The sequence below is a fragment of the Pleuronectes platessa genome, chromosome 3, assembly GCF_947347685.1.
Source record: "Pleuronectes platessa chromosome 3, fPlePla1.1, whole genome shotgun sequence".
NCBI classification, from domain to species: domain Eukaryota; kingdom Metazoa; phylum Chordata; class Actinopteri; order Pleuronectiformes; family Pleuronectidae; genus Pleuronectes; species Pleuronectes platessa.
In genome coordinates this window covers 14268206-14412384 of record NC_070628.1, presented here as the reverse complement: position 1 = coordinate 14412384, position 144179 = coordinate 14268206, and the positions used below count along the sequence as shown (strand labels likewise).

Genomic DNA, 144179 nt, shown 5'->3' with positions numbered 1-144179 from the left:
AACACACTGTAAGTGTTCCTGCAGGCATTGGGCGAGGACAGTGGTGTGTGCAGATGATGAGCCATGAAATATCATAAAAGACTTGAGGGAGCAGGCCCAACATACCTTTTAAACATTTAACATCCCATTTAACACAGCATGTTTGTGCACAGTGAATGATCCACATTAAGGCCACTCCGCTATCCTGTGTATGAGAATCATAATTCCATCCTCTCGTCCTTTTTTAACATCACTCTTGCTGATATTTTAGTCACAGACCAAAACATCATTCACAAATCATGTTTTTACAAGTATCATCGCCAGGCTGGTGATGTTCGCGTTAAGCCACAATTCTCATAGGCACAGTCCCATAACTCTCAACAATTAGCTTACACTGGTGTTGTGCCTGTGACTCTGGGGTCTGCTGAGGATTCACAATTGTGTGCGCAAGTTTTAAAACAGTAACTGTTTTTAACCTATAGCTGCTGGCTAAAGTGTCGTTAATTGTTCTCACAGTTGGGCATTCACGGCAAATTATGTGGAAGCATTTAATAAGGGCAACAAAGCCAGGAATAAAATTAGAATGGCCCTCAGTAGAGCGTATACCGACGCCAAGGCCCAACAGTTCCCTTAAACCCAATCAAGCTGCACTAAATTGCACACGCTCACAGATATCAGTTTCTAAGCGTGTCTTATCGTTTTTCATCAAGATCCATGAACTCCTCCCTGGGGTGTCTGTGAAAATGTCAGAAAAATACAACGTAAAAGAAAATTACGTATAGAAAATCCTAAATCCTGCCAAAAATGTAACGAGATCTTAGTTGGCCCATGCCCCAGCCTTCCAGCTAGTTCAGTGGAAGCACGTGGAGCAGGTTTTTGCTCCAGGTAACACTTTGCACATCACAGAACATGTGCTGGGAATGTACGAGTGCGTTGGAGCACAACCTCTAAAAGGCGACTTACACGTTCACTCCCTGATAACGCTGCTCTGTAATGTACCCGACCCACGGTTCAGGGTCTCCTCTTTCTGCTGCACACAAGTACTATAGCGATAAACGATATCAGGAGTGAAAAAGAAATTGAGAGGGGAAAAGAACACAGCCGAACATTATTTAAATATTTAATACTTGAGGTCAGTTATCGCAATGTATGATTCAACATATTTATGGGACTTGCAGCAAAGGGCAAACAGCAGACCTTCACTACAACTTGTTAAAAAACCTGGGAGCTGGATCTGTATGCTAATATTTAGCTTCCGCTTTTGTTTTAAATGATTTGAATAGTATAGTATAATAAGGAGATCTACGTTTTTTGGTTTCAAACACTCCAAAACACCCCTTATTCATTACCTCTATACATCTATACTCGCAGCACTAACAGCCACCTATGTCAATTGGAGAGGTGTGAAAGAGACCTAATTATAAAGCAAGAAAACAATATTGTTGGTGGAGACAGAAGAAAATGTTCTCAAACTCCTACAATTCAGTCTTATCATGGTGCCAGAAGAAAGAATACGCTTTTACCCATATAAAACCTATTTACCTGTTCCACGCACCATACTTCAGTATGTTCCAACTCCTTCTTGCTCCCCTATGTAAGCCATGGGAGATTTAGGCTCAAATCAATCGATTGATTAATTCGGGATGAGCACCAACACAAAACAACAATGCACAAACAACCCTAAACCTTTCCAATTGTATAATAAACAACAGCTTAAAAAAATCCCAGAAAATAATCCCCTCAATACAAAAAAGTTAAATGAAGAAAAACAGGCTTTTCCAAAGTGTCTTCCCTAAGGAAACATTGCACATCTATCCAACAAAGATTGTGTTCTATCCGCGAGTTGTCTATTCAGAAATATCTGCACCTGTCACGACTACAGCCTCAAGCAGTGTAACACCCATATACATATCACAGTTCTCTCATCTACACCTTCACGCTGTGATTTACCAACACACAATATTACACGGGTTCACAACACTGAAGAGCTGGTGGCATTCGCTTACAGCTGCGGTGTGAAGTGAGGCCTCAGTGGGGGAGCTGGGATCTGCACAACAAATCTGGATTTGGTTTTAATTTAAATTCCGAGGGGTCATTATTCTATTCAATGTTTGGTAAGAGGAGAAATGTTCCCATTACTGAAATTAATTAGTTTGCGGTATTCAGCTGAAATTTTGAGTGCAATGATCATGTTTAACAGAAACAATGTTAATTTCGGTCTCAATGACTGCTGAGTTGTGTTTGAACAGCACCACTGCTCCTGGCTGCTGTGCTTAATAGCTCTGGCTTACATCAAGTGGAATGTTAAGTTCCTGGATAATTGATTTCTAAAAGGATTGCTCCAGTGTCAACAAGTGAGCTAAATGCTTAATTAATCTTAATGTCAGCATGCTGACCTTAGTTTTTTTCGTGTGGTTTATAGCATTGGCAAGTGTTTGGCATTTACTTTGTGTATTTCCATTGGTTAGCATAACATTAGCATTAAATTAGTCTTTCTGTTGTTTCAGGATATGATGTTGATGCATTTTGCATGTTTTTGGCTAATACTATTTTTTGTCTGCTTGTTAATATGTTATAACCTTAAAATATAACATATTGTGTGTACAGCTGAGTTTTTCGGCTAAAACCTTTCTTTTGTTCTTGTGAGGGTGCAGTGGAAGTATTCTGAGTTCCTATGTGAGAAAAGGGTTCCCTATTAAAACATTACAAGTTAAGAGATGATAGCTCCAATAGAACTGTATTATTTCCTTGTTTACGCCATGAATGTTCGTGCACATTTAAATCCATTGGTATACTTAATGTACACCTATCTAGGATTCACCAGAAAAACCGAGGACATACAACTCTGTGAAACTGCCTAAGTAACCCAAGTAAAGTATCTAATGTAACTTTAAAGGGGACATGTTATGAAAATTCCACTTTTGTAGTGCTTCTACACGTTAATTTGGGTATCTGGCAAGTCTACCGTCCCTCAAAACTCTGGAAAAAAACAACTCCCGCGATTTGTTGTGGTTCTTCTATGTCAGAAACGATACGCTAGAGTGCGTTGAATGGGATAACGACCGAAATAAACGTCATAGTCACACCATGCCCATGTAGGGAGTCTCGCTACATGGCCTTGGTCGAGCGAGCTAGGGGAGCCCGGCTCCCCGGCTAGCGTTAGCTCGCGAGCTAACCGGGCCGGTGGAGACCGGCTAGCGTTAGCTCGCTGCTGCTACCCGTCAGACATTTAAGTGGCCGCATAAACAAGGGGCCCCCGGGACACCTCTAAACGTTGACTCAACAGTGTGGAAGGATGCTGCTGCTGCGCCAACTCAAGCTCCCACTGCTCCAACGGCTCCCACTTCTCCCACTGCGGGGCTGCGCTGGGGAGCTGGGGCTCTCGCAGCCAGGCTTACCGGGGCTCTTAGACGGGTAAAAAGGTGCTGTTTTAAATGATCCTTGTGGTATTTTGACCAAAATATGTTACAGACATTTCATTAAGACCCCAAGGAACCATATCAACTGTGGTAGAATGGGCATAATATGTCCCCTTTAATGTAACTTTAATGTGCACTCCCCATTTAATGCAGAATGGCAACGACGACTGGAGGATGTACCAGTCACATTTAGTCTATGATAGTGTAACTAAGGAAAAAAAAGAAAGAAAAACATATGGCTTCCACCAGGATTCCACCAATGAGGAGCCTCACGATCGAGGGGAGGGTTAATGCACAGCTTAGCAGCCTCATCCTTCATTCATGTCCCACAAAGTTCTTTACCAACACACAACAGCTTTTAAAGATATGTGAACTGCTGCATAATTCAGGCAAGGACATTCTGAAATAACACACGGATGTAGATGATCCAACAGTGAGACAGTTCGTGAGGGAAGCATCAGAGAGCAATGTTATAACGAGACTTAGTGGCAAGGATCGCTACTGAACAACCACAAAAAGGAGTGTAGCATATGTGAGTGAAATATTTAGTAGATATGCCATAACTACATATTATTATATAATTAACACAGAAAATAGATCTAGCGCTGTGAATTTATCTTTTGATGCAATTCTTTAGAATATGTGAAACAGGGCAAATATTTTTGAAATAGCTCATCCAGCACAAAAGCATGTGCCACATGAATAAAATGAAGAGATGGTTCATACTGAAAAACAATATTTCCTTGAAAGGGAAGAATTCCAAATCCCTGTTGGACTTTACACAGATAAATTTGAAGTTTTCAGTCCTTGAAAATCTAAAAAGATACAAAATAAGCGCAGTGTATTGGAGGGTGGCTGGTGTGCCATCAAAATAGAGCTCTGCACCCCGCCCCTTTTCATACCTAATGCTAAAGTACCCCATCATCTTATCCCAGGTCTGATTTATTTGGGGCAAAGATTATTTGAGGTTTGCAATGGACATGTTCTGCATGGCGAGGAGAAGCGAGACCCAGAGGATGAGGTATGTTCAGGTATGTACCCACTCTCAATTCTCACCACTTCAAATACACGGCTCTTGCACTGGCTGTAAAGCATCAGAACATGATGGCTTCCTATTTGGACACACAGGCTTATATATAGCCCCCAGCATTGATAGTATGGATTCGTCACATCTTACCCCGATAGTGCCATATTATAAACAAGGTTTCAGCCGAAGAGTTTCTCAGCTTGCAACCATTTCTGTTGCATCATCAGCGTTTGTAGGTGGAATAGGATTTGTGCTGATATGATATTCTCTGCTGGCTGCTCAGGCCTCCCTAAATTAAAAACAGATCAAACAGATTTGGGCAATTAACACAGAGATCCTGTTTTTCTGCAAAGCAATGACTGCATGGTTCCATGAGCATTTCAAATCTTTTGAACGCTGTCACTGCACTAACCCCCCTCTGTGTGTTGTGTTGATAAAAAATGAATCCTGCCAGCATTACGGCTCTCTGTGTATGGCGCAGCTAAATGAGCAGAATGATGTTTATCCGTTTCCAGCACACAGATTTTGAGACAAATAGTGACACATTACATTCTGTGTTAAAAAGCCAGATGTGTGATTACTGCAAAGTAACGTGATTCTTACTGGAGTGAAAAAAAAGGCCAAAATGATCACATTTATGTCTGTTTTCATACATATTGTAAACTGTTGCTTGATTAAACAGACTGCACCAGTTGTATAATCATCTATACATATTTGTACTTTCCTGTAATTATTCCTTGGAAATAAACCATTTATTATTACTCTCCTTTTGCCTTATTCATTGGTGAAATGTAACCAAGAACATCTACACAAGGACTGTACTTATTTACAAACCTCAGGTACTTTTTAATTGTCTACATTTGTATGCATGTTTAAGTTACTTTTCAGATTTGGAATTAAAGGATAAAGAGACTTCTTCCACCCCTGGTCCTTTGGAGCACACAGTGACCCTCCAGCAGCCTCCTAACAATGGCTCAGCAGCAGTTCTTTGCAAGGGTATGCATATTTCTAACAAGCCAATTTTTTGTTTTGATTCAAAGATGATGGAAAATTACAAGAAACCCTTGAGGGTCTTTCAAGCAGAAGGAGATATGAGAAAGGTCACCTTCAATACAAGACCTGCAGACCTATATGTATACATATTCATGCACTAATTCATATCGGTCTACACATGAAGGTAAACAGCTCAACAACTTGAGCAGGAATTACTTCAAATCGCATTCCACATTACACAGTTGCCCCTAGCCACAGTATTATTAAACCTTGAAATGCAATACTGTTTCAGTGTTTCTGTGTATTTTTCGCATGTAACAGGAGCTCTACAGGATGTGGAAACATTTGATGAAAGCATTGATAGAGACAGACTCTGTCTTATTGAGATATTTCAAGCGAGGTCACTTTGGGCAGATGTTGACACAGCTTTCACAACAGCAGACCAGGAATGGTTCATATCCATTATGCACCTGCAGTGCATTGTGGTTTTCATAGGATATGAAATGAAAAAATTTCAGCTTTTCAGCTTTCTTACAGCAATTCATGTTTTGTCATTCTAGCTGTGGAGCTTGTGTGGTCATTTTACTCCCACAAGACTTAAAAGCCAAGAGATTTGCACACAGGGTTTCATATTATGCACACAGACCCCTACAAGGCTTTGTAAGTAACTCCTTTTTCTCTCAAAGAAAATATTTATATCTGATAGTTCTGATCTTGGGTAAACCCTGTGAGCATAGTTATTATTTATCACTTGTACAATAATTCCATCCAGTTGTTTTTTGTGGGATTTGGTGAGGTTTTCAATCTTCCACCATCCAAATTCAAAAAGGGTAGGTGTTCTTTTGTGGAGCTCAAACTATTGGGAGAAAACCTAATAGCAACAATTCCTTCCAACCTCTTTGGGTGATCTGTTTCATAAGATTCACACATCTCCCATGACTACACTATATTTCTTATCTAATAAGAAAAGTAATGTTTGTGCTCTTATATTGTTAGGACCCTGATGATGACTCATCGCGCCAACTTGATGTTGCGATGGTCTTAGAATGAAGGGGTTCTCTCATCTTCCCACCTTCTCATTTCGAGGGAGAAGTCGTGACGGGGAAACGAGACCTGCCAAAAGTGAATTCTGTTTGAACTTGCACACGCTCTGCATCTCAACTACCTCACGTCTACGAAGAGCACATTCCAGTTCAACTAGCAAGTCATTCTTCCATTGGGGCACAGGTTACAAACATTGAAAAGCCCTCTTGCTGTATAAAGAAATGTTACGTCATGTCACAATCAATTATTTATATACATATATACATACACATACTCACAAGCCTCTAACACATGGGAGCAATATCAATAAAGTACAGATGGCAAAACATGCTACCATATGTTAAATTTGATATCTAAGTACAGCTGAGGCTGATCCTATATTGTCACGACAGTAAGTGTAGCTGTAATTACAAAAATGTGTCAATAGATGTGATGTAGTGAGATTCCAAAGGTTGTTAGAATTCATTCTTTAGAAATGAGGATTACATCAAACTTCAAGGTTATCGCCCCAATAGATGGATGAAAGTCTGGTGGTACACAGACTGTAAACATCGCCTCATTGGGGACATGTTGGCAGTGCAGCTGAAATTGAGGACATTTAATGCCAAATAGAAATTGAAACAGTGCACAGAATATATAAGACATATATATATATATATATAATATACACTGATTAAAAACAAATCCCTTTCTTCACGCTCTTTTTTACAATCATTTGTGATACAAATTATTCTCCATTGAATTATGGTGAAACTAGAAAAATTGTATAAAACGGATATCATTAATAACTTGTTTTATTATTTGTCTGAGTGGCTTATAGGGATGCAAAAATCCTGTCTCAAAGGTTGTGGTATACAATGCGATTGTAAACATTGTGGGTTTATTGTTCTTGTCAACATCAACATTATTAAGCCCGGGACACTCCTAAAAATCTAGAAGGATTTCCACCAATTGACCTAAGAATGAGGACATGGCCATGCTGTGCCAGCGAATGTCCTGATTCACCCATCTCCTGCAAGCATGAACAAAATCAGTCATTGTCCCGGATACTGTGCTTCGTTTGGTCTAACTAATGTGAGCGATATTTCCAAATGAGGAAGAGCAGAGATTTGATGTTAGAGCTCTATACATAATAATTAAGAAGAATCAGTGCTATTACTCACTAATTAGCTGCTTGGGTGCGGGGTGAGGAATAGATGCAGGGTAACACAGACTGCAAACTGTGTTGACACAGAACACAGAGCCAAGCAACCCATGGTGTTTCTTGTTGTGGTTGTTAGAATATTCATCAGCATCTTCTGTGCTGAAAAATAGCCTCCATGCATGTTACTCATCTAGTGAGACACTGCGACGTGACTTGTTTTCGCTATAAGGGAATTGTTCAGTGAATAATTTCCATTTTTCTCAAGTTTGTAAACACATTAAACAGAGGCCCTATTATGAATGTTTTAGATCACTGGTTTGGAATATGTTTTAATAATATACGTTGAAGATATGTGGAATTCCCATTTGCGCACAGTGTCTGCGAGTGTATTCAAGTGTGTGTTAGTGTGGTTTATTAGCATGTGTTCGCTCAGGCTCAGAGATCAGACTGTACTTTCTATGTGTGTCCCCAGAGCTCTGAACAAGGCTGATACAGAGCCAAGATCCAAATAGGCGTCAATTCCTTTAGCCTGATATTGTATGTGTGTGCACATGTATCTGGCTTGTGTGTGTGTGTGTGGGGATGTGTGTGTGTGTGTGTGTGTGTGTGTGTATGCATTTTTGTTACGTTCTCTACGCTGCATGAGCACGTCTCCCAGTTTGTGTGCCAGCATGTGTGAGCTTCGATGTCCATGCATGTTGGGCCGTCATGCTTGCGTGCCTGACCGTTCAGTCAAAATACATATTCAGCATTTTGCCCCTTTTTTTGTCTCCTCTTTTCAGTCCTCCACCTCATTCCCTCCAATTTAGGGTGTTATTAGATAGGACAACTCTGGCCGTCGGCAATTTTCCTCTCAGCACTCTACATCTAGGCATGTGGGTTTTGGAAACCAGCGTGCATGTGCACACACACACACACACACACACACACACACACACACACACACACAAACACACACAGCAGACGCCTGCTGTGAATATGCAAATCACTTTGTGTCTGTATATGTGCCTTCACATATATTGCTGAAGTATGCAATACACAGTAGATGTAAGGTGCAGAAACAGTGAAAGTGTATGGTCCAAGATCAACTAATTTATATTAAGATCAATGTCATCGGCCTAATTGTTCTCCTCCCTGCAACTCTCTTGTCATTCCTCCATCTCCCATCATGCATTATGGTTCTCAGCAAAATGACAGGAGGCCCACTCTCACTTTGACCCCTCTCAAACTGTCCGTACACACACAAACAGGCTCCAACACACAGCCCTCACACACGTACAGACCCAGACACACACTCATGCTGTAAAAGCCCAGGGGATCCATCTATTAATGGTCCATCCATCATCACATATAATTTTAATATGGTAGGAATAAAAAGATGCTTATGCAGCTAAATGAGAAATTTCGGAGACCTGCGTGCTGGAATCTGAGCCTGCCTGGAAACCTCTATATGCACTTAATGCACGCACACTCTCACACTCACAGACTGAACAAGGTCAATGCGCTCAGCCAATTATGCCTTACGACATGCTGCTTTCTGTCGTGTGCATGGTGTGTGTCTGTGTGTGTGTGTGTGCGTACGTAGTCTTTGAAGTGTGTAGCATGATTAGATGAGTATGTAAGGTTTTCTACAGCACCCTGGGGGCACATGCCATAATGCATGCATTCAGTGTATTTTGATCTCACTTTATCCTTTCAGCTCCTTTTCCCCAAGTCTTTGTCACCCTTTTCTCACCGTGTCCTCTGGATGAGGCAAAAAACAACTTTACATTACATATTTATTCAAGGCAATATAAATCTGTCCAGGTCAGGATTATTAATATATTATAGCAAAAAAAAAAGAAAAGAAGCCTTTAACTGGAAAGGTGCTCTTTGGATCGCGTAACTCAGGCAGAGGTCGAACCGCCCCAGATGTCTGTCAAGCTCCTTTCACAGAAAAATTACAGGAACAATGTTTCCTTATCATCTGCATAAAATAGCTCATGGATTATTTGATCTACCACTTAAACCAGCCTGTACTTCCCAGGTTTGGTGCCATTCTTTCTAAGCACGTTTTTGCATACCTGCTGACAATCAAATAAACAAACCAATAGGTGGAGCGAGCAATCTTGAGCCAAGGTCAACTAACCTCAGGGAAGAAAAAGTTCAATTCGCTCTTCCCTTTCTCATACCTCATCCCTCCTTCAAGTTCAGTGCAGATCAGTTCATCACTATTCGCATAATCCTTTTGACCATTAGGGACACAGGTGAGATCATAAGGCAGTAGGTTTATTTGATTATCAATAGGAGACATTCGTGAAGGCTTCCAAATGAAAAGTTTCAACTCCCTGTTAACTCTGATAAAAACCTTTTGATGAAGAAGGTTTTACTTGAGTCATTCAAGAATGTAGCAACAGCAACAGCAAAACGAGTTATTGAGCTCACCTGACAACACTGCTAACATAACTCTGTTGTCCGCTGGAGGCATTGATTGTTACCATTGAAACGGAGCTCTTCGATTTGAGATCGCCTCTGGGTCTGATTAGTTACAACTTTAGTTTGATTATTGTCGACTAAGACAAAACCCAAGTCTGGCCCAATGGAAAAAAGTAAGCTCCTCTGTAGGGCTTTCCCATCAGAAACAGGGCAGGCCTGCTAGGATGCTGTTGATGGTGCGGTAGTAAGGATGTTACTTTGGGTAGAGTCTCCTCAGCCTCCTCGTGAAGCAGAGCCAGTAGTCAGCCTCAGCACCACCAGAGCTCAGAGCAGAAGTTTCATTTCAGAGGGACACGACAGCAAGATGGTTCTATGTGCTAACCCGACGAGAGTTTGCATGTTTGCATGTTCTCCCTGTGTCTCTGTGTGCTCCAGCTTCATCTTACATGCCAATGACATGCAGGTTAGGTTAATCGGACACTGTGATTATTTGGTTGTGACTGGTACCCTGCTTCTCAACTAATGCCAGCTGGGATTGGGTCCAAACCCCCCCCCCCCCCCCTCAACCTCGATCTCGTGATACAGATAATGGATGAATGGGTTCATTTCAGGGGCTCTGAATATGCATGTCTTTGAAATCAGTTCCACAATATGAAATGTACCGTGGTAGATAGCTCGATGGAAACTTTACTGATCCCAAGGGAAATTCATGCATCCAGTGGCTTATACAACAGTTAAAAAAGAAACAAACTTCTCTTGTCAGAGATATACAATTTCAAAAACAGGGCATTCACTTCTAACACATCATGAATGTAAACATTATCAACATCCGGAGGGTAGTGGCTACATTAAGTCAGAAATGTACAAGCATTGTTTTCTTCCAATAAACCATTCCTGATCCTGTGTTAAGCTATTTGAGCTGAGGGATGAGAAATCCAGATGAGCACAGACTGCAATGTGAAACACACCCAAACAGATCTATTATAAGCCATATTGATCCATACCCATAGATGGACACTTCAGAGCAGTATAGTGTGTTTCAGCATCGCAGTCTGAAAATGTAATTTCCCAGGAGAAGGTAAATGTAGCTAAGCCAGCAAAATATTTCTACCGGCTCGTTCGGAGCTGATGACAAAACCCTCCCTTTCTCCTGCACGATACTCTGCTCTGCAACTTATATAAAATAATACACAGATTCCCTTGTTGCTTCTCCTTCTCCACTGTGTCCACTTAATGAAACAAGTTAACTAAGGTCATGTTAGTCATCATAACACAAGGATGTAGAGGTGGTTGTGGGAGTCAGATTTCGTACACAAAACATCTCACCTGGGAGCAACCACTAAACACAATCCTGTGCAAATACTCACTGAGCAGACACCTCACAATCAATGCCGGGTAAAAGCAGAAAATTGAGTTCTCAAGGTTTAAAATCCGACTCACCTGAGGAGAGATGAATGACCCGCCCAACTATTTTATTTGAGATTTGGATATTCAAAGCAAAGCCTCCTGTAACTCAACAAAGGACGTAATGGGAATGGAAAGCTTCAAATTGTGTATTTAAAGGGACAAAAGCTAACTAAAGTATAAAATGACTCCTGTGCAAAATGATAAGAATGAGGAATAATGTGCAGGTACTTGCAAAGCTCACTTTGATTTAGTAGAGTCGGCTCTGGTTGTCATTGGTTCTCCAGGTCATCACACCAAGTTGTAACTTACAGTTGTACAATGAACAACTTGGCCCCAAGCTCTTTCCTACCAACACAGGTCCTTATTCATCCTTCGGCGGAGGATGTTCTCTGCCAAAGACATGGCCTCCCTTGACCATGTTATTCAGAAGGCCTGGTCTATTGTAGCTCAGCTGCCCCACATAGCTATTTTGTCTCAAATTGTTGGATCCTTATAATAATTCAAGAAGATGATGAAGCATTTTCCGGCAGCGTTTTGAAGGAACTTTCGAGGAGGAGTTTTTGCGCCACTGTGACACAATCCGTCTTCAATTTTCAGCCTCTAAAGGATGCGTCTCCTGAACTGGCACAAGGCTATTGAGTCATCGCCTTGTACTATTAACGTCTCCAAACGTGAAATATTTGTGTGTAACAATCATTTTCTCTACTGACAGACACAAACCTTGGGACAAATTTGTCTTTGGAACAACCTGACTTCTTCCTAAGTACCTCGGTTGGCCCATGCTGCTGTCACATTACGATGACCAACTTTCGATTAGTGGAATAGCTGCAGGATGTTGTCAAGAGTGTGTGTATATCCATCCTCCGACCAACACAGAGGCTGCCTCACTGCCCATCATGAGAACTGCCTGTTATAAATACGGGAAACTTTTTTTACACCTACACAAACAGGAGGAATCTTTGATTTTCTCAACAATTGCTCACCTGATGGACAAATCCGCCTTATATTTTGACATGCTCCATCAAAAGTGCACAAAAAATCATGAAACCGAATTGTGAGTATATTTCCTCTCCTTTTCCTCATATTAGGGATTTAAAACCTACAAAATATTTTCCTCTGCTACTCAGGCTTGTAAAATGGGCCAGCATTGTGAAGCCCAACTTTTCATGTTGCTGCTATGTGACACCCTCTTCCTTACCAAATTTTTAAATAAACCACGAAGTCTGAGCCTTTCCTCGGTATCTCTTTGAGATCCGATGTCATCAGTTCTTTTTAGCTTTGAGTAAATTATTCAGTCAAGGCATATTTCTTTTCACTTCTCGAGCCCAGAGATCCTTTCACCGTTCTTTTGTATGCAGCTCATGGGGTACACTTGACGTGTCTAAGGGGGCTCCTTATTGATTTCGCATTTATTTGCCAAAGTGCATGCCTGTTAAAAAAAAAATCACTTTCCCCCTCTTTCATTTCCTGTGAAAGGATTTATTTATCTCATTTAGGCTCAAGGCACTTGAAAACCCCAGTTGAGAAGGGAAGACTTGACATGCATGCACAGTAGGCTGGTAAAAGAAGGTGAAAGGCAGAACAGAGAAAAGTCAAATGATGGTTCTCTCTCTCTCTCTCTCTCTCTCTCTCTCTCTCTCTCTCTCTCTCTCTCTCTCTCTCTCTCTCTCTCTCTCTCTCTCACTCGTAGAGTTGCTGAGTAGGGATTCTATAATGAGAATACGGTGACGTCGAGAAGGAGAAAAAGGGAAAACTAAGCAGTGTGGGTTGTGGGTGAGGGGGGGTTACAGGAGGAGGAATGGGTGGAGGGCGCACGGAAGGAGATCAGGATGGAGAGAGCAAATTCTCGGTCAAGGTCTTTCCTAATGAACAAATTATCATGCTAAGGTCTCATTCTCTCCTTCCTCTCCCCAGTCCTCCTCCCTTTCCTTCCTTCCTCTCTTTCGCTATCATGCGTTCTCTCTGTTCCTCCTTTCTTTCCTTTCTCACCTTTCTATCTCTCTGCTTCACTGGCTTGACCTTGGTTCCCACCTCCCTCAAATCCCTTGCTCGTTGCCTCCCTCCCTATTTCTATAACCTTGTTTATTTTCTACCACATTCCTGTTTTCTTTATCTCTGTTGCTTCTCCTCCTTTCCACTGTTTGCCCCCCCCCTCATTCTCTGAGTTCCTCCAGGCCTAAGGCAGTAGTCTGCTGCTCTAAAACCTCTCTATCAGCACATCCCTGCAATAGTCGGGTCTGACAGTCACTTTCGTTGCAGAATTGCCTGATTTACCACACACACACACACACAAACACACACACACACACACACACACACACACACACACACACAGTGAAACACAGAGAAGTGTGCATGGGGCTAACACAGTGTAACCGGAACAGTCACAAGGACGCGTGCCTTTGCATGTGCAAATCTTCTGCATCAATAATAACAACATTAGATCCTCATGCATTAGCACTCTAATGTGATCATATGGGCAAATACAGCTGTGTGTAACTGTATGTGTGTGTTTCTTTCGGGTGCCTCTTTCTTTGCTCCCCCCTCTCTTCCTTTCGCTATTAGCCCACCAGCGATGTAAAGGTCACACGCTGCAGCAGCATTTGACTCTGCAGTCTGTTAAATAGTAGCGTTGCTATTTACTGTTCTCAACCCCCGTCTGACATCCATGTGTGGCCTGGAGGCTACATCATCTCCTCAGCAGCGCCTCCTCGCCAGCTCTGCATCGTGTCAGCGCACACGGCAACACGGGTCTAGTTCATGTTTTGCACTTGTTCAACCCCCCCCCCCCCCGGACATACAGTATTTGATTGGAAATGAGGGCATTAGGGGGGGGCAAGGAAAAGGTGAAGGAAGGATAACAGTATAACTTCAGATTCTTACCATGGGTGACATTCATGTATATTTTTTTATGTTTTTATATTTTAAACGCAAAAAATACATTCAACTGAATTTAATATTCCTGAGCAGTTCAGTACTACAGCAGATACACAGATACATTTTCACTTTACTCGTACATTTGCAGATGATCTTCCTCCAAGACGTCTCACTTGCGGAGGTCAGCTGTGAAGAGGGTTTATGATTATCAAAATATGGAATGGCTTTTAGCAAAGAAATCTTCTTCTACAAAATGTTCCAAACGATTTTTGAAAGACAAGTTAACTGCAGCCCCATTGCTTTCATTTCATGTATTGTTTAAGGATATGTCATTTGTTACTGGAGTCAATACAGGTGTTTAAAACAATACCTCCCCTTACAACACATACATTCATGCCTGCATGCAAATGTACATGCACACTCATGGTAGATGGTCTGTATTTATATCGAACATTAATAGAGTACAGTTTTACACTGACCCATTCACAAACACAGTATCTTACCTAAGGACACTTCTGCATTCGGAAGTGGGAAGACTGGGGTCGAACCATCGGACCATCTGGTTAGAGGACGACCGCTCTCACCCCTGAACCTCACATCTCACAACACATCTTTTGCTTTTATCGCTCCATAAAAAAAAAGTAATATCATATTTAATATATCAATTAAATAGTCATTTTGTGTTAATTTTCCTTGTGTGATATGTTGAATTGCACTTTTATTATTTGTCGAGAGGAGAAAAGAACGTAAACGTGTTTGTTTCTAGCATCAATTTGAAACAAAGAAACTTGAGAAAACAAAGCAAAGGAAAACTCTGCGTGCTGATTTATCCTTCTGTGAAGAGTTTCAACACCGTCTGGAGAATATTGTCTTTCTTTGTTATATTCCGACAAAGTCTTGACTTGAACTTTTTCTGTTGCATAGCTAGCCTAACCTCGTCGCCACATGAGAAAAATCCTGGGATAAATTAGACCCTGAAGGATCCACAAGTTGGATCCTCCGCTGCTCCGGGATGAAAGATTGAATTTGCCAGCTTTTGATGGAGCCCTCGAAACGGGGCGGCCTCGTCACTGTGATGTAATCGGTGATCAAATGGAGCCTCTGAAGGATGTGGCCCCTGAATTGGGATGCAGCTACTGTCACGCCTCTCTCCATTAATTTGGGAACAAAGTTGGGCTCTTTTGAGCTCATTAGCATCTCTGATGTTGCTTCTGAACCTCACATCTGCTAAATTACTGCTAATTGTTCCTAAAGCTATTATGACCCACCTGTGAAGCATTGATCGCTTTTGTGATTAAGCGACTTCGTGGTAAGTGCTTCTTTGAAAGTGTTTTTATCAGGTGTTTGTGTTATTTTTATCTACCTCATAGAGGATAATTAAGAAATGAGGAATGACAGTTAAATAAAACTTGGAATTTACGGTTTTTTTCCGAGACCTTGCTTAATGGACCTTCATTACACAGGAAGGGGTTTATTATCCATGTCAAGGACGCAGTGTCACAACACATGTGATTAAATCAACTCACTTCTAATGAGATCTTATTAGCCAGTGCTGACAGTTACACGTTGTATGACATTTGTAAAATCGGAAAGCAAAAATCAAAACACACTGGTACAGTATGAAGACTGTGACTCCAATAAGCACTAATTTGTGGAGGCGACTTTTTTTGACATTGGGATTTAATGTATGTAACCATAGATTGTGGTTTCCTGTGCGAACCTAAACCTAGACACCATGGGTTCACTTTTACCTCTTTGGACGATTGCTTCATTTTTTTTTAACTGCTTCTCAGTGATTGACTCTTTTACAACTTCTGCAGATGTTCCAGGGCTGCGAGGCTTCGTTTAATGAGCCTTACTCGAGGAAAATAATTTGGCTGTGATCAATCACACTGTGTGAGCTCAACTCCGGCATCATCCGTGCACAAGGTCTAGGACATCCATGCAGGTTGCCCCATTTGTAATGACTTCAGTGCTCCCCAGCTCTCCTCTGGGTCAATTCAAACCAGCAAAAACACCCATAGCACATCCCTGCAAGTTTGTTTCGTGAGTAAACTGAAGTGACCTTAAACATTTTGGGTGGTTCATGGCATTTCACTGAAGGATGGTAAGACTACAAAAATGATTCAGACTTGGCTAAGCTTCTAAGATCAAGCAATCTGTGCTATTCACACATTAGAAGAACAATACCTCCGCTTGTTAACTCTTTTCAGCTTGTGCAACAATGCATCTATTCAAGAGAGATTCAGTTTTTCTACCACATCTAAATTGATACTGCAGTGAACTACCTACGTTTAAACATAGAGATTACACTTTTATATTTCACAGAGTATTTAAAAGATACAAAAATAAATGTTGAGGATGCTAATATTAAAATAATACATTCCAGGGCTAAATTGAAATAGAGGGTAATTCACATCAACTGCAAAAGTAGTATTACCTCGGTGGATTGGTTAGTCGTACAGACATTTGAAAAGCGGTATTGCATAAATGACTCAAAAAGGGGATTTCCCTATTAAAACTAGATTCATTACTGCCAAACCGAGGGGACGACCATGTTAATACCTCATGTGCTAAACTGTCCCAATCCAGTCCCAACCTCAAGGCTTGTCATTTACCAGTCAAGAAGAGGTGTTTTATCTTTGTTTGAATAGAGCTCTCTTGTTCCCCCCGCGCCTCTGGTTCCCGACGCCGCAGCAGCAGCTCCGGTTCAACATGTGTTGTGCCTATGTTATCTTAAGTGCCTTTTCTCCCTGGGGCTTAGAGAGAGGAAGACAGAGAGAGAAAGAACCTTTCCCCTCCTCTAGCCCGGGAGGAAAGGAGGAATAAATCAAGGTAAGTGTACAGTGTGTGTGAGTGTGAGTGTGTGTCTTAGAGAGATCAGCTGTGTCAGTGTGTGTTGATATGTGTCAGTCGATCTGCATATGAGTGAGCTTTAGTAACACGGTATCGGAGCATGTGCGCCGCTACCTGTGTGTCTGTGGCAGAGCCGGTGCCTTATGCTCCCTGGCACAGATGACTCGAAGTAATTGCTCCTTATCTGGTGCCCTGTCAGTTCACATCAATGTGACAAAGGGAGGAGGCTTGAGGAGCAATTTATCCCCCCCCCCCCCTCCCCCCTCTCCTTTTAATGATCATTATGAATGATTTATGCCCCACTGTCATGTGTGTATGTGTGTGTGTGTCTGCATGTCACAATGAGAAGATGATGTCCATGCGAGTTTGCACTGCAGACAAGAGTGAGTGAGTCACCAGCGTGTGTGTGTGTGTGTGTGTGTGTGTGTGTGTGCCCGCTCACCTCTCTCCGTCCTTGCTTAATTCTGCACTCATGGAACACACTTCTTTTATTTGGGGGGGGGGGGGGGGGGGTAAATATTGCTCTGAAAGGGAACATTTTGGTATGTGGGTCCCTGTGAGGGTCGGTGTGAAGCCTCTGGGATTGCGTGAGCTGCAAAAGCCAGAAGGATTATTATGTTTGTTATTATGTTTGTTAAGAGACAGAGAAATCGGGATCAGCACAAAGGCAGAGCTGGTGAGAGAGATATTAAAAACAGAAGAATAGAAAGAGGAAGAGAAAAATGAGCATTGAGTGTGTCGGGGTGCTTAGCTGGACAAATGTGTGCCCGCTGCATATGTGTGTTCACGGACTACACGCTCATATACGCACGTGTCATTTTGTGTGTGCGTGCTGTGCGAAGCCTATCTCTGTGTATTGTTTCCTTTTGATCAAGCCTTTCAACCGTGGCTCAGCAGTGGTTGTAATTGGTCTCTGATGGGCCTGGCCCGCTGGGTACTGACTGGGCGAAACAGACTTTGGATGGCTTCTTTAAATATTTCAGCCCATGCAAACGTGAGGTCTCCCCCCCCCCCCCCCCCCCGCTCTCGCCTCGGGCTCAGCCGACACCACCACTTAGCGGGCTGCCCTGGCCTCTGACAGAGCGCCAGAAAGAAAAACCAGAGACGCCTGATGGACGTCAGGAGTGCGCCCGGAGAGGGTGACCGCTCAACGTGCCGGCATCGAACTCACACACCTTTTTCGCGAGTGTGAATGTGAAGTGTGAAAAGTGCCGGTACCGTCCATGTGCCGGAACCTGCTTATAATGACCAGCCGACATTGAACCTCTGTCTAGTAACTGACAGGTTGAGTCTTGTCATGGCAATTTATTCAATCCCACTCTACCCACGAGGAAACGAGACACACATTTCTCTTACAGTATTGTCAACTTTAATTCTCCAGCATGGTGCATACGACAAAGTTTAGTTTGTAATATGCACAACGAGGGGAAACAGTTTTTTGTCTTTATACATTCGGCTAACCCCTCCCACTCTGGTTGGGGTTGTTACAAAGTGTTGGGATCTTCTGATCACATGAAAACAACAATGCCTAGTTAAAGCAATCAGGCCGAGATTCATTCAGTGGTACGGGACACAGCATGATCAAGGTTACACTGAATGAGATTAAATATATATTAAATAAACATGATCATATTGTGGTCACATGTTATATTTCCCTTACAGTCTCCAGATCTCCGAGTTATTTCAAATTGTTTGCTACAACGAACCACTTCCTCATCATAGCCTCTTGTGTCGGCACCTTGTTGCCTCGACATCTTATTCAACACCACTCCGGAGCTTTCTGCATCATACCAAATATGTGGCTTCCTTAAACGCTTAACTAACAGCCCCGCTTCCCCAGCGCCTTATTCTTCATCATGCGTCACTTCCACCTCTCACTTACATCCTGTCTGACTGTCACTCTTCCCCTTTCAGTCACTCTTCCCCCCCCCCCTCCATCTACCCACTCACTCTCACTCTTCCCCTCTCCTCATCTTCCTCTGTCTGTCTGCCGTGTGTGTCTTCTCTCCCTCTTTCTCGCCGTCCTGTTCACGCGCCTTCCACGGATCCAAGGGCTGCGAAAGCGGAAAAGATAATTCCCCGGTTCTCTGCAGAGAGACAGCGGGTAAAAATAGAGAAGGTTACCTTTCATGTTCAATTTTAAAGGAATGTTTGAGATTTCCCAGGGATGATTAAAAAGGAAACGCTCCTGACAAGGTCACGCAGACTTACACGTATATAGAGACGCAGAGAGCTTGGTCCAAATACCTTTGGGATGTGCTTCTGTTTCTGAAACATAAAAACTAGAAAGCATAGAGATGGAGAAAAAAAGAAAAGAAGAAGACATTCCCGCAGCACAGACAGGATATGGTGGCTGTGTTTGCACTGCGTCTTTTACCTGAGAGGCTAAACGGCAAAGGAAGCAGAATAGATTGGACATCACCTTCCGTTTTCCTTGTAACAACGCAGACGTTAATTATTTACATGCGTGTTTGCATATTGCAAGCCTCAGTCTCCCATAGGTTTTTGTTTTTTATTACGTTTGCGTGTGTGTTTACAGCCTTATTATGGTTCGACTTTTAGCTTTAAGCAGCATCGTGTCCCTGGAGACCAATTATCTGACAGGGTTAAGGGAACTCTCCCCCGGTGCCAGAGAAAGTGAGAATGTGGGGCTCTGACAACGCTTCAGTGTCCTCGGGCACGCCGAGTGTGTACGCATGCGAATGTATGGTATTTAAAATCAGAACCCCCCCCAACACACATTAGTAACAAACATGATTTTCCAGGGCGTTGCTTTGATCAGGTTTATTGCCCCTTGAACAACATCACACGAAGAACACGCTCTGTGTGTGTGTGTGCGTGTGTGCGCGTGTGTGTGTGTGTGTGTTCCGTGGTGCATATGTGGGAGCTGTGTCGGCGTCACACACTCCAAATTGCTGTCAGCGGGGGTGTTAAGGTATTCTGGATGTGTCCCCGCCACTTGGTAGCTGGAGCAGAGACTGACAGAGGTGCTGCGGGACAAAGTGGAGTTGGCGTTTTGAATGAGTTATCCTGAATTCAGACTGTGTCCGTCTCCAGAGGCACGGATGAATGGCCCGATTCTCTCCCCACCTCCCTTTCTCTCTCTGTGACTTTCCAGCCCTCTCTCTCCTCCTCTCCTCCTCCATCTCTCCCTCTCCTCATTCAAACTTTCCCCCCTCTCCTGTCTTTCCAAATCCTTGCATTGTGTCTTTTTCTTGAATCACTCCCTCCCTCCAGCCTCCCATTTTGGCTGTGCCTTCCTCCTGTCTTCTACTTCTTTCTCTTACTCCTTCATTTAACTTTGGCCTGGCGCAAAATTCTATCCATTCTCCCATTCTCCCCCCCCCCAAGTATTTTAAAGTGTTGTTTCTTCCTCAACAATGGGCGGCACTCAGTCAGCTCCAACTCTGTTTCCATAGTGAGCCGAGGTGCACTCATGCTCTCTCTGATTCCAACTTTCAGCCGTGACAGAGTTTTCATTCTCACCAGGGCCCCTCTCTCTCTCTCTCTCTCTCGCTCTCTCTCTGCATCGTCCCCTCGTTCAGCTGCCTCCTGTCACAACAGGAACTCCGTTTATTTGCCGTTGTTTATCTCCACTTCCTCTCATTGCTCTCGTCTTTGTCACCTAACATTGATTTCAAATGAAATGACGGCGCCTATAAAATTTGCTTTGCATTCGGCGTGAACACAGGGCGATTTATGGACTGTCTGAAATAGTTCTTTAAAAGTCTTCTGTGACCACATCAAACATAAAATAGGTTTTTCAATTGTTCCAAATAGCCACGAGGGGAAAAGCGGATTGAAAAGTCAGCAATTGGGGGGGGGGTGCAATATTCTCAGACAGCCTCTTCAGGGAGACATTCATACTGTTGCAATGGCTTGTGTAACAAATGAAAAAAGAGAGCTAGAGAGACAAGTACAATGCGTCCTCTCTCGCTTAGGCACAGCTGGCCGAGCGCGGTGTGAAGTGGGTGTGAATGTCGGATCACCAGTTTCTGAAAGTTGCAGAAAATGGTCAGACACAAGCACAGACACAGAAAAGGTGTGGGGAGGAGTGGGCGTCTGACATTGTTCTACCGTGTTGTTTGGAAGTTCAAAGGTTTCACTGTGCTTCCTCATCTGACATCACAATGACACTGGGCACCGCCCGACAATCTATCCGGTAATCATTCTATTAATTCCAGAAATCGCTGTCTGTCTGTTTGTCTGAACAACTGTTCTCCAGTTCAGGGTTCTACATCGAACTTCACTGAACGTAGAATAAACAGGTGAACAGCTCTTTGGGCAGAAGAGGTGCTGCAGCTTCATGGTTCTAAGGAATCTTTACCTGCTGCAGTTCAATTACAGCAGGTCACTTTTACAGTTTCAAGAAAAAGAAAGCCGCAACCAGCTTCACCACAGGCCAAACAAACCGGTCATCGCACTGGGTTTATCCCTGTTTGTGGAGGAGTTGACAAGGTTTGCATTTGGAATTTCTCAAAAAAGCTTTATTTTTCATTCTTCGCTCATTTACTTCCTTTTGTCATGCAGAACCAAGTGCACCAGAATATCTGTGCCATGTTATCCCAATTCTAATGTCTTGCTGAATTGCTGCTCTGGGGCTCTCTCTATAAAAGCAGGCTTTCTGTCCAGCCTTCATGTGGGTCCATTAGGAAAATGCACATTCATACGTTGTCCTTAGGACATGGCCACGAGACACTTTGTACAAACTATTTTGTTTCAAGCACGGCCCAGCTGAACACCTCAGCTAACCTCCTGCCATCCTCTACAGTGCAGCTTCTCCCTCTCCTCCCTCTGTGTCACTCCCTCTCTTTGTGCTTTTTCTCCCTTACCTCTCACTCTGCGCTCAGCTAAATGACCCCTGAGATCCTCCCCTCTCCTCCCTTTGGACTCCTGTTTCCTTTAAGTCTCTTCCCATCCCTCTTAACTCCCCTTACGCTCCTCCGCCTTCTTCCTTTTCCCTGCCTCCCTCTTTTTTTTTTCCCCTTCTTCCCTAAAGGGCCTTGGATAAAGACGATGCAGTCTGTATTTTTGGCCAAAGATAGGGATTAGCAAAAATAAAAAATAAAAAAATAAATAAAACGGTCCGGCCAAAAGTGACTCACACATATCCGCAGAGACACTTGCACAGAGGCAGCCGCATGCCTATATATACACACACATACATTTAAAAAGTCGAACGAGCACGGAGGAAAAGCGTACGTTACACAACTAAGCTTATCTGTGCAAAGCCTTTGTGTGCATGGATGTGTGGGTCACTTACATGCCTGCTTTCAAAGTCAGCTGGGAGTAGGAATGTATGCAGGACCAGGACACACACAATCACATACCATCCAGACATGTTCACGTGCGTTCTATTAATAGAACCTGGTCAATGTAAAGCTCTGCAGAGTCAGCAGCTTAGACAAAGACACACACACACACACACACACACACACACACACACACATTATGCAGAGGAACAGTAGGGACACAGAAGGAGAGTGTGTGTGTGGGGGGGGGGGTTATTATTAAGTTACCATTATGCGACTTCTCTGTTTCTTTCAGTAGTTGCCTCTTTGCTACTAGAAAAAACAAGACAAAGGGATCATATTAGACTGCTGCTATGTGATCCCTCTGGTTTCTATGACTCATTCTCCATTTTCTACGAGAAGCAAGGAGCGAGCTACTGCATCTTCATCACTGTAAACTACATTACTGTCTTTATGTGTCATTGAAATCAGTGAACACCACTAAGTGCAGTTTGTAGAGCCATGGTGGATGAGTATCAGTGACAAAACGTGGTTGTTGTATTGAGCAAGTATAATACAGCTTGAAATTTATATATATATATATATATAACCTTACTGTCCCTTTTTTCTGTCGCTAATTCTGTTTCTTCTCCTTCTACTCTTTTTTATCCTTGCCGTTTGTTTTACGATCCATTTGTGATTCATCCTGATGTTCTACAGTAAACATGTTTTTTAATACATTCTCAATATTTTGTGTTCAATTAAATAAGCTAGTTTAGTAATTAATTCTGAAATGTATAGAGCTAACTACCACCTCACAAAGTTTATTTGTCTCATTCAGCAGGAAACGAGTCTTGGAAGAGGTTAAAGGGCCATATCCCCCATTAGACAAATTAATTTATGGCTGAGAAATTACACCCAGCGATGGAAAACAAGGCTTTATTCACAAATAAATACAATGCCCAAGGAGAAATTAGATTTGCTTAACAATTATGGGGTTTAATTAAAAAGTACCAGACTACACAATAACAACAATGTAATTAAAAATACAAATACTTTGTGGGTTAGGACCATGCTTTTCACAGAGAAACATAATCAGCAAATATAACCCACTGCATTTATTAGTATTCCAATAACAAATAATTATCATATGTGTTTTAAGGGCAGTGTTGGATAAGAAACTTAATTAAAATGTAGTTATCCCCTTCTCTTTAACCCTTTGACTGTGATATACATGTCAGAAAATAAATGACACAACAGTGTGGGCTACTTTCTAAAAGTTAAACTTTACCTCTTTCGTTGACCTTTTTTAAGTGATAGAACATTTAGTGAGAGAGTTGGGCTGTCGCAATATTAACGATATTAACAAAAATCATAATTTATTGATATCGAGATGATTTTACGAATGTGATAATATTTTTAAAACCAATTCAGCTTCTCCTAAATCATTAGGTTCACCCTCCAACATGGTAAGTATAAGTTATTAGGATGTAATTTATAATTATATCTCTGTGCTGAGCAAAACTAATCTCTCGCTCTTTGTTCTCTGTGTGAGTGGTGGAGCCAAGTCATAGAAACAGCTCTCTCTCTCTCTCTCTCTCTCCATCCCTTTCTCCATTTGTTTGGAGTTCAAAAAATGAAAATCAAGCTGATGTGTTCCGTCTCCGATGTCCTCCACTACTTCTCTGTACCAGAGACACACACATGATATTCAAGGTGGTTTATGTGTGTGTGTGTGTGTGTGTGTGTGTGTGTGTGTGTGTGTGTACATGTGTGCATGTGCCCATTTTGAGACGCAAGTCTTTTATGTCAGAGACACAGACATAAAACCATAATGGTAAAAATAGAATCATTGCTACCACTTTGAATAACAATAATTAAATACATTAATGATCAAATTGGTCCATAATCCATCCCACCATAAATGGAGCAACGCCTGCTTCAGCACTTCCAACAACCCAGCATCCACCTGTGGGCTCAGACGGGGGGGTTACAAGTATTTGCTCATCACTCCCATCATATCTATGTAATCATAGGGAGTGATCGGGAGAGAGTCGGAGCCTTGACGCCGAACACTAACCTGTACTGTTGCAATAAACGTTGAGATGTCTGACTGAAATGAGATCATCATCTTTCTACACAACTCTAGTAAGAATCTGTTTTTTTATTTTTACAATGAGTTAGAATCTGAAGTCCTGTAATGACAAGTGGAGAAAAGCCTGTTAGCTGGATATTTGAATCCTTGAGGGAAGAGAAGACACTTAGCCCTCACAAAAACATGTCAAATGTGTGATAGATGCTAAGTGCTGTATACAGTGTCCGTTCATTGAACGCGCTCATATTTTTTGTGAACGATGAACTGAACGAATGGATTTACAAATGATGAACGTCATTTTTAAATCATCATCGTATCAGGCCATCATGTGAAATACCAGGAGCCGGCAAAAAAGTGTGTGTGTTTGTGTGTGTGTGTGCTCCCAGATAGCACACACACACACACACACACACACACACACACACACACACACACACATACACAGACGCCAGGGCTCCGCCCCCACTCACCCGCTCAGAGCGACACACAGTGAGATGAGAGGAGCATTCATGTGAAGCAGCCGCTCAGTGACTTTGTGAAACAGTGGAAACGGTGAAAACACAGAGTTTCTCTCTGGTCACAGCTCCTCAGTGATCAGAGCAGAAGCTGCAGTTTCAGGGTCCGCCTCCACTCTGACCTGCTCTCACTTTAACCCATAACTAAACACGTGATCGTAAGTTTGTCACCTAAATCATCCCAATAACAAATGGAACAAATGAATGTGAACTAGTTCATTTTCATCTGTATGAACTGAACTTCCAACTAGTTATTTTTAAGTGTGAACTGGCCGTGCACTCTATTTGATTTGTTCCCTGTAACACACTGTAGCCTACTCATGTGCCGCGTTTCCACTTAAGTATCCAGACTGTGGATAATTTGTTTTAATAATGTAAACATTTTCCAACTGTCATAACAACATAGTACATCTCTAACTTGATATGTGCATACTGTGTAGCTGTGTGCAGCACTATTTTCCACCTGCTCACTTGTGCTATCATCTATAAAGTTGTTAGCATCCACTCAGAAAGTCAGACCTCACAGTTTCCAAGGGAAATATTGAGGTGTCAATCCGTCAATCAATATGTCAGTTATGTTTTTTTATTTTTACCGGGATCAGCCGCTGAGACACTGTCTCAGCATTTTAGCCCAGCTCTGAGTGGGAGCATGCTCTATAATTTATCTCTACTTATGGGCTGATGGGCTGTCAATGTGATGATGTGTTACTTTTGATCTCACTTCCTGTTTTATTTTGAAATCAAACCCTCCTGTGTCTGTTATGTTCATTTATTTCCTCCCTTGATTACATTGAGTGTTTCACCGGAGTTTAGTTTGCTGACTTGTTCCAGAGTTTTTATACCAAAGCTGTTTTTGGATTTTTGTCTTTTGGTCTGTTCTGCTGACCGTGATCGAGGTTCAGTGAAAGTGTTCATGCTCAACACCGCTCCTCTTGAGTGGCAAGATGATAGGCACGCTGTGATTGGACCACAAAGCTGCAACTGCAACAGCTTATGTATCCCGAAAGTCTAAAAGGGACATTTTTAAATAATCAGTCACACTGTGTTCTCGGAAAGAGAAAACCTTTAGCATAATTACTTCACATAACGTTGACAACATGTAGTCGGTTTCCAGCGGTTTGAACGTGGTCATGGCAACGTTGTTACCATGGATTTTGTAGATATGAGAGACAGAGGACGACGGACCTGAAGAGGAAAAAACCTTGTGTGGTGTATTTCTTTGCAAAATGGGACATTATTGTTTAATGTTGGGAGAATTGTCCCCTATAGTGTCTCTTTTATGATAAGATGAAAAGTGCCAGTGTGTTAAGCCCCTGGAAATACAGAGGATTTACTGTAACAACAAGCAGGTACAAAGATTTAGGCTCATAAACCTCCCAAGGCAAAACAGGTCGAGTTAAAAATGAAACTACCAAGGATATTTACATTTTTGCTAATCATGATGGAGCACTCCTTATTCACTCCTGATTCACTCCTTATTCACTCCTGATTCACTCCTTATTCACTCCTGATTCACTCCTTATTCACTCCTTATTCACTCCTGATTCACTCCTGATTCACTCCTTATTCACTCCTGATTCACTCCTGATTCACGTTTCAATTTCTTCAGACTAAGAGCATGCGCCAATTATTTTTCGTGTAGATGAATATTTATGTGAGAATCTGAATTAAATGTGCAGAGATTTGTATTTCCCCTTGGGTTCGTACGAACAATAACATGCTAATAGGTCCAGGGGGCCTCCAAAACATGTCTCAGTGAATTGAATAAAGTCTTAATGTATACAGGAACATAAACACATTTTAAATATTAATTTATTCATAAGATTGATGAATGAAGTAAAAACTGGATACAGTATGTAAATTTGGACGCAATAGGAGGCATGTAACCGTTTTCTTGTATTCACTCTCAGTCCTTTTATTTTTTCCTGCACCTCTGTTCCATCACCACTTTCTCTTCTCTTTCTTCCCACACACAAACACACACACTCACACACACACACACACACCCAACACACACTTGTACACAAACCCTCACACACAGGCTCAAACTCATGAAGCATTACCATTGCCCCCCATGCACACAAAAACCCACACTTGTGCACAATAGCATGCAGTTGCTCACCGACAACCATCAAACCCAACCTCTCTCATGCACGCCCATGCACACAGACACACACACACACAGACACCAACGCATTGACACGGTGCTATGGGGCTATTCATCTGTCTGGAGCAGTGGCTTATGAAAGGTCAGTCTTTGAGTTATGACAGAATCTCCTGGCCACAACAATCTACGCGTGGGTGGCAGAGCAGTGACTCTGTGTATGTGTGAGTGTGTTTGTGGGTGTGTGTGTGTACAAAGGTGTTTGGTAAATGTCCATGTGTGTGCATGTGTGTCTGGCAAATGTGTGTGTGTGAGAGAGAGGGGGCAGACCCGTAATGAGTGTGTGGTGCAGTCGCAGGACAGCAAAGGTGGAAAATGAGCCACAAAGTGGGTCTGCAGAAACAGTTTACCTCACTGCGCGGGATAGAAAAGGACAGCTTAACGGGGAGACAAATACAGTGGGGGGCTGGAGGATTGAATGTGAGGCAGAGAGACGGCTCACGAGGGACAAAGCTGTGGCAGAGATGGAAGAGGGGAGACGCAGAGGGGTCAGCGGAGTGAGAGAATGCCGGACAAGTTCCAGGAGAGGGGATAGATTGGCACAAGGGACGGAGTGGGAGGGGGAGGGGGCTAAATGAGAAATTGTGAATTATCTAGTGTGTGTCAATAGATGTATGTCAATCCGTGAGTGTCTCTATGCAAATCCATTCATGTGTGAGTGTGTGTATGTGTCTTGGCAGCAACTGAGGGGCAGATGCTGCTCGCGCTCCGGGCCTACTGCTTTATGGCCTTCTGCGGAAATGTTGTTGTGCCAACCACAGCTCTCATCCGCAGCCAATCACACGCCTGGGTCCGCGGTGGACTCCGGTTAATATACACACAACCATAGACCTACACCAGCAGGAACGCATACACAGGAAGTCACCTTAGTGCGCACACAGAAAATTTCATAATGACAGGCAAGGGTAATAAATGGAAAGTGTGTCTCGCTGGTGATTGTGCTCATTAAGGTGTAGTGTGTGCCTCGGATCAGCAGGAGGCTTTTGGAACACAGACACACTTTATATTTCTCTCTTTCACACACGCACGCACACACACACACACACACACACACACACACACACACACAGGGTTTTCCCTGGATGATTATTTGGAAGACCAGAGGATCATTCACCAGAGAGTTTGAGTAACATGCACATCATTTTGTCTTAGTTTTGTTCAGCGGGCTAGTTAGCACTAGCTGTTCTGCACATGGACGTCTTTAAGCATTTCGCCCAAACCTACCTCCCACTCAGTTTCAATAAAATTGGTTTAGTAGTTTTTGCATAATCCTGCTGCAAGACAACAACCAAAGCATAACTTCTTTGACGGAGGTTAAATGTTGTGTGTTGTTATGAGGTGCACTCTCATAGAAACATTTCCAGGATCCACTGCCAACACATATAATGCATAATAAACATCACGACTGCCAGAATCTATCTCCTACATCATATTCAAGACACAATGTAGCAAAGCACATTTGTAATGCAGGACTTCTTTTGTTTAAATCTACAGGTTAATACACAAAAGCTGGTTTATGTGTGTGATTAACTGTGATCCCAGCTTTAGACTGTCATTTGTAAGTTTAACGAAAGGACAACAGGTTTGTTTGGTTGGATGTGTGTAAACTGCTCAGGATCCCAGTGACCACCAGTCAGCATCAGTATGTGCACGGCCCGGTATGTTGGGGTTGGAGTGTCAGACAAGCTGAGTGATAAATCAGGCGGACTTAATCCAATTTAGATTAAACTTGGCAAGTAGATTGTGGGGTTGGGTCAGGACCTGTGCTATTGATTTATTTTTTCAAATCCATCAAGGGTTCAAGGTCACAGTATACGACCAACATTTTACCCTTGTGCTAATGCCTAAGAAATACATTGACAGCACTTCACTAGATTTGATCAATAAATATTTACACCAGTTTTTCAGTTTCTGACAGATATTTAAAAACATTAAGCAATACAGCATTTGTATTATTAGCTACAACACACATATAACCACAAAATGAATTACTTTGCACATTCACATTATTATTATTATTATTATTGCTGATCTCTTACAATTGTTAAGTTTTAATAATTTCATAATTGGTCCATTTAATCAAATTCCCCTCAAAATTTTAAGCTTTGGATGATTGTAGCATATATCTAATATCTAAGCCTGGCTGAAGCATGACTAATCTTCTGTGACATTGACCATCTTTCAGACTTCAGTCTTTTTGAGCTCATCATCCGCAGATGTCTTTCTTGGCTATTCGACAGATTTTTTCCCTGCTTCATTTCTGCAGTTAAAACGTCAAGAGATTAAATTTATTTCCTCTGTGGAAGCAGAACATGTAACATCGGCTTTAAGAGACTCCTGCAGGTTAAACTGGACTAAACACTTTTAAGGCTGATTATCTCTGCAAGACTCAACACAGACCGACTCAAACAACACATTAGCCTGGCAACATTAAGGCTGTGAACAAAATGGAACACCCTGTATACGAATGTACTATACACACATCTCCATTCAATAAGAATAACTGTTGGAAAGATTGAACTCATAATCATTTAGTCAATTTTTTAATCCCAAAGTTCAGGGGGGAAAAAATATGTCTTACACTATGGCCCTGATCCTCCCTCTCCAGCTGTTCAGGTGCTGAGCAAAAATGCTTAGGTACTTATACTCACACGCCCACACACGCCAGAAGGGCTGACTTAAGAGACATTTAAAGATGCTTTATGACAAGCAATATGCAGCTGTTCCATCCTCTGATCGCCTCTAAGCTGCAGCTGCATTTTTACAAGGAGAACCTTTGCATATATGAATTTGACCGGCTTTTAATCTCTCGAACCGCACTCCCAAACTACCTGGAAAATCCTGTACCCTTTCTTTTCCCAGAGAGGTCAAACCTGATCCTTCATATCACTCCTGTTCAATATGAGTTTGTCCCTTGACTGCTGCTGCTGCTTTATCCTGCGTACAGCACTCAATTGGACTGGGACTGCTGTCTAGCAATCGCGTCAAATACTTTCTGATTGTATGTATCACTCGATCGTCACAATCCGTCTTCCTCTCCTCTATCTCCGTGGCTTAAATTCTACAAGAATCGAAAGAAAAAAATATGGTTTTCCTAAACATTTTCTTTATGAAATATGAAAAATGTATGAGTCTATACAAGCTAGAGTTCTCTCTCATTTTCTGTTTTCACACATTCTCTGCTTCTCAAGTAAAACTCATGATTTGGAGAAAGAACCCCCCCCACCCCTACAAGTAATAGGAAAGATTGACAGAGAGGTGAAAGAGGGCAGGAAGAGATTGAACGCATAACAATAGAAAAAGGGGTCTGGAATAACGCAGAGGGAGGGATAGAGAGGGCATCGAGCGAGAGAGGCAGAAAAATGCTGTCGAACAGAAGAAAAAAAAAAGAAAGCGGTGAAGAATAAAAGATAAAGAGAGAGCAACGGAGGGATGAAGAAGAGAGGCATGCAGATGAAAAACTCCGAAGAAAGAGAGTGAAACAGAAGGAGAGGTTGAAGGTTGAGAGGTAGACAGACAGATCACAACCAAACCGAGACTAGCCGACAGCTGTGAGAGCAGAATTTGATACTGCGGCACTGACACACAAACACAAGACGTGCACGCACGCACATACTGTTTGCGGAGGCGCGCACATATGTGTGTGCGGTGCTCAAAGGGGCACATACACATGCTCACACTATCCAAAAGAGGCACATTACACATGAAATATTAATGGTGCAAAGCAATCAGCAAAAATGGAGATGGGGGAGACAGAGAGGGGAACAGTAACGGAGAGACACGGATGGAAAGCAATATGTCTTTATTACCAGTCCTGGCCTGACATGTTGACTATCAGCAAAATGATATGCACTTTGAATCATCACTTTTACCAGGATCAACCTGCAGGAAACAACTTATTTTCTTCCTCAGCTTTGTATTTATTCCATCTCGCAACAAAGGAAGGTCATCCCGAGTGCTCAAATGCCCTAATGTAGATCCATTCTGCCAGCAGTGAATATGTAAAGATGTGTATGTATGTGTTTGTGTGTGTGTGTGTGTGTGTGTGTGTGTGTGTGTGTGTGTGTGTGTGTGTTTATCTCTATGTAATGCTGTTCCAAATGCAAAGCCTAATTCAGCTTCTCAAGCATGGATGGCTTGTGTGAATCTCAATAAATCATTAATGAATAATTTTCACAGGTGAGAGAGTGTGCGCGACTAAAAAGCTGAAAACAAAATTGGGGGAGAACATACTGTCTTCCCTGCTAAATACTAATGTAAGATTACTGTATGTGCTGTATACCTGTTTGTGTGTGTGTGTGTGTGTGTGTGTGTGTGTGTGTGTGAGTTTGTATGTGTGTGTGTATGTGTGCGCATCTGACTTTTAATTCCTGATGATAAAGCACAAACAGTCAGGTATGTTTGTTCTCTTAAGCACCTCTCTGCCCCTTAAAAGCTTCAGGTAATAACACCATCCATCACCTGCTTGTGCGGACACGTGTGCATGTGATGTGTGCGCGTGTTCACGCGTTCGACAGAAAGGTCAGAAACAGGCGGAGTTCGCAGAAACACAGGAGGTATCGCTTCGCCGCAGGAGTTTAATCAGAAGGAAGAAATATGCCAGCGTGTACACACACCGTACACAGACACCGAGCTGCGCACACAAACAGACACGAACGCCCAGGACATGAACATCAGCCGGGTACATGCATTAGTGCACAGCAGCAGCTCCCTACTAATGAAGAGGGGAAACACCGTGGAACGGCGTGTCTAGGCAGGTGTGAGGAGAAATAAACAAATAATGAGCTCAACACTGCCGAGATTACGGCACATTCATTACAGCACTTAGTGTGTCCCCATCAACCTCAGCCTTCTACCTCTCCTCATCCGGCGAAATCACCGGCCCCTTTCCTCTGCGTCTCCCTTCCTTTGCTGTGGCTCAATGCATTGTACAGCTGATTTTTGTTATTGCATCACTGACTGCAGTGTCACGTTACTCACCTCCTTTCCCTCCAAACTCTAACGGGGAAGCACAACTGATGTTCAAGTGCAAGGGCCCCTAGAGAATCGCAGATCCGAATCCTCAGTCGCAGACCGCTCAGCTGACTGAGTTGCAAGTGAAGCTTTTTTTTTTCCTGTGCAGTCAGTGTGCAGCGACTCCTGGGGACTGAAATGTTCTCAGAAGAAGCAGAGTGAGCGCTCCTCGCTTTCACGCTGCCCTCTGGGGTAAAATCTTTCCACTACCTCAAGTCCTGTCTCTGACGGGTACAGGCAGCTGCGGACCTGGACCCAGGCTGAGTCTGAGAGAGCAACCTAACACAATATAGTCTTCAGTTTGAAATGAACTGTCAGCGAAAATATTGCTGCACATTACTGACTCGTCACTTTACGAATGTGGTTAAAATGCAGGAGCTTGGAACGTACTGTATATAAAGTTGGACGATGTACAACTTCCTCTTACTTTCCAGAAATGACCAGTCAGATTCTGCAGAGTAGTTATCTAAGGATTACATTACATATTACATATCATTTAGCTGTAAGTACATTAGCTTCAATAAAGCCAAACAACAAGATCGTGTTTTCAGCATGCTGCGAAAGATGTGCAGACTTTCTACTGTCCTGATGTCAATGGGGACCTCGTTCCACCATTTGGAAACCAGGACAGCAAATGAATGGCTAGGTCATTCAACAAAATCACGGTACGCATGAACTACTGTCTTGAAGCGGATACGGTCAGCCACTGGTAACCAGTGAAGGGAGCAGCCCAACTGGATTTAACTGCCAAAGGTTTTAGGCGGGGAGCCCTGGTGATAGTGATACCTGGTCTTTGGGTATTAACCAATAGGTCACCAATCCAATACCAATTGTAAATGAATAAGCTGAATGCCTAATGTTTCCTTACACATTCTTATTGCTGGCAATCTCCCAAATGAGCTATCATTAATATCATATCAGTAATTTGCTTGTTAACTAGATATTCAGAAACTTAATGTATTTTTGTTTTGTTTTAAATAAATGAAATAACATTGCTTGTGATTGTTTCCTTGTATCCCTTTATTAAGGAAAACCTTATGTGCTAAATTTTCATTGTTGCCTTAAAATTCTTAATGCGTTCCTAAATCTATTAACTATGGCCTTGGGGAGAAGTCAAGCCCCGAGGCTGGAGTCCAAATATTAAAACCAGATTTTAGATGTGCAGTACAGCTATTTGACAGTTTGATGGATATCCTGATGAGCCCTAAGATCTCAGAAGGTGACGAGGGATACAGCGTAATGTTTAATTGTTTAGTTACTGAAGAATCATAAGTTCAGTCAGACAAAGTGTCTATAAATATTTGCTGTGACCTAGAAGTGGGCACCCTGCTAAGATGACTACAAAGGCACAATGCAGGAAAATTTGTGAGGTAAATGAAAAAATTATGGAAAGGAAAAGGAAATCTTGGAGGTGGCAAACATCTTTGTCCGTGAGTCCACCACACGCAAATCATGAAGGACAGTAGGTGGAAGCTGTTTTTATTCAGCAAAAAAACTCTTAAGTTTGCTAATGAGCACCTTGACATTCCACAAGGCTACAGAGAAAATGTTCTCTGGACGAATGAAACTAATGTGACACAGGGCAATGCTACCAGCAAGAAAACATCCTCCTAACACAAAAGTAAATCAGTGGTTGGGCATTGGGGAGCTGCTGCCTCTGGGCTTGAACATCACTCTATCACTGAGTGTAAAATGAATTAAGAAAAAAGGATAAGAAGGTCGGCGGCTCGATCCCAGTCTTCCCCATCTGCATGCCGAAGTGTCCTTGGGCAAGATACCGAACTCTGAATGGCCCCTCATAGAAAATATAAAGTGCCATAAATGCACTGTATGAGTGTGTGTAAATGGATTAATGGCAAAACTGTACTGTAAAGCACTTTGAGTGGTCATCTAGACTAGAAAAGCGCTTTATAAATACAGACCATTTACTATTTTATAACCGAGGTATCTCACAATGTCAGAGATGCTGTCTGCCAGTTGAATCTTGGTGGAAGTTGGGCAGATGGACAATGACTCTAAACACTGACATTCCAGAATGATGCATACATAGTGGTAAATAAAACATAAAAACAAAAAATAGATTTATATGTATTTACACTGTATTTTCTTACAGTGTCAATACATTTGAGGCTGGTAGACCTGTAACTTACTTTATTTACAAGTATTTTACACATTGAAATCAAATCAAAAGCAATGACAACCAACTCAAGACAAAATGGATCAACTGCTGATTTCAAGTTTTTCTCAAAACACTTTCCCACATTTAGGTCTCCTGCTCGACCATCACACTTTTCTGCTCTACACTTTCTGCCCCATGCAGGACGGCCTCCATGACCTACAGCTCGCTGTACACAATTTAAGTGTTTCCGAGTTTAACTGACCCGTTTCATGACTGGAACCATATTTGTTCAGATGTCAATACATAATATTTGCAGACACCGTTTCCTCTTTCCTCAGGGGATTGTGGCTCCAATAAACTATGAATTCTACTGCAAAGAACATCTACTACAAAAGATATGGAGCCTGGTGATTCTTTAATAGAGACTTTTACTTTGCTATTTCACCCCTGGTATTACTTCATTGGTCACTTTACAGACAGGCAAGAGGTTTTGACTCAACAATATTCTTGCAGGATTTTGAACAATGTAAATCAAGAGGTGACATCCCTACCGCGGCTAAAGCTGCTATGACAAATAAAGGTGAGGAGTGGAAAGTAAAAAATAATTCTGGTGCTGTCTTTTATTTGCCAAAAGTCTGTAAGTTTTTGACAGCTAGTGCTGTAGCAGTGAATTTCCAGTGGGGTAAGCCCATTCTGTCTGTGCCAGCATGCTTGTTATTCTGATGATGGAGGGAAAGGAGAAGAGGAGGAAAAGCTCCCTGATCTTCATTAAGAATGACTCAGCTGCTTTTTCAGCCTGTCAGCATTTCTAAAGCTGATGACGTTCCAGGGCCACTGCTAAGAGAGCTATTCAACACAGGAATGGAGAGTTTAAGACTAAGGCAGCCACTGCTTAAATTAAACTGTTAGTGGCATGTGTAAACTGTGTGCGTGTGATTAGATAAAGACAGTGCGGGTTAAGCCAAAGAATAAGAAAGAGCTTTTCACAAGCTCTTTATATTAATATTCTGAACCTGATTAGAAAGAGATTTAGTTGAAAGACGACAAGATAGAGACAAACTTCTTAAAGAATCATGAACAGTTAAGTCCATGATACCAAAGATGGCAGTTATCATGTCCCACCCCTCTCCTTAATAACAATCTGCTTTATAACACCCAAATGAGAATTGTATGAAGCCAATTACATTGTTGCACTGACACAAGTGAAGCCTTTCCAGTGTAACCTGTGAGAAAAATAGGGTTTTTACTCTTATTTTTGGTCAAAGGTTTCAAAACATTCATGGAGTTTTTGTTTTATTTTCCCAGTCATTCCATTTGTGCATTTTATTCTCACAGATGATTAAAAGTGCGTCTCTCTCCCCTTTCGCTCAGAGAGGAGCCTGATTTTGTCAAAACAAAATAACTGCCTGGGGGCCTTGCCAAGATGGCAGCCAAGTGGCAGCACTTCCTTGCAGGGACTTTGAAATAATTCAATTCTTGTTGCTTATATAAATGTCAATGTTAATATGAAAACTGCTACTACATTTAACCTGTAGTGTGTCTGCTCTTCACGGCACTAAGAGTGGTTACACAAACACTGTCAAATACAGATCCCCAAAAATGTGTCATTATTTAGGTAGAGTAAATCTAATAAATAAACTATATCTTCCACTCCAAATATTCTTCAAATGCCATTCAATTCAAAAAATACTAAAATGACATCACTGTCCACCCTCATTACTTTTCAGAGAACGACTTCCAGGAAATGCCACGACAATGGTAATTTGTGTTTTTCCCTGCTGTCTGCCTATTGCTTTCTTTTTTAACTTGGACCAAAGTTAGAAACTTTTCTTAGAGACTCGAAAAGTTTTCCTGCCTTACTTCCTGTTGTTGTTCTCCACTCCATCTTGGTCGTTACTTTGGCTCTCCTCTTCTGCACTGGTTAACTTGCTAGTTAATGTAAAACAATTCAACTGATGTTCATATTTAAAACTCAGCTACAAAGTCAAATGCAGATATCAATGCTTGGTACTTAATTGGCTTTTTTGAACTATGTTTGCAAGGCCTTGGATGTAACAGATGTTCATCTATATGTAAAAGTCCCGCTTTAGGGATTTGTTGCCAACTTTTGCTTTTCAAATAGTTACTGACACAAAGAAAATGTTGTTGGAACTGTTTTCAGAGCTGCAGGAAGAGCTTGTTTACTGTGAACGGCCGTGATCAGAGACTTCCTGAATCTTCTTGAAGTGTGAGACATAATAACGGGTGGAAATTTATTAAACATGTAAGTATCTCAATGAAGAAAAAGAGTTGAAAAGAGACATGAGCCTTATGTCTTTTGCAAGGTTTAATTCTGCATTTAGGTTTTGCTTTTTAAATGAATCACTGAATGTTCATTACTTTATCTTCTGTCCTCAACTGATCTGCTGCTTAAAAATACAGAAGTTTTGTCTCCGTATAACTGCAGGCATATATTAAAAAAAAACTAGCATAGGCTTTTTTTAAATAATGCTGACAGTTTTGCTCAGCACTATGGATGCATTTTTGCTTTCCATTGCAGCAAAGCTGGCTGAATTACAATGCATTAACAAAGCAAATAACCACTATGCTGTGTCTAAAGGGATTTTATTTTATTTATTTTATTTTTCGAAAGAGACATAAGAACCATAATATTCTGTATATGCGAGCTGGGTTTAACACGAGAAAGAAATATGTGAAACCTTCCTCACTATGTCAGAGAAAGGATGAAAATAAAGAATGGAAGACATCTTTATAGACAGCGTAAGAGCAGGTTAGGAGGGAAGCCTTCGAGGGGGAATCACAGAGATGAGGGATCACTAGGAAATAAAGCAGGGACTGACTTTGGTGTGTGTGGGGGTACGCGTGCATCTCTGTGTGCATTTGTATATACGTGCAAATGCATTGTGTAAGCACACTGCTCTGTCAAGCCCTCTCTGCTCTTAAACCTCTCTTCCAGACCTGACAGGAGGGAAGTAAAAAGTTGTAATGGATGAGTGTGTATTTGCATGCACGCAAGTGTGTCTATTGCTGCCTGCATATACGACTTGTGTAGGAGAAAGAGAGAGAGACAGTGAAAGGAAGTAAGGACAGCATATGTGCTGCTATGTTCCGTATGTCGTAGATCTATATTTGAGAGCAGGTTTGTTTCGAATGCATGCAAAATAGAATTTTCTCTGGCTGCAACCTGACTTGTGTGTGTGTGTGTGTGCTCTTGTACAGCTATATTTGTGAGGACCAGTCTGAAACCTACAAAGTGAGGACATATTAGCCCATCCTTACTTTGTGACCCCCCTTTAATTTACTTTTTGGGGGTTAAGTCTTGTTTTTGGGGTTAGAGTTAGGTTTACATTTAGTCTAGGTTAATTGTTAGGGTAAGGGGCTAGGGAATTATTATGCCAATGAGTGTCCTCACTAAGACAGCTGTACGTGTGTGTGTGTGTGTGTGTGTGTGTGTGTGTGTGTGTGTGTGCGTGTGTTTGTGTGTGTGTGTTGCGGTGTGAATGCCTGAAAGAGAGAGAGAAAAAAACAACCAACTGTCTCTCCCTCTCTGTTTAGAGTCACTTCTGAGATTCACCTTCTGATAGGTGTCTCCCCTTTCCATTAAGCAGCAACAGAATCCCAATGTATAATACACATGTGCTGCAGTGAATTAGAATCAGAATATACTTATATCGAAATGAATAAATGAATGTTTGATGGAATTTCAGACACACTTTTCAAAACACAGAGGTAGAAGATCTCTCCGGTGGATAAAGGAGTCAATCTGAAAATTTAGGAAGAAGGATTTTGTATTTGTAAGTGCACAGGGGATCTGTTCCAATACTGATAGGCTCCAGTAAAAAGGTCTGAAAGATCATTACACTTCAGAATTAAGAATTGGAAATTCTGAAATCTACGGCTCAGTGAACACAGAGGTCAGAAGAAACTATTCTGCCTTTTAGAAAACAATAAATATGTTAATGTTAATATAGTAATGTTCCAAAACTTACCACTAACTTGAAGGTCGGTGACTCAATTTCCAGGTCTTCCCGTCTGCATGCCAAAAGGGGCAAGACACTGAATGAAAGGAGAGGGATGGGAAATGATATGCAATGAACCTCCCAAGCTAAATGGGTGCACGTCTGAGACCATTATTATTTTGTTAACAATGGACATGAATGAAAATGTAAAGAGTCGGGAGAGTGATGAACCGATGCAGAATTATCACCCACTTCTGCAGTTTACATGCTACAGAACTTTATAGTGACTGCCAGCTCATTGTTTGGGTTTTTACGGCCCACATGGCTTTACTGGCTCACTCTCATCACTCTCAATGAACTGTCTGTAGCTGTAGAGACTGTTTCTGACAATAAAGCACCAAATACCTCGATACACTACCTGCCCGGCACCAAAGTGGCACACAGAATAAAAACAAAGCTTAAAGGATGAGAACAATTCAAGTGTCCTTGGTAAATTGCAGACAGAAACACCGAAGCAGCACTTTCCATACCAGCATACTGAAGAATGTTTGAAAAGGTAACACCAACATCCCACCAAACTGTGTTTGGCTGCTTTCAGACGTGCACTGCAGTCCAGATATACCTGACATTTTCGTGGGAGCTGTATGTGAGAACGTACAGGTGCAAGTCAGTTGCGCTGGATATAACCTAGAGCTTGTCCTGCTAGCCCCCTACACAGGAAAGAAGGCATGTTGATGACCTGCATGCTCTACCTAAGCGCCACTCCTCGTCTGAAAGACATTTTGAGGTCATGGTTCAAGTAAAACCCTGAGATTCTCTTTCTGTATTTACTTTCCTGAGTAAAGTAGACTGAGGGAGATGAGCACTGGTGCAGATACAACAGAATGAGGTATAGGCACAATATATCTCACTAGCCATTCGAACCTCCCTTTGGGAATCGGTGGTGTTTGCAGTCATTCCATCCTGCTAGTGTTGAAAATAAATCCCAAAGGGAAAATCCGCATTAACATTCACTGTGTGCTACAGCAACTGTAGATCTGTTCTGTGGCCCAGAGCAGATTGGTTCAGATTTGTCCACTGGGAGAAATAAATATACAGTATGGAAAAACTAACTCGAAAAATATATGAGGGGTTTACATTCATGTATGTGATGTTGCCAACAGGAATACTGCTGCACGTGTCCTCAGGGGCAAAGCCACAGTCAAAAGATTAAAATAAAAAGTCGCAAACAGAACTGTGGCACTGTTTGGCTCTATGATGCTGCCTCAAATGCATTCACCATCAACTCAATCCATCATTATCCATCATGTGTATTTGTGTTGTATACTGAGGTGGTGTCTGCCTACTCACAGGAAAATACAAAGATAAACCACATAGAAAAAATTTGAAGACGTGTACCTGACATCTGTCAGTCGTCTCTCTCGCAGAACGGAGTCAAATCAGTTTTTATCAAAAGTATAAATCAACACAGACTCTCAGACGTGCACATCGCCCCAGGGCCCCCTGCGTTTTTTACACTCTGAGTTAGGGCTGGATGATATGGTCTATAAATAAAATCATTTTTAAATATATTTCTAGCAAATGACAATTCTAAAAGTCAAAGCACTTTGATAATTTTAGTCGGACCTGCAACATCTGCTTACATTAAAAGTTAATTCGATGTTTATTTTGGAATAGAAATTAAATTTAACAAAACAGTTTTTATTCAGACCATACAATTATAGATTTAGGTATCTATCGGCTGTTTAGCGAATGTAAAAAAAACACAAAATTAAACTATACGTTTCATGCATGGTAATTGCGACATGTCATTTCAAAAACTGTAAGATTAAAAAAAACATAGCGTTTGAAAGGTGGAGGCAGATGAGGTTGCAAGCTGTCACTGGGACAATTTACTGTAAAAACAAAACAACATTTTCTTCATTTAAGATTAATCACACAAGATTTCCACAGATATTTCTAAATGTCTCTCTTCGGTACAGACACACACACACACACACACACACACACACACACACACACACACACACACACAAACACACACACTCACACACACTCACACTCGCCTTATGTGATTGTTATTATTCTGTAGAGTGGTTCGTCACATTGACAGCATGGACCCTCTGCCTTTGTCGTTCACACACATTCATATTTTGTATGTTACAGCTTTTGAGATGACCTGCTGTCGCACGAAAATTTGCATTTAATTCAAAAGTGCTTTGCTTTTATGTTGCTTTAAGGTGTTTTGTTGAGGGTCTTTGTTGAGCTCTATAGAACAAGGCTACATTATGAAAGCTAACATGTGTTTGCAAAATTTTCCTTCATTTGATTTCCACCTTTTTTGCATTTAATTTGAAAGCTGTTTGCATACAAAACAGACACGAAGATAAACAAGAATGTTTAAACGCAGGACTGGAGGACGACTGCAATCATCATACTCGTGTTTTTCTGCATCACAAAAAGGAGACACACAGAAACTGATGGTCACAACAGCAAACTTACTATTAACTCAATAATCTCTGATTGAAAACAAATCCAAAATGTCAGTGAAATAAAAAACATCCTGATATCACAATACTAAGAGAAATTTAGAGAGGCTGAAGAACACAGATATGAGTCAGGATCATTCCATCCCACAGTCCTTTGTCTTCCTCCTCGCTTTTTCCGCCTGCAGGTAAAACTGATTTGTCTGAGACGAAGGCTCAGCCTGTAAGAAGTCTCCAGATTCAGATGATCACTTAGGCAACAGACGGACAGCTATCAGCGTCTCTGCAACAATTCAGCATTGTCAAAACATGACAGCAGACTGCAGACCAAACAGTGGAAAATCTCACTTTTCTAAATGCTTATTAATCCAGACAAAATAGGGAGTTTACTGTAAACTTGTGTTGTTATCACTCCTTAGAGCATATACCTCTGCTAAGGCCCAATAGTCGTCTTAATTGCACTGCAACAAATTTCACACAGTTCACTAAATATGCCTCATTTCTCTCATCAAGAATCATGAATTATTCCCTGAGAAACTGTGAAAATGTTGAAAAACACTCACAATGTTAAGGAAGTAGATAGAAGATATATGGATAGATAGATAGATAGATAGATAGATAGATAGATAGATAGATAGATAGATAGATAGATCAAAAACAAGACACTGAAAAACAAGTATATTGATTTATATGTAGTCATCAGGCTTCAGTGAGAGGTCTCTTCATATCACAATATGATGCAATATAAGGGCTTATACAAGTTACATCAACTAAATTATAAACTATGTAAAATGATGGGTTAGTGCACAAATAGCATTATCAGTCAACCCATTACCACTTCATCCTGTATGTACCATATCCCTGTCGGTAAGTTTGAGCTTATGACTGTGGTTGCTCTGTGTCTCTATTTTTTTTTTTGCTGTTTTGGCACATGCAACAATCTTGGAGCCTCTTCCCCTGAAGATATTAAATATTTTATGAGTTTTTTTTCACAGATATTCCCTCAGTTAGAGCACAAACGATTTAGCCTCTTTCAGGGCCTCTGACAGCAGTGGTTTCATGCTACTTTAAGAAGACATCACACTGCATATTATAAGGCCTGGCTGACAAAAGCTGCTAATTGCCATTCAAGCTGATACAGCCCACCTGTGTGTGCCGTGTCTGCGGTTGTGATTTAGTTATCTGGAGTTTTAATTTATTGACATATAAACGGAAATAATCATTGCAATTATACATATAAATACTCGAATAACAATATTTACTATATATGTGCATACTTTATATACAGAAGAAGTCTATTATAATAAACATAACATATACATTGGGCAAGATGCTGAACCCCAAATGGCCCCCCATAGAACAACAAAGTGCTGCCAATAGATGCACTGTATGAATGGGTGGGTGAATGGGTGAACGTAAAACTGTACTGTAAAGTGGATTTGAGTGGTCATCAAGACCAGAAAAGAGCTATATAAATACAAAACCATTTACCAAAACCATTTACATTGTATATTGTATACATGCAGCACAGTTGGAAAGTGCACAATCCAGGTTTGTGTGCGGTAAACTTAAAGGAAAAATTCTGTCACTCTCTACTCACCACTAAGCCGATGGAGGGCTGGGTGAAGGCTAAACAACATTGCAGACAAAGTAACTTTCGACGTTTCCTACCATGCTTGAGCTTAAGGGGCTCAGGTGGTTCTTTCATGGTCTCAGAGAGGACCCTTCCCTTCGGACCCTCCTCCTGCTCTCTCTCACCAGGTCCTGACAATATGGACGGTGGCCCGCAACAGAGTTGGCATTTTTGATCGGCTTATTGAGCCGTTCAGCTTTACCAACCTTGACACTGCTTTCTATAGCACATCATAAAATAGAGTGCACCTTCTACCGACTGTCCTTTGTTAAGTTATTCCCTATAGTGAAAGACATGAGTTCCTTCACTACTCTGCACTTCTCTCTCTGTGCTGCTTGTGTGTTGAAGAAGGGGGGATTTATTTATTTTTTTTACAAATTGGCAGCATGTGTAAAAAAAATCTTGTCCTAATGTCTGATTACTTTTTGTTCTCTGAGATCCAAAGCCCCTGACAGAGCGACGGAAGGAAATATATTGCCTGGGTGCGAGGGATCTGCCATCCCTTAGTGCTTTTATCACCTTTTATAAATCTGTCCACACCATCCTATCTTCGTTCCACTTTTCATATCCCTCCCTGTATAGACCCCAGAGATGATTCCCCAACACTGAGCTCCATGACCTCAGAATTCCTGCACCCCAGTCACCATCTCTCAACACTTATATTGCAATAAACATTTACCCCATTAAAGCCAAATGGCCCTAGTTTATCCGCACAATTGGAACATCAAATCCAGAGTTGTAAGTCTTGGGCGCACAGACTGTGTCCACCTGCTGTGTTGGTCCCTGTGGGTGCAGCAGCGCAGAATGAGTCTGTGCTGGGAAACATACCATAGCGGGTGATTAATTAATTCACTCTCCAAAAACGGTGTCATCGCTCTGACAACAGCTTTGGTGATCGCGCTGACGCATGACGACAACAACTCGGGCAAACGGAAAGAGGCTTCTCAAAGAAATCATGTTGTCAGAGCGGCACAACCTGAACGCAGCAGCTCAAATCTGCAGCTAAGTGGTGAAGGTTAATATTTGGGATAAACTTGTGCAGTGATGAGGACAATGAATGGTGATGAAGGATTTTAAAAGACCACACCATTCCTGAACTATTCCCCTTTTATTCCTGCTATAAAAATCCTCATGTTATACAATAGCGGATGCCTTTCAAGAATAAAACAATGGAATTCTACGTTTCCTCAAAGAAATTTGGAAAGGAGGTTGTGATACACAGGGGTTTGCTATAATCGTACATATCCCATTCAGACAATGTCTCTCTATGGAGGAGTCTGATGTATTTGTTGCAGTCAAGTGTCATTTGCAGTGATTTAATAAAGCTATACACGGTGGACGGATGAGCTTGATGGCACTGAGCTGTGGCACTCCTCGGAAGAAGATTTATTAGCATACTGCATCCTGTTGCCTTCAGATGGCTGCAGGTGTTTATTAAACTGAAGGAGAAGCTTATCATAGGGTGTAAAACAGACATCAGTTGACAACAGATACTTGAATAATGATTTAGCGATAAACGCAAACCGATTTACCAAAGGTATCGTTTTGAACCCGATAAACATTCATTTATCAGGTTTTAAATGCTCCTACTAGCTTTTTCTATTTGATATTTCTACTGATGTTTAAAAAGCTTTTGTTTTCATATTAAGCATTAGTCCGTCGTGTGTTTGCACCATGTATTAAGTTTTCACTTTGTTGCTCAAAATCAAAAGTGGCAGCCGTTTGAAGTCATGCCAGAAACCGATGTAGTACTGCGACGTCTATTCTCAGTGGAATGAACCGTACACATTTTACCAACTAAATGTGAACAATTCACTTTGCACTGCTTCCTCTGAATGACACGCCCAGCAGGTGACACCTCTCCTTCCCTTGAGCGTTAGGGAGCGTCGTCTCAAATCGGCCCTTATCTCCTGTGTTTTGAGCACATAGTCCCTAAAGCTGTTTGGCTTACCACTGGCATGCAGACGTCCCACAACGCCCAACTTACAAACTCAAAAGAGGTTTCCTTGCATGTGCCGTCGTGCTTCCATGTGGTTTGCAGAAGAAGAGCGGTGAACAGACATCACAGGGATTCACCAGCCCCTGATCATCAAGGTATCGGATTTAACTTTGTCCTGCCTCGTTTGCTCCTTCTCACCTACATGAGAAAGCTGCTGAAGCCCTGACAGGTGGAGGCGGGCGAGGAGCTGGTGGAGGTTGGCGTGAGGCAGCTAATGGATCAAAGCGGTGAACCTGGAGCTAAAGTCTACATTCAGACAGGATCATTCCACACAGCCCTGGGCTCGTGTCTTCTGGTCTTCAGGAGGTAAACTGCAGAGCACCCAGTAGGTGGTCTGTGATGTGATTCAAAACAAGAAACAAGACTGTCAAAGGGCATCATGATGACTGAGGTCAGACTGACAGGTTTACAGTCATTAAGGCCTTTGATGCTCACTTCTCTGGACTAAAGAACCAAGTAGAAGTTCCATTATAACTGCTACTGCTCGAATAATGTGGCTCAAGTAAACTGCGGATAAGTGTGCATTACTAGACAGCTTCTCAGATAAGACGACCAAAAAACTCACGCTCGTCTGCACCAAAACCTAAATAGGTACTCAAGGAAATGTAACTAAGGAGGCATTCCTACATAGTTTGTAAAAACCTGCTGGGCTGAGGCTCTACCGTGAACTCTGCATGAAGTCGATTATAAATATTCATTGATATCTAAGTGAATTCAATTTTAAAATATCGTCTTTCAGATACGTTTCTCCTCTGACCTGCTGTATTCTTTCTCTGACATTAGTATAGTTTCTCCTGCCAACAGTCAGTTGAAATCTGTAAAACAAATTTAGAACCAAGAGCTTGCAGGAGAAGAGCCGATAAGTAATTCCATTTTGGAACCTGTTTGAGGACAAAAGCGTCCGACTCATCAAATTAAAGCAATCAAATTCATAATAAATAGATAAACAGACAAAACAATACCACGCAAGTCATTTTGTTGAAGAACTTATATCGAACAATTGTACATAGCAAATTCCCCCACAAACAGATAAATACATAAAAACAGCTGTCAGACCATTAAAAAATAACTGCTTCAACCACATTCACCATATAGAAACTCTCTTATCCAGCTGATACAGTTTGGCCCGTGTAAGACTCACTGCACCACTAACATCCTTCTACCCTTTTAAATATTTCCTCTATAACAAAAGCCTGTTATATTTTATTCCTCTAGAGCTTATCTGTAGCAGAGGGAGTTATAAAAACACATCAGTGAGCATCACTGTTGCACTGGATGATATGTTCCCGTATTATAATCAACCTGGGCACTGGGGTTCATTTTGTCAGTCAGTCACACATACACTTTTTGGATGTCGATCACTAAGATGGCAAAATTCGTGTTAATCTGTGGCTGAAAATAGTCCCCAACGAGTTTAGTTCATTTTATCTAATCATGTTTGAGTAAAATTTGTACATTTTTTAAGTTAAATGTTGTATTCTACAGATTGCAGTCTATAAGAAATAATGGACTAGAGTGTACACACAGGAAGCCAGTAAATACAGAGATGATCTAACAGTGTAATTAAACTGTAGGTCAGGTAATTGGGTGACAGAAAGAATAGCATGGAATAATAACATCCTTGTTTGTTTTTGGCTGATTGTTAAATGACTGGTGCTCCAGTGAAATCTACTATGCAGGACTTGACTACAAAAAGGAGCATGCTTAAGATGTTCTTTTGTATTTTTATTATATGCAGACCTGACCCAATAAAGATGTTAAATAGTCCGTGGATGGATTGAATAGTGGATGGATGAAAAGTTATTTATCCTTTAAGAGTTATATCTAGGCCACATGTCTTTAAAGAGTGAGGAGAATGAGCACAATACGCCTTCGAGATATCTGGCAAACTTGATCCCTGAGAGTTCACTTGAATATTAGCTGCTGTTGCCAGATGCTGTCAAATATATATGTCAAGACACCATTCATTTATTTTCCCATCCCTGCAAACCAAATGCTGATGCTGTGATCCTCTTTTGTGGCGGTACAAACAGTGGATCATCAGGCCGTGAGGCTCCAATGGATGTCAACCCAGGTTATGTTTCTCCAACAAGCATCCTGTCTTTAACTACAACCCACACCCGGCGCTTGCAAACACACACACACACACACACACAGACACACACACACACACACTCAAACAAACACACACAGTTCCATTTTCATTTAATATGCAAATTGAAGCGGCAGTTCATTTGCTGATGAAAGAGGATTCATGCTCAATTATATCTTAATGGGTTGGATATAACAGCATGCTCAGGCCAACTGTTTTTTTTATTAGTTTTTTTTTAATTAGGGCATATCTGACATCAATTTTCTAAATCAACTTAAGTAGGCTAAAAGTGAACTGACCTGACCCAGCATCACACCCCACACCGACACACCACACACACAAGGCAGCTTACAAGGTTTGCACAGCTATCCTTTGCATTGACTTCTATTCATTGTGGACAGCCTAACCAAAACCTTATCAATAAACCTAAACATGACCATTCATGCCTATAACTTCCTACCTGTAACCACAATACACATTTTATCCCTAACCGATACCAGGGCCTTAGAAATTAAGTTTTGCCTCATTAGAACCAGGCTTTGGTCCCCATAAGGTCTACTGGTCCAGACGAGTCAGTGTTTACGCTTGTAAAGGTCCCAAATCATATACAAAAATGAGTACACATACAAACAGAGAAACACACACACACACACACACACACACACACACACACACACACACACACACACACACACACACACACACAATCCTAAGGACATTACATCAAATTACATTGATTTCCTGGATACTTACTCTAACCATAACCAGCCTAAATGTCCTCTGATATCCTCCTCGGAGACACGTCCATGTCCTCATGGACACAACGGTAAACCGCACACACTCTCGCCCAAGGGCACACACGGGTGAGCGTTCGCATTGCTCGGTCCAATGGCATCGCTAGACTCCTTAACCCAAATCTTGACCTAAACCATAACCTTGACCTCAACCTTATTTAAACCTAAACCTAACCTTAACCCTGAGTCTAAACCTTAACCTAGATAAACCTAACTGTAAAAAATGTTTTACCTCAAAATGTATTGAATTAAATTATGTGGGGTTGCTTTTTGCTTTCCCTTGATGTGACTGTGCAAACAGATTGAGGTCCCCACAACATCAGTAATACTAGGACCACACACAGAGAGAGAGAGCGAGAGACTACGTCACTCAGAAACTTCCTTACTTTCTCCAAATTCTCACGCACGGGGATGCACGCACGCACACATGAGGGGATAGGAGCTAAAGAGCGCGCGTGGGTTGAGCGACACGCACAGGCCTGTTCCTGAAGCTGCGAGATGGGAAGGAAAAGTGGAGAAGAGGAGGAAAAAGTCAGCGAGGAAGGGAGAAGGGAGGGGGGGGGGGGAGGCAAAGATATGTGAACTCTCTCTGCAGTTTGTCAGTCTTTGTTTACTCTCTGCCAGACATAAACTGCTCACTAATAGCTGCTACACAACTCTGCAGCCCGGCCAATAACATCATGTTGGTGCAGGGGGGGTGTTGGGGGGGCTCCCTGCGTCCCAGCCTGCAGGGCCGGGCAGCACAGTGTGGGCCTGGCTGTAGAGCTTCATGGAAATTAGAAATGCAGAGGGGCTCTAACAGAGCAGCAGCAGCAGAGGCAGCAGCAGCAGCAGCAGCAGAGGAAGCCCCGGCGCTGTTCAATAGCAGCAGACCGATGCTGCAATGCGCTCCTCAGGAGCAGGTCGGCCCGCCGAGACACAGCATCCTCACACACAGCAGAGCGTGCATGTGTGTGTGTGTGTGTGAGGCAGAGGAGCCTGCATCAGACACAAAGCAATGGAAACACGTCTGATCCATAAAGTACAGGAAGAGAAGGGAGTGCTTCATGTTACACCGGCTACAACTGCTCGGTTCTTACAATTTAGCAGCAGAGGTGAAGCCACAGAATAGACTTTGTGTGATGTGTGCCACATAAACCCATAGGTCACGTGTATTAAAGCATTCCCGCCTCTCGGTGAAAGAATGAATGAATCCAATCCACACTTGTCCCGGCAAAAAAAAAAAAAAAAAAATGCTGCAGCAGCAAAAACATGAAGCTCTGAGCTGACTCGTGTTAAAGCCAGATCACTCTCCTTCTTCTTCTTCTTCTTTCTATTTCTCCCCCCACCTCTCTGCGTCTCTCTCTCCCTTTCTTTTGTCCTCTGTATGAATGTGTGAATAAAGATGCTTTCCTCCCACCAGGAGCTGTCAGCGGCCGGGACACCGAGCCATTTAATCTTCCTATATGACAGGAGGCGAGGGGGGGGGGGGGGGAGGAGGGGGTATGGGGTGGTGGTGGAGGGGGGGTATCTGAGGTCTGTCCCCCGGTAACCGACATATGCGCGTACGGGCGACCCAACACCGCCTCTGCTGCCTCTCCCGTTACAGCTCAGCGATCGAGTTACGCGCGCGGCCGGGGGAGAAGAAAATGTTGCAGTAGCTATATGAGAGAGAGAGAGAGAGAGAGAGAGAGAGAGAGAGAGAGAGAGAGAGAGAGAGAGAGAGAGAGAGAGAGAGAGAGAGAGACTGCAGCATCGCCGGAGAGCAGCAGCAGTCCCGCACAGTGCAGGTGAGAGAGAGAAAAAAAGCCAGAGGAGCAGAAGAGGAGGAGGCGCATGTGGAGGAGAGAGAGAGAGAGAGAGAGAGAGAGAGAGAGAGAGAGAGAGAGAGAGAGAGAGAGAGAGAGAGAGATGCGGGACTCCTGGAAAAAGACGCATCTCCACTCGGTCCATCACCGACACATCCATCCCGCGAGCAGGACGCACAGGATTACGCCAAATTGATGCTGGTGTCGCGGGGTCTTCCTCCCGGCTCTTCAACACGGGCTCTTCTCTGATTGTTTTCTGTTTTAATTCTTCTTTGATTCTTCTCCACCTCAACCGTCCTGCGGTGGGAAACTCGCCGGAGAGAAGCACTCTTAACTTGCGTGAAGGCACCCGACTGCTTGGCACGTTGCTCCACTGCGGGAAACAGCACAGAGAGGAGAGCGCAGCTGGATCCGGAGGCAAGAAACCATCCGGCGGCAGCAGAGCCAGATACTTTTTATTTCACCTAAAACTGTTTTTATTCTTCTTTGAGAATGAGTTGATTTCCCCTCAGCGACCGAGGAGCAGAGCAGTGAGAGGATTCTTCTCCTCTTTTGTGTAGTGGTGCTGCATTGCAGTTTCTAACTGTGGGAAAAACGCGAGAAAAAGCCGCTGTCCCACATGTGACTGGAATAAAAAGCACTTAGGAACCAGCACCATGAACTGGTAAACGTCCTCTGGTGACGACGGGACGGGTCCCTGCTCTACAGGACACCCTGAAGTGGATTAACCAGAGGCTGGGCGAGTTAGTTTCTGTTCTTCTTACGCAGCAGGATGGGTTGTTTGATATCTACGTGGCTTGAACAGCCCCGTAAGACAACGGGATTACTATTATAGAAGTTGAAAAAAAAAAGAACCCGCAGAGCACAGGAGAAGAGAGAGGGAAGCCTGCAACCGCTGAAGTGAACAACAGTGAGAGCGCAGAAGCTTTCCCCCGGACCTCAGCGGCAGTCCGCAGAGAGCGGTGCAGGGAGAGGGCGAGAGAGGATAAATCAAACACCCCCGCTGTGAGGTAACCCACACCAAACCACAAAACACCAATAAAGAGAGAGACGAGCCGCAGCTCGGGGGCAGACGGAGCCTGAAGGAGCGAGGCGAGAGGAACCAGGAGCCATGCAGGGGCTTGGTGCAGTGCACTCCTCCGCGGCGAGGGCTCTCAGCCTCGTGGCTCTAGTGATGCAGCTGCTGACTCAGCCGCCGGGTGCCGACTCAGCTCTCCGGTACCGGGTGGCGGAGGAGGGCCCGCCTGACGTCAAGATCGGCAACGTGGCCGCGGACCTGGGCCTCAATGCGGGCACGGGCAACGGCGATGTCACCTTCGCCCTGGAGAGCGGCTCGGAGTTCTTCAAGATTGACAACGTGACAGGTGAGCTGACGACAGGCGCGCGGCGCATCGACAGGGAGAAGCTTCCCCAGTGCCAGATGATATTTGACGAAAACGAGTGTTTCTTGGACTTCGAGGTTTCAGTGATAGGGCCCCTGCAGAGCTGGGTGGACCTGTTCGAAGGCCGCGTGGTCATAACAGACATCAACGACAACACACCTTCATTCCCCTCACCTGTGCTCCAGCTCTCAGTGGAAGAAAACCGCCCAATAGGAACCCTTTACCTGCTGCCCACTGCAACAGACAGGGATTTTGGGCGCAATGGCATCGACCGTTATGAGTTGATCCAAGATGGTGGTGCTGGGTCAAGTTCAACAAGGCGCACAGCTGGAGGAAACCCGATTGGGGACCGGAGGGGACGAAGTGGAGACAGTGGAGGAGCCAGGAGCAGTGTGTTCGAATTACAAGTTGCAGACATACCAGATGGTGAAAAACAGCCGCAGCTCATTGTGAAAGGTACGTTGGACCGTGAGCTGAAAGACTCGTATGAACTCATCCTCAGGGTTCGAGATGGAGGGAACCCGCCACGCTCCTCCCAAGCCCTGCTTCGTGTGTCCATCACCGATGTGAATGACAACAGCCCACAGTTTGAGAGGTCCACCTATGAGGCCGAGATGGCGGAAAACGCTCCTCCAGGTACACCTGTGCTCCAGGTCAGAGCTTCAGACCGCGACATCGGAGTCAACGGGCAGGTGGAGTACGTGTTTGGAGCTGCCACAGAATCTGTCAGGCGACTCCTGCGGCTGGACGAGGCGACCGGATGGCTGAGCGTCCTCCACAGGATCGACAGAGAGGAGGTGGCTCAACTGAGGTTCACAGTCTCAGCCAGGGACAGGGGTCAGCCTCCCCGCACCGACCGAACCACCGTGGTGCTGGCTGTCCGAGATGAAAACGACAACGTACCAGTTGTAGAGATCCGCAAGATCGGTCGGATCCCCGTTCGAGATGGTGCAGCATTAGTGCCTGAAAACGTTCTGGTGGACACACCAGTAGCCTTGGTGCAAGTGTCAGACCGAGACCAGGGAGAGAATGGGGCCGTGACGTGCACAGTGGTGGGAGACGTTCCGTTCACACTGAAGCCAGCTGGGGAAACAGCACTCCCACCGCTACCCGCAGATGAAGCCTTTGACAGGTAAGGCTTATCAGAGGGAACCTCTTTAATGAGTAACAAATGAAGGAGCCCGGAACTTAATAATGCAATTTATTCAGTAAGCAAACCCTTAACAATTAATAGTCAAGTACTTTATAACAGACAATAAGTTAATGGAGCAGACACTTGTTTTGAATTCATAGTTATGAATCAGTATCTAAAACCCACGTAGGATGATATATTTCTCCTCCTGAGGGAAAATGACAGAGGTAATTATGAGTAGTGATACATTCCAAGTGGGATGCACCATTTTTTTTTACCCTGGGGGGAACAAAAACATTAACCAACAACTGATCAAAATTACCAGGGAGAATGAATGTTTCCTGCTAATGTTATCATTAGTTGTGACATCATTCAATATCGTATTATTCATTATCCATATTTATAACTGTATTCATAATGTGTATGCATTTGTGTCAGAGGCTTGCATTGTTATTGTTGTTTTTTTCTAACACACACACACAGCACACACTTCTGCTCCAGGAAGTACATTTTATTATTACTATTTTCCACAGTAGTTCAGAGAAGAGCGGCTCAAGTGTTATTACAAACACATTTCATTTGCGCTTGGTTCAAATGCTGCCACTTACTCACTGAGGTACAGAGTACTTAGAATACAATCGGTACGAGTACTCGTACAGATTTCATATTTTTTATTTCATTTAATCTAATGTCAGTGCACAAGTTAGTTGTAAAGATTGTGTAGCAAATAGAAAGGGCCATCTTTGGATATAGTTGCTGACACTATGACCAAGTCCAAGTGAATAAGTCCAAGTTAACTGACACAAATAAATTGCCCACTTGTTTTGACAATTAATATAATGTGTCATCTCCAAGCAAAAACTCAGTTCATCCTCTGACCCCAGTATTTTGTTAGGATTTACATGTCTTCTTTGTTTCTAATCTTTGAGGACTTTGGACTCCTGCTGTAGACAAGATATCCAAGGATGCTACCTTGGGCTTTGCAAAAAGCAGTGTTTACAGATATTAGCATATAATAAAATATTCCCTTTACAAGAAAAAACACAATAACTACTAACAAAATATTATTTTTATTCAGCCAACACCCTGGAGACAAATTAGCTAAGTGACTAAAAGGGAGCACCACTAGTGCATTATTTAGCTGCTTCGGGGACAAGACCTATATTATTTCCATTTTGGGTTGCAACCACAGTCATTACATTTATTTTCTTTTCAATTTTCACAGGAACAAGAAAAAATACTTCTTGCATACTTCTGCCTTGCTGGACTACGAGGTCACCAAAGAGTACAGTGTCACCATTGTGGCAGTAGATTCTGGAAGCCCCAGTCTATCCAGTAACAGCTCGCTGATGGTGCGAGTGGTAGATATCAACGACCATCCCCCAATCTTTGCCCAGAGTGTCATGGAGGTTCACTTTGCGGAGAACAACTCACCGGGCGAAAGGGTAGTGACTGTGGTAGCTTCAGATGCAGACAGTGGAAAGAATGCAGAGATTGTGTACTCCTTGGACTCTGCTGCCAATGGGCCATTCTACATCGATGCGGATAATGGAGATATCCGCGCCACTGGGGTTCTGGACCGTGAGCTGCGAGAGAGGTACGAGCTCCGGGTTATTGCCAAGGACAAGGGCACCCCCCCTCTGCAAGGTTCTGCGACTGTTGTTGTTCAGGTTACTGACAGAAATGACAACGCACCAAAGTTTGTACAGGAGATCTTCACCTTCTACGTCAAAGAGAACTTGCTCGCCAACAGCCCAGTTGGCATGGTCACTGTGACGGATGCTGATGAAGGGGACAATGCAGAGCTCAGTCTGTTCGTGGAGATGGATGGAGCTGACGAGAAGAAGGAGGGGGAAGGTGGAGAGAAAGAACAAGGTGAAGACGTGTTTTCCATTGAGAACAACACAGGGACCATCTTCTCTTCTGCGTCGTTTGATCGTGAAAAGCTTTCCACCTACACCTTCCGTGTCCGGGCTGTGGACGGAGGCGAGCCACGCAAAACTGCCACTGCCACCGTCTCACTCTTTGTGACGGATGAAAATGACAACGCCCCCTCAATAACCTCTCCAGCCAACGAGTCCTACACCCTTCTTCCTCCTGCCAGCAGCGCCCGCACCGTAGTCCGGACTGTTATGGCCATCGACTCAGACACAGGGCCGAACGCGGACCTTCACTACTCTCTAGTTGGGGGAAATCCCTTCAGCCTCTTTGAGATTGGTCACGCCAATGGTGTGATCACCCTGGCAGAACCCCTGGAGCGGCGCCACAGAGGTCTGCATCGCCTGGTGGTCCGGGTCAACGATAGCGGGGTCCCATCTCTCTGCGCCACGGCCCTGGTCCATGTCTTTATCAACGAAAGCGTGGCCAACGCTACCCTGGTGGAGGCACAGGTAACCTTTATGTTCAAAGATATCTTTTTCACATAAATCCAGCAGCAGCAAATAAAGTACATTAATGTAATGCAAAATTGTAAATGATAGGAAACTAATTAGATGGTATAATGAAACACACTGTTTTAGTGTGTGCGGACATCTATTGTTGTATATGATGTGTAATGACAGTGGTGATACTGTCCTTTGTTCCATTCAAATAACATTGATAGGACATTACAATGGAGGAGGGTGGTAATCATAGCTGATTGTAGCTCTTTAAACGGGAAAGAACATTATTTTCTTGATAGAGTGAGATAAATGCACAATTTCTACATGCTGTGAGGTGTTGCAATTTTCTGCCCATTTTTCAGGAAATAAATATGTCCATATTTGTCCCAGATATAGAATCCCATTTCCCTCTTGAGGAGTATTGTAAAAGCCAGCTTCTTTGTAGTTGGGATCCTACTGGAGTGTGTTCTTTGTCTAGCATGCTTTCTTATAATGATGGTCTGGATAAAATAACTGTTATTACTGAAGTGGTTCTTCTTTTATGGTACATTGAACTCATGGCTGAGAGCTGTGTGTGTCTGTGTGTGTTTGTGTTTGTGCGTTCGCGCGTGCGTGCATGTGTGTGTTTGAGAGAGAGAGAGAGCGAGAGAGAGAGAGAGAGAGAGAGAGCGAGAGAGTACCAAAGGGGTGAATGTGTTATTGAGGCGGATAGAGAAATGGGCTTGTCCCAGTTTTGGCCTTGTGTTACAGAGTAGGATGAAGTACGTCAATTTGAATAGAAGTTATACTTCAGCAGTGTCTCTTCACTGTAGGCCTGAATATTGATGAGGCTTTGTAGTTTGAATTGTGTTATGCAGCACATTCCGAGCAGAGCAGAGATGGTCGGACTAAGAGGAAAGTAAATAAAAATCCATTTCAAGGTCTAAATGAAGGATGCTTACACAAGGAAAAAAGTGGAATTTGAGTTAATATACGAAACCATCCGCTGCTATTGTATAAAGCGAGGACTTCACCGTGGGATTAGAGCTGGCTTGGAAGATCAACAGGGATGTGGAGAGGTAATTGACTTGTTCCAAAGACATTACCGAGATACCAGAAATAACTATAGCAGCTTGATTTCAAATTTAGCATGTGCCGTGCTGGTGGGAACCTTTCTCGTCTCCCTGCCCTCGTTATATTAATCAAATGAACTTCCCATTATGCGTTTAAAAAAAACGTTCAATTAAGCTATAAATGCTGGCAGGTACTAATTATAAAACTTATTCTCTGGGTCGGACAAAGTCATTTCTATTGACTAATAATTAAATCACCTCAGTGGCCTTAGTTACTGTTTGCTCTCAGACAACAGCCTGTGGTTTCAGGGCTTCCTTGGAGCTTAGGTTGCTCATGTTTTCCCCCTCGAGGAGAATGTTTTCCACTGTCAGGTCTGGGCATGCAATGTGACGTAAACAGTGCAACACAAAGACAGCTCAGGGATATGTGAGCGGAAGAGAACAGCCAGACAGATAACAGGCGCACACCTTCATAACCAGATGTTACCGGCACCTCGAACAGTGTGTCACATCTTTATATGGACCTCATTAAAACAGTGTTTAAAGTGTTGTGAAGCCAAAGGTTGTGATATGGAGGACACACCTCGCTATGCAGATGCTTGCCGCAAACGCTTCACCACTGCAAACTATGAGTGTCGTCACGGTGGTGTTTCCCTGGGTGTTTCAACTTGTCACAAGACAGAAGATGAAACAGGTGCACTCTGCGTAATGAACGATTTCCAACTGAGCCATGCAAACCTCAGAAGAACTCTTATTGTGGCTGCAGTCTGGAAAAGTTCAGTGAGCCCTCTGAAGAAAAACACGTCAAGTGAATTCACAGCCTGCAAGTTTTGACTGACCGCATACGGAGGCAAGTGGCATCCCAAAAAATATGATGTTTCACAGCAGTTTTTGTTTTCTTGGGACAAAGACAAACAACTGAGAGCGCTTTGAGTGGTCATCAAGACTAGAAAAGTGCTATATAAATACAAAACCATTTACCGTTACATAGACGGGTTGAACACTAGCGAGAAAACAAAACACCCTTTGAATATAACACTGTCGCTTAAGAGTAGAATGAAATGTAACAATTGAACAATGGGGGGGGTTTGAGGATTAGAATGGAACACTTAAGCGGTAAGCGGTGGTACAATGGTGTTGACAGGTGGAATTAAGTGCAATGTGCCTAAATGACCGCGGCCATTGAATGGAACAATACGGCGTAATATGTCCGAGCGGTTTAAAAGCCGCCTTTGATTATAATATGCATAGTTTAGTTTGATTGTAGGGAGGAACTAGGCGGTATAATTGAGTAGAAGTCATTGAAGAGAGAATACCTCCATCTCATAATGAAGTCACACTGAGTGGTGGATAGATGCCAGATGTAATTAGTGGAGGAAATCGGCTGCTACCGCTGCAGCGCCGCGGCAGAAAACGTCTCCAGTCTTTTCTGTCCAACAGAACCGGGTGAGCCACATGTTGGCTAATTGGTTACACTGTGAGACCCGGCAGAGTTTGAGCTGCACTGGAAGAACAAGGGGTTTAGTGGTGATATTTGAGACACGGCCTCCATCTGAGGGATTTTAATGTGCTTTGTACATCATAAGTACACTGTTCTGCGAAGTTGAAGACTGGTAGTGATAATATTTTCACAATCTTACAATTTAATCATCTCAATTCTGAGTTTAAAAAAAAATATGTGCAGACTGCTTTTTATTATCATAACCCATATCTGACAGTACCATACTGCAGCTCTCTGTGCTTTCGCCGGGCTGTGAACGAACCACAGCCTAAACTTGGGGACTTTCTAAGCCAGGGTCAATAGTGTGGTCAGGGAGAACTCTTTTTCTTGATCACCGCATCGACAGATAACAGAGTTCTTGGCGAGTGGAGCAGATAGATGAGGGTGTTAAGTCCAGCCGGAACAAAGCTCATGCAGCAGAATGCAAGATTCCACTGGGGAGTTTTGGATGCGTCAGCAGGATTCGCTCCAACGTGACGCTAGAGGTGGCCGCACTTATTCTGCCGAACACTTGACCGCCCTGCATGTGCCCCTAAAACCCCCTATAATTTATACCTACCTGCGCTTATATGAGTATACTGCACTCAGCGGGGAACCACCACCTCTCACATGCACACATTCATATACACGCTACACTTTCTAATGTCTCCACATGTCATATATTTATACCCGTGCACAAACGTGGCTGTCGCAATCCATCACATATACTTTGTGCACATATGGCAGCACTTTGCCATTTTCTCTTTGTTTTGCACTGGCAGTACTGCAGACAATGCATGGATGCGCTAAGCCAGAGAGATGCCCGGCAGAATGAGAATGGAAAAGAAATACTGCAGGCGAAAAAAAGAAGAACAAAGGTGCTGTGGGGGAAAGTGGAGCCGCAGAGGCCGAGTGCAGTGGCAGCAGAATAATGGAAAATAACCAACGCAACTTGCTCAAAAACAATGAGGGTTAACCCAAAGATAGATGGTGCTGAAACAATGAAATGCAACAGTCCCATTCTTAGCTCGCGGGTATCCAGAAGTGCAGAGTGAATAATGTGGCTCTATATGAATAAGCCTAATACGTCTAGGATAATGCAATAAGCAAGTTCCACAGTGGAGTTGTATGAGCAGCACTTCTCCAGTATTATTATTACTGCTTCAGGTTTTACTGTAGTTATTATTGTTTTTTTCTCCCGGTTATCACGAACCAGAGGGGCTTAAATTTGGCTTCTCTCTCTCTCTCTCTATCTCTCTCTCTCTCTCTCTCTCTCTCTCTCTCTCTCTCTCTCTCTCTGCGATCCTTATTACCCACCGCGGTTAAGGCAGCAGGGATTACAGGAGTATATAATTTCCAGCCTTGACAGGCCAAAGGAGTTGTCATATGTATGAGCTCTGAGACGAGGTGTCACCGGGCTGCGGAATTAGTTGTCTGGCTAATAGACAGGCCACACTCCGCTGTGCCTCGTGTATACGTGCACGCTGACCTATCAGTGTGTGTGCGTGTGTTCCTGTATTTTCACTTTCTCTGCATAATGATTTTCCCAGTATAGTTGCCATGTATTGATTGGCTATATTCAGATTCATGACCCTGCCCGGTGCAGTGCTCTGCAGCGCTGAAGTCCACAGCCTCATTGTCTCCCGTCAAACACAGCTCCACAGCCAGTAATGGCCGTGTCTGTGCTTCAGCATAGCCCACTTTCTTGTAATGATCCTTTTATTAGTGTACAAGCACTGACCGCAAGTCTATGCGTGTGTGTCTGTGTCATAATGGAATATCACTGTTATTTGTCTCCTGTCTTAAACCCAAATACAAACATATTTTAAGTACTATATATATATTGATCAAAGTGGATTAGGATGGATTTTCATTAAAACAAAAAACCTATTATCCTTAAAAGAACAACTAACCCAGACACCATAAAATAAACCGAAAGAAAATGGCTCTAGATCATTCCACAGTGCTCACGTATAGTCTTCTATCTTTATAGCCGCTCGATTCTGAGTGCAAAAAGAATTGTGAAAGCAAACCCACGTCTACGCTATCATTTACAATAGAGACATTGTTCATTGATGGGACAGAAGATGTGTTTGTATTGTGAGGATGGAGACACTGCACTACTCTTTTCCTTTCATTATATACATTTATAGACTTCTTCTCCTACCTTTCCTCGTCTAACTGTCCAGACCTCAATGTCTAAAGCTTCCCTTTTATTCTTTTAATCAGCTTTACACTTTATGATCCTCAGCACCTCCTGTAACGCTGCAGATGATGCGACCTCAGCAGTGGAGAAGCACAGGCACAACTCGAAATGCTGCAACTAGGAAGCAAGAGCAATTATATATTTAGTGACACTCTGTGTGTCTGGGAATAATGGGGAAGCTCCTCCACTAAAACACAGTGATGAGTTTAATTAAGTTGAAGATGCTGTTTGATGTTTCTCCTCGGCTCACACCCACTGTGTCATCTTTTTTCACTCCCTGTTTTGGACTTTTTCTAACTGATTGTTTGTCTCTTTTTGTTCTTTCTCCTCTTTCACTCTTCATCTTCTCTCTCTCTCTCTCTCGTTCTTCTCTCTCTCTCGCTCTCACCACAGGTGGCCCGAAGCCTGATGGCCCCGCTGCTGCTGGACATTGCAGGGGACCCTGACAGTGAGCGTTCACTGGGGAAGCAGCGCCTCAGCGTAGCCATCGGCGTCCTGGCCGGAGCCGCGGCCGTCATCTTGGTGATTCTCCTCGTTGTCACAGCTCGGCAATGCGGTGCTCAGGGCAAGAACGGCTACGAGGCCGGTAAGAAGGAGCCGGAGGAGGACTTCTTCAGTCCTCCAGGGGCTCAACCTCACGCCGGCCGTGGAGGAGGATCAGACCGTGGACGCAAACCTCGACGGGACAAACGTAACGGAAGCGGCGGTGGTGCTGCTGCGGGAGGAGGGAAGTCGGACAGATCACTCTACAGCGGTATCGTCACAGTCAACGGATTGCGTCGCCATGCCAATGATGATGATGAGGAGGATTTGAGTAGCGCTAGCGAGCGCCTGGCGGCCCGCTACTGTTCTATGGAGGGTGACCCTGGCAGCCCGCGGATGAGTGGCGGCAGGCGACACCAGTCAAGCCCAGACCTCGCCCGGCACTACAAATCCAGCTCACCTCTCCCTGCAGTGAACCTACAGCCCCACTCCCCCCCAGCTGAAGGAAAGAAGCACCAGGCCGTCCAGGAGCTGCCTCCATCCAACACCTTTGTGGGCAGTGGAGGTTGTGTGGGGAGCGCTGGCTCCAGCAGCAGCAGCAGCGGGGGCAGCGGCAACGCAGATGCAATGTCCCTGGGATCCGACCAGTGCTCAGACTATGGCTGCCAGACTGGGAACAAGTACAGCAAACAGGTAGGAGCTAAGGGAAGGGACTGGGTCGACGTTATCTTTTTGGATCCTAAATGTTGGTTCCCTCTCTCCCCTCTTTATTCAAATCTAACTCATCTCTTTCTCCATCTCTCTCTCGTTCTTAGTCCACTCTGTCTTCTGATCCCTGTCTTCTCTCTCTCCTCCTCCTTCTCCTCCTCCTCCTCCTCCCTCTCCTCCTCCTCCCCTTCATCTCCTCTCATGTAGCTGCTGACCTGTTGGCATCAACACACCCTCGCTAACATCTCAACTATTTCAGACACTGTTTTATCTCCATAAAATAGCAGTCAGTGTGTGTGCGCTCAAACACTTGTGTGTGTCGGTGTCAGCATCCAGAGACTGTGAGCGATGAGATGGTACCCTGCTGTCAGAGTGTGTGTATATGTGTGTAGGGGTATGTGTGTGTGCTTGTGTGTGTGTGTGTATATGTGTGTATGTGTGTGTGTGTATTTGTGTACGTGTATGTGCTTGTGTGTTGCGAGATGACCAGTATAAACCCCTGAGGAGTTCAATTGGAGTCAGGACACAGAGGGAGTGGGCGAATAGTTGCTTGCAACAGGGTAATTGGTCATTTTGTTTCCCTTTCCCTCGTCAGCCTTTTAAGTTTCTTCTATTCAGCATATATGTTTATGCTGTAAACAAAATCAGATGCATGGATAATGGATGCGCATGGCTTTGGTGTTTGCTCAAGAAAGTGCAGTTGGAAGCAGAAGACAAATTAATACTGCATAGAGATGGTTACTCACCCTTTCACACACACACACACAGGCACCATCTATCACTGCAGACACACTGACACAGCAGGGTCTCCCCCTAGTCCATGGGGAGTGCTCCCAAGAGTGATGTTTGAGTGACAGCTAACCCGTCTTAAAGGGGTGGTGTCTCGTTTCCTTGACGGACAGCTCTACATTTATCCTCCCTGTGGTGAAAAAGTGCTGATGTGGTCATTAAAACGGAAGGAGAGGAGCTTCTTAAGCTAATCAATTCATACATGGGCTCTCTGATCCTGCAACACACACACACACACACACACACACAGGGACACGCACACATCCGCTCACACACTCTAGAGGTTAATCCATTACGGAGTCAATCCTCTTAATCTGCCGTTGCCTGGGAAAGAAAATGCTTACTGGGAGAGTTTGGCGTTCTTGCCTACGCGCACTCCAAACATGCCAGCGCACATACAAGAGACGCACAGACACACAAGCTGACAGCCTAATGAATTATTGATCGTAGGGGGTAATTAACTCCTCGGTAGTGCACCCCCGGCCCACCCCAGTCCTCCCCCAAAATAACCAGCAGCCCTTGTTTTTATACACAGCACTGTGCGTGTGTGTTTATGTCTGTGTGCGTGTGTCTTGTGTCTTCGGATGCTCGTGTGTGTGTGACTGCCGCTCGCACATTCGTGTCAGGATTTGTTAACTCGAATCAGTTTGGCGACGTGAGCGGGTTTGTGTCGGTGGGTGCCTCGCTCTCTGCTCCAGGGACTGCTTATTTCATGAAGCATATGCATTTCATATGTGAGTGCAAATGAGAGATAGACACAGGGAGTAATAGGTGGCGAGTGAAAGCGCCAAGTAAGTGTAGGAAGTGGGACGCTGACAGAATTCGGGATGGGAGTGGGAGAGAATTAAAGGAGGTTAGAAGGGGGGGAACCATGGAGTAAATGAGATGGGGGGGGGGGGGCTGTTTCAAAGCTACTTTACTAAGTTCAACAAGATGAGAAAACTATTTGACTCCCCCAGTGGTAAAAATTTAGTTTTTCAACATGTAAGCCTGTCCCCCTTTTGCGGTTGATATGAGAAAAGACATTTTGATAAGCAGTGAACACTATGGCTCAGTATTACTACTTCTACACTGCAGTGAACAAATGCCAGTCTGAAATGGAAAACGGATTAAGGGCCTGGTCAGACATGCATGATTGTATCAGTTCTGAACCTTAACACCCAATCTCACTTCCAACCTGTGCAAGTGAGGGGGGTCAGTAAAATATCTACTTCCTGTGGAGTTTGTCTGAACTTTGACCAGCGACATTCTTTTGAATTCTCGTAAGTGTAAATGGGCCCCCTGACAGTAAGGGTTTGTGATGTCACAACCCTAAGAAAACCAATCCTGTCATCCTGTGGGTGGAGCCCAGGAGCCAGGAAACTCTTCTCTCCTGAAGGTGAGCTGTGAGGGTGGGGAGACGGTGAGCAGGGGCAGGGTCATATTTAAGTTTAGTGAGTCGATGGAGTGGCACTTAAAAGGATAACTGAACGATAGGACTCAGGATACAGGACACAGACTCTGGAATGTTGTTAACTGTAAAACTTACGACGGGGCTTCGATGGGGTTTGCGGTGGAGAGAGGCAGAAGACGTTTGACCGGTTGACTCATGTAGGCATGTGGCAAAGCAAAACAGTCATGTTCCTAAGCAGGACAGGGAGTATGTGAAGTTAACAGCAAGTTTAATGTGGCAGTAGCGGTCAGATGAAGAGCCTGAAGCAGGGAAACAAAGCATAAGACCGGAGCAAACAGACGGACTAGAAAACAGTAGAGGAAACTAAGTGTGGCTGTATGGTTTGTAAAAGTGAGGTGACTGAACAACATGGTGAGTCCTGGAAGAAAGATCCAGAGTTGAAATACTGAAGCTGATGAGTGGGTTGATCTGCCAATTGGCATCTCAGGTGTGTGGGAGACTTAGCATGAGCAGGTATCTAGAGAAACACACACAGACTGGACTAACGTGCAAACAGGGGACAAACAAGAGGGAATGGAAACACAGGTAAACTTGAGGTGAAACGTGATGGAGAGCTCACGAAAAGAGCTCAGTGAAGTCAGTTGGACATTTTTGGCAACTGTCAACTCTACAAGCACAAATGTCGGAGTTTTCCCGTAGTCCCTTGCTCTAAGTGTCCTATGACCAGCCTCCACCAATGTGGAGTGATTTTGCAGGATGTTTTCACCCCCTGACTGTTCTTGGAACAATGTGGCATGGGCAAGGGAAGAACAAATTACATGTTTGGTGAAGATCCTGTTCCGGACATTGTGAGATAGAGCGTTCTTTCAGCATTTTCATTGATTTCTCAGAGAATGATTAATGGATCTTGATGGAAAAAAAATCTGGTTTAGCAAAGGGACTGATATTTGTGTCAAATTTGGTGCAGTGATCAAGTCATGTGGCGGAACATATCCAGGAACTTCTTGACAAACATAGAAGAGAGTCACCAGCACTGCCCTGCCAGCACGAGGTCAGGATTTCCCTCCTCAGCCTCACGTCTGTGCCCCATCACACTTGCCGCATGGCTGCTGACATAGGTCGGTGAGCTGTCTCCCTCCCGTTTCTCTCTGAGTAGTTATTTTACACGTAGATGAAGCCAAATCCCAACATTATCACTTCAGCGCACAGTGACATTGTCAGATGACCTTGTGGTAAAAAAATGAGGATGTGAGCAGTGCAGAGCAGCAGCTTGGAAACGGTGGGAGCTGACTACTGGGTATTTAGTATTTAGGAGCGATGATTCACTCGTTATTTCATCCTTGTTCTTTTGTTGTCTGACAAGAGAAAACTGAAAGATACATTCACCAGAGCGGCTTTATTGGAAATTTGGCTGCAATAAAGTCTGGTATATTTGAACACAGGGAGGAGGAGAAGCAAACAGATTGAGGGCTGAAAGCGGCTGATACGAGACACATTGCAGATATTCAATGACGTCAGTTGTTTTCAGCTGTTACAGTTGACCATACGTGGTTGAGCATTATATATATATATACGCACACACATATATATATACTAGGTTTTGAGGGAGGATATCCATACAAGCAGGAGAGGAGGGGGAAGAGTCAAATAATAAGGGGCTGTATACTCAAGAGAGCACGAAATGGGACTGAGAGATAGAGGTTAACTGAAGGGGAAGAGAGGGATAAAGATATGTGCAAGGGAGAGGAGCAATAACATAACACCGGCGGTGTGAGCAGAGAAAAGAAAGAGCAGAAAATTGAGGATTGAGGAATGAAAGTGTATCTTTTGTCTGTGGATTAGGGATTGGAATCTTTTGAAACTTTTCAATAAAAGTGCCATAATACCTACATTGTTGGTACAAAACGGGGCTTCTCTCCCCTTATACATCCGCCACAGAGGTAAAGAGGTATATTTTCACCCCTGTCCCTTTGTTTGTTGGTTGATTTTTTGTGTTTGTAAGCAAGATAACACAAAAACAACTGCACAGATTTCCATGGAACTTGGTGGAAGGATGCGGTATGGATCAGGGAAGAATACATATTTTGGTGTTGATCCAAATCAAGCGGTTCCAATTCTTTTTCCTTCAAATTGGCTTTATCCTTTAACATAGAAAGTTTGTCAACATTTTCTCAGGCAAACAAATTCATGCACCTCGATGAAAAATGTCTGGAATATTAAGGGGACTGGTATCTATGGGTGTGTGAAATTTGGTGCAGCTTCTACAAAAAACAATTTTGGTTGAACAGAAAAGCTTAAGTCGTCTAAATTCAAGTAGCAGGGAAAGAACTCTGCCTAAGTAAATGTATGTGTTCATTCCGATTCAAAACAGTCAATACTCTGTCCCACAGACACATTTTGGTCGTTACTGGAGAAGTATTGACTTTCGATACCAGAGCCTAATGCTTACAAAAATAAAAAAATAAAAAATGGGAAAGGGAGCAGAGAGAACGAGCACGGCGAGAGAGAAAGAGAGAGACAGAGAGAGAGAGGGGTGGGGGGTCTAGCTTGGGTGGCAGCCAGAGAGAGAGTGGACTGCTGAGATGTGGGTCATCAGGATACCCATTGGCATCAGGACACATTAATGATCACAGCAGTCACATGGCACTGCAGTCAATATGGGCAAAGTGGCCTCATTCTGCCCTGTTACCACCACCACCCACCACCACCACCACCACCCACACACAGTCACACATAACAGGACACTGTTGTTCTGTCCTCTGTCAACCAGCCTCAACATTATATTAGTTTTCTTTTTTTTGTGTTGTTCTTATCGCAGTGTGTAACCTATCTTGATGATCTTGATCACTTTGCGCCTTCTCTTTCTTCTCTTTCTTCTCACCTCTGGACTCCCTCCCTCTGTTCCCTTCTGTCGTCCGCCTGCTTCCTTCGCCCGTACGCTGGGCCATAAATCTCAACACCTCGCCACAGTCGCCTTTGCACCTTCCGTGCGCCACGCCGACCTCTGAGAATGAATCGACTCAGCGCTTTTCACTAGTGCCACTTCTTCTTTTACTGTAGTGTGCACTTTCTCTTTTCCTCTGGACGCGGCCGTTGTGTGTGTGTGTGTGGTGCCACAAAGGCTGAATCAAACCAGACACACCTACTCACACACTCATACACACTCTCACACACACACACACACACACAGTCTAATCAATGCCACGTTAACGAGGCCAAGACTGCAGCAGAAACAGGTGGGTTGACGGCACAGTTTTTTGCGCATTGCACAGTTCTGCACCGCTCGGTGAAGGTCGATGGCCGACCACTTTATGACGCCACAGCGTTTTGACACAGCAAGGACGGGGTATGGAGATGAGTTTGTGGTGAGCAGGAATCATCTGGCCAGTCTTGTTCATCTAATTGGACTGTATGGACAGGCGCGGGCAGAGATTAGGTCTACTGGATTATAAAATTGAAAAGCAGCTTTTCATTTCAACGAAATCCCTCCAGGATTAAATATTATGAGCGTCTGTCATAGACCCAAACTCCTCGGTGTGCGCACCGTCACGCCACATGAACGTATCCGCGCACGCACCTCCTGCGATAACATGCGGCGTGTATTAGGGTCATCGAGGCGAAGGCACTGTCAATCAGCAACAAACAGAAACACACACACACACACACACATATATCCACCCCCATCATCCCTCCTCTTCTCTCCATTACACACTCACACTGTAACCGACCCATGACCCCTGTCATGATGATACCACAGCGCACTGATGCATTTATTAAAGCCGCGGTGAGTTCATGCCATGCTGCTGGCCATATGCTCGCGCTGTGAGTTGGTGGAGAGGTGAGTAGGTGGGGTAGGCGAGAGGTGAGAAGGACGAGGTAACCAAAGTGGGGATCACCCTGCGTGGCAGACTGAAAACCGATCTAGTGACCTGGAGACAAAGAGCGAGCAGAGGGGACGGGGAGGAGTCAGCGGGCATCAGAGAGGGAACAGGAGCCGAACAGAGAGAAGCAGGAGAGAGAGAGACAGAGAGCGGTGTAGATGATGAGAGGAGATGGAGAACGGTACACACATTGGAAAATGGAGACAAATGCATGTTTGTGTTAGACTCTCTGATGTGGAGGGGGAACACATGCTCGGCCTGTAAACATTGATTTTCTGCTTGACCAGGATCATATTCATGCCGTGGCTTCGCGCTGTGCTCCGAGGTGCTTTCACACTCAGATCAGTGCCATCGGTCCAGAAGAAAGAAAAACACTTTACACCAGGGCGGTTGATGCTCTTGTCCGTGTTGTGTTTAACTTACTGTGTTACAAAATAATTACAAACATGGAATCACTTTGAATGAAACATTTGGTGTCATCGTCTCCTCCGGTGGTGAGAAGAGATCCTTAAAGATAGAATACTTCTTCCAAAATGTCCCAACAATGTTCAAACCCAAGTACCCATGTACGTTTAATCGGTTGAGGGCGTTAAAACTGGACCTCATCTATTGTACTATCATCATGAATGGTTTCGTTTTTAATGTCCAAAGCGTAAACATTTGTGTTACCAAATAGACTTAAGATAAGAAGATAGATTAAGTTAAAATGTAATTATGTGTCATTTGCTACGATCAGAAGTCACAAATCTAAATGAGCCACATTTTGTCTCAAGTTCACTTCACAGTTGTTTCGTCCACACACCTGGTCCAGGTGCTTCTCTCAGTCATTCTCAGTCATCACGTGACTCAGACTTTCGTCATATGAAAGCAGGTGGTCATATACAGACGTGGAGATCAAACCCCCCCCCCATCACTTTATCACCAGATTCTATTTCAACCGTGCCAATTATGGTGGATGTGAAAGCTCTGTAACAACGGACCACACTCTATTTTCTCCCCCTTTACTTCTCACTGATTGTGAATTGGGCTGTGAGCGCTGTCTAAACCTTTTCAATTGATGGACGCGCCGTGGCTGACTGCATCCTGCGAAGAGGGGGGGGAGGGGGGGGGGGGGGGGGAGCTGCACTACTTGTGTGTGTGTGTTTGTGTTTCCATCGTCCCGTCCAGAAGTCAGAAAGACAGAGCCAGGAGAGAATCAGAGGGATGAGGGAGAAGTCGACTGTTTCGTCGCTCATCAAGGTCACTCAGAGCTGGAATGTGATTGGAAGTCCCCCCCCACTGTCTGCACTAGATAATACCGACAGGCTGTTTAGCTGATAATGTTACTGAGTGTTAACAACTCCTCCCTTCTGCTCTGTTTCAAGCTCCCTGTGAAATTGCAGGAATGCGGGAATGTCTTTCCCACACATGCACGCACAGACACGCCAAGGCACACGGCAGCCGGTGTCAGACGTGTGGTTCTAACACACACAGACATGCCCAGTGTGTGTGTGTGCATAATAGCACATAATTACACCCCCCCCCCCCCCCCCCCCTCCCAGATCCTTATGCATATACACTTTTCACCACCAGCAGACAAACTCTGATAAGAATATGATGACACACCATCGCGGCGAGGAAAGTTTCCCGGCTCTTACATCAGTTGCTTCCTCCACTCCCTCTGGATTGAAGCACGTGCACGCGTCCGGGGCACATCTCCGAGAATCGCACACGCCCGCGGAGGCCCGCGAACACACTCTCTCCCAACTCTCTGACACGCTCAGACACTCGAGCGCACACAAAGACCTGCGTAGCAAGCATCTCTCCGAGGTGCCTCTTTTTATCTCCTTCTTGAAGACTCCGCTCTGCATTGTGCGTCCCTGCGTTGGGCTCATCTGCCTCGCAGCATTACCTTAATGGCTGTCTGTGGGTTGAGCAATTTTACTCAACATTGCTAAACAAAAGCTCTCGCTCTTGCACTAGACAGGGATTTCCAGACAGCTTAGTAGCCCTGCGACTGGTTTTATCCACCTACACAAAAGAATCTTCAGTGCATTAAGTGGTATTGAGCCGGTTTGAATTAAATTGACTTGAATGGATTTTGGATTGAACTGGACCCAGCCCAACTCGGCTCAATTGAATAATTCAAACTGAATGGAATCGAGTAGGACTGGGTCAAAACTGCAGCTGAATCCAGCTGAACAGGGGTAAAGGGATTTTCAACCTGTTTATCTCGCGGGTGGATGTCACAGCTGTCGGCTCAGGGGGCTGCACGTGAGGGATTTTTTATTATATTAGGGGGATTGACCTTGAACTTATCTCTAAGCTTGTATATTGAAGTTTCTGTCTGTGGACATTTTTTCCCGGAAAGTTTATGTACTCAGGTCTGTGCTTGACGCTCAATATGTTTTTTTTAATTATCTCAAAATCAATATTTTCAGGCTCTAATCCCGTCCTTCGCTGGTTTTATGCAGATTTATGCATCACGTGTTGAAGTGCTGTTGAATAATGAATCAGGTCGTACCTGGTGACATCATTAGTCAAACATCTGTCTGGGATCTCAAAGCTACCAGCAGCTGTCTCCCTGTCACGTGACCCGCCGACGTAAACAGCCACTGATTGTTTAGCGGCTCCGAGCAAGCTGATTAATGTCCTCTCCTCTTTTTTTGTGGACACTCTGTTTCCCAAACCTCACCTCTCAGAGACCTTGTCAGGAGTCTACGAGCACGCAGTCAGACGCCTGCTTGCTATTTTAATTATCTACCCATTTATTATTTATTTTTCAAAATCAAGTTTTCACTGCAAGAGAGTAAAGACATCCATCCATTAATCTATGCAGCTTATCCTTCAAAGGTCACAGGGGGAGCAGGAGCCAATCCCTGCTGACGTTGGGCGCGGGCTATACCAGCGTATCGCAGGGGCAAACTTTCAAAAACAAACATTCACACTCACACACACAGAATATTTATCCCTCTTTTACACCACAAACAGCAGGTATACGTGTTTCTTTTTAAACCAAACCTGATAAAAGCGGAATTCATACCTTTCCAATTGACAGTAGCAAGGTTTGCTTCTGTTCCTGTGGATCGGAGCTGAAGCTGATAAAAACCTGTTTACTGCAGAGTCTTGACCCGGGTTGCCAGATGTTACCATTTGTTGGTGTTTTGTTTCGACCAGTGGAAAAGGAGCTTTAGAGTCTCCAATTAACCAACAGTGCAGAGCTAACCACGCCCCTCATTATTCTGACAGTACAGATTAGGAACAGATCGGAACACGCAAACTTTAAAACAGACTCTCAGAGGCTCCCATCCCCTGTTTCCTTGTAGAAAATAAGGATGACAAGAAAAAAGCAGCCGATTATGGATGATTGAATGTTTTAAAAAGACCAGTCACCTGTGCCGTCTCCTTCTGAGTCCTCTGTAGCTCATCCAATAAAAAAGTGTCTCTCTTTCCAACCCTCCATCCCCAATGTCTCCCTCGCCCACCACACACACACCCACATCCTCCTCCGTCTGTCTCCCCTCTGATTGATCTCTCTGTTCTCCCTAAGTGGTTTCATCTCTTTTCATCACACTCCATCTGGACCCATCTTTTCAAAGCGCCTTTTTTAATGGTTCCAGAACTTCTTTTTTAATAACACTTACCAGTTTTTTCCCCTAAATTTTACAAATGGCTCCTAACAACCCTCTCAATTTCCCTCCCCCCCCCTTCCTCCTCTTCCTCTGTTTTGAGACTGTAGTTAAAATCAGCTTTAATCTTTGCTTTACATTTTTTTCCGGATTGGATAAAAGTAAGCATGCTACCAAGGAACAAGCCTAAGGTGTGAAGAACTGCACTGTGCAATATGGTTTATGCATTTTTGCCACTGGCGAATTAGAGCACATTTTTCTCGCCGGATATCAGCTTATTAGATCTTGCGTGAGCGCGAAAGACTGGCCCTGGCAGCTCTGTAGTCCGGAGCCAATGTTTTTTTCCGCCCCGGGCTAGGTGTAACCATCTGTTTTGGAATTGTTGGTGGAAGATAGATAAATCGAAAAGATCAACATGGAGATTGGAGAGAAAGAGGGAGGAAGAGATGCAAAATTAGTGGAAGAGGAGAGAAGACATTCCTGGTCAGTACCCATGGCTGAGCAAGGAGACGGGGGAGGCGGTGGTGGGGGAGGAAGGGGGCGGAGATGGGGCTAGGAGAGTTCGGGATGGAGATGAGGGGAAATGAAGGGAGGGGAAGAAAAGACGATGGTTCAGTGAGTGGTAGCGGGGGATGAGAAGCTAAAACATGGGAATGCATTCTTAGGTATCGCCCAGGGGTGCAGAACTGAAGGAGGGAGCATAGAGAAAGAAGGAGATAGAGAGTAGAGGGTGTGTATATATGAGTGTGTGTTTGTGTGTGTGTGAGAAAGAGAAAAAAGAGAGCTTTCTACCTGCCCTATCGCAGAAGTTACATAAATGTGAGTGGGCAGGCCTCTGCCGACAGCGATGCTCCATATTATACCACTGACCCAAGCCTCTCTTAGTGTTCGGTGTGCACGTATGTGTGTGCGTGTGTGTGTGCGCGTGTTCTGATCCTCTTTGAGCTGCCCTTGCCTGTTCATGTCAGAAATAGACCAGATAAGAGACGCCTACCTTTACACACACACACACACACACACACACACACACACACACACACACACACACACACACACACGCAGGTACGTAGCTGAACTCTACAAGAACTAACCGGTGGAGCTGCTGGAGAGAAATCCCTCCGGTGCATTCAAACAGAGGCATTAAAATAGTTTGACCTGTGTGACTCTCACTCAGACTTCACGATCAGCCACTCCACTTTTAACTCCCTGCCGTAGACATTACAAATAAACACCTTCCACCGCCCGACATCATCCATTATATATAGGCACGGGGTTTTTCACCCGTCTACCCGCGGACACGCAAAAAAACAAACAGAACTTTGATGAATTAAACTGCACTTAAAAGCATCAGTGCTCCTGATATATACAGCGCAGTAATTGCAGGGTATTACCGTAAAGAGGGTTGGTAGTGGGTCGACGCTGCGCAGGTACGAGTGGGACATGCATTATTTCAGAGGCTCTCATCTCCTGTTTCACAAATACAGAGATAATATGAAGATAGCAACTAAATGCACTTGAGAAAAAAAGGATGAGATGAAACCAAGTAAACCAAAACAACAAACACTCATATTAAGCATTACTCAGATCCACAGACACACACACACACACACACACACACACAAACTTAAACACGAGCACAAAGAAGAAAAAAAATTGCAACCAAAGTCATGCAAATCTATCTGCCAATTAGGGCCCCAAACAGGTTTCCACGGAGATGAAATGGCAACCTCTAATTGGCCCGGATAAAAGAAAATACTCACATCTGAGCCGACAACCTGATATGGTTTGGAAAATATAAACATCCCAGTGTGCGCGCATACACACACACACACACAAACACGTGCACGCCCAGGTGTACAGCAGGGATCACAGACAATTTATGCACGGTCGGGGTTGTCACACAGTAGCGGCGGTAAAATGAGAGGCACGGATAGAGTGTGTGTTGACACCGATATGTCGCATTGTGCGTCGCAGGCACAGGCGCACGCCCATTGACCGGTCAGCCGCTTTTTTTAAAAGTGTGAATAAAGCTTCGGTCGCGGTGTCGTGTTAACATGAAAGCTTTCACGGCTGTTCAAAAAGAGCAGGCTTTGATTAGAATTTGATGCGCGAGAGTGTTTCTTAATGCCGGCCTCTGCTGACGACGGCCCTTTTAAATCCAGCAGAGCCGACGCAGGGAGCCTTCCGTCAAAAAAACACGTTGAATCGACAATTTCACCTCAACCTGATCCCTCCAATGGTGCTTCTTTTTCTCCCCCAACCTTTTTTTTCGGAGTTTTCTGAAAGGCTAGAGTCGACCGCCGCTCCACGCACACGGACAGATTTTGAAGTGAGCAGAGATCACTGACACAAAGCAGCAGCCGCGGTTTTCAGGGATGATCAAACATGAATCCGAAATTATTGACTAAAATTCTGACTGAATATCAAAGAGCCCCGGTGTCATTTCCAGTGCGCGTGTTGAGTCGCTTCTGCAGGAAATTGGCTCTGCGTGACTTTTACAAAGCTGTGTTACTCTCAAATGGCACGGTCGTTATGAATGGTTTAATAATTCATTCCTCTACTCCCATATGGGGCTTTATGTAGAATGTGAGTCTGGGCTCTAGATTGTTAGGAAACCAATTTACACACAGCACGACCTCACTTAGACATTAGCTGGCGGTTTGCGTCTACAAAGTGCCTCAGTCAAACTTTGAGCTTTGCAGTGTTTTAACTTAAGTTATGCAAACAGAACATATAGAACATCGGGCGTCTTACTGCTGTCCCGTCAAAACAACCTCATGGGGATAAAGTAGAGGATCAATTAGTTAGAAAATTAGGCTTAAAAAGCTGAAAACAAGGCTGTTGACAAAAAATCCTCCCTTTAGAGATGCACAGTTTTCACAGCAGTGCAGCTGCCATGACAATTATCTGACTAATTGATTATCGGATTAAAAACTCAAACAGCAACCATTTGGTCAATTTTAAGCAAAATGCCCAAAATGTATTTGCAGTTTCAGAATTTCCTTCAATTTCCATTGAAACTGCATTTCTTTGGGTTCTGGACTCTCAGTTGGATAAAATAAATAATAATTTCTTGTCATCAAATAATGAATTGCTCAATAGAGACAAATAACCAGAAAAGAATCAAGCTAAACTAAAGATAAACACACTGGATGAAATGTAAGCAAAGAAAGGAAACTTTGTGGCTTTTGAATGTCCTCACTGACAAAGATTATAAACAATTTTATGTTTACTTCACATCCCCCGAAATCCATAAATCCCCTTTATGGTACCGAAGTCCACATACATTTTTATATTAACGATTATAGGAGAGCGTTAATTACAATGAATTAGTGCGGTACTTATTATAATTAATGAGTGCGGTATATACCTGTTGTTTTAGTATGCAGCAAACATTACGTTTTCTGCTGCAGCTTTACCATTTTACTGCAGTAGCTGTGGAATGATTTGCATATTTAAACATTTTTTTTTTTAAATGCCAGGAGTCGCATGATAATCAGTGTGACTCCTCAGCAAAGGCTCGACACTCTGATTCTCTAAGATACGGCTTCACTGTCAATGTAACCTCAGCGCTGAACCATGATTTCCAACGGGGACGTACACGTATATATATATATATATATATATATATGCTTGAAGTGTGTAGTGAGGTTATCAATGGGAACAGGCTTGATTCTCCCCCCCCCTACTTTCTCATTAACTCTCCTCCTTTCTACTTTCGCTCGATGGTGCGACTCTGCACTCCGTCTCTGGTGAATCCAACGGCACACGCACAAACACACACACACACACACACACACACGTTGTCACACATGCACACACACAAATGCAAGAAGTCTGTTTGCGTACCAAAAGCATACTTCATAGCTCAAAGAAAATGAGAGCCATATTAATTATACAGTCTGCATTTGCACATGCGCACACACACACACAAACACGCACGCACACTGACACACACACACACACACAGAAAAAGAGAGAGAGAGGAGAGAGCGAGAGAGTGGAGGGCCAGTTGTTTTATGTTTTTCCTCAGCGTAAAAAGAGACAAGAGTGTGAAAATGATTGAGTCTCTGTACGTCAAGGAGAGAGGGAATGAGGAACAGCATAGGGGGAGAGAAAGAGTGCACTGTCTTCCCGTCTTTAATGTGTGTGTGTCTGTGACTGTTTTTGTGTGTGTGCGCGTGTGTGTCGTCTACCCAGTATAACGCCCTCTCTGTGTCCCCCGAGTCACTCTCTGTCACTCACCAACACTGAGACTATTGTCAAGACATTGGGCGAGGCGCCCCGAGACATTTCTGTGGCACTGTGTCTGTCACACGGGGTGATAGGGCTGAGATGGGGTTCACTGACTAACCCCCAAACACACACACACACACACACACACTCACACTCATAAATATCTAATACTGATACACAGGCTGTAGTACCTGTTTTAGGTCATATTTCTGTGTAGGTGAGCGTTGGACGTTGGATGTGAAAGTGTTTGTAAAACTGAGTGTAAATGTATAGCTTTCGTATGTGTGTGTGTGTGTGTGTGTCTGTGTGTGTGTGTGTGAGAGCCCAGGTCCATGAGATTGTTTGTTTGTATCTGACAACACATTAGGCAAAGCTATCTTTAACCGTGTAGAATGAGTGACACTGATTCGAAACTGACAGGATGGATTTCAGTTTGCTGTGGCGCTCCGCCGTGTCAGCCCGTGTCAGCTCAGCCCGTCCGCCCATTTTCACAAAAGACAGGAGCGCCGCGGAGACATGGAGACGGAGTGTATGAGAGACAGAGAGAGCAAGAGAGAGAGAGAGAGAGAGAGGAGGACGGAGACAACAGGAAAATGAGTGATACATGGAGTGAGCTGAGTCAGACACGACAAATGCAATAGTTGGGGAAAGAGGGAGGGGAAAGAGCAATGGGGACACATAGAGTGGGAGATAGAGAAGAGGTAAACAGGATAAAAAGAAAACCTGGGGGATGGGGGTGGTGGTGGTGGTTGGATAGAGACCTTGCTCTCGTATATCCGGTCGTCTCCGAGGTCCTTTATTGACTCAGTCTATTGTTCACAGCAGCACTCCTAATCACTCTCAACAGGGAGGTTGTGTCTGTTTGTGCGTGTCCGGCCTCCTCGTGTAGAAGACCACGTATCTTTAGCCTCATCCTCACTTTTACTCCCTCGTACACTGGCACCCACAGTGCGGCCATTGTTCAGCCTCCTCTGGTCAGCCTTAATGCACAATGGCGGTGGGTGGGAAAAGGCTGTTCCTGACACGCACACTATCAGTCCAAGAGCTCATATACCCACAGAATGGGCAGTAAATGCCATCTAAATAGCAGGCATGCATATGTATGGGCCCGTTTACTCACAGAAGGCCGCTTGTGCGCCACCATCCTGTTTGCATCTGTCTTAACAATGGCTGCTGTCATGGATATTATAAGAGATGACTGTTTTGGGCCCTAGCAGTGGAAAGCAATGAACATCGACAGCACGAGCGCACCAACAAAAGGAGCTAATCTGAATCACGGGCATTTGTCCGGCATAAGCCTGGCTTCACGTCTCACTCCGAGAGCTTTTGATTCCGCTTTGTTTTTCTCCCCCTATAGACAGCGAGCGAGTCACAAAAGGATAAACATTTCAAAGGCCCCGGTGCTCTGAATGGAGGGAGTGATTTTCAGTGTGTTCGTGTGTAGGGTGCAGGACCCAGATGGAGACAGGAAGAAGGGAGGAAGCTCGGTGCCAGAGTGGACAGCTTGATGGTAACAAAGCTGCGGTGGATGGCGATGTGGTTTGAATCGTTGTCTCCCCTACACAAATACACGACAAACCTGCAAAGACGACACACACACCCACACATGCGTACAATTACTAGTTAGGGCGACGATAATGAGCGCCGACCACAGGGTTCGGCTTAAATTGCTCCGGATAAGACAAGGTGCTTTTTTACGGAGTGGTGAGCTTCCAGCAGCAAATTATAAAACATACTTTGTACAAAGAAGAAAAAAAGCTGTTTTATCAGGAAAGGCATGCTGTGGAAGGCAGCGTGGGCTGTAGTTCCAGCAGTAGCCACAGGGGGGCCGGCAGGAGACTGCAGCAATGTGAAGAGGAACAGAGAGAGAGAGAGAGGGAGAGACCGCATAGTGCCGATCAGATGACCTCGCTGCTGCAGTTAATGTTCTCTGGCGCTCAGACACAAGGCTGGTGCTCCCCCTCATATCGTGGGGTTGCTGTACTACAAGCTATTGTGGTAGTAGGTGTGTGTGTGTGTGTGTGTGTGTGTGTGTGTGTGTGTGTGTGTGTCTTGATGAGAGGAAAGATGAGGGGAGTGAAGGAAGAGGAGATGTTTTGTTTGTGGGAAAATAAGCAGCACGACACACTGGAGGTATATTTTATGAAAGCGGCACATGCTTTCTTTCTTTCTCTCTTTCATGTTTCTTTCTTTCTCTTTTTCTTTCTTTCAACTCCTACTTTCTTTTGGACTCCCCCTTTGTCTTCCTCTCCCTCTCCTCTCTTTGTCCCGCGGCCGTGCCCTTCCCCTCTCATCCCCCACTTTATCTTGTTCCCCCTCTCCCACTGCCGCACTTGCCCCCCTCTCCCTCTACCTCATGCCCCCACCCATCCCTCCCGCCCTCCGCTCTCTCTCTCTCTCCTCCCCCCCCGTCTCTCTCCCTCGCTCCCTCTCTTCTTCCTCTCTGCAGTGCAGCACTGTGATTATCATTCCTCTCACAGAGTCAGGCCTGATAGTCAGATACTGCTGAGCACCCGTCTACATCACCTGCTTCTGGAGGGAGCAGCAGAGAGAGAGAGAGAGAGAGAGAGAGAGGCTGTGACAGAGGAAGGAAAGAAGGGGAGGGGGGCGTGACTGGTAGACTGCAGAATAAGAAAAGACAGAAAAGAAAGAAGGAAGAAAGAGGAGAGGAGAGAGAAAAGGGAGAATGAGAAATGAAAAAAAAAAAGCAGACGCATGGAGAAGGGAGGTTTGCTCTTACTGCAGAGGTGGTCCCACTGCAACATACACACCGCCTACCTATACGTGTGGTGTTTGTGAGTGTGTGTGTGTGAGCAGGTGTGCCTAATGTGTGGATTCACGGTATCTGCATGGAGGCTGAGCGAGTGTCTGTGTTGTGGTAACGCGGCGCCGCGGCTCATCAGCGTCTGCGAGTCAGACAGCCGGAGACACGCCGCTCAGGTTGCTTCATTTCCACCCCCCCCCCCCCCTCCCAGAGCCGAGTTTCAACCTGCTCCAAACCATTTTCTGCATTCTGCAAATACCACAACAGTCCTTCGCCTCTCTCTCTCTCTCTCTCTCTCTCTCTCTCTCTCTCTCTCTCTCTCTCTCCCCTCCGAGCAGCCTCCTCGTTCTTACTTCACACACTCAGTGGTCATGCAGACCCCCCCCCCCCCCCTGCCACACATGGTGATTAATGGGCTTTTTTTCTTTGTCTGTCTCCTTTTTGCCCAATCACCCATTTGTCAGTTTGTTTTTGTTCGTCATACGTCACTGCCTCTCTCTCTCTCTCTCTCTCTCTCTCTCTCTCTCTCTCTCTCTCTCTCAACACCTGTCTTTACCTGTCTGCTTGACCTAACAGCTAAAGTGCATAAACAGGATGTCTGTGTCTCTCCAGCATCACCTCAGGAAGCTGCATTCCAGCACCGCACACGTCACGTCACTCTGTTACTGAACAACGGCTTCAGATCGGGTCTATATTTAAATAACAAGTGTAAATACATCATCGTCAAAATGAATTGTTAACACGTCTGTCCTGTTCGCGCTGCGAGATGCTTTCTGTCAGCGCATTTCACGCTTTCTCCTCCTCGCCGCCTTTGATGCAAAACTTTACAGTCGGCAGCGAACGCTTTCAGAAGCCTCTCCAGCAACTGTTTCAGAGGTTTCTATTTGATCAGGTGTGACCTGAGACCAGAGACATTTGACCAGTTTGACTCAAACACTTAGTCTGATAATTTTGTTTGGTTTTATTCATTGGATTCATTGAGTTGGTTAGAAAAACACCGAAAGAAACGTGTTGAAGCATGAAGCTAAGAAAAGAACAGATGAACTCTGTTTGTGGAGATAAGATAAAACACTCATATGAAGATATTCATATGACTTTTCTCAAACAAATTTCACACTGAGCCTGCTTGTTAAGAGAAACCCCTTATGATCAAAGATGGCATCTGGAGTGCATATTTTATAATTTCATGAATCTCTGGCTCTGTATGAGGATCTTATATCTTGAGAAAAAATCGTCTTATTGGCTTCACACTTAGCAGGCGTACGGTTAAGGACCCAGAAGAGCAGTGTTGAGCTTGGTGCGATGCAGACACACGATACGCTCAATATTAATAAACTTCTTGGAGCCAGTGAGGCGGGGCAGCGTGCTAATAGACTGTCTGCAGACCGCGTTGAACATGTCTTTGTTTACAACCTTGGATAACCAATAGCAGTGGTAGGGAGCTTGTCGCCTGATGTCCGTTATGACAACAACATTTGTAACATTCATTTTGTTGATGCAATTCTTTACATTTACCTGGATTAATAAAGTTTTTGTTTTGGAAAAAGCTGTGAACTCAGGTCTCAAGATTATCTGTTATTATTATTGGGCGGTGTGGCCTTGTGGTCAGAGTGGTCGTTCTCCAACAAGAAGGTTGCCGGTTCAATCCCCAGCCTTCCCCATCTGCATGCCAAAGTGTCCTTGGCAAGATATTGAACCCCTAAAATGGCCCCTCATAAATGTTGAGTGTACCTATTGTAAGTCGCTTTGGACAAAAGCATCAGCCAAATGACATGTAATGTAGTTATCTCTGAAGTAGTGTATGACAAAAAAAATAACAGTAGTTTAAGTAAATACTTAAAAACAAATATATATATATACACCATCCTTGTGAAGTGTAATAAAGAAAAACATTGGCGCACAACAGCGTCATTGGAGATAAACCAGGTAGGATGAATGCAAAGTTTGCTAACTTCACTCTGCACCATAGACTGTTTATAAAAAAGCTCTGTAGATCCAGTGCACAAGCAATATCAAGGTGACAGTATGCTGTGGGACAGTTGAGGACTAACTGGTTCTCCAGTTCTGGATTCCATGTCCTGAGTTGAACTCCACTGAACTCTCAGTGGACAGGAACAGCTCTTTGTGCAGCAGGAGCGCTGCAGCTTCAGGGTTCTGTGGACTGAGTCCAGCTGCCAGTCTTTACCTCCCAGAGCTCAATTACTGCAGGTCACTTTTACAGGTGCAACCAGCATCACTACAGGCTAAACAAACAGCCCATTGCAAACAGGCAGGTTCAGAACAGGCACTGCACTAGCAAGAATAAAAATGGCAGCACAGCAAAATGGTTTAAAATAATAGTAAAGAACAGGGAGGAAGAGCATAGATTTAAAGTTACACATTACACCAGAGGAGTTACAGTGAATGCATGAATGAAACAATAGCGTAGATCGACCCGTGTGGTTAAGAGCATCTCCACGCGGCTCTTTCATCACGCCAAGTGACAGCGTTCCTGCCGTAGAGCTGCTCGATAATTTGAACACAAAAGCAGTCAATACGAATTCATAACTCTTCAATAATGTTTCAATTCTAACAACCGCACACTTATTGAATTCACCTCCTCATTGTAATTGCTCACCTCACTCTCGGAGCGCACGGCTGCGTCGGCACAGCAGGATCACGGACACACAGGAGCGGAAGCAAAGGTCATTTTGACTGATATGAAGTCTGGACTATGCCCATGTGGTGTCACCAGAAACATATTGCTTTTCATCGCGCAGTGTATCGCCTTACGTACTCTGTACATCCATAGCTGTAGGATGCCGGGGACAATTCGTCAGCTCATTTATTTTTAGGGAGTAAATAAGCTATCACATTATGAGCAAACAGGATGAGGTGACTTCATTTGATCACATAAACAGTGATATTAGACGCTTGTATTGATCTGGCATTGAGGATCGTATATCTGCCTGCCCAGTGCGGTAGAGTTGTTTTCCTGAGAGCTTCCATTGTGTTTTTGTAAAGTTAATCTTCCGTGAAAACACATCATTATCTCTTTTTTTTTTAATGCCAGAGTTATTATAACAATTCAATAGAAAACCCACCAGAGCTGCTTTAAGCCACTTAAGGAATTCCATAAATCTGGCCTTTAATTGTGACATTCAGTTGCCCATGAGGGTCACACAATCCTATTTCTGGCATGAAAATAATCACACACAACAACAACAAAAAAACATTGATGCTTTGCTTGGCATCAAATATCATGTGTCCAGTTGCTGAAAATCGCCAGTCAAGGACGGCTGTTGGGGAAATTAACATGCAAAGCTACATCCGCTCAGTCTGCGTTGGGAAGAGGTGTCTGGAGGGAGAGATTGCAAATAGGATGTGAGGTGTCAGCTTGATTGACATTAGGCTCATGCAACTATCCCACTTCTGAAACAACTTAAACCACCTTTCAGTTGTTTTTCTCTCTTTCTAGCACAGTAATAAATGCAAGCCCGCAGCACGGCGGCGGAAAGCCAGAGCGAGAAGTCAGGGAAGACAAAAACATCATCCATCGCTGGTGAAGCCGGCCAACGTGCCATCAGACCAGCTAACGGCATCCTAACTGATGAACATTTGTAAAGTATTAGAACATATCATCCCTCAGCCTCAGTCATTATAAGATATAAATCTACTCTGCCACAGTCGGCCACATTGTTAATAAACAAAAGGCAAGCAGGCACGAAAAAAGGCATCTTTTATGTAATTAAAATCTAAGAGCTGTTGAGCCCAAATGTAATTATTGAACAGCCTCTATCAATTAATTTGTCTGCTTCCGCTCGATTAAATATCAAGTCAAGAGCAAAAAGGCTACGGTACACTATCAGTGTATATTGATCTTCAATCATTTCGGTATCAGTCTTTCGTATCAGTCAAACTCCAATTATGTTTTGGTGCAGAAGATGAATAATTAGAGTTTATTTATCAAGTGTGTCTTCGGTATGCTGAATCATTAGAGTAATGTATACGCTGTGGTGTATCTAAAGCAGGGGGTGCAGGAGCTATGCACGGTGCTCAGTTATGGATTATGCATGACATCCTGTCTCTGCTGGCAAGCAACGTGACTTGGAGTTTAGAGAATGGATGAACAAATTATAAGGCCACAGCAGGAGTATGACCTCCAATCTGAGAGCTTGTTATGAAGGAAATGCTCATTGTGTATGGAAGAGCATCTAAAGAGTCAAATGCATGTATATATATATATATATATATATATATATATATATATATATAACAAGCTGATAAATAATGAATCCAACCATTACATGGTGGTTCGCTGTATCTATGATGTCAAACATAAATGAGAATAGAGTTTAGAGCCAAAGGGAGAAAGTGGCTGTAGTCTTACAACAATATTTGTAGTTTTGGTTTATGCATAAGCTGCATCCTGTCAATTCATTATGCAGACCAGAGTGTAGCAGGGCATAGATAGACAAACACACGTCCACACACACACACACACACACACACACACACACACAGAGTGAGATGTGCAAATGATGCACACAACAACACAAAAACACACGTGTTGAATATGCAGACACATGTAACGAGAAGAGAGGGAGACTGTTAATTAACTAGAGCTCGTTAATTCTCTTTGAACCGACAGTGAGGCGGTTTACACACTAATTACCTTGATGACTAAGCCAACCTGTGCACATGCACACGCGTGCACATCCTCACACTGCAAACGCACACGCTCACACACACGGATTCTCACAGGCTGACATAACACATCTTGCAGGCTTTGAAAGTCCCACACTCATGCACTGCCGCAAAACACAAACATAAAGGTGTGAAGTCTCAGAAGTGTGAGCATATGCACACACACAGACACACACAAACACACACACATACACACACGCACACACACACACACACACACACACACACACACGTGCACTGCAGCACGAGCTTGCCCTGGAATAAAAACTATATCAGGAACAAATTTTTTCCGGCTTCCTCAGAGCTGCAAGATTCAGATGGTTACATTTATTCTGAGTTCAGACCCATCATCCGTCTGTTTGATTCACAGTGATCGGCCAGAAATAACTTAACAATGACTTCCATACACAGCGTCAGGAGACATGCGTTCAATGCACATTGAAGACACATAAACACCCTCGCACTCAAACACACTCGCTGCGCCGTGCAGATGAGTGCAGCTCCCATGTCAGTATTGAACTGTAATGGCCCGTGTCAGATTAAAGGGAAGGTTTTTTATGTCCTTCGTCAAACTCAATTAATATTCCATCAGGCATGAATTCATAGGCCACACTGGTCCTGAGCCAATTTATTCGTATGAGTATGTGTCCACATGTATGAATGTGTGTGTCAGCATTCATTAGATATTTGGCATGGTTAATAATCAGTCCTTATTGCATCTGCTCAGCCAAATAATAGAAAGCATGCCCAAATACACTCGTACACACACAATGTACACAAACACGCTTTTGTGCTTTCTGAGTCAGGCTGCAAAAACATCAAGGAGTGCGGAGCATGTTTTTTTTAGAGGGAGGTAGAAGCTGGTAAAGCAGAAAGGAAATGAAAAGGGATAAATTGAAGGTAGGAGCAGAGAAGAAAGAGGTGTAAAAAGCTTTAAAAAGACAGCCTTGACAGGAAAAACGTTCGAATGACGAGGCAGTAGCAGGGTAAAAAAAAGGAAAATAAAATGAAAATGTAAGGCTGATTCTGGGAAGAGGCGAGACAACAATAATGAGACGCGAGAGAGACGGGGGAAGATTGTGTAGTGTGTACAATTAGTAGAATTTAATGACTAAAAGGTGCCAAAATATGGGATTTGGCAAAGGAATAGAAGAGAGGTTTGTCACTGAGCAAAAGACTTCTGAGATAGAGCAGACAGAAGATGAGCAGAGGAAAACAAACAGGGGAAAGGGGGTTAGGGAGAGTAGAGATGTTGTGGGTCAATAAAGCCTGCTGTGTGGAAGAGGAGCGGGACTCATAACGAGGTCAAGGACACATCATCGATCGCCACCTCATAAAGCTGACTGGCAACGGGAAGAAGGGATGGGAGGGGAGGGGGGGAGGAAGTGAGAGGGAGAGTTACAGCTGCATGGGGAAAGCAAAGTTGACTGCAGGATCGGCTGAGGGAAGGAGGGAAGAAAGGATGGAGGAAGTACACAAATAAGATGAAGGAATGAGAGGGGGCAGCTCTGGTCAGAAAGAGGTTTAGAGGGAAATTGAATTAGATGGAATCACAGCTGAACACATTAATTCTGCAATAGAAGACACACACACACACACACACGCACACACACACACACACACACACACACACAACCAGCACTGGGTTTTCAATAGCACTAATGCTCTTTGTCTGTCAATCACCCCCTGCCCTGTGGCAGAGGCTGGATTCCTGCACTCATAAAGTAATCCCAGTCAGACTATCATTACATCTGAGTCATAGAGCTCAGCCTGTGGTGGATGTTCAGACATTCATGGTCCCCAGAGGATGAGACCTAATGACTCGATCATCGGATTGTCAGTCAAATATCTTAAAGACTATTTTGATGGATCGCCCTGAAATCTGTTGCACACATTCAGGTCTGATTTAGGGATAGTTATTAATTGTGTTGATTACCTATCTTTTCATGTAGCGCCTTCAGCTGCTTCACAGAGTTTAACTCAAAGCACCTGTTCGTACAGGCTCAGAGATAGAGCTTCTAGCTGCTTGCACGGCTGTAGACCTCCAGAAGTCTTGTTTATCAACACTATCCACTGTTCTGGGGTATTTCCAGGATCCTCATAGACTCCTCTCACCATCTGGATGAAAAAAATGTACTCCCATCTGTGCAAAGCAAACAGAATATCTTCATCGGGCTATTTCTGAATGTATTTTCCTTAATTCTAGTTGCTGGAAGTGACAAACTGAGTGAGTGTCCCGGCTGTTTCTGCAAAATACAATCCAAAAATATTGAGGTATTGTTTTGTATTAAATCATGAAATATTCAAAGTGAAGTCAGTATTCGTTTTTTACAGTTGCTGGCTCAGATTTTTCGATTTGAGCATCAAACAATGGAGCAGTTTAGAGAGACAGATAACAAGTAGAAAAGCATTTGAGGATCCTGGAAACACCTTCACAACATCACTGAGCAATGTGAAACAACCCTCTGGGTTTTTTGAAGAGAATTTATTTAGTCAGATAATGGGATGTCTTAAAAAAGATAATTGGATCTTTCTGAAACTGTAAAAGTCACCTTTAGTAATGGAGCCGCAGCGAGTAAAGACAGATTGCAGGACCAATGCTGCACAAAGAGCTGTTCACGTGTTTATTCAAAGCTGATGAAGGTCAACTGAGTACACAGAGCCCCAAACTGGAGGGTCAGAGGTCATATAAGTGGCCATAGTCGCGAATGCGCCGTTGTTTTAGATTACTGATTCCAACAAAGAAATTTACCATCGTGAGATCACATGATTAGCTTTCTGTTTTCACTGCAGCAAAACAAAAGTCCTCCTTTATTGGTTCTCCACTCAGCCTCTTAGTCTTTCACCCACTTTCCCCCTCCCTATGCCCCTCGTCTGAATGAGTGGAAAGGAGGTTGGACGTCCTCATCCACACTAATGCTCTAAAATACATTGCTCCCTCTCTCTGTGGAGAGTTCGGATTGAAGCCACTGAGATTCCGGGAACTGTTGCTTTTCCATAAGCCTCGGACGCGTCTCCTTCTCCCTCGGTCCTCCTCGCACTCGCCGTCCCCGCTCTTCATCCCTTTCATCTAAACGTTGTGAGGAAAGGGCAGAATAAACGAATGCTCTGTTAATTTCCCCCTTCTTCTGCTTAATTAATTTGTCTCCGCTCGTCTTGCATGTTCATTAGGTGGAATGTGAAAATGTTCCTTTTTTTACTTGGGTGTTTGGGAGAAGAAGAAAAATAAACAAATTGCTGCAGTTTGGGCTTTTATCCCGGCCGTCCGTCAGTCCCCCCCCCCCCCCAGATTATCCTGAGGCAACATTTTGAGCTTTAAGTTTTTTCCTGACTAATCTGCCTCACCCCTCTGTTCCCTCACTTCCTCTCTTTATGCCGCGTGTTTCAAAGCAGATCTAATTTGAAAGGGTGGTAATTTTGCGAGCAGATAAATGAGTATGAGAGGAGGTAGGAGGGGTGTTGTGTAGAAACGGGCTTCCTGGTGCAGAGTGATCCCCCCCCCAGGCCAAACAGAGTCATTTAACTCTCTCTGATATTCTCCCAGCATGGACTTATTACAATCTTTTTTTCACGCTCTGAAGTGAAAGCCTGTCCGCTAAATAGACTGGGGTGATTTGTGTGTTGAAATCGCAGCAGGTGTGATGCACAGTTTGAGTGAATGACATGAATCGCCACCACCTTCACTGCAGGGTGGGGAGATTTCTCACTGGCGGTAGATTGCCCGACTGGTTCTTACTCATATCTACGGCTGCAGTCCACTTTTGAAAGCCCCGCGGTTGGATTTCAAGCTTTCACCGGTGGAAATCATATCTCATTTCATTCATGTATCAAGCAATCACACAGTGGAATCAAAAAGCCAGAACAAACTTAATAAAAGAAGTTTAATTACTTGACGTGCTAAAGCTTTTAAATTAAACTCTGAAAACAAAGCATAGGAAATCTATCTAAAAACTAGTATGGCAGTAGAGGAAGAACAATCCCACACGAGTCTCTGGTTGTGGGAAAAAAAGAGAAAAAAAGTAAGTGAGTGAAAAGAAAGTGAAAATCTTTGATTTGGCGAAAGACTGAAAGGATGAGGCTGATAATATTCTGTATTCTTACCTCCCTCCGCCAAGGAGGTTATGTTTTCACACCTGTCCATGTGTTTCTTTGTAAGCACGATTACACACCAAAAAAACAACTGAACATGATTTTCACGAATCTGGAAAGATGTGGACGTTTTTCAACATTCTCCTTGATTTATCAGAGAAAAACAAAGACATTTTATCTGTGAGTGTGTGAAATTTGGTGCAGCTTGATCAGATTTAAAGGAGCCGTTGGGCCTTGGAGGAGGAATGTGATCTTTCTAGTGTCATTCTACTTTTTACTCCCAACAAATCAAACTAAAAGAACAAAACGAACTATCCATACATCATTTAATCCATCAGCAGAATTTAAAGTCAGGTCAAAATATATCATTTAATTTATTAAAAAGGTTCATCATTTCCACTGAAGATTTAAACAAACCTAACTCAAACAGGAGTAAACTGTGTAAGCTTATTTGTATTTATACACAGAACCATCCTGCACACAGAGAGACAGTGTAGGTGGGACTGAACTCAAATAAAATAAATAAAACCCCAGGGGCCGTGCTATTCATTAATGAGGAACATGTCACCCAGTGTACAGTATGTGTGGAGTTCACTATGTTTTTAATTGTCTCTGCCTCAGAGGAAGAAGTGATATGAGGCTTTGGAAACACACGCAAGACTTTTAATGAGAAAAGTGCATCACTGGTTTAGTTTTTTTCCGTGTGGATTGTTGACTCTAACAAAAATACAGAATCAGATTTATCATTTAATCCTTCAGTTGTTTTAACAGAGCACAAAGTAAGTGCTTTTGAGATGCGGCTCTATATTATCCAGCTGCTGCTACTACTGGGCGCCATTCCAGATGGAAATTAAGTGTCTCCGGGCGGCCCAGAGGTTTGTAAACATCAGACTTGTCCAGCAGCTTTAATCTAAACTGGGATTAAAAGCCGACCGAAAACTTTGCAAGGCCGTTGTGATTGGTTGATGACTATTACCCAGCATTGTAGCGGCTAAGCCCATAATCAAGGCGAACACGTTCAGATAATCTGAATATGTCTTTGCAGACCCCTGCACACCACCAGTTTAATCCCCAGATTTAGAGTCTAAGATTAGGCCTCCTGGATGATTAATCCCATATTGTGTGTGTTTGTGTTCGCTGCAGGGGACCCTCCGACGGGTGACCTTCTCTGTAGTCAGCCAGCCCCAGGACGGCGGCTGCTATGACAGTGGCCTGGAGGACTCAGAGACGCCGAGCAGCAAGAGTTCGTCTGGGCCGCGACTCGGTGCCCTGCCGCTGCCGGAGGAAGGCTACGAGCGGACCACGCCGGAGGGCAGCGTGGGGGAGGAGGAGCATCTGGAGAACGGTCAGAGCAACCACACACACGTGGCACGCACACACACACAAATCATGAAGAAAACAGCCAATCAGATTCTCTGAGGTTGAGTAATTGGGGTCGAGAGGCCACCAGAGTAATTTACCTGTATTCTTTTTGTCGCTCAAGGCTGTATGTGCTGTATTCTCTCAAAAGCTTTGAAAGGCTTTTTATCGTACAACACTTTTTATTGAAACCTTGACTGAGGAGAGTTTCTTTTTCCTCACTTGATGAAAATGTGTTTTACAGTGTGAAGCGGGCGCTTTGTGTTTGTTTGCATGTGCGCCACACATTTTGTGTGAGCCCTTGTGTGTAGCATGTTGAGGAGCTTTTTAGAAAAACCCAATATGCGGCCGTTTGCAGAGCACGAGGCTCGTCCGTGGCCTTGCTGTCAGTCAGCAGCCCAAATATTCCCTTTCAACAAGAACATATTATTTTGACCCTTTTTTTCTTATTACCAGGTCTGTGTCAAGGATGAAGATAGACAAAAAAAATGAAGATTTTTGTATATTACTATCTTTTTTTCCTCGTTCCTCTGTATATGCTCATGCCAGAGCTGAAACAACAGCGACAACAGGGTACACTACAGCCAAGGTCACTGCAACCTTGGTGACTGCCTGCACTTCTAAAGCTGTGTATGAGCTTTCAGTTCAATGCTGCCTTTGTCACCCACACGTGGAATCTTTCAAGTGAAATTACTTTCTGTCGTGGTCGATGGGGACAGGAATTGAAAAGTGAATCTGGAAACACTTTTCAGAAAGCAACATTAACCCTACTCTTGTGATTAATTCACAACAAGTTGAATTTAGAGAATCAAATTCAAAAGTTTGAATGTGTGTATTTACTTTATTATGATCTGTAGAGTCACTTCCTCTGTCATCACTAGAGTCCTTGTCTCCGTTCAACCTGATGTCAATATTGATTCCTAAATGACTGGTTTACATAGATAAGAACTGGAACCTTTGACACTTCACTCCCAGCATCAGTCTCTGGGGCCTCACTAACCTTATGAACCAGCACTCATAGAATGTTATACGTCTCATTTATGGCACACACTCTGTTTAGATTTGTCATCCAAATCTCTCATAATTACCTTATTATTATTTTGGCGTCAATATTTGTTTGCTTTGACCTCACCTCACCTCTCACCTTTCACGTAACGCTGAGCACTTCAGCAGTTTTCATTTTGCTTTAACAGCATTTTTTTTATAGCTTCCTTCCCATTCTGCCCCCTCCCTCATAACCTTTGTCCCCTGTTTTTTTATATTACAAGTTTGTCTTTCTCCCGTTTTTCTCAAAGTTCAACCATTCGTTTTTTTAGAATAGTGTTTGTGTTCCCTCAGAATATGATTTGCAACATCGTCGTTGAATTCCAGGTGCACATCTGTATCTTTCCAGTAGTAAACATTTCGAGGTGAACATTCAGGTTTGGGTCGGGAAACAAGCAGGAACCATGCGTGTCAGAGACTGGTCAAGACAAACTCAGTGCAGAATGCCTGTCGAACGCAGGTCAGGCTCAGTTAGTTTTGTCTCGTAAAGGTTTAGAGTGAAAAATAAGTCCTGATCCGCACTTTACAACATATGGCTCAGAAGGAAAAGAATAAATAAAAGTACTGCGAGGCAAACTAATGCAAAAGTATCGTAGGGTGGGAGAGGACCCAAACATTTTAGCTAGTAGGATGTATTGCGAGATAATCCAGTATTGTGACGGAACGTACAAATATTGCTAGAAGTCGCAAAACATATTATGTGGCAACGAAATAAGTATCATGGGGTAATGCAAAATGATTGGGAGATAATGCAGAAGTATTGTGAGGTAATGCAAAAGTTATCCTCAATTAACATGCAACTCATCTCCTGTATTGGCCTTGTATAAATACCGTATAACTTCAACATCACAAGTTCAATTGTCTTGTTCTCAGCTTCAAACTCTTTTTTCACACCATCTTTTGTCCTTTTTCTGTGTCCAGATGCCAGACAGCTGCCAGACGTAGCCCTGACAGGAAAGTGCACCAGGGAGTGTGATGAATTCGGCCACTCTGACACTTGTTGGATGCCCGTCCGCCCCACAACACGCCAGCGTCACGGCAGCGACCCCCCACGGCTCTCCACCTTCGCCCCGGGAGATGATAACAACAATCTCCGTGGCCACGATCATGAGAGTGACAGCGAGAGTGCCGGCAGCGCAGGGAGCTCGGAACCCGGCATGGTCGTCGATGGAGAAGGTCAGAGATTACCCATAGCCAATGGGGATCCTCTCGGCACCCTGGGTAGAGGAGACCGCAACAGGAACATGGGCGATCACAACCGTAACCTTCTGAACCGCAAGATGACCTCAGCATCCTACGACACATTTAGCAGCGCAGGCTTTGGGAGGCGCCAGCCAGAGGAGGAAGGAGGAGAAGGCCAGAACCCACCCGAGGTGATACCACTGACGAGGACAGGAGGTGACTACAAGACCACGTCCTGTCTCACACTGTCTCGCCGGGAGGTCTACCTGTGACAGCCTGGCAACGGAGCTCTGAAAGAGAGGGAGGGCTGAAACTTTACTGGAGGGCCTTTTGAACCTGTGAAGATGTGAAAATGTCAAGGAAGATGTTTTCCAAAAGCTGTGCATCAAATCGGAACTTTTGGATTCTGGCTAATATTTATAGGCACTTAAACTTTAGCAAGTGACGGAAAAACCCTTCAGCGAGCTCTGACCGCAAGAACTTTCTAAAAAAAATGTTTTTTTTAAACTAATAGCAAAAGTTGCCTCCAGGCAAAGTTCATATTATGTCCTTGTGGAGGAGGACAGCTACATCTCCTCTTCTTACCTGAATTGAAAGCATGCGTGGCCCTCTGCCACAGAGGGTTGTGTGTGAAGAAGAGGGTGACTGATACTGAATAAATCCTGATGTTGTAAATGCACATTAAAAACTTTCTCTGAGGCTATAGCGGAACAGATTTGGACTCAACTGATGAACTATCTCCTGAAAAAACCACTGAGGTCTTAAAATCGTTGAAAAGAGGTAGCAGGTCTTTGATACTTGGATTAATTCAAACCAATCAAGCTTTCTGATGCCTAATCAACTCTATCGCAACCCAAGGCAGGAATATTAATCAAAGGAACTCGTGACTGTGACTCGAGTACTGACAAAAGTGTGGTCGCTGTACAGTTACTCAATAGAAAAAAAGTTCTGATCTTGAAAATATCAGGTACTGTTCTTTAAAAAAAACACAAACGATTCAAAACAAACTGCAACTTTTTTTAATAGTAATCAAATGTAACCATTTAGAACACAAGGTTCTCACAGTAGTGCCGCAGTTTCTCTGGCTCATGTGAAAAAAATGTGTTAATTATTTTTGCCTTCACATCCAGTGTGTATATATCGTGTGTGTGTATTTTATAAAAAAAAAACGGCAGCGTCCCCTCTGCCGCTGCTGTCCGCCATTTCAGAGTAGACCGACGCACTGGGTCCTCGACGCGCCTCCAGCGTCTCTGAACAGTGTCCATGTATCATCACAGGTTCTTTCAGACACATGCACACGTACGCATGCACGCACTGACACATACAGACGTTAGCATGTGAACACAGACTCAACCAGTGCATCTACAGAATGTGAACATGCATCGCGCCGGAGTTGATGACGAGACTCAGTGGCAGTGTAACATAAAGTATATAATAACTTTGCATTAACTTTCATACAGAGCAACATGATACACACATGCACACACACACACAGCATATTTAAACATAAGTAGAAACACAAACCCTATTAAGAAGTTTTGCAATTCGCAAAATTCATATGCACTATGTGTGTATGTCTTACTCCTCATTTTTTATCATATTTCCTCTCATTGTAACTAGCTGTAGCATTTTGCCTGCTCCTCTCCAGCAAGTATTTAAAAATGAAATGTATTTAAATAATTACTCATCTCTCTGACTGATGTCTGAGGCTTCATCAAGGGGAATCTCAATGACATCTACTGTATGTATTGATAAATAATGTAGGGGAATATGAGATACTCTGCATACTGTAAGTAGGACTCATAGAAAAACCAAAATTTCTGTAGTTTCTGTAAAGGAAAAAAAAGGAAAAAGAAAAGAATCTGCATGAAAGAAAGATAAAGCTAACTTCTTTTCTCTCTTTTTTTAAAACCACACGCCTTTTTGGATACCATGCCCATTTGGATACATCTGTACTCTAAATGCGTGTGCTCAGCGGGAAATGGGAGATAATGATGGCAGCGAAGGGAGTCAGCTGCAGCGGATTAGACTGTTGCTTCTTTATCGTGACTCGAGCACTTTGGGCTAACCTTGGGCCTTTCCTCTCAGACTCCGCAGCCCAGAGTTGGCACGAATTGGTGCCGCAGGCTGCACCAGGAAAAAGAACACTATGCAGTGGGAGTGCAGAGTGCCCGCGACCCTTTCACCGCACAGTGCCGACCTCAACACGCCCATGCTGCTGTGCTGAGCCGTGCCGATAACAAACTCCTTCCCACTTGTCCTCTCCGGGAGCTACTGCACGACTCCAGACACACTCTGCTGCACTCGGGCTGACGAGGGGGTGTGGATGAAGGCCGGCACATCTTAATTCTCATCATCCGTGTGTGGTTCGGCGGTGTGATAGGGATAATAGGGTTAGGTCGTCCCTGCGGTCTTAATGAGTTTCCTTTCACCGCTCTCCTCCTCCCTTGATGTGCAGAGATCTCATTAACGTTTGGATTGGCGTATGTATAACGCTGCTGGAAAATGCGAGCGAGTGTGACTCTTCATTTTTTGGGCTGTCTTGGACGGAATGAGGCGAAAGGGACGTTCTTGTTCAAGGACAACTTAGTTCATTAGGGTCCCTGTAGAGCTCAGAGTCTGAAAGAAGAATAACACTCAGGTATGATGCACAACAGTGTTTAAACTTTTAAGTACTTGTAGTCGCAGCTTGACTGTGCCCTCCCTCGTGTGCGGAAACAGTTACGATTTGTGCTTTGATTTTTCACTACAAATCGAGCGGAGAAATGGGTACAATCTACTTGTGTGATTACACTTCATATGCCTGAACAATTCTTCAACTTCACAACTCTGTAGCTTGTTCTGGGTCACCGCTGCACTTACTCCCCGAGCCTTCGTTACCCCTAGTTCCGTGACATGGCTGTTTACTAAGCTCTGCTATCGATGGACTGTGCTAAAGATGTTCTGAAATATATGGAGTTACTGCTCATCTGGAGTTCATCACTGAAAACAGGATTTGTGAAAACAATCACAACATCCTGCAGGGTACAAACACTGAGGCAGGTGAGCACTCTGTGGGATCAACGTGTCTTAACCCCCTTGGACGCTACACAAAAGTCTTTTAGAACTTGCGTCCCAGTTTGTGAGTTGCAGAAAGAGACTCTGGACACCTTGCCTCATCACACTGGTGTATATTTTCCTCAAAACTGCTGTTTTATGGCAGCTCCATTATGGCACCTTTCAAACCCTCCAGTCTGGATTTTAAGGGAACTTGCTGTACATGAATCTGTGTGGATGTGTATCTTTTTTTATATTGCACGTTTAAAAAAAAAACATGAATATGTTTCAATCTACTGTAAAACAGAGAGGGGAGAACGACAGAGTTAGTACGTCTGAGACCCGTCACCCACTACTCAAGACTTTTTTTTAAACGGGCGCTTAAGCGGACATCACGTTACTGTCGTCCCCCTCGTGCTGTTATCCTTATAGCCATGTACAGATAGAAATTACACTGTAGAACATACAACTCGAATCCATTACAGACAATGGCATGCTTAAGGTCTTAAAATCTGCACTTGAGATACAGAAAAAAATGAGAAAAAAAAATGTTATTTTTTATTTTTCCTCTTTCCTCTGTTTTCTTTTCTTATGGGGCTGGCTCTGTTTTTTTTTGCTGCTCCCTTCCTGTAATTACATAACGAACTAATTGCATTTGCTATGAGGAGGAGGAAGAGGAGCTGTCGACGAATGGTTTGGTATGAAGATGAATCATGTAAAAGTTTGACTTTGACATTAAAAACTTCAAACACTATTGTTTGCCTGTTTACTTTGTGAAAACTTTTTGTCTTACAGTAGCTGTGAGATTGAGAAAATATGTGGAGCAACAAAAAAAGTATTTTCAATAAACCTTTTTAATATTAAATTGGCTAAAAATGAAAGTAGTAACCTTCTAATGGGACAAGATGTATTAAATGCATTTTTTAAAAATATATAAACAATTACTTTGGCCCTGTATAGACCTGTAATCTATTCATAACAATGTTTGGGTTGCCAGGTTGTAGAAAATCCTCCTCCAGCATCAAAACTCACTCTTCAATAAGTTAACTTTAAAACCTTAAATCAATTATCAATCCAGTGGACTAAGCAGCCTCTGATTTTCTGGCAAAAAGGGCCAAAATCCTAAAGTAACATCTTTTAATTTATTTTATAATTTTAAAAACTCTTTATTAGCTGTCTATTAATATTCATAATTGTGGTTGACTAAAAAACTTTGGATGATGCCATATATTAAAAAGTGAGAAACGTGGCTAACTCTAGATAAGGTGACACAAAAGTTTGTTTATATAATTAGCTTTTCACTTCCTCCAAAGAGGGTGTATTCACCCCTGTCCGTCTATTTGTTGGATTGTTTGTTTGTACGTAAGTTTACACAAAAACAACTGAATGGATTTCCACGAAACCTGTTGAAGGATGTGTTATTGGTCACAGAATAAATTTTGGTGCAGGACCAGGATTTATTTTTCTTATCTTTTTTTTACCCTGCGTTACGTTTTTCAACCTTTTTCGGGAGCCTTGGCGGAGGCATACTGAGTGCCATCAGAGTTAGTGCCATGAATCACAGCTAATGCACTCAGAATTGGTCTTATGCAAATGGTGCCACTTTTTTTAACTGTTGACAAAACAATCTCCATTCAAGGTCCATTTACCAACTTGTTCAGAGCTTTTGCCTGTAGACATTTGTTACACCCCACCTCCCCCTCTTGTTTTCCTCCTCCTACTCCTCCTTTTCTCATTTTCTTTTTTTCCTCTCTCAGGAGCGTGTGAAGAGTGTAATTTGGTGGAGGGGGATTGAAGGGATGCGGGAGAGGAGGAGCTCTCTCTCTGTAATTCTCTCCACCATTTAAATTGCAGCAGCCTTCGTCATCATGGCACAGTCCTTATCGTTTGTTCCCTTTTGATTTGAGGGTCTGTCGTCTTGTTTATGGTTCTTCTGTAGTTATTTTAATTTCGGTATAGACAGGAGAAGTTTCTGGTTGCAACTCTGGCATGGCATCCTCATTGTATGTTGCAGTCACTGGGTTGAGCCAAGTCAACTTTTGAGGTTGTGGCCATAACAACTTTCAAACTCAGTTAAAAAAACAATCAGCTAACATCGTCCGCTGATGAAGACCATGTGGTGTGGTCAAAAGCTACAGAACAAGTGAGTTTCTTCAGCTGCTGTCTCCAAGGTCAACTGTCCTCACATCAAACCAGAAGAAGCACAACCCTCCCATTTGGCAGAATACGTCTCAATGCTCTTATTTTAATGTGCAATGTCAATTTAGAGCTGGCTCAAGCCCAAATACAATGTATTTTCTAGTATATCACTACAGCGTAGAACCATCCATCTAGTTTATCTCTGAAAGTTGAATTTTATAAACTGGGAACTACTGCAGGAAGACTCAAACTGCGGAGGGCAATTTGGACTTAGACTTATCAGAAAATGCTTCGGAGGTGTTAACTGCAGCGAAGATTAGTGTGAAGGACTCAAAATGTCAGAAAAATCCTGCAATCTGTTTCTTTTGGTCTCATATGCAACACTGCCACCATGTGGCCGTGTATATCGGTTACTTACAGGTTGTGTGGGAAAACATATCATTTTGTAATGAGGATTAAATAAATAAAGGTACAAAATCTGTTTCTATAAAGACACATCATAAAATACAAACCATAACAAAAAGCTACAGACACACTTATTTGCATGCTCTGTTTAAAAGCCAGCTCCTTAGAGCCAGCAGCAATAGAAGCCACCACAGCTTCCAGATAAATTAATAAGAAACAACGTGGAGTCATAATACTGTAAAAGACTGGTAAGACATTCAGTGGGAGGTAGTCTGGAAAATGATCATGTATGAGTCTAAGGCTCTTCATATTTCACAATTTGTGTCATATCAGGTATAAAATGGATAATGGCTGGATAAGACATTTTCTTTGGTTGTAAATTACACGTGTAAATCGGCATGAAGGAGCTGTGGCTTTGGGAATGGTTTGAATGTTATATCCCACAACCATATACAGAGATTAAGAACTGTGTGACTCTCCAGTAGGTTCTCTCTCCGTCTCTCTGTTGTCATTTAGCTTGTCATCTCAGCACTATGATGTTCGCTAACCCACTGAAATCCCTTTACCCAGGGGAGTTACAAAACAGGCGATGGCCTGGGGCCCAGAGCTGCGAGCAGGCCCCGAAGAACACCCTTAAATTCTGATGTCAGCTATGGACAGGAGAGTGCAACGACAGAAACCCCTAAACATCCAACCCATCACCAATGATTCAACACACGCTACTTATTAATATCAAATGCGCTGTGGCCTCCTTGGCGTCCCGTTACATTATGGTTTAGTTGTGTTCTTGGAAAAGTATCTGAATTTTTGCAGCTCCTACAGCTGTCGATGTTTCTCAAACAACAACGTGCCTAGCCTGTGGCTGTAAGAAGCTGACGCTTTGTGGCACCTTCTACAGGCAGCAAAGCCTCTGAGAATGCATCCACCTCTCATAATTTCTGCCTTAATGTGATCCTATTTCATGTAATAGCTAGTTTGATGGTAGTGACAGTTATTTGAGCAGAAGGGAAGTTGTCAAAGGTGGTGTCATGGGCTTTCATTATTAGTCTGGCTTCACCACTTCAACTGGGAATACCTGGCCCTTCTCTTTAATCAAACTGGCTCATTTGTGAACAACTGACCTCAGTTGTGGGCGTTTAGAAAAGAGAGGTTTAGATGTTACCATCCCCACCGGAGCGACTGTTCTGCAGCCTGCCATAAAGTCATAAAAAACACATAAAAGAAAAAAATCATTAAACCGCACAGAGAAATGTGTTAACAAGTGTCTTAGAAACATCAGAAGCATCAGGTGTCATATCAATCAACTTGTAAGTCAGCTCACATAAGTGGCAACCGTAAAAGACTTTTCAACGCTATAAATCACCAGATAAACGGAGCAGGAGTTGTCTGCGCTGCAAAAAAAAGGAAGTCAGTATCTTTGAACTCTTAATTAAATTCCAGGAATAGACCCAATGGAGTGTTTTATTGATTTTTTTTTTAAAGATAGAGGAAAAGTGTTGTGAGGGAGGGACCTGATGAAGTAAACCCCAGAATGTTAACCTCCTCACACGTTGTCTGGTTTATAAAATGGTCTTCAGGGTTGTCAGAGGCCTTCAGGGGCATAAGCACATTCTCCTTTTTCCGTATCAAGGCGAGCTGAAGCGAATTGCCTTTTGCATGCAGAGACAAAGTACCGTTGCTTTGTGGCTTCAAAGTGGAAAAGACGTAATCGTGTAAAACGTTGACATTTTCCGGTCTGGTTCATTTGTGCTCATCCCGCCGGGATGAAATCTGTTTTGATGTCCAGTGAGTTGACACGTATAGCTGGGTGCTGCAAACCCCCGGCAGCAGAGAAACATTCAACATGAGTACAGCTGAGCATAAAGCGTTGCAGATGTGATAAATCCTGTCAGAGTGCAGTGTTCCTCTGTTCAGGAAAGCCTTGCAGCAGAGCTGTAAACACTCGTTCTCGTTGATACGCCAGGCAGCTGAAGCTAGATCTGATCCTGCCCGTGTTCCTCCGTAGGCTGTCATTTATGTCTCTTCATCTTTTCACGGACACATCAGCCGGTACTCATCAAAGCCGTGCCAGCTGTGCATTCTTGGTGGAATAGAAGGAAACAACACATACAACACACTTTCATATGAAAGCAGATTGTTTAGCAGAATGAGAACTGCATGCTTCAGCTGTCAACTGCACATAACAAGAACTTTATGGAAAAGAACTAAGTTTGATAATATTGTTGATAATATTATATTTATTATCAGTCATTATAATAATCAGCGATTTGAATACTTATCTCATTTTAAACTAGTCCTAGTATCCTAATTGTAGCATGACAAATTTATTTTTAGCGTGTTGTTATATAACATACATTTTTTTTTAAATTAAAAAATTAAAAAAACATATAATTTTGTCATTCTAAAGAAGTTTTGATAGAGAGAAACCATTGAATGAATTTTAATACAAGCATTAAATTCTCTCCCTGCTCTGAGTCAAATTAGTATTGCTCACCGTAAACCTGATGGAGGTTAATGAGACCGGTCCAGACTGCCATATGTGCCGGCTCTGTTTTTTTATGTAATGGTCCTGGGACTTCAGGACAATAAAAGTTGATGGTCTCAAAATGCACCCTTTCTACACTAAATATGAGACAATTATTTTAATATAAAAACTGTAAAAGCAACAGGGCAGTTAAATATCAAGGTGAAATAAAAAATGTTGAGTTTTAGGGTCAAACTAAAAGAACTTTGCTCATTGTCAGTTTTTCATTTCTCTGTCTCCTGCGTCTTCACAGATACCTTTGTAGACCATGGTCCTTAGAAGGTAACATAGACTCATGTGTGTGTGAATCCTTGAGGGTGGTGTTTTGGTATTTTGTGTTTGGTGTGATTGCAGAGGTGTGTTTCCTCCTCTGATTGGCCGATCGTTGACGGCTTGTAGGCTTCTAAAAGCTCAGAGACACAAACTCTCTTGTTGGATTTCTAAAGTTGTCGTCAGCCCCTCAGCTGGTGAGTGCTTTACCTACTAATAATTTTACTTTCAAGCGTGTGTGTGGATAATTGACAACTCCGAGCTCGAGTTGTGAAAGCAAAGATATGTGGGTAGCTGTTTGCAGCTCAGGGCTGTAATTTTAAAACATATAATTATGTTTGTATTTTAGTAAATTATTGCACACCCCAACAAAATTATACTGGGTAATACTATTAGTGGCAGTAGTGGGTGAGAACCTTGTTTTTTTTTCAGTAATTTTGAGTTTTGTTAATTTGTAGTATAGCATTGATGCTCACTCCATCCATCAAAGTTGCCTCCTTAAGGGTTAGGGTTAGGGTTAGCAGGACTGTTCTAAGGGACTTTGGGGGCTCAGGTAAAAGGGACCTGGGGGGCCCATCTTCGTACCAGACCGAACCGGACCCACAGGCCAATTCTTCTTATTGAACTTAAAATGAATGTACATACATCCAAAGGCCAGCCTGAGGAGCAATTTTGACCTTGTAACAAAGCTCAATATGGGCACCAACTGGACAAAAGGTGGCATTACACCCTGATCAAACGGCGTACGTTTGAGGTCCCACGTTAAGATAATTTATTAGCTCCATATTGATAGCAATTGTCGTTCACGCCCTGCTGCTACTTATCCATTGTAAGAGCAATTTTATAATTAAAATAAAAAAAGAAAGTAAAATAACTTAATATTAAAAGTATACTGTTCAATAAAACGATTTATATCCAAGGAACCAAATGTAAGCCAAAGTGTAAATTGCAAACTGTAAAATGTTTCTATGAGGAATAAATCAACCAAAGAAACCAACTTTAAATTCACAATATCTGTATTTTAATATCTGTATTTCATCTGCACCAACAAAAATGTTAAAAATACACATTTCTGACCATATCCACACCAAAATGTATAGGCTTCTTCCCTGTTCTTACACTCCATTCTAGGACTTTTTGCATTATCCCACTTACTAATTAACAAAAAAACAAATGCAAATTAAAACATAGCCTCCTTGCTGGAGTGAAATATATATTGTCTATCCAATAATGAAGCTCTCCTGAATTTTTACTTTATTTTGGGGGCTTTATTGCTCCTCGTTTACAATCTGGTCATATTCAGAGAGATAAAGCGTATTTTTGTTAATTGCACAGTGACTGGATGCAGCTCAGAAATGTGCAGCAGGGACCAGAGGGACCATCAGTGGTAGAAGAGCGGCACAGCTGGCTCAGTAATGTGCCTGGATGCGATTGATTCCCTGTTATTCTCAAACAGCGGTCCATACACTTTCAAGGGACGTGGAGTCCCTGTATAGTTATGGCACCTTTTCACACCCAACACACACTCCACACACACACACATGGAGCAACTGTTTTAAATTCACGTGATTTCCCGAACTGCTGCAGGGAAGAAAGACAGAAAAAAAAACTTTGCATAATTCCACTCTCACAAGCTCAATATTGCATCCCTTTGGTTGGCTCCCTGAGCAGATGGCAGCGGCAGCATGCAGGTCTCTGCTGGTCTCTGTGAAGGTGATGTTATCTGGATTCAGTTCATCTGCAGCAAAAGCCAGAAAATGTTCGATTCATATACGCAGTCTGTGGGTTATAAATAAAAATATGTGAGGCCAGTAGAACTCGAGGAGAAGCGAGGATCACAAATGTCAAAATGTGTGTGTGCATCACCATCTGCTGCAAATAACAAATGCGCAAATGATCTATTTTTGTTATGATCTGTCCCTACACTGTACTTTAAAGAAGAAAACGATATTAGCTTATTATTTCCCGTTGTGCTCTAACATTTACTACCTTTAATTGTGTGTCTGCTTTTTTACTTTCTGTCTTTGTCTTATTTACCACCTCTGTGATTGTGAGGCCTCACTGTAATTTCACCTGTGTCCAATTATCCCTGCTGCATCCTCTGTGTATTTACTCTCCGTGCTCCCAGTCCGCTTTGTTGGTTTGTGTGTTGAGCTCCCCGGTTTGACCCTGTGTCTCTGTTTGTCTCACTGGTTCTGTTTGCTACTCCAGTTTTATTTCTGTGCTTTCTCCTTTGTACCGGTGCCTGTTTGGACTTGTATTTGCCTGTTCTAGCCCTAACTGGGTTCCTATGATCTCCTCTGAGTGTAAGATTATTTAACTTTTTGTAAGTTTCTCTTTATAAATTTATTTTCCAGCATTGTTTTCATGTTTGCATTTTAACAATCTGATTGATTATAAATATTTCTCTGTTTGTCTGAAGTGATTGGATTTGATTTTGAACCTTCCCCCTTACAGCTGTCTTTGGGATTCTTCCAGCGGGAAGTCCAATATCACGTGCCCAGTCTGATACAGCAGCATATGCTAGTCTCCTGGTTAGATGGATCATCTTGCTCATTTTATGTTACAAAGATTGGGACAAAGACTTATTAAGCTGCCTCAGGCTGGAGGAACTAAAATTCAACTCCCCTGAAAAACCTGAATGTTTTTACCCAACATGGTTTTTTTCTGGGCCAATGAAAATGTCATCTGTCTCATTTTCTCTCCCTCCCTGTCTCCCTCTCTTCCATATTTCTCTCACCCTGTGGCTACAATACATTCAGGTAATCATGGACGTGATGTGAAATGTAGTTTTCTATTTTGGTGTTTTATTTTGTATTACTTTACTTTATATACTTCAGGTTTGTTAACCTCTTGACATTTTGACTATATTTTGTTGATTGTTGTTTGTATGTTGGTCATTGTCCTGTTGAATTAAATTAAAAGATAAAATAATAGTAAAAACAATCCCCAAAAATGCCATTAACACTTACAATGTGTATGCAAGACAATGGAGTGCTTATGAATATAGAAACTTACATCAACCAAGGACTTTAGAGGAGAAATGTGAACTCTGGTCCTGGTCAAAACCTGGTTCGAGTGGACACTCGAGTGTTGCAGTCGTAAAGCCTACTTGAAATTAAAGCTCCCTACATGTTGAATATGTTAAAGAGTGTTTTCTGTTGTAAAATGTATGCAACTGTTGTATGAGAGTCAAGTAAGTTAGTTCACGTATTCAGTTTAATTGAACCGTCACTGATGAGTTCTCCTGTCAGAAAACCCTATGGCCCGAGGACTAAAATAACCGGAACAACTATAGTTGTTGAATAATTAATTTTAAACAGTGTTGTGACAATTTGGAAGTGAAAGCTTGTTCAAGATGATATCGAGCTGTCGATAACACTACATATAATGACAAGCAGTGCGTTGAATACCCTGCACAGGCTATATATTTATGAACTCCTTTCAGGGGAAGCTCACTTTTTTAGACTGTAAAAAAATGGTATTTCATAATGCCTTCATGGCAACATTTATATCAATAATGATGAATGATTAGTCTAAATAAACTCTAGATCAGTAGATTAAATGTCTTTAATCACTACAGTATACCGGATCATTTTCATAATGACATCAGGGTGATGTCATCGTCATAATTAATAATTTTTCTAGTTATATAAGCCTTTGGTCATAGATGTAAGCTTAAGCTTTAATCTGCCACAAGACATAAATATGTCTGTTGAACTGTATTTAACTGTCTATAATTGAACTCTAAGCTCTAAGATATAATGTGTTTTACTTCTGTTTTTATATCTGATCTTTGTTGTGGCGCAAAAGACAAATTTTTTATTTTTTTTATTTGCCTTTATTTAACCAGGTCGGTCCCGTTGAGATACAATTACCTCTTTTGCAAGGGAAGCCTGGCCAAGACAGCAGCATACAAAATGTAAAAATAATATTCATACTGTGGACTGTAAAGTTTGTCCTAACCTGACCTGACCTGACCTAACCTGACCTTATCTTGATCTTGTCTATAGTTTTATGAAAAAAATATTTTTTAACTATGCATGATGTTATTTATTATATAATATTCCCACAGAGTTTGGTGAAAATGTCTCTCACACACACAGAGAGGGAGAAACTGTTGAAAACAACGAGCTGTGTGAGCAGCAAACAGTGTCTCATGTGTGTAATGTTTGTTCCTATAGGAACCAGATCAGGTTGTCAACATGGTACGTTCCATCTTTATCGAAGCCTGATCTCCAGAAGTCTGGGGAAATGTAACAATTATCACGACCAACATGTTTCCAAGGGCCTTCTGTCTCATGCAGACACACACACAAACACACAAACACACACACAAACACACACTCTTGTTCTCACTTCCACAACACACCTGCAGCCACCATTTATTTATTCCAGCCTTTGTCCCCCAGTCTTTGTCAGATTATCAGTTTTTGTATCTTGTCTGAAGTGTCCTGCTGTCTTTTTGTTTCCCAGCCAGTTTGATTTGATTTGTTTATTTTCCATTCACCTGTAAACCTGTTATTTTGTCATCAAAAGTTAGATTTGCATCGATCTGTGTGTGTGCGCAGCTTGATTGTTGAACTATCTTCAGAAGTTCTTAATGGGACCACTTTGAATCAAGAGGACACAGGTCTTCATCCTTTGACGCAGGAAAGTCCTCATTCAGCACCAGTCTGAAAAGCAGTGTTTTGCTGCCCCCTGTGGTTGAAGCTCTCAGGCCTTTTTCTCCACTAACCCAACAGAGCATCACTGGTAGGTGAGGCTGCACAGTATACAAAACAGTGATGTTACAGGGTCGTGTATGTTAGTAGTTGAACCACTAGGGGTCAGTAAAAACAGATTTCCAGGGGGATGACAGGCTCCAGATCCGGCCAATCATCCCATTCCCTGTTACATCAACAACACAAGCACCTGCCCGCATGTTTTATTTCCTTTACAGTATTTATACCAGCTCATTTCCTCAGGTCTTTCCCTGTGTTAAAACCCGGTTAGTTTTTTTTTCTTACTTGAGCTGATCTGTCTGTATCCCTTTGCTTCAGCTTCTCTGCTGGATGTTACCAGGCATAGATGTGAGCATTAATCCAAAGTTTTTTAACAACAGTCAAGTCTTTATTGATCATTAGTGGTTCCATTGGAGACACCAGACGACAGCAACAAAAACAGAGCAGCATAGAAACACTAAAAACATCCAGAATCAATACAATAAATCACTCAAATAAAAACAGCTTAAGATGATTGTCGTTGTGGTTTTGTGGTGATGCAGGAGGTGGAGCCCTTTTTACAGCAGTGAGTTCAGCATGTCATTACAACAAATCCATCTGTGGCTGGAGTGATCTGCAGGAAACTAGCACACACACGTCATAACGTCTTTACTATGAAACCCTAAATATGCAGGTAAAGCCATCAGAAAAGTTCATTCAGCAGCACACGACTGGTTTTGTTTCAACGGCTCATCTAGTTACAACACTGAATAGTAACATATTGCATATTTTATCTGATCAAGTGGAAGTTGCATTGCTTTTCTTGAAGTTCACAGTTATGTTTTGGACCTGGTCAAAGCTGGATCTATACCCACAGTTAAGTTAATAAACTTATGTTTGATAAGCATCCGTTAAACAATATGAGAATACTGGACGTTTGTGCTGTTAGTTACAAATGTGCCTTGAGTACAATTCTAAGTACAAGTAGTGCAAACTCTAAAGACGCGTCCATGCAATACGCACTGAAGCCTATAACTGATCCACTTGAGTCACATTGAAACAGATATTGCCACTATTCGAAAAAGAAAATCGGAAGCAGGAGAAATCTGTCGTTTCTTCAGCCGTCCACCAAATTGGGTGGAGAGTAGGAGCACCATGTCTGAGCAGACTCACACAGCAAGACATGGGAAGTGAGGAGGAGTACGGAGGAAGTCATGCTCACAGGGGAGAAGAGACAAGAACGCTATTATGTCAAACTGGGGTCACGTTTAGGTGCTTGGAGGATGTTTTAACTCCAGGTGTGTCTGAGCGTGTGTGAGTGTGTGTGTGTGTGTGCCCTGATTGTGAGTTACTCATGTTTCTGATTGAATTGGCTGATTAAAAATCACACTCTTATTTGATTTGTAGTGCAAATGCATTTCTTCTCAGCGACTGAAGGCAAATTGATTAAATCATAGTAGTCTAAACAGAGTGTGTCGCCATTGTAGTAAAACCAAAAATACAATGGTGTTCATTCATGCTTGTGTGCTCACACTCGCGGCCATACACACACACACGCACACACACACACACACACTCGAACACACTCAAGAGGTGAAACCTCTACAACACACTTTGTGCACAGTCACACATTCAACAGAGGTTGGTGATGTTGGAGCGGCCACCGGGGGGCACCACAATACGGTGGCCGGAGCGACGTGGGATGTTGTCATCAAGCTGAGCCCCTGAGAGACAAAGACAAAATTCAACTATGAGAGTTATGTATTTCAGAATAAACTAGTAAACAGTCTTTCTTTTGTAATTTAATATTTTTACCTTCCATCTAACATGAGAAATCAGTGGATTTTAGAACATACAATGTCTGGTACCTGATAGGCTGAAGTTGGACTGGTGCAGATTGCGTATTGGTGGTGGATGGGTCGAGGTGGGTGATGTTTTTGCTGACGGAGAAGGAGTGATATATTTGGGTGTAGGAACGACATCAGACACAGGACCATCGTACATCCCACGAGTAACAGCCCGAGTAACACCCTGCTTCGCCTTCACCTAGATCAAAAACACATCTATTAATCATTTCTTCAGAAACAATTTAGCTTTTAAATAAACATTTGTATAACTGTGAAATATACTTGGTAAAATCAGTAAGGCTGCATAAGACAGTGTAACCAGTAAATGTTGCGTGTGCTGTTTATATGTAAGTTATATAGTTTTCATACCTTTTATAATTAGGACTGACCTACATTTACAGTATCTTATACCAGTGGTTCCTAAATTAGGGATGGGAATCCCTTGGGGGGGATGCGAGTCAGAGAGTGGGGCTTGTGAAAGGATTAAATTAAATACCATTAAAAACCAATTTAAAATAGCATATTTTAGCCATACTTATTACAAAAGACTAAATCTATGTTCAAATTTGATTTTTTTTTTGTCATTTTGTTGTGTTCCATCCTCATTTACTCTGACCTAGCAACATCTTTAATGTGATGTTAACTTTATATAGATACCAAGATTATTTATATAGACCCTGTAGTTGCAGATATATACACTATTCATTTCGAGCAGGGGTCTGCTGAGAGGGCAGGTATTAAGAGGTTTAGATCAAACCAATAAAAAGGATTCCATCAATCTTTTCTTTGACCCATGAGGTGATAATGACAGATAAGTTGTCGCATCAGCTAAGGCAGGTTAATTTCTAGCATTGGATATGTTACAACATGTGGAGAGCACGGGGTGAACCAGCTCAAATCAATGTACTCTGGGATAATACAGGTCATAAGTCTGGCATCGTTATTTTGTGGGTGAAAAGGCTGGCAACAACTGTGCTATACTGTAAATTCAGGTCAATGCTGAACATAGTGTGGTGTGTTGTATTTTATAAATATACCGGAATATTGTTAGTAAGCCAAACGAAACCAGATTAAATTGATGTGTGTAATGTATTAGTGAAATGCAACAGCACTGGGTGTGGATGTGTTATCTAATCTAATCTTGAAAGTGGAACTCTCTTTACGTCACCTATTTTTCATTCTGCTTTTATTATTTAAGCGTCGGTGTTCTATACCTGGTCCCTGAACTTGACGCGCTGGTAAGCCAGGTCCGAGAAGGGCTTGCAGGGGATAAAACGGCCGGTGCCCTGCTGAGCCTGCAGCTTCCCATCCTCACAAACCACCCGACCATGACTCAGCACCAGCGCTGGACCTCCGCGACACTCCAGGCCCTCAAAGATATTGTACTCTGAAGCCTATGAGCAAAAACAGGGACAAAAATATACGAGACAGAGAGTGAAAAAAAATGGGAATTGAGGGAAACAAATATTTGTTGTTTCCTCCAGTACCCCCCTCCCACCACCACCACCACAATTTAGAACAGCGATACCTTTCACCGTGCTATTTCAGCAGGCTTTGTATTGTAGCTATGGAGCTAAGCAGATGCAGCAAAATGCCACAGAAGATTGGGGGTGAATCAGTGAGGGAGGCAGCGTGAATCCAGGGGGCTGGTGGAGAGATGTACCACAGTGTGGGTGAGGGGTGAAGGGGGATTATAACCTAAAGCCGGCAGCAGTGTTTGACAGTGGCAGAGCAGACGGAATACATTAACCACCGTGTCACATCTCCACTGTATTGTGTCACGTTGCTCGAGGCAAATATTCCCCTCTGAGGCCGCGCAGTCTCCTGCACTTGAAGACATCGTTTGGTGTGGAAGTTTAAAGGGTCAGTTTTTCTTTTTCTCTTCATCAGTTGGCACAAAAAAAGTTTATCAATGTCCTCTGGTGGCACCTTAGTGTGCAGAGAGTTTTGCTTTTATCCGACCAGGTTTTTTAAGAAAACCATCAGTGTCTGCTGCCACCCCAATGCAAAGGGGGTGAGTGGAGTTTAGATCATGGAGCTCAAAGGATTAAAACCCTGCAGCCCTCAGTGAGAGCAGAAATTGTCACATTTATCATTAGTATTATCAGTGATGACTGACAGGAGAGGGGCACTTCAAGGGCCGATCAGATTTTAGCTGTGGCCAGTGCTCCTGAAGACACCATGACCTGGGGGTGAAGAGAATCTTCGGATATCTACAGATATGAGAAAGTCCTGTCCTGTTTTCTTTTTGTCCTCACCGACTGCTGGACTCTGGCTGAGATGGTTTTGGTGCTGTCAGGGTCCCAGATGACGATGTCGGCGTCGGAGCCCACCGCTATCCGGCCCTTACGTGGGTACAGGTTGAAGATTTTAGCCGCGTTGGTGGACGTGACGGCCACAAACTGGTTCTCGTCCATCTTCCCCATGGCCTGAGAGATAAAATAAAGTCACACTCAAAGCTACGCACTAGACACACACACACATACAGAAACACACAGCCATTCACTCACCACGCCCTTGTCCCAGACGACAACCATTCTCTCCTCCACGCCATTGGTTCCCTCAGGGATGAGGGTGAAGTCATCTTTACCAATGGCTTTCTGAGACGTGCTGTAGGCGCAGTGAGCACTGCCCACCACCTGGAGGTCCCCACTGTAGACAGGCACAAAAAGGACAGAAAAAGGATCAGCGTAGTCTTAACACTGCAGTTATTAAACTGTCAAACATTATATTCTACCAGCAGATGTTTGAAGCTGTACCAAATTTGACACAATCACAGATATCAGCCCCTTAAAATGCCTGATATTTTTTAAGGATAGATGGATATATGGATTGATGAGAGATGATAGATGGATAGATGGATAGATGATAGATGGATAGATGGATAGATGGATAGATGATAGATGGATAGATGGATAGATGGATAGATGGATAGATGTGCTTCATAGATCCCACACATGGAAATTCCTGAAGGGGTGAAAAAATAACCTCCTTGGTGTAATTTCTCCTGTTAGCCACCAGCTGTCCTCAGTGAGCACACTAGTTAAAGCACAAGTCATGTTGTGGCCTGGGGCAAGAAACAAAAAACAGCCAGTGGAACCAGGCAGACTGGCGCATCGCAGCTGGAGCCCTGGTCCCTCAAGTATTAACTAGAGCACATAAAGACTGTTTTATCAAAAACATTATCACCACATGCTTCACCTCCTGGTACGCAAGAGGCTGAATGTGACTGATAAAGACCAAACACTATCATCGCGTCTCAACCAAGCCCTTTTAATTATTTGTTAATTACTGTCATGAGCTGTCTGTTCATTGCCACGATGGAGAGAGACGGCCTATTATGGAAACAACGGGTTTTTCCGACACCAGGGAGAAAGAGTTGCGTTTTGGTTTGGCATCACTGAAAAAGCAGTGGTGTGACAGCATGGACCCGCCTTGAGAAGCTGGAGTTGCAGACAAAGGGCGGAGGAGTAGCGAGGAGTGCGTGAGTGAGGAGGAGGAGGAGGAGGAGGAGAAGAAGGAGGAGCAGGGAGGCACTTGGTAGCCAAGGCAACAGATGATGAAGGATTCTAGCTCCTGTGCTATTTATGGAATCTGGGACAGTTAAAAGTGTACAGCAGGATTTTCTGGGCATTTTGTATGTGTGTGAATGTGTGTCAGAGGTTGGTTCTGGTCTGGAGTATTTAATCCTCACAAACCACAACTTAACTTGCCATTTACACGTATTTTACATGAGACGCTTTATTAAACCGCGTCCTTCATCCATTATTAAGTCTCTGTCATCTCCCTCCTGGTTTCTGCCCACCTCCTCCTCATGCATATCGCTACACCTTCCCTCCATCTGTTTTCTCTCTCTCACTGAAGCTGCTGTGACATTGTGCCTGGCACCAGCAGCCTGTTTGTGGCTGGAATAGCAAGCGAACGTCTCGGGGCAAACAGAGGGAGTTAGATCCTTGCCGGTGTCTCCTTTGGTGTCATCCAGCTGATTTGCATTTCACTTTGTGCAGAGGTTATAGCTAAATGAATCCCCTTGTCTTCACTCAGTAGTAAAGTTTATAGTCATGTGTTTTGGGAAACAAACTGTAGGCTGAGACCTAAGTACACACAGGTACTTTGCATCCTGTGCATTGACTTGCTGAGAAGGTTTGGGAACGTACCAAGCCAGCAGTGTTTGGAGATGGTCTGGAGTTGTGGGATCAGTGCTCAGAGGAGGAGACGTCACATAAGCTGCCGCTTTGGCCCAATTCCTGCTCCAGTAGTGAGAACCGTCAGTGGCCAAGCTGGCTGTGATCGGCTCGCCAAAAACTACAGAACCTGGAGAGGAAGATGTGCCGATTATATTCAGACTGTGAACATAAACATCATATTCAGGTTCATATTTTAAACTTGGGTTTACAGGCTCCAATGCTCAGAAAAAATCCCTTTCCTCCCACTGTCCATTGCTGCTGCTCCTCTTTTCAGCCTCTGTAGGAAATGCTTGGTTTTAGCTCCTTTTTTGAAGGCCCCCCATCCTGATAAAGCCCATTCGCTCTGATTGGCCAGGTAGCCCACTCTGTAGGGATTGGTCAACTGCTTCCATCATACATCATAGTATCTCCTATAATCCTTCAACACCTGATGTAACATGTGTGTTTGTCCCTTTAAGACCAGGAGTGATGTTTCGCTGCTGAGCTGCTACATGTTTGAGGAAGAGGAGGAGGAAGATGATGATTCTGGCGAGTAAGAGGCCACAGAGGTAAAGACTGACACATGTTAATTCACAGCCTCTGAAGCAGAAACTGGAAATAAATACACTTGAGTGTTGTAAATGTTGAAGGTATTAAGTCCCAGAATGTTTTCATTTTCATTTGTTCGCTCTAAAGGCAGAGAAATAAAGGTTTCACTGAAAATCCCTCAGGCTTGAGGAGGTTGTTTTGAGATTTTGTTGAAGTTTTAGATGGTCTTAAAGGGTTCAAATGTATTCACTGGTTAAAACTTAAATAAAAATCAAATGAATGAAATTAAGAAAACAAAGCGGCTGACCTTTCCTCCGGGCCTGGGCGATGGTGTCAGCTGCACTCTTGCTCATCACCTTTGTGATGTAGACAGGACAGTTCACGCGGTTACCAAGAGTGATGGCACGGAACACTGCCTCGGCCTCCAGCTGCACAAGGGGAACGGGGGGGGGGAGTAAGGAAGTGTTTTAACCTGTACTGTGATGGATGACTGGTCAGACAGTGTTGTGCATGAGACTCACCTCTTCAGGACGACTCAGGGGATGGCCTTCCGGTCCAGTGATTCCCATCCCGAGGATTTTTCTCTGTTCCTAAAGAGCACAAAAAAAAACGCTTTCAAAATGATCTGCAGACGCGCCACAATACCAAGTCATGTTTTACCCACAATGCTTGTTTTTTGTTCCATTTGCTGTTATCTCATGACTGTAAAATTAAAATCTCATGCGCTGTCATACCATCAAAGAAAATAAAGTGTGCGTTGTAATCGTACAAAGCCAAAGCTCAGTGAGATCTGGCTTCTGTTCCTGTTCTTCTGACAGCGCTGTCTACAGCACAGTGAAATCAAAATGAAAACCAGACCCCCGGCCTCTCTTCCTTGATTTTAACTATATACAGTGCGTTTCATTATTATTCATCAGCGCCCCTTTATCATTCATTACCCTCACATACATTATGGTTCTCAACTTAAATCCCCCCCGCTAATCAGGACCATCATCATTCCCTTAATCATGGCTTTTATCGTCATTATCAGCACCTCCGCTCTCACCATCGTAATCACCGTTACATCATCATCATTAGTCCAATAACTGTCAAAAGATAAAACTGTCACTCTCAGCTGCAGCAGCAAAAATAAATCCTGTCCCTCCCCGAGAACTGCATGTTACGCAATGAGATTATTTTTCAGTGACTGTGAAGGAGTACACACGTAGAGGATTGGCGGTGATACAGTTCAGTCAATCTACGGTATGTTGTTAATTATGTCACCACGGTAAACTACTAACGGTTGTGATGGTGCTGTGACTCTGGTAGACACAATGAGCTCTACATAACTTCATTTCCTGTTTTATTTTGTTAAGTCTTCTCCTCATGCATTTGTGTCAATTCTACTTCCTGCCAGTTTCTCCATTCACCTGTTAACAATTATCCAATCTCACTTCCTTGTATTTAAACTCCCTGAGGTTCACTTCCTGTTTAACACATTGTCTTTGGTCTCCTGTCCTGCAAGCTCTGTGTATGACCTTTCCTCATCCTCTGAAATGTGACGCTTTGTGAGTTTTAGTTTTTTGAGTTTCTAGCCGTTTTTTATCCATTTATTAACCTGCTGATCCTTGGCCTTGTTGGGCCGTCACTTTTTTGTCATTGCGTTATTTCAAAGTAAACTTTAGATCAGTGGAACTTCCTTTTATTGTTTTGCGTGACCCAATCAGGTTTTGTGTTTCGGCCATCACAGTCACCATTTGCCACTAAGGGACAAAAGGCAGAGAAGGTTATGGAGCTGTATCAGCTGTTAACAGCTTTTGTCGATGATGTATGCTTTTCATTCTGTATTATTCTTTATCCCGACAGGATGCCTATCAACATCTGGCAAAGGGACCGCTGATGAAAAGTAGCCTGTCAGTGAACATTGGCGCATTTACATTTGTATTTAATTTGTGGCTGGCTGTGGCTCAGGAGATAGAGCGGGTCGACCACGATCCAGAAGGTCCCAGTCTCTCCAATTCCACCTGCCACAGCATCCTCGGGCAAGATTCTGACCCCAACATTGCTTCTCACGTTTTTATGGCAATGTATGAGTGACGTATAATAAAGTGCTGAGTGGTCGTTTAGACTAGAAAGTACTATTGAAATACTTATTGTTGATTAATGTACATTTTTCCTTTTTCAAATAAATAAATGCATACAAATAAATAAACCCACCTGAGCAATCAGGTCTCCGTTCTCCGCATGAACTAACACCACAGCACCGAGCTGCTTCAGGAAGGAGAATGCCTCGTAGAGCTGAGAGAGGCCAGAGAACCCAGAAGAAGAAAGTCCCAGATTAACATGAGGAAATGAGTGCAGTATGTGATAAGTGAAACGAATGATATGCTGAAACATACCTGTGAATCTGACATCTGGTACAGATCCTTATAAGCCATGTACAACTGGAACGAGCTGACACCTGAGAGGAGTGGGAGCAAAGAATGTATCCATGACAGGAAGGTGACGGAGGGACAATCAGAGGCAAGAAGAAAATGTCTGCGACTGCAGCCAAAAACATTTATCACAAAATATAATGAATAAAATCCAGACCGCGATGTACAAGCTCGTCTGGCATGCAGTCCACGTTTGCAGCATCTGAGCCAAGAATTACGACTCAATTTGATCTGAGGGAAATTGCTCACACAAGCAGCAGAAGAAGCCTTGGCTCCGTTACTCCAATATTTTGTTGCTGCCCCCAGAGGCACAGTGATCTTTTACTTAAAACAGATTACAAGCTAAATCTGGACACTGCCACCCTGTCAGAACCGCAATCAGAACAATGGCTGCCGGCCGAGCCTTCACTGTAAGAGGATTCAGCGCTGGGCCAAATTGTTTCTAAATCTGTCCCTGTTGTTGTTGTGAAATGGATCCAAGAACAAGCACGCACTTAGAAGTGAAGTGGGAATTACAGCACTGACCACAGCTCTTAAATATCATAGAATAACTAGGGACTGCATGACGTACCTTTCTCTTGCACCAGCAGCTCCAACTCATCAGTGACAGTCTCATTCCACTGGGGGATGTCTACGTGCAGGGAGTAGTCACAGCAGGCCTTCTTATCCGCAGCCTCCTGCCAGTGCTCAAACGCCTCCAGCAGGCTGTCCCCGGGCTGGGGGGTCACATGGTCAACTGAGAGGTGAGGAGGGGTCAAAGGTTAAGAAGGAAAGAGTGCAAAAAAAGTTTCATCCATCATCTTTACCACTTATCCTTTGAGGGTTGTGGATGGGTACTGGAGCCAAACCCAGTTGGCATTGGGGCAAGAGGCGGGGTTCACCCTGGAGAGGTGGACAGCGAATCACAAGGCCCATAGAGAACAACAACCATCCACACTCACGTTCACACCAGTGGTCAATTTAGAGTCTCCAATTAACCTAACCCCAGTATGAATGACTCTGAACTTTTGGGAGGAAACCATAGAAAACACATGAAAACTCAAAGAACATGTAATCTACACACAGAAAGGCCAAACTGGACTTGAATCTAGCTGTGAGATGTATTTAATTTGGTCACAGACTGAATTCCACACTCACTGATCATGGTAGTGCCTCCAGCAAGTGCAGCCTTGGTGCCTTGGAGGAAACCATCGACAGGCTGGGTGCCCAGAAAGGGCTTCATCAGACAGGTGTTGACATCTATTCCCCCAGGTATCACCATGCGGCCGTTTGCCTCGATCACCTCGACTCCCCCCGGGACCACCAGATTCTCCCCCACCTGCCTGCCGAGGGTCAGGAGGATGAGATGAAGGCCAAAAGTAAGAAGGGGGGAAGAGATGATAGGAGAAGTGTACAGTGGAAAAGAAAGAGAATAATGAGAGAAATCATTATCAATAGAAAATCTATCACTCTTAAACTTGTATTGTATGCCTATGGTGTTTAGTTCCTGATATACGCACTTGATGACCCCGTCCTCAATGTAGACGTCCGCATAGAAAGACTGGTCATCGTTGACAACCCGCCCTCCTTTGATCAGCAGCTGCTCACTCTGCAGGGGAGGGATACAGAGATAGAGAGGGAGGGAGGGAGAGGTGCAGGAGGGGTTGAATTCAATGACATCTTGATACACAGTCACGCATGGCTTTATAGCGATATTATGACTCAGTGCACTGGGAAAAGATAAGTGGAAAGAAACGCATGGTCCCACAGCTGCTGTTCGTGGGTGGGGCCCAATACAAAAAGGAACTATTTAGCATTTATCATATATTTAAAAACAATCAAACACTGAGTATTGAGAGGCCTGTTGTTAAAACACGCACAATTTCATCAGACTATCATGTGTCCATACTTTCTGCCACCATGACTGGGAGCAGCATAAGGGAGGATGTTAGGTCTCCGTGGTAACCAGTGATCATCCATGGTTCGAGGTGACAGCAGTAAGGACCCTTACCAGAGGAAACATGTGACTGCAGTGAGAGGAAATGCACTGTAATGCAATAGTGTTCCTTTGTATTCACTTTGCATTTAATATAAGGCTCCTCTGACATGATGATCGAGGTTCTCTGCACAATGCGTCCTGACAAGAGGAAGCATCTTTGTTCAGATCCAGCCTCACGCCTCTGAGTTGCTCTATTCGAGCCGTTGTTCGCGTGCGAGTTAATCCCTCTGACAAACTGTGAGATTACACAACACTGTCCCACCCTGAGCAGGGGTACGCGCTCGATTTGACGCAGGGACACTTGACAATTGTCACTTCAGCGTCGTGGCTTTGCTTGTTTGACACGGGAGATCCAGCACTGTGGAGGGGCCTTCTGCTCTTTGCTGCCTCGCTAAGAATTTAATCCCCACCTCTTTCTGCCAGCACTGGTAGAAGGGATTTGCATTCACAAGCGGAGAGAGAGAGTTTCACCGGCCAGGCCGCCGCGTCTCTTACCGTCAGGTGGGGGATGCTGTTCTTCCCGTGATAGCAGTTCCCAGACATTGCTTTCTCCGCAGCTCTGCCCCCGGGCACTCAACTCAGGTCTGTGCTGCCCTGCGCTACAGCTCCGCTCCCCTTGTATCTTCCTCTGGGGTTTGTTGGTTTTTGTTTGCGTGTGTATTTGTGTGTGTGGGAGGGAGAGGGAGAGGGAGAGGGAGGGGGGGAGAGACGAATCCTCCGCCGCACGGCTGCGTAAATGATGCGTGCAGTGCGCACAGCGTGAAGCGTGCTGCGTTCATAGCACCGACAAAGACGGTGTAGACGCGAGCTCCCTCACACCTCCCTCTTATACACACACATACACACACACACACACATACACACACACACACACACACACACACACACACACACACACATTTTCGTTCTTCTATCTTAGTGAGGAAACTCAATGGCATAAAGCATTCCCTAGTTCACAACTAAATCCAACCCTAACCTAATTCTAACTCTAACCTTAATGCAAGTCTTAACACAAAAACAGCCATATGAAAGGAACTCAGAAAGGATTTTGAGGAGACTCACTCTAATCTTACAATGTGCCAAACCTAAACCAAACTTAAACCTAAACCCAATCTAACCATTAACATTACATAAACGTAACGTTAAGATAACCTTAAATAACCTTAAAATTGAATGATTTCCAACTTAGGATTTAGGTCCCCTGAACATAAGTAATACCTCACACACACACACAAAGAGACACACACACGCCTGAGGACACAACAACAACACAACTCGGCTCAGTCTGTCGCTGTCCACTTCAGCACCACACTCGTCACTGAACCTCTCCACGCATGCGTGTGTTTTGTACAGTTTTCTTTGAGCTCAGAAGACGCGTAAACTAAAATCCCCAAACTGCAATGCAGCACAAAAGTTCATTAGTTATGCAGTCTGAAGGAAATTCTTACTTCCTTCTTCCTTCAGAGCTGCTGTCTATAAGCCATCAGGATAAATCCTGACAGACAGCAGTTCTAGTTTTCCAAAATGAGGCCCACAGCATCTTTTGTTTAATTATTTAAAGATATTTACATGCTACTTTCATCCAACATAAATAATACTCTTTGTTCTTTTTCTAAGTTGAGCAATAGTTCTCCTCCAGGCCAACATCAGTTTTTTCCTAAACTATTTATTGGGAAGCCTTTACATAAATGGCATCCAACATTTCAACCAAAAACCCCAGACTGACACAGAGAGAAAATGCCAAGAAGTAAATCCATCATCCATACCTTTCCATCAGGGGTTTCCTTCCCCGATGGGTGTCTGACCTCGACACCGGCGTGTGACTCGTCGCGCTCCCCGGGCGAGTTGCCAACGGACCCCTCCTGGGCCTGGTTGCTGCCGGGCGTCTTCCCGTTGGCTTCATCACCGGTGTCCAAGAGCCTCTCCCGGCTGCCGCTCCTCGGGGTGCGGCTCCCTCTCCTCCCCACCGCATAGTTGTCGAAGTCGATGGTCTTGCTCTCGAACGCCCCCTCCACGGAGCTGAACATGCCGTAGGATTTCCGATGGTGCTGCCCGGTGGGGGTCGGCCCCGCCAGGTAGACCGGCAGCTCATCCTCCCGGTTCCACTCTCTCCTGCAGTCAGACATATTGTGTCTTCACCCCCGCCCCCAAAATCTGTAACGATGGAGACAGCAGCCTGGCTGGTTTTATATCTGTAACCGGGTCAGGGTCCCTCCTCCCGGGCGCTCATTCGATGCTGTCAACTGTGAAAAGCATGCAGTTGTCTACATGCTACCTAAGAACCCCGCCTCTTAATTCACGCACACACACACGCACACACACACACACACACACGCACACACACACGCACGCACGCACACACACACATACATACACACGAGCACACACATGAAAACCAGTGAAATGATGCATTGCTCCAGTTTTGAGTGCTGGTATGTGGAAAGCTTTACCTCTGCAAGAGCACATTTATTGACCATATAGTCCACACACACAAATAAAATAAACGCATGGCTTTCTACCCCCCACCTCTTTGTCTTTGTCTCTCTATCACCCCTCTCTCCTTTTAAATGTGGGGGCTGTGCATGAGCAGATCAGCGGATTAGCAGACCGTGTCATCTTTTAACCCACATCTGCAGGGACAGACAGATTGGAAAAAGGACTGGGTGCCATCAGAGTTAACGTCTGTTGTCCCCCAAGGAGCCGGTCTATAGGGCCTTATCACAGTACACACACATCGTGACTGTCTGCATAACACACACACTCATAATTTATTGACTATTGTTTATTAAAGGGGCCTCTAAAACTCCTCTTCATCCCCTCAAGAGACAGCGGATTTACATTTTTCTTTACACACTATCACTTAATGTTAGATGCACTTAGGTTCCCCCCAGATTTAAGACGTCAATTAATTGTTTTATGTATAAACACTATTTTGTACCTTATACACATAAATACTCACGGAGAAGCTCTGATCTGACCCTCTTCATTGTCCCCTTTGTAAGCAAGGTGGTAACAAATACATTTAAAACATTGTGTTTTTTCGTGCCTATATGTTTTCAGTAATGATGTCACTGTTTTACTTTTTATTATTTATTGTATTGTTTTTATTCCTTATTTTTCTAGATATCAACATAATCACCTTTCTTTTAATCATGTCCAATTGTGTAGCTTTTTATCTTTCATTCTGTCTATTCTTACTTAGTTCTCTTATTTTCTGATGTTTTTTGTTCTGTTCCAAATGATGTCTCTTGTCCTGCTGTTTCCCATTTGTAATTGATTGGGACCTGCCTCTATTCAGTTCAAGACTTGACCGTGTGACAGAGAGCCAGCATGCACCTACCTGCACACTGACACTGAAGCATCCTTCACTTTATTTAAACCTGCACTTTGCCTTCTGTGACATGTTAAAAATGTCTGCTGTGTTAAAGGCTCTATTGAGCAGCACTGGCAGCGAATGAGTGCACCATGTGGCTCGAGCACACTGTGAGGCTCTGACCTGCAGCAGGTGCTTTTATCTCGACCGACCCCGAAACCAGTGAGCTGAACGCTCATGGGACGACTGCTGGTGTGCGCCATCAGGGAGATTTGAAATCTTGTTCCAGGCTGTGACAGTCGTTCTCATGGTCCATGGGGGATGCTGGGAAAGGGAAACGAGAGGGATAGAGAGAGAGAAGCTTGGAGCTTTCTGCTCAGTCCTCAAGCAGGTGGACAGCTCCCAAAGGGGAAATAAACAAAAACACAATACAATGCATTCAGCATTTCAATGCACACAGGTCTATTTGGAGTATCTATACCTATATCTGGCTTGTAGCATATACAGCATATGTATAAACTTTACAATGTGGGTAAGTAACGTTTAATTAATGCATAACTAATGTAGTAATTTAGGATTTATCAACGGTTCCTGCCTAATAGATCATCAACTGATATTAACTCACAGTCCAGCTGATGTTGTTTTATCTACTGCATCAAATCTGCTGAAATACATAAATAAAACAGGATAGGCTTCAATTTTGTAGAAATATGAAGCTTTTATTTAATCTAACCGGTGCTGAACAACTAAACCTCCTTCAGGCCGTCATAGACTTTCATGCAAATGTTAATATATCCAAAACTGTGAGTCAGTATTCATCACCTGAGGATCCAGGAACTCAAAGTGACTTCATTAAATACACAGTGAGGTGATCATTACGTGACAATGAGAAACTTTTCACCTGCATTATTGATATGTTAAATCATACGTTCCTTAAGCAGTTGATGTATTGTGAAGTATTAATTATTACAGGATTGTCTTTTCCAGCATTTTAGAAGACAGATCTTGTTTCAGACAGAGAACATTGGTAAAAGACAAACTCAATTAAAGATGTATACAGTATATTTTAATCTGGATGATGTCAACATGCTGATGAAATAATTGCACACAGCCTAAATATGAATGACCAATTCATCTTTAAATTGAAGTTTTTATGCAAGATTAAATCTCTTTCCATTCTTCATTATTCTATAATTGTTCAGTTGTGATTTTCCCACACACTAGAAGAGATTATAAGTGACGAAATTGAGCAAACGCTTGAAGGGGCGACAGACATTATTAAAATCCTTTGGCTCTCCAAGGATCACTGAACAACAAGGATAACGAACAAATCAGATGCTTTGGCTATTTGATAGGCATTTACTTCCCCCTATTAGAGGCGAGTCTATTTTAAAGAGGGCGTGTGCTAAAGTTGCGTGGTTGTTTATAGACCAGCGACTTGGGATCAGCCAGTGCGCGTCTCTGGTTTCACTGGTGTATGTGGAGCGAACTGAAGCTGTGCACCATGGAGAGCAGACACCACATTTAAACTCGGGAGAACATTTCCCTTCATGTGCTGAAGAAATCTGCTCATTCAGCCAACAAGTAAGATGTTTTCACGCCATGTTGTTTTACTTTGTGTTGATTTGTGCGCAACTTCAGTGTTGATAATGTACTTGGCATGCTGTTGCGTAAACTGGCGAAATGACTGAGTCTGGGTTTCCAGGAACAAGCTGAGTAACCGAACTACAGGCTTGTTATCAAAAGTGATTCAAATTTATCCAGCCATACTTTCCTTTCACTGTCGTGCATTTTAAATACAGTGCGTTCCTTCCTTCATGTGCCACTTTAAGTTTAATTTTAGTGTGAATTATTGCAACAGATATTCCATTTAAGGCTTTTATCATATTTCTTCTCACACAGTTGATTCACACTGAGTAACAAAGTGTTGTTTGTTTGTTTGTTTGTCTGTCTTTTTGTTTGTTTGTTTGTTTGTTTCAAATGGAAGGTGTTGGGCTTTATATTTGTTTATAAGTTATCCAGTGGAAATGTTCCTCTGAAAAGTTCTCAGTTCAGAGACTCCACTGCCCACCTGTACAATTCTGCAATGTATAGACTAACAATATCAACAACAGCAATAATAATAATAATAATAAATCTATAGCCATAACAATAATACGTTTCATTTATGGGTGCAAGTCACAGCTGAAAGTTCTAGACCACATAGAGGATAAGCGGGCTGAAGGTGCTTGGAGAATATGACTTGGTGTGGTATAGGTGCTTTAGGTTATGGCAGCCTTGAAGGTAAGATGGATAATTTTGCCATCAATGCAGTGTTGGATAAGAAACCAGTGTAGCTATCACAGGGGTGATGGGTTCTTTGCAGTTGAAGTTTATGCCGAAGCTTGAGAGGCCGACCAGGAGGGAGAGCGTTGCGATAGGTGCAGGACATTTACATGATGTCTGTGCTGTCTGGTGTGAGAGTCACGTGGTTGTCATCACGTATTTACCTTTGCTTATTCTCTCACAGGAAAGATGGAGAAGGATTCCCTATCATCAACGCCCACTCCTGTCAAACCGCAGAGATCTCGCTCTGGCGAGGATGGACCCTCTCGTCCCTCCACCGTACAGATGCCTCCTTCACCTGTCTCCAACAGCCTCTCTGCCACACCCAAATCTCCATCCTCCACGGAAGCAAAGACAGAACCCTCATATTCTTCGCCACAAACACCTCAAGTCATGTTGAAATCAACGGACTCCCCTCCTCCGGCTGAAGGGTCAAAGCCTTCCTCTTCTGCTGAGTCCTCCAAACCCGCTTCTAAAACTGTCTCCACCAACCCATCCTCTCCTGCGCCACGCAAAACACCCCTCGTCACGTCTCTTAACCACTCGGGCCCTCTAATCTCCAAAATGTCCCCCGTCTCCAAACTCGCCTCTTCCTCCGCTGCTTCAGCCGGTTTGACCTGTACGACTGTGACAGATTCCCCTCCATCGACCTCCAGCTCTGCTTCCACCGCAGCATCTTCCACCACCCCAGTGAAACGCACCTTTGCCTCCATGGCCAAGCAGCTCATAATCCAGGAAAGACTCAGGAAAGCAGAGGAAGAGGATGCCGTTGATGATGAAGATGGTAAGAATGTCCTCATTTGGAGTTTGGGATTAAATCACACATTGTGAGTTTTAATGACACTGTACTAAACGTGCAGATCCCAGACCTACTGCAGCTTTTTTAGGTGATATGTCTTCAGCTATATTTTATCGATATATCTTTCCATGGGCACCAGCGTAACACTACACATTGGTAAACATTTCACCTTATTTTTCTTCCATGAGGTTAACCCAATTTGTTTGTTTGTCACCAGGATTTTGAAGAAAATAGCTGACACAGTGATACATAGACCTCCCTGAAAAAGCACCAGGCCTGTATGGAGGACTGATATATGAGTTTGTGACATTTAGCTTAATTGAATTGAAGGGGACTGTTGGTCACTGATAGTCCGTGGTGGAGGGAAAGTATGTGTATAATATTGGGTTGTAAGGCTGAGGAGTGTTTTCGCTCACAATGTTGCAGTGTTGCTTGAGCTGCATTTTTGCCTAAAAGGTGCTATAGTTAGATCTGTCAAATTTATCGGAAATAAGATCCATGCTTTCCAATAAATGCCAGAAAATGTAATGTTTGGTTTATATAACTTCGCTTATAGTGACTTTAAAAACCACTTATTGATTCCAAACCTTGGAATTCAACACAAAACTAATTGTTAGTGTGGACTGTGTTTAATCAGAGTGAAGGAAAGCAGATCCTCTGTGTACGTCACGTCTCTGCCTCGCTGTGTTTACCGTGTGACGAGTTGAACACGCACTCACAGCTCTGCAGCCACACTTTTTGCCGTCTCAATATTACCGCGCCACATGGCTCTATTCATAGTATATGGGTGTGATGTACCAGTCTAGCAATGTCACAATGAAACGTCTCGACAAGTGAAAGTAACGGTCCCCAATCTGAGCAGCCCCCGACATTTCCTCTTGCTTAATTTTGGCTTTCAGTGGAATGTCTCAGCAGCTATTGGCTGGATCGCTGTTTAGTCTGTTGCAGACATCCATGGTGCAGATGATGAATCCTAAAAACGTTGGTGATCCTCTGACCTTTCCTTTAGTGCCACATTGAGGTTCACATTTCTTGTTTGGCCTGGACTGATTGCCATGATATCTGATTTGCAAATTCATTCCCATGCACTGCAGGCTGAACCGTTAAAACTTTTGGGATCCTCTCAGTCCTCAAGACTCAACTTGTCATAATGGCCGTCACCAGGTCAAAGTGTGAAGACTTAGTTTTTGTTGAACTTAACTAATATATAAAGGTGAGAGATTGAACACTGTGAATTATATGTAGTGAGCAGTTTGTTGACATGGTGATGTTAGCATTTAGCTCAAAGATTCTATCATGGCTGTAGACTCGGCTTTTAAAATTCTGAACTTTTGTTAACAGCACATGATTATTTACATCATTAAGATTTTATTGATAATGTAATAAAAATGATCACAAAGTTTAAACTAGCCCTTTATTTCATATCTTCTGGTAGTGAACCCACGCTTGTTACACCAACAGGAGATTTAGCTGAGCCATGGAATATAGACTTAGGCATTTGAAACAGATACTGAACCCCTTTTCTTTTAAGGAGTTACGAGACTCCATGTTATCGACCTGTATCAGTGAGCTTGGCAGGGTGTTGATGGAGCTGTGTCCCAAGATATCTGCAAAGATGGACGGTTTTAAATGCACACAATCTCACACAGGGCAGAAGTACACCCTCGGACATCTTGTAGTGCTCATGTTGCAGGATATGTCACTTCATGTTCTTATGTACTCCCGTGAGAGTCGTTTTAGTTTGATTGGATTGATTGAGATGTTTGAACATCTATCTTCTCCAGGGGATGAACCGGAGGAGGATTTGTCCGTGGAGCAGTTGGAGGAGAAGGCCAAAGCTGGTGATGCCCGAGCTCAGACCCGGGTGAGTGAGCGGACACTGGCAGACAGGCTGGAACTTGGCATTGTTTTCAGACCCGCTGGTTGAGTCAGGCTGGCTCAGAGCAAGTGTCTATTTTTGGCCGCTTGGAAGCAGACACCAGACTTTGAATATGATACACAATATAATGACACACAAGTATAAATCATTGGTAACCCTTATTACAGAGAATTACAGTACGCACTGTATCTGTACTGTTATGAAATATTAACAGTATATATGAAAATAATAATATTCAGAAATGGAAGAAGAAACCGTCTCAGAATTTTAGACCCAGTTGCTCGGAAAGGTCAAATTCTTACGCGGGTAGTAATATGGCTTTAACATGCTGTATGTGGACATACCAAGCTACTGCCTGATCATATTCGTTTTTCAGTTACATAATTTAAAGTTCAAGTTAAAATACATGATAATAGAACGATAAAAGTACATTTTAAGTTTTGATTTAATGGAAGCTAGTGACTCTGCCTGCCATTTCCCCCCGGGCAGGGTGTTCCAGAGAACTTTATCACATTGTTAGTTAGTCTAATATCCCAAAAGCTGTAAATTAATTCTCCTCTCTTCTACCTCTCGCCTATGTTTCAGCTCGGTCAGCACTTCTTGATTCTTGCTGAAGAGAAGGACACTGAGCTGAATAATCTCCTGGCTGTTAATTGGCTGATTACAGCCGCTAAACAGGGAAGAAAAGGTGCAGCGACATTACTGCAGCGCTGCTGGATCCAGAAAAAAGGTCGACAGAGTGTTAATGCACACATCCATGTTTTGAGAATCTGTCTCTGTCATTCCTGAACTGGTTTTCCTCTGCTAGGAATCACTCCGGAGAACGAGGCTGAAGTGCGGAAGTTGTCAACAGAGAGTAGGTTTGAACTGGCTGTACGCAAAGCAGCCATGATGATGTACTTTAAGCTCAACCCAGAGAGGAAGAATAAGGTGGCTGTGTCTGAGATGCTGGAAAATGTCGGCCAGGTCAATGCAGGGCAAGGTAGGACGAAAACATACAGCCCATCTGCCGTGTGACAGGAATCCTGCCTGGTGTGTTTCACAGACTGACCAGAAGGCTGCAGCATGATGTTTATCATCGCTGTTAAATATATCATGTTTTCCTCCTTGTGATTTCAGTGTTTGCAGCTGTCATAGTTAAGAATATCACATTACATGCAGGCATGCAGTGCAGTGTTTGTTACTCACTGGTGCTATGGTCCTTCCTCACCAGCAGGTGGCAACGCAAGCAGGATTCCCGGGCCAACCTCAGGCCAGACCCAGAAAGTGTTGGAAAGCATGGTCAGCAATGAGTGTAAGTATCCACACACACACTCACACACACACAGAGAGAGAGAGAGAGAGAGAGAGAGAGAGAGAGAGAGAGAGAGAGAGAGAGAGAGAGAGAGAGTATAATCCCTTTCCTTGTGTCCTTTCAGCTGAACAGTTGGTGGATCTGGATGATTTTGTTGAGATGACAAAAAAGTACGCACAAGGTATCGCTCCCACTACACCGCAAAACGACACCCAGACCACAGCCAAGAATAAAAGCTCTGCACCTGACGACCGTGGAGGGGAGGTAAAAATATGCAATTCACAGATTAGAAAAAAAAATCCTGAATCCGCCCCTTGATCTCAAAACGGGTTCTTTCCTGACCCAGAGTGGGTCCCGCTGTTTGCGTAATCTTGTTTACAAACAAACAAACACAACGTTCTTGCCAGAGATCAAAAAAAGAAATGTCTACTGTATGTTTAATGCATGATATTCACAGTGTGTGCGTGTGTGCGTGTGTGTGTGTGTGGCACAAGACTGAGTTGGTTCCATCAGGATGCAGGAAGTCGCACAAAGGTTCTTGGAGTTTTGGTGGAAGTGGGATGATGTTGGACTCTAAGCCGACTGAGGCCATAAAGAGAGCCATGGACATGAAGTCACGGTTGATGGTATCTATCCTTCATATTCCTTCAGTTCGCATACATCCCTTAAATTATCCTTCAGGATCAATTGAAGTAAAGCGATTCAGCTCTTGATTCTCTTACCTCACTCCCCTGGTGGTTGCATGTTCATGTTTCCGGCCTCTCTTCTTACTTGTCCATCCTCACCTCAGATACTGCAGTACCCGCTGAACACCATCCTGGATATGAAGGGGGCCCTGGTGGACTGGGCATCGCGGGCCGGCGTCCAGTGGCTGAGCACCGTCATCCCCACGCACCACGTCAACGCCCTCATTTTCTTCTTCATCATCAGCAACCTGACGGTCGACCTGTTTGCTTTCGTCATTCCTCTGGTCGTCTTCTACCTCTCCTTCATCTCTATGATCATCTGCACGCTGCGTGTGTTGCAGAGCAGCAAGGTCAGTGCTATTGCCCGAATTAGGTTTTCTCAAAGGGGAAGCAAAACTTCTCTTTCGCTGATTTATTTTCACTTTAAATAAGCAGATGAGCATGTTGGATTATATGTTTGAATGTTTGATCATAGTAAACTCATATAGTCTTTATGGACCCTGGCAGTTTAAAAAATCGCCTGATATGAGCCTGAAAATATACAACAAAGTAGTAAACAACAAAAAAAGAAAATACAAGACGATAAAACGTTGTTTCTAAATATTTACAGATTTGGAATATTGCACTAAAGCAGATCTTTCTTACTGTGATTTCCAGCTCTTCAGTTATTCCTCTTGTTTTCCAGACTTGGGAGAACTTCAGAGCGCTGACATCTTTACTGACGCGTTTTGAACCGGGGCTGGATGTGGAGCAGGCAGAGACCAACTTCGGCTGGAACAACCTGGAGCCGTATCTCTATTTTATCATATCCGTCTTCTTTGTCATTTTCTCTTTCCCTGTAGCCGACAAAGGCTGGATCCCCTGTTCTGAGCTCTCCACCGTGGCCATCTTCTTCACCGCTGTCAGCTTCAACAGCCTCAGCCCCACTGCGGCCATGTACGCACGCCGAGCGATGGTCATAGAGGTCAGGGGGCCACACAACAATCACCACTTACAGTTATGCATGTTCTGTATTTTTTACTTTTTTCCATCACAACTACAGTTTTACATATAGCATGAAGTTTGAATTCGGATCTGCAGCACAATGTGATCTTTCTAACAGACAAATAAACAAACACACCTATATATTTGGAAAGGGTTGAAAACTTAACCGCCTTGGTGGAGATAATTAATCGGAGGGTTAGCAATCTCTCCAAAAGCCTGTAGCTTTCTAAAATGCTTGCCAATATATCAAGATATGTCTGATCTGTACTTTATTTGACAAAAGTGTGATATTTTTAATTGACTTTTTTCTGACTGCCTCAAATTTGGTATGATTTCAATCCAGGTAGCGTCATGTCTGTGTTGCCTGACCCAGTTCCTGCCAAAGAACATGATGGTGCTTCGGTTTCTGGGACACACCTTCGCCACTCTACCACTAGGGGAATCGGTGGTGCTGAAGCTCAGTCTACCCTGCCTGCTCTACATTTATCTGTTCTACCTGTTCTTCAGGTGAGTGGATTCAAATCCACCCCAGCGTATAAGTGACATCAAATCAATGTCCTCTTCCTCTTGTCTGTTTCCGCCTGCAGCATGGCAAAGATGCGTGGTTTCCGGGGGACGTACTGCTTCTTGGTTCCTTACCTCGTGTGCTTCATGTGGTGCGAGTTCTCCGTGGTTCTCCTCCAGAGTTCCTCCGCTGTGGGTCTGATCCGCACCTGCGTGGCCTACTTCCTCTTCCTGTTTGCGCTGCCTGTTCTGGCGTTTGGCCTCGCCATCATGATTCTCATCCAGCTCTTCAAGTGGTTCCTGGAGCTGGAACTGACGAAGATGATCGTGACCCTGGTCGTGTGTGCGATCCCTGTCACCCTGCGACTCTGGACACGGTTCAGCATGTCCATTTTGGACGTGTTCCGTTCGCTGACCCACCGCGGCCCAGTCAAGCTCATCTTACTCTGTATCTCCATGGTGATCCTGTTCTTCTCCATCTATGTGTACCACGCAGAGGGACAGAAGGTGTATAACTCCACGCTGACTTGGAACCAGTACAGCCTTGCGTGCGGGCCCCCTGCCTGGGAAACCAAAGGCATGGCCCAGACGCAGATCTTCTGTAGCCACCTTCATGGACACAGGATCACGTGGGCTGGACGCTTCAAGCACGTCCGCGTGGCAGAGACAGAGAATGGGCCACAGTCTGTCATTAACATGCTGCCGGTGTTCATGGGGGACTGGCTGCGCTGCCTGTATGGAGAGACGTATCCCAAGTGTGACTCAAAGAACGATACGGTCGCAAACCTAACAGCTGGCACCGCTTCTGGACCGGCCCCTCTCTCCCTGCCCATCCTGCTTCAAATGCAAGAGGAAGAAGAGTTGTGTCAGATCAAGGCTCTGGCCAAAAACACCTGCCACGTGAAGCGCTTCGACAGCTACCAATTTGAGGTGACTGTGGGAATGATCCGGGACGGGAGCATGGACGCAGGCGACCCGGCCAGGGATATAATCCTGATTGCCAGCAATGAGTTCCAACAGGTTCTGTTCAAACTCAAGCCCGGTAACATGGTGGAGTTCAGCACCAAGCTGGAGGGCCGTCTCGGAGGCAGAGCCCCGGCCTTCGAGCTGAAGGCCATCCACTGTCTGGACTGTGTTTCCTCCCTGTTGACCGGACGCAGGCATGTGAAGATAGAGAGAGACTGGAGACGCACGACCATGAGAGCGCTGAAGTTTGCCTTTGATTTTTTCTTCTCGCCGTTCCTGTCCGCGAAAATCACTGCCTGAGGAGAGAGGCACTAGAAATCCTAACTCTTCACAGAGTAGCTTTCTGACAATCGCGTCACTGATGCAATTTACTGTAGGATTGTTTACAAACTGATCCAACCACGATCTACTGACATTTCAAGAAGGTGAAATATTCATTCAATATTTCTCATTGTACTTTCTAGGGCTGAGCGATATGGCAAAATGTTATCAATATCAGTCAATATTGATATCAGTATTTATCAATAATTTAAAACATGGATGAAAAATACTGCTATAACTATTGATATTGTTTTATTGCCCAGCCCTACTACTTCCTGTGAGTGCAATGAGTTTAGAAATATTGTTTTATTTCTGAATGGCCTGATGCCAACTTTCAGTATGAGGCAAACGTTAAAGCTTCATTTGTCTATTTATAGTTTAGGGACGTTTATGTAGATTAAATTAACTAACATTAATATGTGCAAGGAAGCTTATGTTGGCTGCTGACCACATCTGAAAATGACACTGCATTTCTTAAAAATTATTTTGTGAAATTGTGAAATTTCTTTATCGGGAATTGTTCCTGCTGTGTCTGTATTTAGTGTTTTCTTACATGTATTGTGAATATGTTTGCATGTACAGTGTTATTTACATTTATGTGCATACATTAGCACAGTTTTAAATTAGTGATTTATGTATAGGTGTTGCGTAATATTGGTTGTGTGCAAACCATGTGTAGCTTTGTTTTACAAACTTTGTGGTCTTAAAACGTTCTGCTCTTAATTTTATTCATATAATTATTGATCCGATTTCCCTGTAGCCTAAACCACAGTGCACTTAAAATATCATTAGTAAAAACATTGATCCAGTTTTTAATGTTGGCGGTGATGACTGTTCATGGTTGAACAAGAAACTGCTGCAGCTTTAGTCTCAGCTTCATGTTTGTTACACACATAAAAGATGATCTGGTCAATCAGGGGTTTTACAACTGATGCTTTCACCCAAACTTTGCATCAGTTTATTTTTACTAAAGAGGAGGAGAGGACTTCTGAATGTGATTTCTTAAAGCAGATATAATATATATTTCAACAAAATAATTGACATTTTATCAAATTGATTTGTTCAATCTCAGGAAATGGAGTGATTTGGCCTTTTGTTTCATAGTCCTGGAGGGCTTTAGATTGCCCTGATGTTATGAAACGCTAGTAAAATTTGTGAGAAAATAGATTATATTAAAATTTTAATCATTTGTTTCTGTCCAGTGGCTATTCAATTCTCCTTCTTATGCAAAATAAACCATGTAAGGAGACATTACTAAAATCAGATTATGAAAAATGCATTGTGTGAATGGGGCTGTTTTTATCAACATGCTAAACTTTCAGTGCACGGAAACCCATACATGTGAACACTATTAAGTTGCAAATGCAACTGTGAACAATCACTGAGGTTGAGCCTGTATACTGTGATTGGAGTGTCTTTTTATCTTGTGATGGATTGTGTGGGGGTGTGCAATGAGAATTAATTAAAGTGCTTGACTTTGAAACAAAATCAATCGTCGGCGGTTTTACTCAGATTATTTCTCCGACAGCATTTTAGCGATGAGAGCAAATTGCGTCCCATTCACTACAGACACAGACAGGAAATGACCTCACACGTTTTGTGTCTGATTTTCAGTTATTTTATTAATGCACATTCTTTCCATTCATCTCATTTCCTTTTTTTTATTGTAAGATTTGTCTTTTTTTTAAGTATGATAGATATACAGGCTAGTAGCATTGAGTAATGGCAACATGCTGCTGCTGCTGCTGTGCTCCTGAACACACAAATTCTCTCATTGGTTGTCTGAGGTGGTGGTATGATGCGATTATAACTGACTTGCTCTAAACTAACTCCCACCACTGGAGGATTGAATCCTGGAACTTATACAAGGTTACATTATGTCAATCTTTTTGTGGGTTGTCATCATTATTGAATTGTAGTGTTGAACATTCTGTTAAACCAATCGGTGAAACACTTTGTCTGCATTCAACAACACTTATGAACAGTGACAACCTAAACATTATGGATGCTGACAAGAAAACACGCTTAACCCACAGGCTGCAACTTAGAAAGGAATTCCGTGGGTCCTATGGTTATAAATGTGGGTGTGTAAATGAGTGGTACACACAAAACCCTTTGGAAGCACACCAGTAGATCATCTCCCCTGGCAGCTGCAACATGGCAGCAGCGGTGATAGTATAATCTAATGGGGCAACTGTGACAGTCCATGAAATGTTTACTAAAGGTCCTTTTTTCTCTCATTGAGTGACACTTTAATGTTGCCAGACTCATAGCAAAGACCCAGAATAACAATTTGAGCCGTCAATTGATGAAAATTAGCACTTCTAGTGGACATTTTTTGAACTGCCACAGTTGCCCCATATGATTACATTGTAGCCACTGCCTCCATGTAGCAGCTGCTGGCAGAGCTGATTCACTGAGTTGATTCAAGAAGATTAGGTCCCAGGTTGAAAATTAGTTGAATTACAGTTTAAACATTTGTGAACAGTGGCTTTGAAATCAAAAGGTGGTAAAACTCTGGAGGAAAAACCGACATGTGGAGCAGACATGATTAGAATCTTTTCTTCTTTTCTTGGGTTCAAAGTTAACACAGTAAACTGTTGTTTATCCATCAGACAGAGTCACCGTCAGGGCAACAAGACTGTCGACGTCCTCACTGGTTCTTTTACTTTTTCACCTGCTACAAGACACATCCAGACCACTTACAATAATCCCATCAGGACCAAGGTCACTTGAAAATAATTCACTTCACTGCAAACAATCAGAACTTGACCAGCGCACCTAATTCAACACAGCCGTCACCTCACTGCTGTACGTCTCCGGGCTTTCTGTGGGCGGTTTATGGTGTGATGACAACATGAACCTGTGCTTATGATGAATTCACATGACAGCCTATTTTGTTTTAATGGTGAAGACATTTCAGCGATGTGCATAATGAGTCATTGTACTGATGATAACCTCTGACCTTCCAACACACCGGACACAAACTCAACATAACTCTGATTGGCTGAATCAGCGGCCTCATTCGTGTGCTTAGATTCCAACTTTGTCTTGATTGTGTGAGCCACTCGCCGAAATGTGCTTATGCATTATAAAATGAGGAATATGCTCATTTGGAATTATGATACTTTAACTTGAATCTATTTCAGTTTTATAACCAATCAGCCTCAATTTGAGCATATGTCTCGCTCATTTAAAATCCTTTAGAGACCTTGATACAGCAATCTAAACACATCCAAGGTTTAATATACACAATAAAACAGTATGTGTTGATTTGTGCACAATTCCCTTCCTCTCTATAACCTGCATATTTCTGTACTGCTACAAACTATAAGCTCCAACCACGTGTCTTAGGCTCTGAGTAGAGGGATTCTGGGACCTTTCTATAAATTGATCTCAGGATTGTTTGCAATTTACTGGACAAAGTGCATCCTTTTCCCTTTTTAGCTCACTGTGGCCAAAGTTGGTGGTGCCTTTTAAAAAAAAAAGGAACAGAATACTTACACCTAACAGTAAAAAGAGTGTGTACATTTGTGTTGCCTGTAGAAGAAGAGCTCAAGTTTTAAAGCAGGGATACTGCTGCACTGTGTGTTTGTTAGTGCTGTTATTGCAAAGTGAACGAGGCAAATATTAAGGGGTCGGATACGCGTGCGATCTCCGAGAGCACTGCTCTGAAGGAGGGGTTCGGCTGCTGCTGTTCGATAGAAAAAAAGAAATGGTTCAGGATGTCGTTGTGAAGAGCTGTACAATTGCGCCACACTGCTAAGCTTGGCAAAGTCACATCCTTCAGGTTTCGTAGCATCGTTTGGTGTTTGCTGCTACCCAGCACATATCTTCAGCTGTGTGTCAAACAGTACCAGGGCACATCAGTGAGGTGTGCAACACTGTGTGGTCAACAGCAGATGGAGAGGTGTCCCTGCACCTCTTCTCCTGCCCCTACAGTGGAGCAGCTACAGTAACATCTTCAAAAAGTGGGAGTGAAGTGGGGTCCAAAACACGTCCTGGAGACAGCAGTCCATCTGAGTGTTGGAAAAAAACGGATCAGACACCTTCCTCATGGATCCCATAAATCGTGACTCTTGTCATTTTATAACTAATCTTTAACAGCACAAACAGATGTTACATCTCAGTTTGTTGTAAAACCGCTTGGCTCAGACTTTTTGGACAGACTTTTCAGAAAGGCTCTCCAAATATCTTTGGGTCATTGTCGATGATTCTGTCCACGCTCCCATCCCCCGTCACTGTGTCTCCGGGTTGACGCGATCCTGGAAGATATACAGGTTGTTGGTGGCTGCTATGGCGATGATGTTCTCAGACGGGTGCCAGGCCATGTGCAGGATCTTCTTTGTAAAGTCCAGACTATCGACGCCCACGTCACCACGGCGCCGCTTACCACCGGTGTAGACCCGCCTCGTCCGCAGCACGGCCCGAGGCTTGCTGCTCTCCCGCCACGCCTCCAGGGTGACGCCTCGGCCCGTTTCCCGGTCGAACATCCGGAAGAAGCTGTTGTACGCCCCTGTCATGATCACGCTGAGGAGAAGAGAGGGAAGGGAGAGGGAGAACGAGAAGTCAACGAGGAGCTCGACAAAACAGAAGGATTGATTTGATGCCTGCTAAGCTTGTCTGTGCAATTGATTTAAATGCCTTGTGCTTGTGGAGGCAGAGCATTAACATTATCACTGTACACAGAAACACATCAACACACCACCCCCCCACCACCCCCTTTTTGCTTTAAATATACTTTACTTTGTCAATCTTTCCCCCTTTTCTCTCTCTCTCTCTCTCCTTCTGACACTTACCTGTCTGAGCTGTTCCACACACACTCAAACTTGTCGAAGATGCAGTCGTTTTCGTAGAGGGAACACAGCTTACTCCTTAGGTATTCATGGACCTGGGGATAAGGCAGATAGTCGACATTAGTGTCTGGAGATTAAACATCTCTTTATTCTAGGAATCAAATGTCCTTCCTGAGAGTCTCCTGCTGTCTAGAGTTTATTTCTGAATATTATCTTCAGGCAGTACGGACAGACGGATGGACAATCAGATTGAGTAGGTCTCCATTCATAACAAATAAAGGTAGGACATAAACATAGACAAAGACATTATATGATATTTCACCTGGTACGTCTCCACTGGGCCCTTGTCCATGTTCAGGTCCCACACCTTGGCGGTGAGGTAGTCTCTGGTCAGCAGATAGCGTCCATTGTGGCTGAACTTGACGTCCGACACAGAAGAAATGATCTCTGAGAAGAAGGACCGGCTCCCTGGATCCTCAGGTTCCTCAAACTCTGGACAGAGCAGTTACGTGCATCACAAAAATGATTATAGCACAAAATCTGTGTTGGGAGCCATTGACACTCAATAATGGAGCCTTTTACCGTCTAGAGGACTACGGCTGCTGGTTTCTTATCGTCACTCACGTTTGGTGTGCTTGTCACAGAGTGCAGACGATCTCATGTCACAGAGGCGCAGCGAGCCCTTGCTGCTGCTGTACACAAACAAGTGGCAGTGGTGAGGGTGGAACTCTGCGGATGTTATCACCTCCGTCAGATCCTCCATGTTGGCTGGTTTGATGTCCACAATGTCTGAGAGGACGGTCGGTCAAGTGGCAAACACCAAAAAGAGTTTGGACACAAGAATTCTAGCAGCATTGCACAAAGACCATGTTCCAGATGGGGCAGGGGCGGATACAGAGGTCGGGCCAGGGGGCCACTGTCCCCAGCTGAAATCAGACTTGCTCCTCATGTGCCCCTGTACTATCAGTTTATTATTGTCTTTTTTTTAAATACCCTAGTCAGTTACTAACAATAATAACAATCAATGTGGCAATTTGTTATAACTTGTATCATCTTAGATACTCTGAGGGACACAATGTGCTTGAACACGGAACAATTTCCAAAACACATTGAATGATGTGAGGCTTTTCTCAAATCTATAGAGCTAACAGTGAACAAAGGATGACCCACATCGACAGAACTGTACTGAATGCGGAGTTGTGCATGGATATTGGACATATAATTGGCCCCTCTGTGTAAGTTGTGGCCCCTTTATCACCCCCTGGTTTAGAAAAATCCTAGATCCCCGACTATTTTTAGTGCTAATGTCCATCCTGAGAGGAAAAACAACAAGGAATTACATATACAAAAGCCCACAGTGAGGCAACAGATCCACCAACATCATTTATGTTCACTCAACATGTCCTTACTCCATGCTCTCATCTCACATCTCAATCATCACCCCACAATCTGCGCCCCAACAAACCCCACAATATTAATGAACGCTGTGCTCCTCTCTGTTCTATTCTTGGCGTTCCTGTGTGGTTCAGTCGAAAGTGAACCGCTCAGTGAATTATTTAAACTCTTCTCCCCCATCGATGCCTTATGATTTTCTAGGTCAGCTTCCATTTGAATAGGAAATCACCAAACGCACTGCGTCCAACACGTAACTGCCTGCAGTGAAGACAGCCTCTGAGGCGTTACGCAGCACTCTCAACCAAACATAAATCCAAACATAGCCATGTGCTGTTTGCTGTAAATATAGATCAGGTATGAATTTATATGAACAAGGACGTAAAGTGTGTATCTGCTGTATATATAAAGGTGTGTTTTAGGTATGAATTTGGATGTATGGTTGTACGATTCTTAGTTGTAGCAGTAGAAGAAACTGAATGTTAAAACTACTTAATACAAATTGTCCGCAGTGGATTTCAATGTGTGGTATTTTTGTAGGTCACATGCATGAATAGTACATGTGAGTCTGCTTCAGCAAACATCACAGAGCATGTAAATACGATACATGTATCAACACTGCAAATTGGTGAATACGGGCTATGCACAGTAACACACACAGGATTCAGTGTTCCTATGACTAAACAGTATACCTTAATTTAATGTATTATTGATTATCCTTTAATGGGAAATTATTTAGATGGATGCGAACTCAACCAAAACACCTTAACACACACTTAATCTATGAAAAAAAAAGAGCAATCCACCTCTTCCTTTTATTCCATTTTTTGTCCCAGAAATAAAATGACCTAAAGAATGTCTACAGATAATTGTGTGACTGTAGACTTTGAACTCTGGACTTTGTTCTTTTATTTAGTGCAGTTCTGGGAATCTCATACCACATGAAATAAGAGAATCCTCCTCTTCCAGCGAGAGATCACGTTACAAAGAAAAATCTGAGTAGAGCTACAGAGTAATGGAAGCCAGGGACTATTATTCATCAGAACGATGGAATTAAACAGAAACGAGTGTGGCATAAAGAACAACAAGTCACTGTTGTGAAGGATACTGAAGCTGCGGTCCGTGATGCCCAGGTGCCACATGTTGATGCGGAGGTCGTCAGCGGACAGGTACGTCTCCCCGTCACTGTTGACTGAGATGGAGTTGACGTGGTAAGTGTGTCCATTGGAGAACACTCGTCTGGGGCGGACCTCCACCATCAGATCTGTGGGTTTGAGCACTGGCACCTTAGATAAAGAGCGGGAGGATGTAGCCGTGTGAAGAAACAGGGGGAGGACAGAATGAGAAGTCAGGGAACAATTGAGGGTCAGAACAAAAGTCAGACACTGAGCTTAACAAACAAATGTCCACCTGATACAATGAAGTATCAGGTTTGACTGCCCGAAATAAAAGTGTGCAGGTGTGTGTGTGTGTGTGTGTGTGGTACCTGCAGAGAGGTGATGGTAGAGATGTCCTTCAGCCGTCCCTCCTCATCTTTCAGGTTGTATCCCTCTGGTCTCTTGTCTCTCTCACTCACCTTCCACAGTTTAATGGTCTTATCTGTGACACATCAGATGAAATCGGTTTAGTTGAGGGAACAATGATAAATAATTATTACAAACATCACATAAACACTTAGGTGGAAACATGACTGATTTCTCTTTTTGTAATTTCTGCTTTTTGACAGGTTTAAGGTGATCCACATGATCAGTTTTCTTTTGTTGTAGCTGAACTTTGTACCTTAAGGAAGCAAACAACTATGCAGCATGTGACCTCTTTGTGTATCTGAAATTATTTTAAATCGATTTCAATAACTTGGTCAGTGGAACATCAATAATTAATAATTAATTAAGTACTTGCGTTTGATAACTGAAAGTCCAAAACCTAAATGAAAATATTCTATATTCAAAAATTAAGTGATGTAAAACTACAAATATGAAATCAGGAGGTAGAGAGTGTTGCCCTAACCAGAAGGTCAATGGTTCGATCCCCATTCTTAATGGTTAAGATACTCATCAGACGGTTAATAACACTAAAAAACATCATATATAAATATATATATAAACAGTCCACTTTCCAGCCATTGATAGACTCAAAGCTACTTTGTAAACAAAGCTTCAATATATGATCCCTAAGATTCATGAGAAGAAGACAAAGCATAGATATAAATCTGTGAGTTTCTCAGTGGCAGGGTGGTGTCACTACTGTTCCCACAACTGTGAGTCCAATGACTTTGCTTGAATGGCTTGACAATTTTACAGCAGAACATGAGGCTAAATAACCCCAATGCAGGGAACTGGAGTGGGTTATGTTGAAAGTTGTAATTCACACCATGTTCAGTCGTGTGTATTCCTCTAGGTATGCTATATCTGTACTGTGAAGTGTAAAGCTTTACTTGCTGTACATGCTTCACATAACCGATGTCTCACCATTGGTGGAGAGGAGGAAGTGTGCCGCGTTCTGCTGTGGCAGCCATCTGATCTTGTTGATCTTCTCCTCAATCTCCAGACTCTTCAGGTAGTCAAAGTCCGGCTCATGGCTCTGGAACGTGCTGTAGACGTTGTACTCCCCGGAGTCCCCCGTCTCCCCTAACTCCTCGGTCTCCCCTTTGGACTGTCCAGGGCCAAGAGTGGAAGGAAAAGGTTAACAATCCATGCAGACTCATAGAAAGGGATGGTTATTATAGGTTTTACGTTATAAACTGACCTCGGTCTCCCTCTGGAAGATGACCACTCGGCCACCTTTATCCCCTGTGGCCAGCAGGTCCCCTGTCTGGTTAAACTCCACTGTAGAGATGACATCAGCTGAGAGCAAGACAGGGAAATGGAAGATGATTAAGCAAGATATTGGTTATGATAAAAGAGATAGGGAGGGAGGGAGAAAAAGACAAAGAGATGACAGGAAAGAACGGATATTCAGTAGGCACAGAAAAGAGAGTGGGAATGAAAGAAAAAGAATACTGGATCATTACAAAGAGTCTTGTTCGGTAGATTTTACTGAGCAAGACTCTTTGTAATGAACAAATGAATAAATGAACAATGCATCCATGACGCTAGAATGAACATCAAACCATCAAGTTGTCTGACACCACAGAGGCAGCGACGACACGACGTCTGCTCTACCTTCAGTGACGTAGTCTCGCAGGAAGGTGTGGTTGATTTTGGAGCTCTCAGTGTCCTCGCCCATCTGAAGCCGAGGGAGGGTGACCCGCCAGCGCGCCCGTCCTGTGGGGAAGGGTCCAAACCGTGCTCTCTCTCCCCGCCCAGGCTCCGCCCATGCTGCTGGGGCCTAGCGAAGCGGACTGGAACAAGGCATCCTGGGAAACCACAGCCAGGCCGGAAGGAGAGAGAAAGGTGTGAAGAGGAGATGGAAGAATGGAGAGGAGGGAGGATGAGGGCTTTTTGGAGGAAAAAGGAAAAAGGGGGAAAAGATGAGGAGGATACAAAAGCAGGAATTGGTGATGAGGAAGATGCGAGGCAGAGGGGGGTGGATGGAAAATCTGGTGATGAAGATGGTGAGAAGAAGAAGATGGTTGTCAGCAGGCAAGCTGACAATACAGGCTCCCAGCATGCCAAACGGTGTGACCTTTGTTAGACATTCTACACGCTCATTATCACAGACACACGTGTAGACACACGAGGCCTCGTCAGTGCTGAAGCGAATCCCACAATGACGAGGGCAGGAGAAACAACAGACAGCTCCAGCAGATAAAACACTCTATAAAACCTTGTGTGTGCAAACAGAGGCAATTTCAAAGATGTAGCACGTCCATCATTCAACATTCAGTCAATGCATCTCCAGTAGTGGTGCTACATGATCCCAGGGTGTGGTAGTCCTCTCTGCCTACTTTCCTTATCTCTGTGTTCACACACACACACACACTTCTCAGATAGTCCTTGACGGTGATCAGAGGAGAACGCGATGTGTTGCCTGTGCTGCAGGAGGGAGGGAGACAGGCCTCAGCACACCTACCAGTCCGCCTGCTGCTGCTGCTGCTGCTGATGCTGCTGCTGGTGCTGCTGCTGAGGCTGCTGCTGCTGATGGTGCTGCTGCTATCCTTCCTGGTGCATGCTCTGCTGCAGTGCTGCTCGAGCAGGCCTGCGTGTCCGTCGGAGGGAGAGGAACGGGGAGAGAGAAGAGAGAGCAGAGGAGTGGCGGCGAGAGGAGGAGAGGCAAACGAGGAGAGAACGAGAGAGGGAGAATGAGGAGGAGGATGGAGGTCCACTGCCTGCTGATGCTGTGGAAATGTCTCTGTGCAGCATCCACTGTGTCATGGCAGCCTCCTCCTGGAGCAGCCAATCACGGCTAAGCCGTCAACGGTGGAGCCGCCCACTGCAGGTGATGAGGAGAGAGAGGCCAGCAGAGGGAGCCATTAAACACTGAGTGGTGAAAGAGCCACAACTAAACTGTGGCTTTCTGCAACGAAGTATTGGAAATACACAACAGAGCAGAGATTTTAAATTAATTTAAAAAACATCAGTTTCCTAATAGGTTTGTTAAAACGTCAAGGATATCTTCTCAGACACCACAGTCTCTGAGGCTAAAGGTTTGATGAGCCTTTCCTTAACAAACAGAGGATCGTTCAAAGTCTGTTGAGTTGTGCACGAAACACCGTGTGAACCCTGTGAGGAGTCAGACTGAAGGGAAGACATGGAGGAGCCCGTGGAAACTACTGCGTAAAGGTAATCCCCTGAACTCTGTTTAGATAACATGGAGCCTCAAGTTCAAGTTCAAATGTAGGGAATCTCTAGTGGTGTTATGATATCTTACGCTGAAGCTCTGCGTAGAAAGTAGGCCCTGGTAAAGTCAGAGTGGTCATCCAGCCAGGCATCCACCCGGTCCCGGGTCATATGGTCTCTAAACCTGCGCGTCTTGGAGCGAGGGCTCCACAGAGGAGAGAAGAACCAGCCCATGTCTCTGCTCATCGGCAGCTCCGGCGCTGTCTCCCTGCGGCAGGACTCCTCTCGTGTCCTGGGAGTCTCCCTGTCCGGCTCCAAGGACTCCTGCGCCTCAGACTGTAAACAAGGCATCGCCTCTCTCAGGTGGACAGAGACCAAACAGAGGATCGTTCAAAGTCTGTTGAGTTGTGCACGAAACACCTGTTTGAACCTTGTGAGGAGTCCGACTGAAGGGAAGACATGGAGGAGCCCGTGGAAACTATTGCATAAAAAACATCCAGCTCACTGTACCTGCCTCCAGCCGTCAGTGGATCAAAAACTTCCTGATAGACAGGAAGCAGCAAGTGAGGCTGGGTGAAATAACATCCAGCACCCGGTCAGTCAGCACTGGTGCACCTCAGGGATGCCTGCTCTCCCCACTGCTCTTCTCCCCCCACACCAACGACTGCACCTCAGGAGACCCATCTGTTAAAATCCTCAAATTTGCAGACGACACATCAGTCATCGGCCTCATCCAGGATAATGATGAGTCTGCATATAGGCGGGAGGTCGAACAGCTGGTCCTGTGGTGCGGTCGCAACAACCTAGAGCTGAACACTCTTAAAACCGTGGAGATGACAGTGGACTTCAGGAGGAGCCCCCCAGCACTGCACCCCCTCACCATACTCAACAATACTGTGTTAGCTGTGGAATCATTCAGGTTTCTGGGATCCACAATCTCCCGGAACCTGAAGTGGGAACCCAACATCAATAAAATCCTCAAGAAGGCCCAGCAGAGGTTATACTTCCTGCACCAGCTTAGGAAGCACAACCTGCCTCAGGAGCTGCTGATCCTGTTCTACACTGCAGTCATTGAGTCTGTTCTCTGCACATCCATAACTCTCTGGTTTGGATCGGCCACCGAATTGGATAAGAACAGACTCCAACGGACAGTCAGGTCTGCAGGAAAGATCATCGGTGCCAACCTACCCACCATCCAGGACCTGTACACCTCCAGAGTCAGGAAACGGGCAGGAAAGATCACTGCAGACCCCTCTCACCCTGGACACAACCTTTTCCAACTCCTCCCCTCTGGTAGGCGCTACAGATCAATGTTCACCAAAACCACCAGACACAAAAACAGTTTCTTCCCCCTCGCCGTCTCACTTCTGAACAGCCAACCCACTCTGGCACTGTGCAATAACTCTGGATCCTTATAATAACCAACAGTTACTCCCGAAATTATATTATATTATATATAATATATATTATAATTATATTTAATTATGTTAACTTATTTCACCCTCACTGGATAATTGTAATATGCACACCTGCACTTCTTTTCTTAGACCGTCGCACTGTTCGGACTGTTTGTATTGTTTTGTTTTGTTTTGTTATGTTTGTTTTTGTGATGTATATTCTGTGTAAGCACCTGAGAGCCACTTTACCGAGTCAAATTCCCTGTTTGACCAACTTACATGGCCAATAAAACTGATTCTGATTCTGATTCTGATAACATGCAGCCTCAAGATCATTAATTAAAGGAAACCGATTACATGATGAATGGCTCTGGTCCAAGCTGTAAAGGCTGAACTCCTCTGGTCAGTTCTGCTGCAAGTAGTTCATACATCACTACAAGCTGATAGTGTTATGCTGTAGTGATGCACATTTTATTTGTGCTATATTCATCCGTTAAGAAATGATATGACAACATTAGCAATACATCCTCTGTGAGGAAATTTAAAACATATGCAATTCAATAATATCACACACAAACCTTTCAGCACAAAACACAAGCGGTTTACAAACAACAGTACAATAACATTGTCATAAATACACACCCTATAGTGCCACTATGAGTTACATACTGTGAATAATGTGCACAAAATAATAATTTAAAATCTACTTTACTTCATCAAATATTAAGGTTCTTAAAAGTAAAAAAAAGAAGAAGAGAGTTAAAATCCTGTAAAAATTTTTTTTATATATGGTCCAGATTTGGAATTCCGCCACAAATATTGAAACCAATTTATTTGCCTCATTAATGGTCATTTAATATTAGGAAGATTAATTATATTTATTTATTCATATGTATGAAGTTAGTATAATCAATGGTTCAAGCTGCCTAGTCGTTACGACCCAGCTCGTTAAATATATAGATTGATAAATAATAAAATATTACAAGAGGATAAAAACATGATTATATTGATTGTATGATTATATAATCTTAATCTACAACACAATACACTTCAATTCCCAGCAGGGAGACCTGTCATTTTCTCTACGTAATAAAGACAAAGATTTCATAAAATATTTTTCAAACACAACATTTTATTACTCAAGAAAGAATGTTTAAGTAAACGTACATTGTCACCTTTCACCGCTAAATATAAATTAGACGATTAGCAAGTCTTAGATTTTCACAATACTAAGAGAATACATTGTCATCCCAGCACCATTTGTGGGTGGTGGCTTACTGTCCATAGATGAGGATTTGGGCTGTGTGGTACTACACCAAACACACTTTGCATCTGATAGCCTGTTGATGAAGAAGGGGGGGGGGGGGGGGGGGGGGTTGAGGAGGAGGAAGATGGGGAAGTGGGAGTGGTGTGGAGGTCGGCTGGGGAGAAGTGTCTGAGCCTGAGGAAGGCTGAGCAACAGGGTGGTTGTGGAGGAGGAAGACGGGGAAGTGGGAGTTGTGTGGGGGTCGGGTTGATATCCCCAAAGCCTGTTGATGAAGAGGGTGGGGGGGGGGGTTGTGGGGGGGGAAGATGGGGAAGTGGGAGTTGTGTGGAGGTCGGCTGGGGAGAAGTGTCTGAGCCTGAGGAAGGCTGAGCAACAGGGTGGTTGTGGAGGAGGAAGATGGGGAAGTGGGAGTTGTGTGGAGGTCGGGTTGATATCCCCAAAGCCTGTTGATGAAGAGGGTGGGGGGGGGGGGGGGGGGGGTTGTGGGGGAGGAAGATGGGGAAGTGGGAGTGGTGTGGAGGTCGGCTGGGGAGAAGTGTCTGAGCCTGAGGAAGGCTGAGCAACAGAGTGGTTGTGGAGGAGGAAGATTGGGAAGTGGGAGTTGTGTGGAGGTCGGCTGGGGAGAAGTGTCTGAGCCTGAGGAGGGCTGAGCAACAGTAGAGGCAAAACCTTATTTGCAAATGTTTCCTTAGCAGGAGTGATGGCAGTCAAGTTGGAGGCAGTGGAGGTGGTGGGAGCAGAGGGGGGAAGCTGAAGGTGGTTAAGGTGGAGGCGCTGATGGAAGTGAAATGGATGGAAGGTCTGGCATCTCGACCATCTAAAGTCAGAAACAAGCATGAGTATCGCTAGGCTGAGACAACGTATTCTATATTGAGAAACTGCATAAAAATGATGAAGGCTGTTGGCTGATGGCATACACAAGCTTAAAGTCATAACAGGCACATAGTTACAATGAAATCAGAAGCATCTCACACTACATTGGGATTTGGAATAACAAATATTTGTATCTCCCCGTTTCTTTTTTGACTGGAAATGTAAAGCATCTAGGCTTGTGCCATCCATAGACTAACAAGGAAATAAGACAACAGGACATTTTTGTTGGACATAACTGATCAATTAAATTCAGGTGGTTGGCCATCATCATCACATTTCATTTGACATTTAACGTCAAAGAGGCTGATCATAACTTTATTACTCCTTAGGAGGAGCTTGAAAATGTATAAGAGTACTGGTTCTCCTCTATGTCGTTGCTCATTGAATGATATCTCTCCCATGATTTTGTACAGTGAGCCCATCTGCAGATGAGAATAAACTTCCAGAAAGAAAATTGTAATGACTTGTGCTTGACTATTGAGAAATTACCATGACACTGGGCTGAGACAACGTATTCTATATTGAGAAATTGCACACCTAGAAATGACTCTGCCATTTCTGAGGAGTGCATTTATCAGGCTGATTTTGCAAAGAGATACAATCATATATGATTATCTCATCTGTATTTATGACTTTTGACTTGATCTGAAAATAAGCCCTGGTATAAAAGTTCATTTTATAACTATGTATTAAACTGATAAACACTGGAAAGCTAATTGAGAGGTAAGGTATAGATAATAAATAATGTTATAGAAATTAATAACAAATCTTGGAAACAGAGTCATGGTTTCTTTACCTCATCCCTCTCGTAGCGTGTGTAGTGGTCCATTCTCTCTACATATTGCCATATCCAGAGCCACTGCTGCTGGACACAGAGCATCGTCCTGCCTCTAAGGAATCAGCAAGATCCATCATCACCAGCAGCACAGGGAGGGTAGAGATCAACTGAATTCAAGAGGGGAAGATTAAAAGTACATTGTATAACTGTGTATTAAACTGATAAACACTGGAAAACTAATTGAGAGTTAAGATATAGATAATAAATAATGTTATAGTAATTAATTACTAATCTTGGAAACAGAGTCATGGTTTCTTTACCTCATCCCTCTCGCGGTACGCTGTTGGGTCATATCTTATGTTGTTCTCCTTCTTGATCTTGCCCCCTCCAGAGCCATTGCGGCAGGCTGCTGGCGTGTTGAACAGAGGATAGGCGGAGCCAATAATGCTGATAGATGGGTAACAAGGGTACAGTAAGTGTGACAGAACTTCATAAACTTCACAAAAAGAAGTCAGAGTATCTGGAATACGTTTGAAAATGGTTGTGATTGTCTTGTTTTTCATTTTCATTTCATTTCATTATCATTGTTGGAACTTATTACTATAAAAATGTTGGGGAAATTATCTGGTTTCCATTTGAAACGATAGCAAAAGACAAGATTTTGAACAACAAAATAATTATAAAAGGAAGCACAGACAACTTAATCTATATTAAGAAAAGTTGACAGAATTGCCAGCAATCTTTGTAATAATAATTATTATATATAATGTTTATATGGTATCATCACTAATGAATTTCGGTGTATTGATACCAAATCAATCAGAGCATCTCTCATAGTGTTGCATCAGTACCTCTGAGATAGACCCGGGGTTGTCGTAGGGAGTTGCACTGATTGTATTGTGGGCTATGGGAATAGAACAAGAACATAATTAGCATCAGAGAATGTGTTAGACACAAATAAGTTATATTTAGTATGTAGGAACAAGGTTGTGGACAGAAACGCAGCATTATGTGCCTGACCGTTTGTGTTGGGAACCTGTCCACAGTTTGTCCTACTCCTCCAGGAGTTAATGAAGGCCTGCAGGACACAGAGCGTCGTCCTGCCTCTAAGGAATCAGCAATAGCCATCATCTCCTTCAGCATTGGGAGGGCAGAGTCCATCTGAATTCAAGAGGGGAAGATTAAAATCATAACGACCAAAGGTGATTCCTTTTCTTAATAGTCAACTATTAACTTAACACATATATTTTATTCAACCCCCCCACCCACCCAAAGAAGGTATTGATGATCAGCACATCAAATGTGTGTAAAACAAAACCATCTCAGTAAAAATGTAAATGCTTGAAAAGCTGATTATCATGTGGAAATTATTTCTAAATACCAACTATAGAGATTCATCCATACAATGCCATGGTATAAAAGTACATTGTATAACTGTGTATTAAACTGATAAACACTGGACAACTAATTGAGAGTTAAGATATAGATAATAAATAAAGTTATAGTAATTAATTACTAATCTTGGAAACAGAGTCATGGTTTCTTTACCTCATCCCTCTCGCAGTATGCTATTGGGTCATATCTTATGTTGTTCTCCTTCTTGATCTTGCCCCCTCCAGAGCCATTGCGGCAGGCTGCTGGCGTGTTGAACAGAGGATAGGCGGTGCCAATAATGCTGATAGATGGGTAACAAGGGTACAGTAAGTGTGACAGAACTTCATAAACTTCACAAAAAGAAGTCAGACATCTGCAAATCGTTTGAAAATTGTTGTGATTGTCTTTTTTTTCATTCTCATTTCATTATCATTGTTGGAGCTTATTACTTTTAAAATGTTGGGGAAATTATCTGGTTTCCATTTGAAACGATAGCAAAAGACAAGATTTTGAACAACAAAATAATAATAAAAGGAAGCACAGACGACTTAATCTACATAGAAAAAAGTTGACAGAATTGCCAGCAATCTCTGAAATAATAATTATTATATATAATGTTTATATGGTATCATCACTAATGAATTTTGGAATAATAATTACTAATGAAGTTTGTTAAGAATCAGTAGTTATGATTCTTCTGCTTGGGATTAAATGCTTTTAAAGTATATACATATACATTGTAACCATACTCCCCACAAATATTACCAAAATGGATTATTATTGCAAACATTAAAGTTGTAAAACGATACTTGCCTCATTTTGGCAGTAGGTGTTGATCCCTATCACTAAAAACAGACTAATAGATCTATTCAGGTCAAAAACACCTGTTTTTCTTCAGATCGTATTAAATCTTCTATCTTCTGAGACAGCATAGGGACACTGACACTGTCTCAGTAAAGCGAACTGACAACAAGGAAGTCTTGGCTTAATGAATCCTTTGATGTCTTAGTTCATATAAAGCATGGTAGGAGCTAAATAGTAAGTCACAAAAAAGTTTTATTGTTTCTGCCTTTAATCCTTTGAAACAGAACATGGGTTAAAAATAGACCTGGCTCCGTTCTTATTATCTATATCTTTGCAGTGAATGAATCCCATCATTCAGTATTTCCCAATTAAAATGTTTTTGATCGTCATAGATCCTTATTTCAATTTTTCCTTTGTTACTTTTTGAATAAAGTCATTTTTGTATCACTACCCTTCTAATGCACAACATGTATTGATTTATTGTGTTATTTCATGTTTCTTTGCTATATGTTTGAAATAAATATATTTGATCATTTAGTATTCTAAGTTTTCATACATTTTTGATTACTACAAATCATTATCTTTTTTTCCTACTTTATAAGCAAATGTAAATGTAGCATTTTTAAGGAATCAGAAAGATCCATCATCTCCTGCAGCACTGGGGGGTTAGAATGGGGGAAGATTAAAATCATAACGACCAAAGGTGATTCCTTTTCTTAATAGTCAACTATAAACTTTAAATTAAATTGAGTCTATGGGACTCAGAAGTTGACAC

At 43.4% G+C, this 144179-nt stretch overlaps 4 protein-coding genes across 4 annotated transcripts; 2 read left to right on the top strand and 2 right to left on the bottom strand.

Annotated features, from left to right (window-relative positions):
- The first annotated feature begins 50159 nt into the window (after nucleotides 1–50159).
- On the top strand, nucleotides 50160–92693 carry pcdh7a (protocadherin 7a). The gene is made up of 5 exons (XM_053419512.1): nucleotides 50160–51562; nucleotides 52788–53952; nucleotides 59075–59857; nucleotides 86462–86663; nucleotides 88643–92693. The coding sequence occupies exons 1-5, from the start codon at nucleotides 50160–50162 to the stop codon at nucleotides 89173–89175; spliced, it is 4086 nt and encodes a 1361-aa protein (XP_053275487.1). The 3' UTR covers nucleotides 89176–92693.
- A 10919-nt stretch (nucleotides 92694–103612) lies between these two features.
- On the bottom strand, nucleotides 103613–115060 carry crmp1 (collapsin response mediator protein 1). Its single transcript, XM_053416995.1, has 14 exons — nucleotides 114701–115060; nucleotides 112456–112544; nucleotides 112094–112278; nucleotides 111528–111692; nucleotides 110921–110982; nucleotides 110739–110819; nucleotides 109064–109132; nucleotides 108850–108970; nucleotides 107985–108141; nucleotides 106338–106479; nucleotides 106086–106256; nucleotides 105042–105221; nucleotides 103849–104026; nucleotides 103613–103704 (listed from the first exon to the last, which is right to left on the bottom strand). The coding sequence occupies exons 1-14, from the start codon at nucleotides 115058–115060 to the stop codon at nucleotides 103613–103615; spliced, it is 2052 nt and encodes a 683-aa protein (XP_053272970.1).
- Nucleotides 115061–117711: 2651 nt separating this feature from the next.
- On the top strand, nucleotides 117712–125984 carry wfs1a (Wolfram syndrome 1a (wolframin)). The gene is made up of 12 exons (XM_053416983.1): nucleotides 117712–117831; nucleotides 118757–119356; nucleotides 121156–121235; nucleotides 121836–121980; nucleotides 122059–122232; nucleotides 122467–122544; nucleotides 122669–122807; nucleotides 123032–123170; nucleotides 123335–123580; nucleotides 123916–124194; nucleotides 124558–124721; nucleotides 124802–125984. The coding sequence occupies exons 2-12, from the start codon at nucleotides 118762–118764 to the stop codon at nucleotides 125982–125984; spliced, it is 3222 nt and encodes a 1073-aa protein (XP_053272958.1). The 5' UTR covers nucleotides 117712–117831; nucleotides 118757–118761.
- Nucleotides 125985–130243: 4259 nt separating this feature from the next.
- On the bottom strand, nucleotides 130244–135418 carry ppp2r2ca (protein phosphatase 2, regulatory subunit B, gamma a). Its single transcript, XM_053418946.1, has 9 exons — nucleotides 135355–135418; nucleotides 134939–135036; nucleotides 134662–134845; nucleotides 133680–133792; nucleotides 133302–133479; nucleotides 131426–131590; nucleotides 131124–131293; nucleotides 130805–130896; nucleotides 130244–130535 (listed from the first exon to the last, which is right to left on the bottom strand). Exons 1-9 carry the CDS (start codon nucleotides 135416–135418, stop codon nucleotides 130244–130246), a joined length of 1356 nt encoding a protein of 451 aa, XP_053274921.1.
- Nucleotides 135419–144179: the final 8761 nt, after the last annotated feature.

Bases quoted from the DNA above. Each gene is read 5' to 3' on its own strand.
- crmp1 (XM_053416995.1), bottom strand. From the start codon at position 115,060: ATGTCTGACTGCAGGAGAGAGTGGAACCGGGAGGATGAGCTGCCGGTC. The intron at 112,279-112,455 runs GTGCGTATATCA...GACCCTCGGCAG, and splicing joins ATTGAGGACGGGGTCATCAA to GCAGGTGGGGGAGAATCTGG. The intron at 108,142-108,849 runs GTCAGCCGCTTT...CTTCCTCTCCAG, and splicing joins CGCCCAGGCCCGGAGGAAAG to GTTCTGTAGTTTTTGGCGAG.
- wfs1a (XM_053416983.1), top strand. From the start codon at position 118,762: ATGGAGAAGGATTCCCTATCATCAACGCCCACTCCTGTCAAACCGCAG. The intron at 122,808-123,031 runs GGTAAAAATATG...TGTGTGTGTGTG, and splicing joins CCTGACGACCGTGGAGGGGA to GCACAAGACTGAGTTGGTTC. The intron at 123,581-123,915 runs GTCAGTGCTATT...CTTGTTTTCCAG, and splicing joins GTGTGTTGCAGAGCAGCAAG to ACTTGGGAGAACTTCAGAGC.
- pcdh7a (XM_053419512.1), top strand. From the start codon at position 50,160: ATGCAGGGGCTTGGTGCAGTGCACTCCTCCGCGGCGAGGGCTCTCAGC. The intron at 51,563-52,787 runs GTAAGGCTTATC...CAATTTTCACAG, and splicing joins GCAGATGAAGCCTTTGACAG to GAACAAGAAAAAATACTTCT. The intron at 86,664-88,642 runs GTCAGAGCAACC...TTCTGTGTCCAG, and splicing joins GGAGGAGCATCTGGAGAACG to ATGCCAGACAGCTGCCAGAC.
- ppp2r2ca (XM_053418946.1), bottom strand. From the start codon at position 135,418: ATGGGCGAGGACACTGAGAGCTCCAAAATCAACCACACCTTCCTGCGA. The intron at 130,897-131,123 runs GTGAAATATCAT...CCTTATCCCCAG, and splicing joins GCCCAGTGGAGACGTACCAG to GTCCATGAATACCTAAGGAG. The intron at 130,536-130,804 runs GTAAGTGTCAGA...TCTTCTCCTCAG, and splicing joins GTGTGGAACAGCTCAGACAG to CGTGATCATGACAGGGGCGT.